The sequence below is a fragment of the Dromiciops gliroides genome, chromosome 2, assembly GCF_019393635.1.
Source record: "Dromiciops gliroides isolate mDroGli1 chromosome 2, mDroGli1.pri, whole genome shotgun sequence".
NCBI classification, from domain to species: domain Eukaryota; kingdom Metazoa; phylum Chordata; class Mammalia; order Microbiotheria; family Microbiotheriidae; genus Dromiciops; species Dromiciops gliroides.
Window position 1 is genome coordinate 541,786,577 of NC_057862.1, and position 142,267 is coordinate 541,928,843.

At 45.1% G+C, this 142,267-nt stretch overlaps 4 protein-coding genes across 11 annotated transcripts; 2 read left to right on the plus strand and 2 right to left on the minus strand.

Annotated features, from left to right (window-relative positions):
• Positions 1 to 4,559: 4,559 nt before the first annotated feature.
• On the plus strand, positions 4,560 to 13,553 carry C2H8orf58 (chromosome 2 C8orf58 homolog). Of its 6 annotated transcripts, XM_043986471.1 has the most exons (9): positions 4,562 to 4,691; positions 5,280 to 5,575; positions 7,411 to 7,479; positions 8,444 to 8,904; positions 9,331 to 9,477; positions 10,107 to 10,209; positions 10,396 to 10,505; positions 10,707 to 10,813; positions 12,648 to 13,553. In XM_043986471.1, the coding sequence occupies exons 3-9, from the start codon at positions 7,467 to 7,469 to the stop codon at positions 12,757 to 12,759; spliced, it is 1,053 nt and encodes a 350-aa protein (XP_043842406.1). In that variant the 5' UTR covers positions 4,562 to 4,691; positions 5,280 to 5,575; positions 7,411 to 7,466; the 3' UTR covers positions 12,760 to 13,553. The 6 variants fall into 6 exon arrangements, with proteins under 6 accessions (XP_043842404.1, XP_043842406.1, XP_043842407.1 ...); XM_043986472.1 differs by lacking the exon at positions 7,411 to 7,479; XM_043986470.1 differs by lacking the exon at positions 5,280 to 5,575 and having other exon boundaries at positions 4,585 to 4,691; positions 7,329 to 7,479.
• A 1,218-nt stretch (positions 13,554 to 14,771) lies between these two features.
• On the plus strand, positions 14,772 to 31,469 carry CCAR2 (cell cycle and apoptosis regulator 2). 2 transcript variants are annotated; one of them, XM_043982789.1, is made up of 21 exons: positions 14,772 to 14,926; positions 15,668 to 15,764; positions 16,297 to 16,388; positions 17,068 to 17,159; positions 17,448 to 17,562; positions 17,714 to 17,843; positions 18,010 to 18,106; positions 21,566 to 21,685; positions 21,795 to 22,017; positions 22,113 to 22,226; positions 22,812 to 22,975; positions 23,359 to 23,530; positions 23,608 to 23,841; positions 23,938 to 24,156; positions 28,648 to 28,789; positions 28,904 to 28,986; positions 29,506 to 29,652; positions 29,832 to 29,943; positions 30,039 to 30,230; positions 30,366 to 30,571; positions 30,670 to 31,469. In XM_043982789.1, exons 2-21 carry the CDS (start codon positions 15,707 to 15,709, stop codon positions 30,712 to 30,714), a joined length of 2,757 nt encoding a protein of 918 aa, XP_043838724.1. In that variant the 5' UTR covers positions 14,772 to 14,926; positions 15,668 to 15,706; the 3' UTR covers positions 30,715 to 31,469. The 2 variants fall into 2 exon arrangements, with proteins under 2 accessions (XP_043838724.1, XP_043838725.1); XM_043982790.1 differs by lacking the exon at positions 14,772 to 14,926 and adding an exon at positions 16,938 to 16,968.
• Positions 31,470 to 31,877: 408 nt separating this feature from the next.
• Positions 31,878 to 79,000, minus strand: BIN3 (bridging integrator 3). 2 transcript variants are annotated; one of them, XM_043982792.1, is made up of 10 exons: positions 78,889 to 78,982; positions 69,451 to 69,491; positions 59,926 to 59,974; positions 53,338 to 53,378; positions 52,908 to 52,969; positions 45,180 to 45,316; positions 44,182 to 44,222; positions 37,343 to 37,484; positions 37,012 to 37,146; positions 31,878 to 32,961 (listed from the first exon to the last, which is right to left on the minus strand). In XM_043982792.1, the coding sequence occupies exons 6-10, from the start codon at positions 45,312 to 45,314 to the stop codon at positions 32,815 to 32,817; spliced, it is 600 nt and encodes a 199-aa protein (XP_043838727.1). In that variant the 5' UTR covers positions 45,315 to 45,316; positions 52,908 to 52,969; positions 53,338 to 53,378; positions 59,926 to 59,974; positions 69,451 to 69,491; positions 78,889 to 78,982; the 3' UTR covers positions 31,878 to 32,814. The 2 variants fall into 2 exon arrangements, with proteins under 2 accessions (XP_043838727.1, XP_043838726.1); XM_043982791.1 differs by lacking the exon at positions 69,451 to 69,491 and having other exon boundaries at positions 78,889 to 79,000.
• Positions 79,001 to 122,894: 43,894 nt separating this feature from the next.
• EGR3 (early growth response 3) lies at positions 122,895 to 128,200 on the minus strand. The gene is made up of 2 exons (XM_043989285.1): positions 127,929 to 128,200; positions 122,895 to 126,602 (listed from the first exon to the last, which is right to left on the minus strand). The coding sequence occupies exons 1-2, from the start codon at positions 128,152 to 128,154 to the stop codon at positions 125,596 to 125,598; spliced, it is 1,233 nt and encodes a 410-aa protein (XP_043845220.1). The 5' UTR covers positions 128,155 to 128,200; the 3' UTR covers positions 122,895 to 125,595.
• Positions 128,201 to 142,267: the final 14,067 nt, after the last annotated feature.

The window sequence follows — 142,267 nt, forward strand, 5'->3', positions numbered from 1 at the left end:
ACCCAAGGAGCTTGGGACCTTGCTTGAGTTCTTTTTTTTTTAAAGTGAGGCAATTGGGGTTAAGTGACTTGCCCAAGGTCACACAGCTAGTAAATGTTAAGTGTCTAAGGCTGGATTTGAACTCAAGTACTCCTGACTCCAGGGCTGGTGCTCTATCTACTGTGCCACCTAGCTGCCCCTCTTGCTTGAGTTCTTAAGGGAACATTCTGCTTCTTGCCTTTGTCTCTACCCAAGCTGTGTCCTCCATTCCTGAAATGTACTCATTCCTCCCTTCCATCTCTTAGAATTCTTGCTTAAAAATTTAGCTCAAGCACCAGCCTCTCATGTAATGATTTTCCTGAGTTCCCCTAGCTGCCAGGGCCTGTCCCCTGAAATTAGCTCATATCTATCTACCTTATACGTATTTTGTTTATATTTATACAGGGTTTCCTAAAAGTCTCGGGTTTTACTAGCTTAACACTACACTAAGACTTTTGGGACACCCCACCTCTGTACAGGCTGTTTCCCCAGATGGAATTTAAGCTCCCTGAGAGCAAGAAAGGTTTCATTTTTGCCTTTTTACCCAGCACATATTTTAATAAATTCTTTAATAAATGTTTACTAAACTAGAGAAGGAAAAGGCAAACCACTCCAGTATCTTTGCCACGAAAAACCCAAATGGGGTCATGAAAAGTTGGACCTGACCAAAAAACAACTGAACAGCATTACACACACACACAGTGTGTGTGTGTGTGTGTGTGTGTGTGTGTGTGAGTGTGATAGGAATGGGACTTGAACCCAGGTTTGCCTAGATCCACAAGAGCTCTCCATTACATAGCACTGCCTCTCCTATATGTGTATGTGAACATATCTATATGTGTATATATAATCTTTTTTTTTTTTTTTGCAGGGCAGTGAGGGTTAAGTGACTTGCCTAGGGTCACACAGCTAGTAAGTGTCAAGTGTCTGTGGCTGGATTTGAACTCAGGTCCTCCTGAATCCAGGGCCAGTGTTTTATCTACTGCACCACCTAGCTGCCCCTATAATCTTTCATATATGTATATGTATATACACCTATGCATTTATAATCTCAAGCACTGTCCTCTGGAGTTGCTGGACCTAGGTTCAAATCCCACTTGTGACCTTGGGCATGATGCTGTATTTTCTACTCTAGGCATTTTCCCAGGCTGCCCCCCATGCCTGGAAATCTGTTCCTTCTCATCTTGGCCTCCTGGCTTCTCTGTCTTCTTTCACATGTCGGCTAAAGTCTCTCTTGATAGTGCTAGCCACTTCCCTGCCCCCTCCAAAAGTGATTATGTAGACTGTTGTAGCAGTTCATACAAGTCCTCACATGCCAGCAAGCATTTATTAAGCCCTAAGGAAATGGCAAACCGCTCCAGTATCTTTGCCAAGAAAACCCCAAATGGGGTCACAGAGTTGGGCACACCTGAACAACAACAGCAGCCAAAAATGCACTAGGTGCTCCCCCTGGGAGCTTATGTTCTAATGAGGGCCTTGATGTGGAGGGGTGGGGGTGGGAGGTGAGGGGGAAGAGCATTCCAAGCATGGGAGCAGCCACTGGAAGTTGGGAGTTGGGAGAGTTTTCTGCAAGGGAAAAAGCAAGACCAGTGCTGCTTTATCATAAATTATTTGGGCAGGCAAGTGGCGCCATAATGTATAAAGTGCTGGACCTACAGCTGGGAAGACTCCATGTTCCTGAGTTCAAATCTGGCTTCAGATGCTTCCTAGCTGTGTGACCCTGGGCAAGTCATTTAACCTTGTCTGCCTCAGTTCTTTCCTATATCTCCTCTGACACTGCCCCCATCCTGGGGCAGGCCTTTATCACCTCAGGTCTGGACTGTTGAAATAGCCTGTGGGTGGGGTGGTCTGCCTCAAGTCTCTCTCCACTCCAGCCCATCCTGATCTTTCTATTGCACAGGTCTGACCATGTCACTCCCTAGTCAGTAAATTCCAGTAGCTCCCTATTACCTGCAGGATCAAATATAACATCATGTGGCATTTAAGACCTTTCAAACTTGACCACTAAGTACTATTGCATTATGTTTGTTGTTGCTGTTCAGTTGTACCCAACTCTTTGTGACCCCATGTGAGATTTTCTTGGCAAAGATATGGGAGTGGTTTGCCATTTCCTTCTCCCGTTCATTTTACAGATGAGGAAACTGAGGCAAGCAGGGTGAAGTGACTTGCCCAGGGTCACACAGCTAGGAAGTGTCTGAGTCCGGATTTAAACACAGAAAGATGACTCTTCCTGACTCCAGGCCAGGCACTCCATCCACTTCAACACATGGCTTGCTCTCAAGGAGCTGGAATTCTAGGATAAGTGACTATGTAAGGGAGTTTTGGACTGGAGATTCTTGTGACTTGTGATTGGAACCACATGGGAGTCAGCTGCCATGCAGTTTCCACCAGTCAAGGAGTATGGATTTTCTTCCTTTCTTCTTAGAGCAGGAGTAAGGTTGGGTTCTGCTTTATTGGTGGATGACTGGATAAGATGAGAAGCATGGTTTGGGGAGATCTAGGTACGACCCTGGAATGTGCAGGGGATTGACCTTTAAGGAGAACAGAAGCAGGATGTGCCTGGAAGTTTCTGATGTGGGCACTGCTGGGAGCTATTCCTAGGTCAAGAAGGTAAGGGCTGGGGGTTTGGGAGAAGGAAGTGATTTAAGGGGCATGGCTAACCAAGTGTCCCAAGGGTCCAAAAGAAGTTGTCTCCTCTCTTTCGTTAGCTTGGTAAGGAGCCAGGGTTGTACAGAGGGTAGGTGAATCTTTGGTCTTTTTTCACTTCTGGGGAAGTTAGGAAGGGGGTTGGGTAGATTAGAGGAAGCCAGTCTGAGGCACACACAAAGCCCGAGCCTGGGACTGCATTCCTGCAAACCCCGAGCTTCCTGTTCTCGGCGGGCCACATTCCTGACCTGTAGTCACCACTGGGCCCCTCTAGGAATCTAGCCTCACATTCCCCAGATTCAGGGCAGGGATCTTACAGCCCCATTCTCTCCCTTATCTGCTTCTGAAGGATTTTCTTTTCTTCTTTCCCTTTCTTGAGAGAGGATGGAGTGAACTCCGTTCTCGACTCAGGTATCTCCTCCCCCTCACCCCACTCCAACTATCTGATTCTTGGAACGGGAACGGGAAAATCCTTGGAGTCGGAGTGGAATAGGGAGGAAGAGAGGGAGTACAAGTGAGACTTGGAAGGTCTCTCTGTAGCTTCACCTCTAACTTCGAGCTACGGATTGGGGTCCTAGGTCGTCTTTAGCACCTTTGGCTTTAGACTTGGATCAGCTCCAGCCCTGCCTGGAAAAGACATTTCTGCTCGCTTCCCTAATAGGATCTATTTCTCCCATCCCTGGGGAAAGGGGGTGGAGTAGAGTTTTGCCCCAGCCTAAAAATAAGAATAATGCTTTGCATATGCGCATCAATCTCAATCGATCCTCACCGCATTCCTCGGGGGCAGTCGGGACCGGGTGTTATTATCTCCATTTTACCGATTAGGATGGGTTTGGTCATTCCAAACCTAGGTAGATCCAACCCTAGCTGGTCTTCGGAGTGGAAAGAATGACATTAATTCATTTATTCAGGACATTTAGGAAGCACCTACTCGTGCCGGAGCTGGAGGGAAATATATATCACGACGCTCTTCCCGCTCGGAGGTCACAACCTTTCCTCCAGAACCACAAAGAACTCGGAGCTTCCTTTTCTTTACGTTGGTCACAGTCTCCTTCCTCGGTTATATTTATTTGTTTTTGTTTTTTTGTGGGGCAATGAGGGTTAAGTTGACTTGCCCAGGGTCACACAGCTAGTAAGTGTCAAGTGTCTGAGGCCGATTTGAACTCAGGTCTTCCTGAATCCAGGGCCGGTGCTTTATCCACTGCCCCACCTAGCTGCCCCACCCTCCCTCGGTTATATTTAACTCGGATTTGTAGAATCTGGAGAGGGCCAGAATTTAGGTAGCCCAGAACTCTTGTTCTACAGCTGAGAACACTGAGGTCCTCCTGGGAGAGGATAGTGGATAGGGAAGTGAGTTTGGAAGGCTCCCCTCCCCTGGTGCTGGGTATCAGACCCCCCCCCCCCACCCCGTCTGGTTTTCTGGGTTCCCATTTCAGTCCTGCTTTCATTGTAAAGGGTGCAGGTCTCTGGGTAGCTGAGGGAGTGTGAAGCCCAATTGTCTGAAGGCCCTTATCTCCTTTCCCAGTCAGGATTAGGCGAGGGGTCTGGAGGAGAGAACGGGGGTGGGGTGGGGGGTTTAATCCAGCGTCCACCTGCCTCTCTTCCTCTCTCCCCTCTTCTGGTTCATTCATCTACAGGCCTCCCCCCATAACCCCTGCCTCCAGTTGCTAAGGGCTCACATTTCCCCCACCTGTCCCCAATCCTCCCCTTAATCCAGAGGGGACCTCAGCAGTCCCACTGCAGTTCAGCGCATTCGCCTCGCCCTCTCTCCCCCAACCCTGGCCTCCTCCCCCTCCTCCCCACCTTCGCTCCCCCTCCCCCTCCCCCTCCCCCCAGCCCTTCTAGGCTGGGAGTGTCCCAGGGCCGCGCCCAGTCCCGGCTGCGGGGCTGGGAGGGGAGTTGGGGTTTACTGCCGGGGCTGGGCTCTCTATCGTCCTCCTGGGCTGCAGCTGCGCCTTCAGACCCTCTGAGACTGGCCATGCTGGGGAGGCGGCGGGTCTTCACCCTACAGCCGCTCGGCCACCAGGGTGAGTCACCAACATGTCCCTCCCTCTGCCCCTGCCCCTGCCCCAGCCACAGCGCCGGGAACTCGAGCCGGCGCTGGGATTCTTCCCGAGATGTCTGTGCGCCGAAACGCTAGTGGAGCTCCTGGGGCTGGGGGGCGGTCCCCTCCCTTCCCGATTTAACGTCGGCTGATCCCATCCGCCCTGCTCTCCTCTTCCCTTCGGATGGGCTTTCTCCCGGGGCACGTCTGAGACCCTGGCCCCTTCTCCCGGACCCTGGTTACGCGCTTCCTTCCTCCGCCCAGGGCGCATTTCAGAGAAGCCCGGTGCTACGCCCCAGGGCCCCCTGGCCTTGGGACTCCCACCCTGCAATAGACCCAGGTTTGAGATTAGAACTACCTGGATTTATGGCGCTAGCCCCCTCCCCCATTTTCTTTACATCCCATTTGAGAACCCCCACCTCCACCCACCCCGCTCTAAGTTTAAATTCTGCTTACCTGCCCCAAGCCAACATTTCCGTATTGAATTCCCACCACCCGACCTTAATTTTGTGTTAATTAGAAAAATAAACTCTACCGGCCGCTGACTAATTCCCCCCTCTCCCCCCCTTAGGGGGCCTCTTTTACTATGCAGGGCTAGGAATTTGTGCTTCCTTGCAGATCTGCTATACTCCGAGATCCCACGATTCCCTCCCCCTGGGGCTTGGCCCCCGCCCTTGGCCTTGGGACCCTGCGGGCGGGGTGGGAGTTCCGGCGTTTTTCACTTGGCCTCGAAGCTCTCATTCATAAGAACACTCGATACTTTATGAGAGCTGTCGGTCTCTCGTGCCATCTCCCTTACGGCGTGGGGCTGCAAGCATCTTTTGCGGCGCCCTCTTCCCTGTCCTTCGCCCAGACCTTCCAATCTGGGTGAGTAAACCGTCTCCTCTCCTCGCCCCCAAACCCTCCAAGCTTTCCGAGGTCGTACGGGAAGAAAGGAACTATTAGCCGAGGTGATGGAGAGGGCTTCTGGGATAATTGTATGTACGGTATGCATACGGGGGATTGGGACTGAGAGGGGGAAGGAATGCCTAAGGATTCACGCTTTGGTCTTTTCCAGAGGTAATGTTTGTACTGGGATTTATGTTTCTGGAATGCATGGATTTATTGCAAACCTCTCCTGGTGTCTTGTGTGGTGCCCTAGAAGTAGTGCAGAACTTGGTCACAGCACCTGGGTTCAAGCCCTCAGTTCTGCCCCTTCCTATCTATGTGACCCTGGGCAAATTACTGAGTGGCTTTAAGCCTCGGTTTCCTCGTCAGTAAAATGAGGGGGTTCACTAGGTAACCTTTTAGGTCTGTTCTAGATCAATGATGGTTTGATAAGTGTATAATATATATTATGATATGGTATATATCATACTATAATGTATAATCCTATGGCATCTAGGCATTACAGAAGATAGAGCACTGGACCTGAAGTGAGGAATAGCCCAGTTCAAGTTGTGTCCCTGGGTAGGTCACTTAACCTCTGCCTGCCTCAGTTTGCTTATCCATAAAATGTGGATAATAATAATAGCACCTTCCTCTCAGGTATAACATTTGTAAAGTGTTTTGCAAACTTTAAAGTACTATTTAAAGTGTTTGTTGTTGTTCAGTCATACAAGATGCTTTGTGACCCCATTTGGGGTTTTCTTGACAAGATACTGGGGTGGTTTGCCATTTCCTTCTCCAGCTCATATAAATGCTTATTATTATTATTACCACATTCTGACAACTAATCTCCATGTGGAGGTGGCCCTTGAACTAAGAACTTTGTCATCTGAGGACTAGCCAAGTTAAGTGTTGATTACTAAAGGGCTGGTCACCAAGTGATTGAATTGTTTGGACCTAACAACACATGAAGACAATCTGTGCACATTCAAGGGGATGCTGATGAAATCATAGATCTTTGAAGTAATAAAGTATGGATTAATTCATTCCTGGAATTTAATTTTTTTTAGAGGCAGGGTTAATTTAGGGTTAAGTGACTTGCCCAGGGTCACACAGCTGTATAAGTGTCTGAGGCCAAATGTGAATGACTCAAGGGGCCATGCTCCATCCACTGCATCACCTAGCTGCTTCTTGGTATTTAAATTTTTTTTGGGGGGGGAGGGTAATGAGGGTTAAGTGACTTGCCCAGGGTCACACAGCTAGTAAACATCAAGTGTGGATTTGAACTCAGGTCCTGAATCCCGGGCTGGTGCTTTATATCCACTGCACCACCTAGCTTTCTCCACCCCCATCCCCTCCCCCATTTAATTTAAAGAGAGACAGCCTAGCATGGTGAAATGGATGGAGGGCCAGCTTTGGAGAAAAGTCCTGGGCTTAAGTTCTGTCACCAAGATATCTGTGGTAACTGACTCCTGCCAGGCACTTAGTTCTCTATCAGTTAGTTCTATCAGTTACAGATCTCTGTTAGGTTCTCTATTAGTTCTATCAGTTATAGATCTAGACAAAAAAAGAAAGAAAAAAGGCATTATCTCAGTGGTGTCTAACTGAAAGTAGTGATAGTCTTGCCATTTGCTTGGATGATTTTTTTTTCATAGTAGGCAGCATAGGTAGTAAAAGGATTCTTTGCCCTACAAAACGTTCCTGAGACAGAAATTTAGGAGTCAGTGCCTTAGACTACCTGTTCTCTGTAAAGGAACTCAAATGAGGAGATCTGGGATCCCAAAATCAGCACCCACAGCCCTGGGGATAAGACTGGCTGGCCTCTTTCTCTTCAGTTCTGTACAGGGTTGGTGGCAATCTGGTGGAAGAGCTTTCTAGCCGATTGGGATCTATGGACCCCCAGGGTAAGAACTGTGATTTACAGCTCTGACTGTGTTGTTTGAATCTAGAAAAAGAACTCCCCCAAATTGGGGCAAGCTAGGTGGTACAGCGGGTAGAGTGCAGGCCCTAGAGGCAGGAAGACCTGAGTTCAAATTTGGCCTCAGACACTAGCTGTGTGACCCTGGGCAAGTCACTTCACCCTGTTTGCTTCAATTTCCTCATCTGCAAAATGAGCTGGAGAAGGAAATGGCAAACCACTCCAATATCTTTGCTAAGACAATCCCAAATGGGGGTCATAGAGGGTTGGAAATGAATAACCACCCCAAATTACCTTCTGTCTATTTAGAAAAGATTTTGCATATATCCATATGTACATGTTGGTGCCCCCAATGGAATAAAAGCTTATTGAGGGCAGGGACTATTTAATTTTTTTGTCTTTGCATTCCCAGTGCAAAGTGCCCTGCAGATGGTAAGTTTTTAAAAAGTGCTTGTTGATGTAATCCAGTCTGATCCAGCAAGCATTTATTAAGGACTGAATATGAACAAAAACACCATGATTAGGAGCTGGAAATATAAAGACAAAACAAAAACCATCCTGCCCTCAAGGAGGGTGTGTGTGTGTGTGAGAGAGAGGGGGGGGGGAGGAGGGAGGCAGGCTAAGGAGGGGTGGAAGAGAGATTGGCACTAGGAACAATGAAAGGAGAGGTAGTGAGTTCCCATTACTGGAGGTCTTGTGATGGAGGGTGATCAGTCCCCTGAGGGAGATGTACTTGATGTTCACCTATCATTTTGCCTGTGTGACCTCTTTAGTCCCTTCCAGCTGTGAGATGTTGTGATCTCACCTGAGTTCTAACCTGGTGTCTCCTTAGGCAGTCTCCTCCCCTCCCCCACTCCTCCAGGGACACACCTTCCCATGGGAATGTTGTTTGGTCTAGGAATCTCGGGGGTGGGAGCGTGTATGGTCTCTGATGCTGGCTTTCCTGGCAGATGGTGGTCGTGAGGAGCTTCTGGGTGGCTGCGTGGTGCTTGGTGCGAAGAGCATCTATCTTCGTGTTCGTGACATGCCCAGGGTAGCCTCCACTGAGCCCCAGGATGGTGACTGCACGGTGAGAGGCTCCAGGGAACAAGCTTCCAGGGATTCTGGCATGGAAATGGGCGGAGGGGAAAGCCCCCCCAGTACCCCCCTGAGCTCTGCTCTGGACTCTTCCAACTTGGAGCTGGACCCTGCTGTCACCATGGGATCCCCTCCAGACCTGGCTCGGTTCCTGGCCAGCCAAAAACTAGAGCAGGTGATGGCAAGGGCTTGCTGGCCTCGCACTTCAGCTGTTGCAGGATCCAAGCATCGCCAGCAGATCGGGCAGGGACCTGAGGCGTCCCCAGAAGTAACTGGAGAGCAGAGTGGCCCCGAAGCAGAGATCGGCTCACAGCCCAGCCCAGCAGACTCTCTGGTGAGTGCTGCCCATCAGACCAGAATAGGGAGATGTCAGGGCACAGGGCTGTGGGGGAGACCCCCTCTGCCTATAGCCTTCTTAACTCCCACCTCCTTCTCCCTGAAACTTTCTCGGGGTGGAGCCTGCTCTCAGGCATTTCCTGATCCTAATTGGTAGGTGTTGGCATAGCTTCATGACTCGACAGGTAGTTGGGGTTATTTGCGACCTCCCCAAAGAGTGGGTGGGCAGGGGCACAGGTTCATCCAGATACGGCCCTAGGCTGGGGGGGGCAGGGAATGCTGTTTGGTAGGGGTCTTTCATCCAAGGTGTGGCTCCCCACACCCTCATTCTCCCTTCCTTTCCCTGAAGCTGGGACTTTCTGAGTCCTGGGGGCCCAAGGAGAGGAAAGCAGATCTAATTGCCATACCCGGATTTGTCCTACAGGTGGTGGGCTCTGAGTCTGATGCCTGGGCTCGACTCCCAGGGCAGGGGCTGCGGTACTTGGAGCACTTGTGCTTGATGCTGGAGCAAATGGCCGTGCTCCAACAGCTTCATCTGCAGCTCCAAGAGCAGTGCCGGCAGATGCCAACCGTGAGTGAGGCGTGAGGAACAGGGAGTGGGGGAGGACACAGGACCCTGGGGCCTGGTGTGGCAGGCACATGTTCAGGGAGCAAGGTAGAGGAGCACATTGGGCATGTGTCCAGCCCTAGTTCTGGGCACATTATATTGGAAAGAGCAGTAGGTTCAGATTCTGGGGAAACCTGGATTTGAATCCTGCTCTTGCTGCTTTTTACATCTGTGGCCTTGGGAAAGCCACTTAACTTTTCTGAGCCTCTGTATCTCTTCTGTAAAATGGAGACAGTTATACCACTTGACTTATGTAATAGGGTTGCTAAGAGGATCAGGTAAGTTAACAGATGTACAAACCATCAAGTGCTGTAGAAAATGCCAGGTACTGATTGGATGGACAGGCAGGAATCCATCGGGCTCTACAGTGTTGGATTGGGTCCCCTCATCAACGAGGTTTCTTTTCTTTTTTTTTTTTTTCTTTTTTTGTGGGGCAATGAGGGTTAAGTGACTTGCCCAGGGTCACACAGCTAGTAAGTGTCAAGTGTCTGAGGCTGGATTTGAACTCAGGCACTCTTGAATCCAGGGCAGGTGCTTTATCCACTGTGCCACTTAGCTGCCCCTTCACAGGTCTCTTTCTCTCCTTGGTGCAGGGCATGGAAGAGTTGAATGGGAGCTCAGTTCTTGCCCCTTTCCACCCTCGATCCTCCTCCATGTTGGAGCCTCGGCAATGTCAGAACCAGGTGGAGAAGACAGGTAAAATGACTGCTTGCTGCACGCTTTTTTCTTCCTGGTCCCCTGAACCTTCATTTGCTGTTGTTCATCTGCTCCGTGGAAGGTCTTTTTGGCGTCGGATACCCCTAAACCTCCCCTCTGGGGCCTTGATTAATACGGTGGCTTCCCCTTCCCTGCCCAGGTTAACCCAAGCCCCTTTCTTCACAGTGAAAGAGTCAGTTCTGCCTCGGACAGAGGTACACAGTGTCAGCATGCCAGATTTGCTGGAGGAACCGGCGGAGGATGCTCACACGATCCCCTCCCACCGGGGCCACAGGGTAGGTACTCCATCTCGCCAGGAGCAAACCAATGGGGACGGGCAGGCCCAGGGCTGGAAGGTCAATACTAGGAACTCCTTGTGATGAGAGCACCAGATCCTCTAGGATGTTGGTAAGGTTCTAGATTTCGGGAGGGAGGCTCCTCATTGGGCTTGGTGGTTGAGTGGGTCTTCACAGTGACTCACCTGTTCTCCTGTTTAGACTACTCTCTCCCATTGGGACAAAGTCAAAGCTTTGCTCAACAGGATACGATGGAGGAGCCCTCATGCCTCTGAATCTTCTCTTGCTCAAGACCCCCCTAACCGAAGGTGAGTCTTGAGGTAGGGATGGGGATCATTTGGACAATGGAGATCAACTGGGGTCAGATAGGAGGGTGGAAAGGGAAGAGACTAGAGAAACCAGGGTACCTGGAGTCTATGGCCAATCGAGACTCTTTCTGATAAGCATTTTTTTTGGTGAGGCAATTGGGGTTAAGTGACTTGCCCAGGGCCACACAGCTAGTAAGTGTCAAGTGTCTGAGGTTGGATTTGAACTCAGGTCCTCCTGACTCCAGGGCCAGTGCTCTATCTACTGCGCCACCTAGCTGCCCCCAATCGAGACTTTTTCTGGAGCAGAGACTCTAGAGATTGTCCAGAGGCAGCCCAGCCTAGTGACCTGAGCACTGGTCTTGGAGTTAGGATGGCCTGGGTTTGAATCCCAGCTCACACAACTAGCCAGCCACGTGACGTTGGACAGCTCTCCGAGCATTCATTTCCTAATGTATAAAATGAGGATAATAGTAGACCCTACGGAAGATTAAATGTGAGCTGTTATTATTGGTCCAGCTTACAGATGAGGAAACAGGGTCAGAGAATGTTGATGATGATATGGTATTGGCGATTTGTGGTGGTTGTTTGGTCGTTTCAGTCGTGTCTGACTCTCTGGGACCCCATTTGGGATTTTCTCGGAAAAGATACTAGAGTGGTTTGCCATTTCCTTCTCCAGCTCATTTTACAGGTGAGGAAACTGAGGCAGACAGGGTGGCACTCTATCCACTGTGCCACTTAGCTGCCTTATGATAATAATAGTCTGGAGAGTAAACATAAAGGATGATAGCAGGATATCGATTTATCCTTAGACTGTTTAAACTTTATTGAATATAAGATGAGAAGAGTGAGAATAAGAATGATAATGATGGGGCATTGAGGTGATGTAGTGGATAAGAGAGCTGGGCCTGGAATGAGGAAGAACTGAGTTCAAATCCAGCCTCAGACACTTACCAGCTGTGTGACCCTGGGCAAGTCATTTGACCTCTGTTTGCCTCAGTTTCCTCATTTGTAAAATGGGCATCATAATAGCACCTACCTCTCAAGGTTGCTTAGAGGATCAAATGAAATAATAATTATAAAAAGTGCTTTGCACATTGCCCGGCAGATAATAAGCTCTGATGATGAGAAAGATAAGAGACACTTAGCTAGCTCTTTAAAGTTTATAAAGTGCTTTGTGTATGTCATTGAAATTTAAGGCTCACAACAGCCCTGTGCAATGGGTTCTAAAGTAAAGGATCATAATATGATCATCCATTTACAGATGAGGAAACTGAAGCTCATAGAGTATCATAGCTGGGGTCAGAGGAAAGTATGGAGTCCATTTCTTTTTTTGTTTTGTTTTGTTTTGGTTTTTTTTGGTGAGGCAGTTGGGGTTAAGTGACTTGCCCAGGGTCACACAGCTAGTAAGTGTCAAGTGTCTGAGGCTGGATTTGAACTCAGGTCCTCCTGCATCCAGGGCCAGTGCTCTATCCACTGTGCCACCTAGCTGCCCCAAGTCCATTTCTTTTTGATCCAAAGTTCAGCTCTTTCTGTGATTCTCTTGAGTCCTTTGGGACTGAGCTAGGACTAGAATCCAGGGTCTCTTGACACTTAATCTAGTACTTCTATTATAAAGTTCTGTCACTCAAAATGGCCCTTGATTTAAGCAGTCTGTACTTCAGTTTCCCTTTCTGGACAATAAAGATAGGGACTGGGCACAGGGGTAAGAAGAAAGTGAATGTGTCAACAAAGTTCCTTTTGTCCATCGCTGAAATGACATGCTGAACAGATGCTCCTGGGTAAAGTTATTGCAGTTATTTCTTTCTCACCTGATACCCATCTCCTTTCTTTATAGGAGAGATTCAGAGGAAGTACCAGAAGATCCCTTGCATTACCCCCATAGGAGGACCTTTATGCCAAGTTTGGTGGCAAAGAGACATCGAGCCAAGAACTTCTCAGTCTTTTGAACCATCCTACAAACCAAAGCCCTTTCCTCTCTCCCTGGCACACATTTGTGGGGCAATGCCCCATAATGCAGCAGTTTACCTGGGCTCAATCTGTTCCTCACCAGGCATGACCAGGAGCTTGGAGTGGGCTCCATGGTATGAGAGCTGGATCTCTTCCCTTCAAGATCTCAGGAATGTGGGACTTTTGGACACCTTGGGGAACTGACAGTCCTTCACTGATTGAAATATAGAACTTGGTATACCCTCTTCCTTGAGTTCCTGTGGTTGAAAAATGTCATTGCCCCGTGACCAAGGTGTTGACGAGTCTCTTTGACTTTGGACAACAGACACACGGTCCATCACTAGGCCCTTGAAGCCTTTCTAGCTCGGTAACGTTGACCAGAGCTTGGGTTCCACTTCCAGTCTTCAAGAATCAAGGTCAGGATGAAGGATTGGAGGAGGACTGCAGTGGAGGTGGGGGTCTATGGACTGCCAAAGTACTTACTATCCTAGCTCCTGTCCCATTGTTAGAAATCCCTGGGATTGTACAATTTGAACTATTTTGTTGTGCCTTTGTGTGAAGCATGATCCCACAGACCCTGTGCATCCTATTGTAGATGTGTATTTATATGTAATTATATGTAGATGTGTTTATATGTACACAGGTGTCAGTGTGAGCTTTCCTGTGGGGGTTGGTTAGACCATTGGTTTTTGAGGTGGGAGAAAAAAGGGAGCTAGCTTTCCTTCACTATTCTGGAGAGAGCAGAGCTCAATTCAACTAAACACATACTAATTAAGTGCTCACTCTAGGGACCTGTCCCGTTCAGCTAGCTCTCCTCATGCAGCCCAGCACCTCTAGGGTGGGGGCCCTTCAAGTTGGTGCACCACAGCTGTCTGCATCCCATGTTAGTTGAAGATACTTCACAGAGGCTCACTTCAGGATGAGGAGGGAACATGGGTAGAAAGGCTCAGTAGAGGCAATGTGGTATAGTTGGGGCTGGGGGATGAGGGCCTGGGTTCATTTACTACCATTTTGATCTTGGACAAATCACTTGGATGAGACCCTGTCTGGGTCTCATTTTCTTTATCTTTAACATCAGGGGGCTTGAATGAGATGATTTCACAGGTCCCTTTTGGCTCTAGATTTATAATCCTAATAAAGGGAGAGGCTTGTTTTGCATGTGGGAACTCTGGAAGAGAGGGGAAGATGTGTGACTGGGGAGGAGGAGGAAGGGGCTGGCTGGGATGGAAGAGGGGTGGGTAGCGTTTTCATGTGTTGTTGTGTTTTTTTATTTCTTTTCTTTTTTTGTGTGTGAGGCAGTTGGGGTTAAGTGACTTGCCCAGGGTCACACAGCTAGTAAGTGTTAAGTGTCTGAGGCCGGCTTTGAACTCAGGTCCTCCTGAATCCAGGGCCAGTGCTCTATCCACTGTGTCACCTAGCTGCCCCCTGTTGTTCTGTTTTACAGTTTGCAGGCCAAAGGTTAGATAGCTAGCTGTGTGTGAGCTGGGGAGGGGGTGGTGATGGATAAATTAGGACTGTGGTCAGAGGGAGGTCAGAGGCTTTTCTGTTGGGGTAGCTCATGGTAGGGAAGGGCCATTGAGCTTGGAATTGTGAAGCCCCAAGTCTGACACTTCCCTTTTGCCAGCTTCAGTTTCTCCTCTGCAGGATGGGTGTAACAATGCTCACTGCATAAGGTGGTGTGAGGCTGGTGCTGATTAACTGTAGGGCATTGTGAGAAACAGGAGCAGGCGTCATGGTAACTTTGGTTGAGGACACTCAAGCTGACTTTGGGGAGATTTGCAGTGTGTAGCTCTTGGAAGTGGTACAGGCGGCAGCTGTGCTCTCTGAGGCGTCTTCTGGGACGGTAGGGGAAAATGATGGGCTTGGGTCGTGGTTGGGGGCGGTTCTTTTATATAGGAACTAGTTCTTCGTTGTCTCGCGTTGCCGCCGGATATTTATAACGTGAGCACCGAGGCCAGGCACCCCCGCCGACCCCAGTAAGGGGAGGCGCACTTCCGTTTCTAGGCTGTTGAAAGCTAGCGGGCGGGCTAAGGAGACGATATCCGGCAGGGAAGCGGCTTCCGAGCAGCGGTCGCGCTTCCGGCGAAGCGCTTCCGGCGGCGGCGGTGGCGGCGGCGGTGGTTCCGGGTGCCTTTGTCCCCCGGTGTCGCGACCCCGGGCCCACAGGTGGGTTCAGGGCCCTTCTCCCCGTTCTCCGCCCGTGGTGAGGGGTCGCGAGCCCTGGACCGGGCTTCCCGGATCCGGGTCCCGGCTCGTAAACTGCCCCCCCCCTCGGTTTCCGTGGTAACGGGCTTGGGCTCCGGGGAGGGGGGAAGTGGAAGCCGCGCCCCTCCCCCTTTCCTTTGCCCTCTGCCCTTCCCCCAGCGGCTCCTGGCTGCCTGGGCCGGGCAGGCGGAGGCGGGAAAGCTCGAGTCCGGGGCTGCGGTTCGTCTACGCTGAAAGAGGGCTTCCGGCAGCACCGCCCTCCACCTTCGTCCCCAGGCGCCCCCCTTCATTCCCCATCGCTCCGCAGCTCTCCCCACCCTCTCATCGTCACCTCCCTACTCCTAGTGGTGCCCTGTCTCCTCCCTGTCGCCGCTCTCCATTCTCTCCCATCATCATACCCTGTATTCCATCATCACCCCCACCCCCACCGTACCTGCATCATCCCTCCTGCTCCCTCCCCTTCCCGTGGGCATTGTCCACATCGCTATTCCCTCACCCTCAGTTCCTCAGCATCCCTTCTTCGTCTCTTTTCTCTCTCCTTGCCACATTGTTGCAACCTTATATTCCTTTTCCTTTTCCTTCCCCCCCCACCCCTCCCCTGGCCATTTCCATCCCACCTCTCTTTCTTCTCATTTCCCCCCTCCCAGGGGTTAGATCTCTTGCTTCCTTAGGAAGTCGATAACGTTTCCCTTTCCATCAAAGGTTTTTCCTAAGACCCGGTAAAAGACACCAGCATTCTCAATGTCTCAATTCAAGCGCCAGCGGGTCAACCCACTACCCGGAGGACGAAACTTCTCAGGTTAGGCCCTGTGCCCATGGCTGATAGTGTATTGGGAAATGCCTGCATTCACCTCCCTAGAGACAGACTTCCTCCAGTTTCCCCTATTGAGGTAGTGAATTTGATTTCTCATGCTGCATCATTAGGATACATAGCTACAAACTTAAGCCCTTCTACTCCTACCCCCAGCATCCCTGAGGTGATGGCCGTTTCTAATGGGGGCTGTAGGCAGTGAGAGTTCTTTGCTGATTGCCCCCAGAGCGAGAGAGCTGCTGATAGTATCCACTAGAGGTATTTGGAAGCTGTGGGATCGTTCTGTTCTGTAGGTTGATTCAGAACTAGAAGGGACTTTCGTGGTCATTTAATCCCCTTCTGTTGCAGATGAGAAAACAGGGTCTCAGAAACATGACTTACTTAAGGTTGTAAAGGATTTGAACCCAGGTCTTCTGACTCTAAATTCAGTGTACTTTCTACTTCATCAAGATTCCTGATCCAGGGGTCTAGAGTGGGCTGAGGCAGTAGGCGAACACTACTTTTGTTTTTGTTCTTATAGGCTCTGCATCCACATCTCTCCTGGGCCCACCACCTGGTTTGCTTACCCCTCCTGTAGCCACAGAGTTATCTCAGAATGCCAGGCACCTTCAGGTAGGCTTCATTCAGGTATACCTGGTTCATTGAGTTCTTGGCTTAATATGTGAATTCTGATGGTCCTTTGATTTTTATATTGTGAGCCATTCCCCTTTCTATCTTTCCCCATCTTGGAGTAATGGCTAGCCAACTCTTTGACTAGTAATGTTTTATTTTGGGCCTGGGGATTATTTAGCTCTTCTCTATCCAAGAAGAAGCCAAGTCCTTACAGGTTGGTGGCTCATTAACCAGTATAATTTTCATCCATGATGGGGTTACATCTATTTTTAATTTATTATTTTTGTTTGTTTTGCTTTTGTTTTTCGGGGCAGTGCAGGTTAAGTGACTTGCCCAGGGTCACACAGCTAGTAAGTGTCGAGTGTCTGAGGTTGGATTTGAACTCAGGTCCTCCTGAATCCAGGGCTGGTGCTTTATCCACTGTGTCACCTAGCTTGCTCCTTACATCTATTTTTTAATAGTCTCTTACAGAGTGAGAGTTTCTGGCAAAGGGGACTTTAAACTGTATTTTTTCATCTTTCCCTTTGACTGTCTATCTTGATGACTCAGACTGTTGAGGATGTTGGATAGGGATGAAAAGGTACTTTGAAAGTAGGTCTTCTGTGTTGATCATGAGAGATACTCATTTGTTTCTAGCCGTTTTCCTCCTTATTTTGATTACTACCCTTTTACTCTACAGGGTGGAGAGAAGCAACGTGTCTTTACTGGCATTGTCACCAGCTTGCATGACTACTTTGGGGTAGTTGATGAGGAGGTCTTCTTTCAGTTGAGGTAGGCTGAAGGCTCTGATGGTCTCCCCAAAGAATGAGGTACTTTGGCAGAATAGATTTAATGGGTTATGGCCCATCATCCTGATGGTGGAGAAATCTCTGAGGCTGCCATTTACATTGGGCCCCAGGGGATTTTGTTGTTGACAGGTAGGAAATATATGGGGGTGGGAAAGACCTTCTTTACCAGAAAGTCTTCTGGGGGACGGGAGGGAGTGGTCTTTTTGAGGTGACCAGGGGACCTGGTCAGGCCCCTCTCCTCAATGGGCACTCTTGGATTTTGTGCTGGCAGTGTGGTGAAAGGCAGGCTGCCCCAATTGGGTGAGAAGGTGCTGGTAAAGGCTGCATACAATCCTGGCCAGGCAGTGCCCTGGAATGCTGTCAAGGTTCAGACACTCTCCAATCAGGTACTCAGTCCTTGTCAGTATGTGCGTTGGGGAAGGGAACCCATATGACCTGAAAGCCAAGGAGTCCTGCTTCTTGGGAGGTGGGTGTTTTGCCTTAGGGTGTGTGAACTCAGTATTGGAGTGCCCTGAGTTCCTAATTTTCACTCCTCAGCCCCTACTGAAGTCCCCAGCACCTCCCCTTCTACATGTGGCAGCACTGGGTCAGAAACAAGGCATTTTGGGGGCCCAGCCCCAGCTGATCTTTCAGCCTCATCGGATTCCCCCACTCTTCCCTCAGAAGCGTGAGTATGGTTGATAAGGAGGGTGAGACATAATGCTTATGATTTCAAACTAATAGGCTTCCTGTTTTAATCAAAACTGTATATAGGGCCTGTGAGAGAGAGAGAGAGGGAGATGTGGAGGTAGCCAGAGAGATTTTTTGAGTTATAATGTATTTTCTCTCCTTAGCCCTGAGTCTCTTCCAAACATCCCCTACATTGCATCTGAGCCACCTGAGCAGGTTTCCTGCTCGGGGTCCTCATGGCCGACTGGATCAGGGTCGAAGGTAAGAAGACAGGACAAGGGAAATTGTTGTTTGCGTGCTTTTTTTTTTCGTGGTATAGACCCACTGTCATTGATGCTGTCTCTGCAATTGGTCACTTTGTTTTCTTATATGTTTTCACAGTGAGATGTAAACATACATGATTGTACTGTTTTAGCACCTTTTGTACTACTAAAGTGATCATATAAGACTGAATGTTTCAATGTTCATTAAAACGTCATTGCCATCTATATCTTAAAAAGTTATTAATTTAAATTGTATGTACTCATCATGTGTATTTTTTTTTTAATTTTGTTGAGGCAATTGGGGTTAAGTGACTTGCCCAGGGTCACACAGCTAGTAAGTATTAAATGTCTGAGGCTGGATTTGAACTCAGGTTCTCCTGAATCCAAGGCCAGTGCTCTATCCACTGCGCCACCTAGCTGCCCCTCATCATGTGTATTTATGTGGTGCCTTGAAAGCAAGGAAGGCCAAGGTCTTAGGTTGCTGAATGTGGAGCAGGTGTGTTGAATTGGGCCTTTGGGATATTTTTAATATGTCTTGTATGAGAGATGAATAATGTGTTCTGCTAGGAGTATGTTATTAGTTCTTTAATTGCTATTCTCTGCAGTTTTTTCTCTATCTAAAGGTTTTACTTTGTTTTTGCAAAGCTAACTTACTTTTACCTTAGAAATCATAACCTCAGAGGTAGAAAGCCTAAGCAAGAATACTTTTTTTGTATCCCTGAATAGGATACTCATTACCTCTCAAGGCAATTAATTCATTCCATCGTTGGACAGCGTTAACTGAAAAAGGTTTTCCTTTTCATCTCACCAACATTTACCTCTCTGAACCTCCTATCCAATTTTGCCCTGGAGGGTCAAGTAAAAGAGTAATAATACCTCTTCCACATGATAACTTTTCAGATACTTAAAAAGTGTCATCATGATCCCCCTAAATCTTTTTCAGCAGTTCCTTACTCTGTTCCTTCAAACCCATTCCTGTTATGGTGTGATTTTGAAGTCATTCACCATCTTGTTTTCCGTCTTCTGGATATTCTCCAATGTCCCTTCTAAAATATAATGTCCCAAACTGAACACAGTACTCCAGATGTTGTCTGATGAGAGCAGAGAACAGTGGGATAAAAGCTCCTTTGTTCTGGACACTATGTTTCTGTTAATGCAGGCTCAGATCAAATTAGCTTTTGTGCCTGCCATCACAAACAGATTAGGGGTGTGTGTGTGTGTGTGTGTGTGTGTGTGTGTGTGTGTGTGCGCGCGCGCGCGCGTGCGCGTGTGTTTTAAGCTTTGATCAAGCTCTCCTTTGAAATGAAAATCAAAGAGGGATAAAAACCTCATATCCTAAATGTCAGCAGGGTTATAAGTAATAAGGAAGCCAGCCAGAATCCTGAAAAGGAACCGTGCAAAACTTAGGGCAGAGTTTTAAAGTGATGTGGCCAGCAACATGCCATGCTGCAGTTAGTATTTATTTGCTTAGGAATAAGTCTTTCTTGAATTCCCAACTAAGAGATAGAACTAGGGCCTTCACAATTGCTTCTCAGGAGGCTTTATTTATGCTTTCCTTCATTTTTCTCACTCATGGTGCTGGCGTATATGTTTAAGGCCAACTCACATATACAAGCCTTTTACTGCTAACTTTAGGGGCATCAGTGTCTTTATTAAGAAAATGAAGGCATTTAACTAGGATGATCACTAACAGTTCTTTCCAGCTCTCATATTCTATGCGTTGATTTTATTGAACCCTTAAGGATAATCTAAATGAGGTGAAAAATACATATTAATTTTTTTGTTTTTGTTTTTAGATTACAAAATGTAGGTCAGTCAGGGAGTCACCAGTATTTATTGACTCTCCTTTACATGTCAGATATTACATTTTGGGTGCTGTATGAGACTTTGGCCCTAGCTTTACAGTGATCTAGTTTGGAGTAGAAGGAAATTGAGAATTTTGAGAAAAATATGTTGGGTAGGAACGGGAGGTGGTAGACATTAGGTGCTTTCAAGGGATGTTTCAGTTCAAGAGGCATCAGTAACATCACTTTTCTGGAAGGTATGTTTCTCAGATTCCATATTGTGGAGTAAGTATGGTGAATGTCCAGAGGAAAGCAGCTGTGATGATGAAGTCTTGTATTTGTGTCAGGTTTCCAGTCATGGTTCACTTTTCCGGACTCCATTACGGGTTTTCTTGGCAAAGATACTGGAGTGGTTGGCCATTTCCTTCTCCAGATTATTTTACAGACAAGGAGACTAAGGCTAATAGAGTGAAGTGATTTGCCCAGGGTCACACAGCTAGTAAATGTCTGAGGTGTCTTCTTGACTCCGGGGCTGGCACTTTACCCACTGCACCCCCTAGCCACCCTAGGTCATGAGTTCATGTCACATAGGGATATGTTTATTGGTTGAAGGAACTGGGGAAGTTTAAGCTGGAGAACAGAAAACTCGAGTGGTTTTGTAGTTGGCTTCAGTTATTGAAAGACTGTCATGTGGGAGATAATTAGACTTGTTTGGTTTGGCTCCAGATGACAGACAGTTGGTAATAGGTAGAAGTTTTGAAGAGACCAACTCAAGAAACACTTCAGAACAACCTGAGCTATCCCAAAGTGGAATGAGCTACATCAGGAGGTAGTGGGTTCCCCCTTCTTCAGGCAGAGGGTTGACGGCTCCCTAACTCCCTTGAAACCCTGAAATGCTGTGATTCTATGGTGACAGCTTTTCTTTTGGGGATACAGAGCATGGTATCTCAGTGGACTTTGAGTGTTATTCCTCATGGGCCTTGAGGCTGAGGATGTTTCCTCTGTTTCTTTCTTCCTTCTTTTTTTTTTTGGGGGGGAAGCAGGGCAATGAGGGTTAAGTGACTTGTCCAGGGTCACACAGCTAGTTTCTCTGACTGTTTCTTGTGTGTTTTTGTTTTTAATTATTTTTTTTTTTTACTGTCAATGAGTTATAACCAAGTCTTGCTTTCTTGCTTGTTCATAGTATTTGGGGAAATATGTCTTGGATTATTCTAAACTATAGAGATTTAGTAGACTATACAAAGAGTTATTTATCAAAATTTACTTAAACTACTAGTCTGACTGTACAGTTGTCCAAATGATTTTAAAGCTGTGTCCTAGAAACACTGAAATTCTTGTACAAACAAAACTGAGAGAAGGTATTCTTGACTTTAGTTAAATACCCCCCTCCCTGCAAATGACTAAAAAATTAGCCCTTGAAGCTCTGATTTTGAAGGTCAGTGAGAGAAGGAAGCAGGTCTGGTACAAATCCAGCTGACACTGGAGTGAGTAATTTACCCTTGAATAATTGAGAGTTAGTTATTTTTGTACCAAGAGATGGGGTTTTCCTGTCTGGGACAGTCTGAGAATGTAAATTAGTAGAAGACAGGGATTGTCTTTGTTTAATTCACTTAATAATAGCACCCAATACATAGGTGTATTTAATGCTCTAATGGAAATCTTTCAACCTCCAGTGATGACTATGACTCCAAGAAGCGCAAGCAGAGGGCAGGTGGGGAACCTTGGGGTGTTAAGAAGCCAAGACATGACTTACCCCCTTATCGGGTCCATCTTACTCCCTACACTGTGGACAGGTGAGCGTACAGAGGTGTGAGGTAGAAAGGAACTTTCTGGGGACTGAGTGGGAGAGTTTGATGAAAAGGAATGAGCTATGACCCTGTTTTCTTTGCTCCTGGCCTGCAGCCCCTCTTGTGACTTCTTGGAACTCCAGCGCCGTTATCGTAGTCTCTTGGTACCTCCAGACTTCTTAGTTGTGCATCTGAGCTGGCTGTCAGCCTTCCCTCTGAGCCAGCCTTTCTCCCTACATCATCCGAGCCGATTTCAGGTCTCATCAGAGAAGGAACAAGGCCCGAGTGCTAACCCTGAGTCTGCTCCACCAGATTCTGACATGACTTACAGTGCTAAGGTGAGTGGGCAGCATCTGATGGATTTTCTCATGGTTTAGGAGAAACTCCATGGTCTCAGTGTGATCATTACTCTTTTCTTTCTGCCTCTGATTAGGTACTTTTGCTCTCTTCCCCGGGACTAGAAGAATTATATCGTTGCTGCCTGCTGTTTGTGGAAGACATGGCTGAGCCGAGGGAGAGTCCAGAACATCCTTTGAAGCAAATCAAGGTGAGAGTTGGAAGGATTCTGGGCTTTGTGACACAAGGTCTCAAAATCTTACTCTTTTCCTTCCCCTGAGAGCTGTCCATTTATATTGTGGGGATCCCACCAGCAGACTGGCTGCAGCATCAGCATCGGTGGATTTCCCCCTGCTGCAAGCCTGCCCATCTCTTCTCTCCTATCTTCCTGCTTCTCATTGCTAGCAGCCCAGGGGAATTGTTCTTCTATTAATCAATCAACATTAATTAAGCATTCCTTCTGTGCCAGGCATGGTGCTCAGCACTGGGGAAGGTGTAGCTTGCTTTAGTTTTTCACTCATTGCCTAGAGTAGCTCTGTAAGCACTAAAGCATGTGGTTGTGCTTGAATTGAATTGAAGAACTTCAGTGCTAGAAGAGACCTGGAGGTGAAAAAGCTAAGCATTAAAAAGTCCACAGATTTGCTATATTATATGGGTCTAGAACCCTTGCCTTTATCCACATTCCCGTCTGTATCTAACTCCTTCCTGGTTAATATTATATGCAGGTTTGTGGAAGGGACAGGGAGAATGGGGCAAGACCCACCTAATCAAGCTTTTAAAAATTCTTCTTTCCCAGTTCTTGCTGAGGAGGAAGGAGGATGAGACTATGATGGTTGGGGGTGAGTGGTCACCCTCCCTAGATGGGCCTGACCCAAAGGCTGATCCCCAGGTATTGGTCCGAACTGCTATCCGCTGTGCCCGAGCTCAGACAGGCATTGATTTGAGCAGCTGCACAAAGTGGTGAGTGTTCTTTCTGCAGTTTTTATTTGAGAGTGTAGTTGGTGAGAAGATTTGTGTTTAAATCAAGATAACAGATTTAGGCTCCATATAGATTTGCTAGCTTCCCACTCTTCTGTGGCCACAGAAAACACCTTTGACCCCAGCCTTACAGACTGGTGGTATTGACCACGAGGTGGGGCTTGGTGGCTTGCTTGTGTGTGGTTTATACCTTTCCATCATTCCTGGCTCTACAGCAGTGGTCAAGAATGTGCCCTTTGTCTAGGAATGCTAGTACATTTGGTGAAGAGCAAGGAGCTCATGGTACATATGGGGGTTGCCTGGTCATTTGGACTGCAGGGTTCATTAGAGGTTAGTGTCTCAATGCCCCCTTTTGCTGGGAGCAGGTGGCGCATCGCTGAGTTCCAGTACATAGAGCCCGGACCCCCTCGGCGGCAGCGAACAGTAGTGGTGTATCTACCAGACATCTGGACTCTTATGCCCTCCCTGGAGGAGTGGGAAGCCCTATGCCAGCAGAAGGCAGCTGAGGCAGCTGCCCCACTCCAGGAGGCTCCAATGGTAAGTCTGAGCCTTGGGAGGGAAAGGGTCCAACACATTTGGACTAACAGGTGATGACTTGGTTTTTTGCTTCCTAGGAAGCAGAGGCTTCTGTAGAGGAAACAGATGCATCTGAGCTCGCAACAGCCGAGGCTTCTGAACAAGACACTGAGAATCCTGAACTTAGTCCGCAGCAGGAAATGGACCCTTCTCTCCCAGAGGCCCCTCCCCCTCCTCTGGAGCCTGTTATAATAGCCCAGCCTGGTTGTACCAACCTCTCCCTCCATGCCATTATGGAGGAGCGGAGGCCAAGAGAAAAGATTTCATTTGAGGTAGATGCGAAAGGTTAGGGCAGTGTGCTGGTCTACTGGAACTTAGAGGAACCATTTCCATTTGGTATTCATGCATCCTCAACTCTGCATTAACAGGTAACGGTGTTGGCAGCATTGTTTCAGGAGATGTTGCAGCGAGACTTTGGATACAAAATATATAAGATGTTGCTGAGCCTGCCTGAAAAAGAGGTGCCCCCACCAGAGCCGGAAAAGGAGGAAGCGGCCAAGGAGGAGGCAGCCAAGGAGGAAGCGGCCAAAGAGTCCAAGGATGAAACACAGAATGAGGGAACATCAGCTGAGCCAGACGCCATGTTGGTGAGTTTGAGGGCCAGAGAGGGTGAGTAGCAAGAGGGCTTCATGCAGCAGGGACCTGCATGCTAGGAGGTCAGGCAGGTATGACAAAAGAGGAAACAACACATTGACCATTGAGACAGCAAGGACTTATACACCTGTGGTGCTAGTGCTTACGCTGCTTTTTAAAGGAAAAGAGGAACTGTGTGAGGCAGAGGTAAAGAGGGAGTAAGTTTCAGGCATGGGGGTGACCACTACAAAGGCAGAGGCATAGAGGCTGGAGACGGAGAGTTGTTTGTAAGAACCAGAGGAAAGAAGAGGACGGCTGTCTAATGAGATTGGAAAGGGAGACCGGGCAGGACTTTAAGAGCTAAGTGGAGGAGAGGCAACGGGAAGGCAGAGGAGCTGGTTGAGTAGAGGGGTCACATAGTCAGATCTGTGCTTAAGGAGAATCCCTTTGGTACCGGTGTTGTAGGGTGGACTGGGTGGGGGGGGGGTTGCAGTAATACAGGCAAGTGGAGATGCAATCCCACACTTAGGTGGTAGCTGGGGGAAGGGAGAAAAAGGCCACATGTGAGGGAGACTGGAGGGGGCAATGCCTATGTTTGGCAGTTGATTGGGGCTATGTCGTGAGAGAATGAAGAATGCTGAGATCATGAACCCCTAAGGCCAGAAGAAAGGGTGGTGGTGCCACCTTCCATAGAACTAGGGGGGTTAGGAGGAGGGGAGGGTTTAGGGGGAAAGATGAGTTTAGCTTTAGACGGTTGTGTCTAAGATGCCTTGGGGACATCCAGTTTGAAACATCCAGGAGGCAGTTTTTGACTGAAACTTGGGGAGAAATGGGCCAGTTCTATAGCTATGGCAGTCATCTGCAAAGAGATGGTGATGATCTCCATGGGAGCTGCTGAGGTTACTGAGAGAGAATGGAGAGGGAGAAGAGGGCCTAGCACAGGAAATTGGGCAACCCCCGTAGTTGAGGAAGCATGATGTAGATGAGGAGCCAACAAAGACCCTGAAGGAACAGAGGCAGGAAGGGGGCAAACCAGGCCAGAACGTTTTTTCTGGACATAAGAGGTCAGAGAGCACAGAAAAATGTCCACCAGGATGCTTAGGGAATGAGGTTAGTAGGTCATTCTTCTGATGAGCTGAAGGTTAGTCAGAAATCTTTCTTTTAACCCATGTCAAAATGCTTTTCTGAAGAAATTAGTGAACATAATTTCACTTCTCTGGTATTTGAGGATCTTGTACTCCTCAAATGAAACTTCTTGAGAGGAATTGATGAACTGTGGTGCAGGGGGTAGAGTGCTGGGTCTGGAATCAGGAAGACCTGAGTCAAATCATCTTCAGATGCTTCCTAGCTGTGTGACCCTAGGCAAGTCACTTAACCACTGTCTGCTTCAGTTTCCTCAATTGTAAAATGGAGATGATAATAACACCTATTCTTCTAGGGTTGTTTGGAAGATCAAATGAGATATTTGCAAAGTGCTTTTAGCACAGTGCCTGGCATATATATAGTAGGCACTGAATAAATGCTTGTTTCCTTCCTCCCTCCCTTCTTCCATTGTCTAGTACTGCGAATTTACTTTGGAGCTGTAATTTCATCATTGCTGGTACTTCCTCCACTGGTATAGATCTTAAAATCCAACTGTGCCTTCTTATGTATCTTCTCTAATCCTCCAAAGAGGATCTACCCAGTGATCTGAAGACCTGTTAGGTCTTTTCAGATTTGTCAGTATCCAATACATTTCCTCAAACCTAACTTGCATGACAATATGCTGTAGCCCGCTTAGACCCACCAGCTACAATTTTTATTCTCTGGAGGTCATGGTGTTACATGACTCAAGGTATATGTGGAGTTATTGGGAGAATATTGGTGTAAAGAAAAAAGATTTTTTTTGTGTTAGGGAGCAGTTTGGCATTGAAGTGTATCCAAGACATACACTTGGGGACTAGCTCATTGGGGTACCCATCCACAGCATCTATTTATCAGGGCAACAGATATTTTTCATTTCAACTTGACAGACATTTTTTAAGTGCTACTGTGTTTAAGTCACTAAAGTAGGTGCTTAGAATTCCAAGAAATTCTTGCTCTTAAGGAGCTAACTTTCTGCATTCCTCATGACCTTGCTTTTTACTGTGTGAATAAACTGTTAGGTTGAATTCTTTTGAGTGGTTGTAGATCTTATTGAGGAGGGAGGCACTGTAGGATTCTGGTACTTAATGTAATTACCACAGTGTGAACTGCAAACAGCTACTGGGAGTTCTACTCTGCCCAGAACATCTTTTATAATAGTAACGAACACTTTTTGTGGGTGTTCTTTCTATTCCTTATTTCATATTTATAATTGGAGGATTTTTAAAATAAATTGATCTCTGGTCATAGCTGATCCAGGAATTTTATATTTATATTTGCAGGGGAGACACCTATTTGAGGTTTGAGGTTTTTTGTATTCAACAAATAGGATTTCATTTTCTCTGCTTTATTTATTTTTTTTTTTTAGTGAGGCAATTGGGGTTAAGTGACTTGCCCAGGGTCACACAGCTAGTAAGTGTTAAGTGTCTGAGGCCTGATTTGAACTCAGGTACTCCTGACTCCAAGGCCAGTGCTCTATCCACTGCACCATCTAGCAGCCCCTGCTTTATTTTTTATATGTGATTTTTATGGCTTTGAAGAGGTCTGCAAAAGCCTCATTCCCTTCTTACATTTTCAGCTCATGAAGATTTTATATAGATGCAAAACTGGGCATCCGAGTTGGTAGTTCCTGATGTCTTAGGCAATTTTTTTCTTTTTTTGTTAATACCATCTCTGGTTTCTGGGCTCCCATTCTTCAATCGAGATAGCTTGAAAATTGATCCTTACTACTTTCAAATCATGTTGCTTTCTGCACAAATATTTTATATGTATACCTGATTTGATCTAGTCACTTTGCGACTTCAATTGTGAATTTCTAGTTTCTCCATTAGTACATTTGGTTCTGAGCTGTTAGAATCCAGATGTAGTTCCACTGTCCACTGTCATGATAATACATTGGGTTTTTTTTTTTAACAACACACGCACACACATGCCCCATTTTGCACCTGTTCTTTTTTTGTGTGTGTGTGAGGCAATTGGGGTTAAGTGACTTGCCCAGGGTCACATAGCTAGTATGTGTTGTGTCTGAGGTCAGATTTGAACTCAGGTCCTCCTGAATCCTGCACTGGTGCTTTATCCACTGCACCACCTAGCTGCCCCCTTAATATTTTTTAGAGCAGAGCCTGGTATAGAGTAGGCACTATATAAATGCTTATCCTCCCTTTCTCCTTTTTTTTTTAAGTGGGGCAATGAGGGTTAAGTAACTTGCCCAGGGTCACACAGCTAGTAAGTGTCAAGTGTCTGAGGCTGGATTTGAACTCAGGTCCTCTTGAATCCAGGGCCAGTGCTCTATCCACTGGTCGACCTAGCTGCCCCCCCAGGCATGTATTCTAAACCACTGTTGCTTTTGACTGCTCTTTTTCTCTTTCTTGAAGAGAGATAAAGTATTTGCTGGTTAAAGTGGTTTCTGGGCCCTTTTATTTAGCTTTCCCTTCCTTGTTGTGGTGGCTTCTTTTATGAGTTAAAATTCTCTTAAGAATTGGTGCTAATCTGAATCAAATATTTTTTCAGAGTCAATAGGGTGGTCTTGGAACGATTTATAATTTAACACAGAGCTTTCTACATCTTTATCCTTCTGATTTTAGTGTTTATTTTGCTCTTTGCTTAAATTTTCCAGAATATTTTTCTCTCTCCTTCCTTTAACCTTCATATTTAAGTATGAAGCTAAAAGGTAGAGAAAATTGTTAGTGGAAAGAGCACTGGCTCTTGGGTCCAAATCCTAACCCTGACACTTAGTCCATGTATGGCTTTGGACAAATCACTTTAGATTTTACTGCAGTTTGGTTTTCTCACCTACAAAATTGGGGGGGTGGGGGGAGGGCATGCACTGTATAAAATAATTTTGGAGATCCTTTCCTGCTCTAGAATGAGGAAACTGTACTGATCCAAGGACAGAAAAGCAACTTGGAATTTGCTTTTTAAAAAAACCCTGAAAATTAGTTTTTCTTGTAAATTTGCCTCCCCTTCTACTGAGTCAAATATAGAACAAAGTTGTAGGTGAAGAGGCAGAATAGTCAGGACCAGGAAATGAAGATGGATGATCATACATGTCCTCATCAATGTGGCCTACAGGGATGGAACTAGGTTTTAAAACCAGGCTCATTCCTACTTTCCAAGGCTGTGTTGGGGTAAGGGGGTTGTTGCAGTGATGTGAGGGGAACATTTCTTTGGGCTGTGAAAATTCCTTTCCTTCTGTGTACTGCTTATGATCAAGCAGCTTCTGCTTTCCTGTGGGACTGAGATCAAGTTCTATAACAAATATCTGCAATTTCCCAAGAGCACCTTGAACCCCAGTTAATGTGTGTAAAATGTTTTCCAAATGTGAAAGTGACACAGACGTATATGTGAGCTAATTGTTGGTTCTACCCTTCTGCTTCTCACAGAAGGACGGGCTTTTGCCCAAGCCTGCAGCTTCTGGTGAAGAGGAGGAGGAGAAGGGCCGAGGTGAAGCCTCCGAGGACCTTTGTGAGCTGGGCTTGGATGCAGAACTGCTGCTGCTTAGGGAAGATGGGGAGGAGGATTTTGGTATGTTGGGAGCCTGAGAGAGGGAGGGAGGGAGTTTTGGCATAGGCTGGCTTGTTAAGTGGTTTGGGTCTAATGCTCCCCTTTCACCTTATTTATTGTCCTGGGACTCTTCAGCAGGAACAAAGCTGGAAGATGCTGAGGTACGGTCTGTTGCCTCAAACCAATCAGAGATGGAATTCTCCTCACTCCAGGACATGGTGAGGATCCCTCTTTTCCCATGTCTTCCTCATTAAAGTAGGGTTAACACAATTCAGGGAACCCTCTGATCTCGGCAGCACTTTTAGGACTTCATCCATCTTGGTGGAAATCAGATGGCCCTATGCTTCTTGCTCTTTCTGTATGATGGAGAATATGCATTTAGGGAGAAAATTTTAATGTGTGTGTGTGTATATATATACATATATATAAAGACTGGAACAATGGAATTCAGTGTTTAACACTTTTAACCTCCACATATTCATCTGTATGTCAAAGCCCATAAGGGTTCTTATAATCTTCACACTTGGAACTGTATAGAGTTAGTTTCAGAACCAACCAACTTTCCATAGCAATCTGGTAACTGGAATTCCCATTACTTGGCCTGACAGAGCTCAGGTTCAACAACTTTTCCAGCTTACCAGCAAGAATCCAGCAATGTAATTTAGCCATCAAAGGCTACATTTGTAAACACTAAGCCAAGAGGAAGTTTTTCTTCACTTTCCCTGCTTCTCTCTTAGCCCAAGGAGCTGGACCCCTCGGCTGTGTTGCCCCTGGACTGTCTTCTTGCTTTTGTGTTTTTTGATGCCAACTGGTGTGGCTACCTTCACCGACGGGACCTAGAGAGGATCCTACTCACTCTCGGACTTCGGCTCACTGCAGAGCAGGTATCTCTTCTCTCCTCTGTGATGACTTGTTTTGTCTCCATGTGCTCCCTTCCTGCTGTTCCCCAGCATAGGTCTCAGGCTAGGTATTCCTACTGTAGTGCTTGATTCTTGTATTGGGTAAGACAGACAGACAGCTTTTTCTGATCCTTGTGCAGTGATGGGTTGCATGTTGTCTGTAGGCCAAAAAGCTGGTTAGCCGGGTGGTGAGCCAGAACATTTGTCAGTACCGGAGTCTACAGTACAGTCGTCAAGAAGGCCTGGATGGTGGGCTCCCTGAGGAGGCGCTCTTTGGTAAGCAGGAGAACTCCACATCACTTAACTTAGAAAGCAAGGGCCTTGGCTTTTCTTCCTCAGATTTTCTAATCGCTCCTCTCTGTCCTTTCAAGGAAACTTGGATCTGCTGCCACCTTCCTCAGGGGAAAGCACGAGACCAAGTGCCCCTCAGGTGGAACACAGGGGCCTGGTGTCTCATAACGGAAGCCTGATTCATGTGGGGAACCTACTTCAGCGGGCAGAGCAGCAGGATAGTGGGAGGCTTTACCTGGAGAACAAGATCCACACACTGGAACTGAAGCTGGGTGAGAGGCTTGCAGCCCCAAATCCTTGCTCGTGTTTGAGTGCCTCATGGGCTGTGTGCATCGTGTCTCCTCCTGTCCCTTATTTGTCCTGAAGTTGCAGGCTGGGAGCAAGATTTCTGGTGTTTTCTTTTTTAGAGGAGACCCATAGCCGCTTCTCCACCACGGAGGCTACCAACAAAACGCTGACAACAGACATGCAGGAACTGCGGACACGGTTAGCCGAGGCTGAAGAGATAGCTCGAACAGCCGAGAGGCAGAAGAATCAGCTGCAGCGTCTGCTTCAGGAGTTTCGAAGGCGTTTGACTCCCTTACAGCAGGAGATGCAGCGGATGGCAGAGAAGGTGAGGGGTAGGATTGGGAGATCTTTCCCAGTTCTCTGTTGCTAGTGTGCACAGATTGGTGTTTTTCCCGGTACTAATCTTTGATACACCTGTTTCAGGCTGACAGCTGGGGAGAGAAGGAGGAACCAGCACCTAGCAACTGAGGCTGAAAGGCACTCCACAGCAATTGCCACCCAGTGAGCTCAGTGATGGAGTCTGATGAAGTTAGACCCTCTCAGCACCAGAAAGCAGCTGGAGCAGGGCCTGGAAACAGGCAGGGGAAGCTGAGAGTGCTCAGCATCTCCAAGGCAAATGAAAGGGGAGGGGCCTGGCCTTGAGGGAAAGAACAGGGACTGGTTCTCGGGCTATCAGAGCAGGGAGGGACCCAATTTCCACCTACCACTAATACAGCATCTTTCCTTCTCACTCTTGAAATATTGTCTCTTCCTCTACCATGGCTCCTCCTGGAGCCCTTTTAATCTCGTGCTTCCTCATATACTCCCAGTTTAGAATGAGGCAAAGGAGGGGAGGGGAAGACATCTTGAGAACCTGTGACTAGGCCTAGCACCAACAGACTTTCTGGAGAAAGGGTCATGGAGTCCAGTTGTGGGTAGTGGATCCTTGATCTGGCCAAGCTGCTGAGCTGCGGGAGCAAGTCCTTGAGGAAGGGGGCTCACAGCTCTTACATAAGGAGTAAGGGCCAGCAGCAGGGGCCAGAGCCCTGTACTCTGCCAGTCCCAGAGAGCTCTCTTGCCAGGTGAAAGCCGCTTCTTTCTCTTCTGCTCTTTGTTCAGAATGTGGTAATGGCTTGGGCCTGGTAGGTCGAGCCTTTCTCTGTTACCTTTGTAATTCTCACCTCTTTCCATAACCCACAGTTCCAGTTTGACTTTGTATATAAACAGTTGTCCTTTTTTTGGCTTTTTGTTTTTTAAATAAACCAAAGTCAAAACCACAGTGTGCGCCTGCAGTCAGTCCTAAGGGACAGGGTCCTGGTCCCCTGCTCTTCCCTGAATCTTTCTGGTTTGTAACCCTACTTGTGCCATAGGGCTGGAGATTGGCTGCTCCTTCAGGCTGTATTCATCCAGGTAAGGTAGTGAGTTGTCCCACTTTCTGCCCCTAGAAGCCAGCTAGCTAGGACCCCAGAGAGCAGACTTTGGATAAGAAAACTTAGTTTGTTGTGGACAACCAGGTATTGCACAGGGTCCTGTTGTCCCAGCTAAATGTTTAGTCCTCCAGGGGGCAGCACCACACTGTACATTTGATCTCCCTGGAAACACCAGCAAGGCTTGCTGATTAGCCTGCCCTACCCCATCACTTAGAGCACCAGCAATATGTATAGGCTTTATTTTAAGTTTCTGTGAAAAAATAAAATCCCCAGTATTGAAGGCAGGGGAGCCCAGACTTTTTGCCCTTTCCATGGGGCTCCTGAGTAGACAGGTCAATAGAAAAACAGCATTAAATTGACATTTTAAACTAGTTCTCAGACCCCTAAAAGGTCTCAAGTTTTGGAAACCCAAAAGGTATCCAGGGGAAAACTTAGAACTCTTCATTTGGTTGAGGCACAGGATGAAGACTGGAAAGAAAAACAAGACCAACTAGCTCTTTCTTAACACTTAGAAGCCCAGGCAGGTTCCTTTGTCCTTGCTTGGGCAGATCAGGGAAGACAACTTTGGTTTGTCCCTGAGTCATCTGCCCTATCTCCAACTCAGACAAAATGACTTGAGGTGTTGGGTCACCACCAGAAGCAAGGCTCTAGGGCACTGAAGCAAGACAATAAAGCAAACCAGCATACTACAAGGCCTAATACCCCAGACTCCCTGATTTCAATGTCAAGACTTGCTATTCTGGCCCAGCCAGAGCTGACTTGCTTAACACCTATGGCTCTAGGCTGAGGCAGGACCAGTTATTTTGGAAATAATAAAAGCCCCCAAAACTGTTCCTTGTACACTAATTACCCAGTCTCACTGTCCACTAGTGTTCCTCTCTGAAGGAGGCAATAGCTTCCTCGGAGCCAGGCATTCTATGGCATGGCACTGAAATGAGGCCACCTGCAACTTGAGGGTGTGAGGGAGTAGCTCTCCAACAAGAGGGTTAGAGTGGTCTAAGGGCCAGCGAAAGGTAGCAGATGCTACCCCTGCTCCCTTTGCCAGTGGGTTATGGCAAAATTTTTTACTATCTACGCCCTTCACCGCAGAGTTGGCTTTACTGGGTCTGAGTGTATGTGGCATGAGGATCTCTGCCCCAGGGGGAATTCTGTGTAGTGTTCAGTCATCAGCCACGATGGAGAGGGCTCGGAGCTCGCTCAGCTTGGTCTCGTTCTCCTGCTCTCTCTGCTCATCTGTATGACCAGGCTGGTCGAGCTGTTGGGTTAAGTCCCTGAAGATCTTGTGCATCTCAGTGTAGTACACAACCTAGGGTCAGGTGGAAAAAGGAAGGGAGAGAGAAGTTGGTAAAATCTGCGACTCACTAGAGAGAGACCATTTCTTGCTCCCCCAATCCCCCTAGGCACCACAAGCTCCACAGTACAGTGTAGTGCCCTGGAAAAGTCAGTGCTTACTAAATGCCTACCATGTGTATTCCAGGTCCTAAACTATGGTGGGGAAGATGTGGAGGCCACACATTGGGAAGAAAAGAGGTTAAACTTGGTTCTGGCTCTTCTCAACAGGGTGGCAGTTGGGAAGCTGGAAGAGATGGGTCATTTTCCTGAGTCTAATCCTACACAAGAAATGCTTGGGCCTCTTTCCCTTTGGAGTGAAAATCAGTGGTAGGCTGGTACCCCATGAAGTCCTGAAAACTGGGAAGTAACACCTAGGAAAACCACAACCGTGCTAATTAGAATCTGCCTTCTGGCCTTCAGTCCCCCCAATTTAGGAGTGGGTCAGGAAAATGCTGTGGGATCAGTTAGTCACTTTTCCTCTTGAAAGTGCAGGACACTAGAGTATGGACACACAGTATTATGGGTCACCACTCTCCCCATACGGGGCTATCAGCATAGAGCTGTTTAAGTGGAATAACCATGAAATCATTTTGAAGGACTTTAAGAAAGCTGGTTTTGTCCAATACTGGTTTTGTCCCTCCTACTACAGCCTTGGATCAGGGCATTTGATCCAGGCTCCTCTACTTATCTTCCTTCCCTTTTGTGGTGGATAGGAGCGGCCCCTTCCCAAGTTTAGACACCTGGAGATAAGTGAGCCCTAAAGTACAGGAGTTTGGTCACTGTACCCCTGTCCAACTGGCACCCTGTCCTGGAGGACTCTGGAGTTGAGAATAGATCCTAAGAAAATCCTGTTCCTTTCTTCCTTGTAGGGGCCCAGAAAACAGGAATCAATTCTGGAAGTTTCCAACTCCCACTATCAGCTCATTACATTGCTAGCAACCTTGTCGCAGCTTTGCAGGAAAATAGGGGACCTTGTGGGCAGCCTAAGCAGGCTAGGGGGCGGCCGGGGGTGGAGGATGGTCCCCCCCCCACAAGCCGCACTGCGCTGGGTGAGTCACCAAGGAATGCTCACTTTTACTATGACTAATGGCACCAGAATTCAGGCAGAGGGAGGGTTACAAGCCAGTGTGATGGAGCTGCTAAACAACCCCTGAGCCACCAACCAGGTCTACCCCAGCCAAAGGTTCTTAGAGGCTATCCTGGCAGGTGTGTGATGGGATGGGAGGGATAATTACGTAGGAAACAAAGTACAATCCCCCTGTGGCAGAAGCTTACAACCTAGCTGTGTTTTAGTTCTTCCTTTCAACCCCTCCTGATGAATCCCTGCATGGCCATGGAGAGACAGAGCTGGCTGTGAGGCTGGTGCCAAAGGCATCAGAAGACTACAGCAGTGCTAGCATATCACCGCTGTGGACTTCACCCCTCCCTACTGCCCTGAGACCCAACACAAGTTCCACCAAAGTAATAACTATATCCATGTGTGTACCTGGGATGTCACGATGGTCAGTAAGTGTTTAGAAGCAGGACTGGCCAGGGCCACTGACGGTGTCTAGGCATTCCTTCCACAATTGGACTGCCAAGGACTGCAAATACTGGGCTTCTCCTCACATACTTAATACCTGTCTCAGACTTCCTGGAAGCAGCTTCCTAGCTCTCCTACCTCCCAGCCCCTTGGTTACCAGATCCTTAGCAGGCTTTGGTATATGCCTGAAGCCAGCCAGCAGGTTGAAAAGTGAATCAGGTTCCCGGCTATATATGGAACCTGTAATACACATGTTGTCCACTAGAGGGCAAAAGATGTCCAGGCCATGAAAGAGCTATCCCCTAAATAGAAAGCCTGGTTAACCTCATAAATAGGAAGATGGTTAACCCCCACACCTTGTTCCTCTGCTTCCCATCCCCAAATCAAATTGTCAACAGCCTCTGAATGGCCTGAGGTCTGGTGGAGGGAAGCTGGGCTAAATGTTTCCTGCCTTGGGCTACTCACTACTCTTCCAAGGGATCTACTCGAACAAAGAGAAGAACTGCCTCCAGACTTGCTGGGAGGGGCCTGAGAGGATCAAAAAGCCAATACGTACATAGATCTTTCTTTTTCACTTCTGCACTCCCTAAAGGGCTCCAGGTCTGAGCACAACTCCATGGTTGGCTCCAAACGCCGGGCAGTGATGAATTCACTTCACTACAGTGCAGCTGCCGCCTTTTCCTTCATCAGGTTGAAGAAGGGGTTATGGCTGAGGGGCCTGCCAGCCAGAATGTAATAGCAACAATCTAGCCATCCCACTGAGTGGTGGTGGCGGGGAGAAGGAACCGGATGGGGACGGGACAAGGACGACAGCTCTTGGGTTCAGTCCTCATCTTAGCATGAACTGAGAGCATCCCAGAGTCTGTCTTCTTTCCTAAAGGGCCCCCACGGGGGGGGGGGGGAAGAGAAGGGAATCTGGGTCTCTGAAGATGCAATTACCCTGACTTCTTTTGGTGATCCCACCAGCTTACATGGGCTCAATAATCTCTGTACAAGCTTCATTTCCTGGAACTCCCAATTCCATTGCCAACTGCCCACTGGCCACCTCCATCTGCAAAGTCAATTGTCACCTCAAACTCAACATCTCTCTAATAGTACTCATCTTTTCCCTTTCTCCAAATGTTGAGGGTCTCCACATACTCCTAGTCCATCAGGTTTGAGACCTTGTAGTCATTCATGACCCTTCTTTTCTCTCATATCCAATCCGATGCCAAGGCTTGTCAGTTGGGCCCTCCACAACACTTTTTTCCCCCCAAACATCCCATCCCTTTGCTCATTAGGACTATGACCTTGGTTAAGGCCTCACTACCTCTCATCTCAACTAGGACAAAAGCTTCCTAATTGGTCTCTGTGCTTCCCAGTTGTCCCCCTCTTCAATCCATACACCAGACAACTGTCAGATTTATATTCCTAAAACCATGTCTGATCATGTTTGTCCCCTCCTCAAAAATCTTCTAAAATGAAAAGTAAACTCCCCAGGCTGGTATTTAAAGACCATTACAATCTGTCTCCTACTTACCACACCAGGCTAATTTCACATTAGTCCCTTTCACATTGTTCAAGCCCAACTGGCTTAGTAGCTCTCCCCAAAACTACTAGCTATAGCCTAAACTTGACCTGCCACCTCTTGCCCTCATTCCCTATGTTTGGGGTGCAGTGCATCTGATTTTCCTTTCTGCCTTTTAGGGTCTTTGGCTTTCCTCAAGGCTTGGCTCCTGAGCAAGGGTCTTTCCTGACTTCCCCAGTCCCCATCTGTGAATGCTGTCTCTTTCCCCTAAAATGACTTTGTATTATACCTACCCAGTAGAACAGAAGCTACTTAAAGACGGGGCCTCCCTTTGCACATACTGCATGCAAAGCAAACACGGGAAGCCTGAGGTTCCAATCTCAGCAGCACTACTTCCTAGCTGGGTACTCACACACAAGACCCTAGACTCTGTCACTGTCTTCTCTGTAAAATGGGGTCAACACCGATCATGGCAGTACAGTATAGTAGGTGAAGCACAATCATAAGTGACAGACTGGGTTGCTGGTCTAACTCAGTGGAGGGAGTTTCCCCATGCTGATGAAATCACAGGATGGACAAAAAGAAAACACATTTAAAGTGTGACATAAACATTGGCAGCATCATTATCCTGGGAGTGAAATAAAGGGCCTTTCACTGATCCCCAAGACCTTGGCCTCTAGGTCTCAGTCCCCTGCGTAGCTTCTTTAGGGTCACATAGAACAAGTACATGCCTGGGCATGTTACTGGCTCTATCAGGCTTGGGGAATGGGCTACTTTGCTCTAGTTCTGGCCTCTATTCCTCTGCCATGAAGCAAAACTGAAATCTATATAGAAATCATCCCAAACCAGGGCAGCCTGGACTCCTCTTAGATGGTTCTAGGATGCTGACAGAGGAATATAGAGATGTCTTCACTCTCTCTGTTGTTTATTCTTCCAGTGGGCAACCCAGGAGGGCTGTTGGAATTCAGCCACAAGCTCAGAAAGCTCAGTTTTACCTGGGCCCGGATCAGTGATTCGAAACTTGGCTGGAAGTAGTCAAGGCGGCTGCTGTAGAAACGAGGCATCTCCTCCAGGAGTTGTCTGTTCTTGGCTTCAAAGTCATCCTTCACAGGCCGAAGTTCTTCTCGTACCTGTCCATTGTACGCTGAGTCAGGGTCCCAGACTGGGTGATGGGCATGGAGGTGGGGGGACCAGATCTACTTCCCAAGTAAGGGTGGAGAACCCACTTGGGGACCCCCCCCAATCATGTTTTAGCCAGCCCCCTTCCTCACCTCCCAAACCAGTGGCCGTGTGGGTGGTTGTGGTGGGTTTTTGCTGTCCTAGTACCTGATGGAGTTTGGCCAGGACTGGCCCTGTCTTTTCCTTTTCCTCATACTTTTCCACCTTGGACTGCAGCCGCTTGTAGTCCTGCAGGGCCTGTTCTCGCCTCTTTACCGCCATGTTGAGGCTGGGGAAGACACTACCAAACCTGCCAGAAAGAGGGTAGTAGGATGAGTAGATGTTGCCTTGGGAAAAAAGTAGCATTTCTCCTGCCTGGATGGTACCAGGAGGGGAGAAGAGGCAGAGGGCAGGTTCTACAGACTAGAGAAGGCCTCAGAGATCACCTGGTGCACCTCCCACACAGTACAGATGAAGAAACTCCGGGTCAGAGGTCTTTGATTTGTCCAAGGTCACCCAAGCATTAAGTAGCAGAATGTAGATTCTCCAACTCCAAATCCTACATGCTTTTCCACTAGACTTCAGCCTCCAGGAAAAAGGAAGGACTAAAGGCAGCAGCACTTAACTGGTCCTAGGGTGGCACCTTACAAGAGCATGAACTAATATCGACACTTTGTTCTTGCTCAGCTTGTCAGTGTGTCCAGTGTGCTTTTTTTGGGGGGGTGGGGAGAGGGGATGGCAGGCAATGAGGGTTAAGTGACTTGCCGAGGATCACACAGCTAGTAAGTGTCAAGTATCTGAGGCCAGATTTTAATTCAGGTCCTGACTCAAGGGCTGGTGCTCTATCCACTGTGGCACCCAGCTTCCCCCCAATGTGCTTTTTTTTGTTTGGTGAGGCAATTGGGGTTAAGTGACTTGCCCAAGGTCACACAGTAAGTGGCAAATGTCTAAGGCCAGATTTGAACTCAGGTCCTCCTGGATCCAGGGCCAGTGATTTATCCACTGCACTACCTAGCTGCCCCCTAATGTGCTTTTACTTTGATGTTCATGATCTCATTTGGGTCTAACAGTTACTTATGAGCTAGGTAGGGCAGGCTTTTCTTTTCTTTTCTTTTCTTTTTGGGTGAGGCAATTGGGGTTAAGTGACTTGCCCAGGGTCACACAGCTAGTAAGTGATAAGTGTCTGAGGCCGGATTTGAACTCAGGTCCTCCTGACTCCAGGGCCAGTGCTTTATCCACTGCGCCACCTAGCTGCCCCCGGGCAGGCTTTATTATATATCCATTAGCCTGTAGAATTACACATGAGCAAAGGATCACAGAACCATGAGAGCCCTTGGAAATGATCTAGGGCAAATTCCCTCATTTCACAGAAGTGAAAACTTTAGCCCAGACAGGGAAAGTGATTGGCTGGAGGTCATAGCGGCAGAGGCACAGTGGAAAAGAACTCTGGTGGCACTCTGGTCAGAGAGCCTGGGTGTGAATTCTCATACTGCCCTCCATTGTGAGTGAGGGCACATTACTTAAGCTCTGGGCCTTTTCCACTACTCAGACTTAGGGAAGATGGGATCCATGACCAACCAGACTTGAGAATATAAACTGAACACATATGGCTTCTTAGAGAAGTGACCCACTGACCCCCAGGACCTCTTGCCTCTTAGATCCCATCTTTGAGACCATTGGATACGGTATCAGTAATTTGGCCATTTCAAAGTAAAGGAATCACTTATTTACTAATTGTTGGTAGCCAGGGCTGATACTCAGAAGTCTCCTGAAGCATTTTAAATGCCCCCCCCCAATATTTATGCTGAAAAACTGTACAGAGGCAGAGGCAGAAATGACTTTCTTCCCTTGGGCAATCTAGAAGGGCCATTCTTGAGGTCCCAGCTCTTTTCACTAAGACCCCATAGATGATCTCTGGATCCCAAAAACTATGTGGATCCAATGAACATATATTGAGGAACAAATAATGCTGCTGAAGTTTTCCCCAAATCTGGAACATGATCACCATTCAAACAAAAAGTTTACAAAACATTGTTCTTGGGTTAAGAATTATTCAATGAGGGGCAGCTAGGTGGCGCAGTGGATAGAGCACCGGCCCTGGAGTCAGGAGTACCTGAGTTCAAATCCGGCCTCAGACACTTAACACTTACCAGCTGTGTGACCCTGGGCAAGTCACTTAACCCCAATTGCCTCACTAAAAAAAAAAAAAAAAGAATTATTCAATGATGCCTGAAACCCAGGCAAAAGAAGAAGAGACTATGAAGCTGACTAGAGACATAGAAGAAAAACCATCGACCTGTTCACATGGGACTTTTCTGTAAGCAAAGAGAATATTCTGAATAAACCATGTTCCTCCACTGAAGTCTTCCTCAGATGCTTCACCAGGGGTGTGTGTGTATGTGTGTATGTGTGTAGACTGACCCTGAGGACAGGAAAGACCTGTCCAGTGGGAGAAGTTTCTGAATTGGCACAGTAAAAAACTGCAGGTAGAGTAGATAAAGGGAAGCCTAGCTAAGGAGAAGCTTTTCACTCTGTGGGTGGGCATGGCAACCCTTGAAAACCACCCTCCAAGTCACAGAGGGATCATAATCAGTGCCGGTGGAGGAGTATCTACACCAATAAAATGACTATGGAAGTAACTGCAGCTGGGGCCTGTTTCAAAGTTTCACCATCTTTAGATGGATAGCTGTGGTCCCGGATGAAATACCAAAGGTGCATCGGTCCCTGCTGGTCAGTACTGTCAGAGTCTACTGTAGTGTGGTGATTCTAAAAACCAGGGGCCATCATGGGGTGCGATCTGGAAGGGGGCTGATCTCAATACTTGCATCGGAGGTTGTTACTATGAGGCAGTCTCAGAGAAAGATTTCTTCCCACTCCTCCTCTCTCTCTGAGAGGACTCTGACAGACAACTGACAAATCACGTGGCTCACAGAAGGTGGTGTAGGCAGAACTGGGACTCTACCAAGGTGCTCCCACTGGGGAGTAAACCATTAGAACAGCCCCACTGGAAAGGGGCTTTCATCAGATCTAGGACATGGTGACTGACATGGGTGACTGTGGTCACAGGAAAGGAAGACAGAATAGGAATCTGACATAGGTGAGTGGCTTCTCCTGTGTTCTCCCTGACGGCCCACTTTCCACCCTACTACTTCAGGAAAGAGGAGGCATCCCTTTGGAAGAGATGTGAAAACACTTGGAAAGTAGAAGGCTCTCAGTAAAGTCTCAGTATCTGGAGAGGTGTAGCGGAGTAGAAAGAGCACTTGCTGGGCTTGGAGTCAGGGGAAAACCTGGCTTAAATCCTAGCTACCAACACTCAGCCCTGTGATCCAAGTGTCAGGCCTAGCCCTGTGATTCCAAGTCAGTCACCTTATCTTTTCAACCTTTGTTTTTATAAAAGAATACATGAATTGGCTGCCTCCCAGATTTATAAACTTTTAAGCCCTATAGAAATGTGGAGAGTAGAAGAGACCAATCCAGTAAGGAAATAGTTAATGGTCCTTCCTTAGGGCGCACCAGCCCAACAGTACATCCACCTTCTCCTATACAATTTATCCTGTTGTATGCATTTTCCAAAGCCACGGCCCGCACAACCCCAGGAGGTTGTATGGCAAGTATCCAGTGGTCTAAGGGCATAACACCCATTTTTAGGCGCAGGGAGAGGGAGTCTAAGGGCCCTAGCAAACCCCCAAGTTCTCATCTTGGGAATAAGGCTCGCCTCCTCCACAGAAGTCAACTGACTATGCTTGCAGCCGTTTCTTTTTCATGATGCTTGTTTTGCCCCCTGACGTTGATGTCCCCATGCCAAACCAGGGTGCCCAGGATGGGCAGGTGGGTACAAAGCCAAGATGGAAGCCAGGATGTTACTCTGAGAATCTAAGATGAAATGATGGCCAAGCAATAGTGGACTTGGGCGATTCTTTCAGCTCATTGTCAGGCAGCACAGAATGACCAATACTTCTGGGATTCGTCCCAGCTCTTCTTTTCTCTGAGGTTTTTCATGGCTCATTGTAGATTAATCACCAATAAATTTCCATTCATATGGATTCATTCAATTTTGGTGTTCCCCTTGGGGGTTGATTTCATGTCTTTCTTGGGGTGGAGAAACTGAGGCAGGCCAGGGGGGTGGTGGTGGTGGTGGTGGTGGCTGTGCTTAAACCAAGGCATCTGATAAGTCAGTGGTGGGACCAGGAATCAAGAATTCCTGGCTCTCAATACTGGCCCACTCAGCCCCCACCTCTCTACTCTCTATTTATAGGAGATGGAACAGCCTTCACCAACTCCCAAGTTGTGGGCAATATAAATAACCACGGTGTTGCAAAAGGAGTTGGTATGAAAGCAGGAAACCTCAAAACTGGCCTTCTGTAGTTTGGGAGAACACAGGTTTTGGGGGTAGTGTGGTTCAATGGAAACTACACTGGATACTGGAGTTTCGCTCTGTTATTTAACACCTTGGGGTGGAGCGGGACGGTGGGCTTATCACTGAACCTCTCTACCCAAGTCTCCTCATCTGTAACATCAGGGAACTGGATTAGATGACCTCCCAAATCCAAATGTAGGATCTTATGACAGCACCTGGCTAGTTCCAAACACCTGAATGCCCTCTCAGCAATGGTCCAAGATAGGACATTCGTGCTGGCTTCTCTCCAGAAAGACACGGTAGCTTCCAGGATCTTGTGACTAGCACCCAAGTCTTCTGACTTCCCTGCCCAGTGGTCGTTCTACTAGACCATGCTGCCTCACATGACACCTTGTAGTGGTTAGTTTTTCATTTTTACAGTATTTTCTTCTCTCTACTGGAATGTAACTGAGATAACACTGCACATAGTAGGTACTCATTAAGGATATGATTCGTTATTTTGCCCATCTCTTGCCTGGCCCAGGGCTGGCTAACACACTCCCTCCCCTGGGTAAGTGTGGGGTAGGAAGGGAAGGAGGGAGGGAGAGGCCGGCTGGGAGGTGGGTTGGGAGCAGCCGGCCCTGGTGGGGAATGCCTGCCATTCCTCAGTCTGTGCCCACACAACCGGGATCTTCCACCCACCAGGAAAGGGAAATTAAAAGCATCCCAATCCAACAAGAGCCCGGAGGAGCAGAACACCCAGCTCAGAGAATGGGGGATTAGAGGCCGAGCCCCCCCGGAGGTGGGAAGGAGGCTGTGAGGGGGCAGCCGTGTGGCCGTGTTCTTCATTAGGGGAGGACAGGAAAGCTGCTGTTTCCTGCTTCCGGTCCTGGGGTCCCCAGGAGGCTCCCCACTACCAAGACGGAAGCAAGAGGGGAGGGTGGAGAGGGGCTGCAGTCAGTACTAGTTTGATGTGGTCAAGGAGATTGCATGTCGCCTGGGGTGGGGTGAGGAGCTAGTCTACAGGCTCACCGGGAGGTCAACGGATCTGCCCAGGGAGATCTCAGCTTCCACCCCCTGCCACTCGCCCACCTTCCTGGCAGGTGGTGGGCTGCCATGGTGGTGGGAAGCAGCCGGGACTTCTCTCAGCTGGGCACCAGCTACAAAAGCCGTGGTCAGGGATTGGATTTCAAGGCCGTTTGGTGTGTGTGAAATTGAATCAGATGCTGCCGGGCTGGCTTTTCTTGCCTAGATTTGCCAGGCCCTGTGCACCTAGCTGTCCTTTGCCTGCCACATGCCAGCTCAGGCACTGTGTGCAGGTTAATGTGACTATCTCATCCTTGGTGGAGAAGCAGGGTCTCTGGGTATGGCTTCTGATGTCCAGAAGGCTATACACTGCTGCCCACCTGCCTTCCTGGCTTTCTGTGGAGTCTTATCTCAGGAGGCTGGGCTGCCAAACCACAGAGCTGCCTGATTTATTTAGATCCTGGCTTCCTGACCAGTACAGCTGCCACTCTTGTCATCCCATGAGCCTCTCCACAATAGATCCAAACAATATACCTCGTCCCTCATCTTATCCTGGTATTTTGTGTTGAGGGGTGACTGTGTGGCAGGGAAAGCAATTAACTTTGGTAGCAGGAGAGAAACTGCTCTGGCTTGAGTCACACTTAAGGCTTCCAGTCATTTCCTGAAAACGCTGGTGATGAGGAAAGGTCAGAAAGAACCCTGTGCTGGGGTGAGGAGAGCCTCCTCTGAATGCCAGCCCCTGGACCTGGGCAAGGATGGATAGTTTCTGATTCCCCAAATACAGAAACTGTTCTCTCTTGTCTAATTTGGGGGACCCTGATTTAGCCCTAATGATAATTCAGCAGATTCTGCTTATCCAGGTCCCAGATGAGTCAACTGCAAGGGACCACCATAGAAGAAGTAATAATGTGCAGCTGTTGAACTGGAGCCTGGATCCTTTCTAGGTCAAAGCCAGTTTGGGAGAGGCCAGAGAAGAAGATGAAGTGAGGTGGGAGCTTCAAGGCAGCTTTCCTGTCTCCTGCCACCCCCACACCTACTTTTTCCTCTCAACTTAGGGGACCTAGGGAGCAAGTCTGTCTCTCTGATCATCAGCTGGAGACACTCCCAACAGAGCAGATGGATCCCACTGCAGAATTTATGAGCCCTTTCTAGTCAAACAATCATGCTGGTGCTCCCCCCACCCCCATCTCTCCTGCCCGGCCGCTCCCTTATTTCTGAAGTACAATACTCCAGACAGCTGTTCTTCCACTCCTGACCAGAGATGAAAGGCCTCTTGCACCTCCACTGAGGGCCGGCCAAGATCTCTGCTAGCTTCATTTGGCAAATTTAGGCCTTACTGGGCTTTGAGCAGACAGCCAAATGACCATGGTTGTAATGGCAGATAGAGGTGTGGCTGCCTCAGTTTCTGCAAGGACAAGAAGCTACAAGACAGCGAGCAGAACTCTGGGGGAATCACAGGTCTCATGGCCTTCAAGGATTGTCCCTCTGCAGCTCGGTCCAGTTGGGTCCTCAGACTGCTGCCAGCCTGCTCACCTCATCCCTTGCCCACTGCCAACCCCACTTGAGTTTTCCCCTTTATAATAAAGGGAACATCCCCAGCAAAGCTCCCTAAGAATACCAACCCTCAGGGATGGCTGCTACTCACTTTTTTAAGGGCTCAATCACTGTCTTTTGGATCTGGTTCACCTGTCAAAAAGAAAACAGAGTGGAGTCAAATTCTGGGCAGCAGGTGGTTGCTTGGGCATTCTGGTTCCACTTCCTCAGACCAAACTCTGAAGCTGGTTTGCAATGGGCATAGAGGTCAAAAGGTCTGAAGAAGGAGACAAGGTTCTTTACCTCCTCCATGGTCACCCCGCCCCTTCACTCCCCAGGGCATTTAATGATGGTCAGTTAGAGGACATGGACATTAAGGGCAGGGTGTATAGTATTTGTGTCTGTATCTCCAGGATCTAGCACAGTGCCTTGTTGTTTGTCTTCTGTTACTGAAGAGGATCATGACAGATGTCATGACTTGCAGTGAATTGGATTTAAAGGAAGGAGGGTGGTACAAGGTCACCAACCTCACCTTCTCCTCCAGAGCCATCTGGGTTCAGTGGCAAGATATAGATCATGGCTGGAGATGGCCCTGGCTTATTATATACAGTGCCTTCTATGTAATATATGCTTAATAAATGTGGAATTGAATGAAAAAAAGTGCTAGTCATACTGGAGACTATAGTGGGTCTGTGTGGATAGCCAGAGATCCACTGGGCTCAGGCAAAGACTTCTTACCTATCACTGGGTAAGACTAGGGACTAGATGGACCATTCTGAGGATCAAAAGTGGTACTGCAGATAGCATCTGTCATGGTGTTACACATATTAATGCTGGCTTCAACACTGATCTAATCTGGCACTCACATGGTCATCAGCTCAGTGGCCTCTGAGGCTGAGAAAGCTGTAATAGGAACCCTGGTAGGGACAAGCCAGACAAATGCTAAGAAGCATTTTAGGCTGGGCAGTCACACAATATGGAAGTATCTGGAGAGTAGGGCAAACTGCATTGAGAAGTGGGGCCTACTTGGAGTCTACAAGAGCTGCCAACTGGTTTGAAAGAAGACATGAGAAGAAAAGGAATGCCCTTGGATGCTGAAGACCTCATCACCTTTTCCTGGTTAAAGGCGTCCATCCGTTTCATGGCTGTATCTAGCGCGGTCACCATGTTTAAAAACTCCTGGTCTTGCTCACAAAGTGGGTTGGAGAGGAGATCAGCAGAGATCTTCACAGCTGATTTGGACATGGCTGTGGGAAGGGAAAGCTCAGAGGGTGAATGGAAGGCCAGAGAACAAGGTTATTTAAGTTTCTAGCCTTCTACAGTCCAGATGACATTAACACTTCAAATCTTGCTGCCCACGTATCTGGGGGCTAACTTGCCAGGCATGAGAAGGGCAAAAAGCCGGGAAATAGCAGGCCAGAGCCTGAGAATTAGATACTGATGGCTACTTAGTGCTTTTTATGTAAGAAAGTAACATGTCTTTAGATCCTGACACTGACCCTGAGAAGCAGGCAGTGCAGGTATTATTATTTTCATTTTACAGATGAAGAAACAGGTTCAGAGAGGTTAACTGACTTGCTCCACATCACACAGCTGTTAAGTGGCACAGATGGGACTCAACCCAAAATCTTCTGACTCCAAATCCAGAATTCTTTTTATTATCCCCACAGATGATTTTGTGATGGTCCTGGAGGAAAGCTGGCATAGCACAGGTCACTTGGATCCTCCCAGCATGGGTGAGAATCAAAGTGATGCTCATTTTCCCCAGGTTCTCCTTTATAAGGATCACCAATCCTCAGAGTTGAAGGTTCTCAAGTGATAATAGATAATATATCTGATAAATGGTCACTAGTCTCTATTTGAATTACCTCCAGTGATGGGGAAAGCAACCCTTTCTATTTAAATTATACCCACTGGTCCTAGTTCTAACATACGGAGCCACAAATGATCAATCCAAATAACTCATCTTGCATCTGTTAATGCTAAAGTACAGCTGTGGCTAGCTTTTTAAATCTTCTCTAAGCCAAGCATCCTCAGTTCTTTCAACTGCTTTTCCTATGATGTAGCTTTAAGGAGCAATGCCAGCCAGTTCTTCCTAAAATGTGGTACCCAGAGCAAAATATACTGGTCCCCATAGAAGTGAATAGTTGTTAAAATGGCCACTATTTCAGGCTGCCATTTTTTGAAAGTGAATGGAACTATGTGTTGATCAACCGTGATAGGCTTAATTCTTCTCTGCAATACAATGGTACAAGATAGTTCCGAAGGACTCATGATGGAAAATGCTCTCCAAATCCAGGAAAAAAAAGAACTGTGGAATATGGATGCAGATTGAACCATACTATTTCTTTTGTTTTTGGTGCTGCTGTTTTTCTTTTTTGAGGTTTTTCCTTTTTTGCTCTGATTCTTCTTTCACAGCATGACTAATGCAGAAATATGTTTAATGTGATTGTACATATATAACCTATATCAGATTGCTTGCTGTCTTGGGGAGGGGGAGGGAAGGAGAAAAATTTGAAACTAGAAATCTTATAAAAACAAATATTGAAAACTATCTCTACATGTAACTGGAAAATAATAAAATACATAATAAATACATACATATATACATATATATATATATATATATATATATATATATATATATATATATATATATATAAAAAGAAAGTGACTGGAACCAAGAATCAAGAGATCTAGTCTTTAGTCCCAGTCCTGACCTTGGGGAAATCACTTAACCTCCAGAAGTCTATTTCTTCACCTGTAAAATAAAAACACACAATCCACCCCAGGATCACAGTATCAAGTTAGATAAGTGATTTGAATAAGCTCTGAAAATATATCACCATATACCACATTAAGTTTTTTCATATAATACTGTCTTAAAGGACTAACTTTGTAGAATTGACAATGGATTGATACCCACTTGGTATGACATAGTTCTGATTGGAGCTACAGGCAAAGGTCTCACTAAGTTTTTTCAGTTCAATGAAGCTATGGTAAGATTCTATAAAAGGACAGAATGTCCATGTCTTTTATTAAAAGATGCCAGGGGGGCAGCCAGGTGGCACAGTGGATGAAGCATTGGCCTTGGATTCAGGAGGACCTGAGTTCAAATCCAGTCTCAGACACATGACACTTACTAGCTGTGTGACCCTGGGCAAGTCATTTAACCTTCATTGCCCACCCCACCCCCCAAAAAAAAGATACCAGGGACAGGGCTGGGAAAAGAGCACTTGTAAGTCCTCATTCACTACTGGTTTTTAAATCTATCTAGGTTTGGGGTTTTGTTGTTTTTTTTTTTTTTGTGTGAGGCAATTGGGGTTAAGTGACTTGCCCAGGGTCACACAGCTAGTAAGTGTTAAGTGTCTGAGGCCAAATTTGAACTCAGGGCCTCCTGACTCCAGGGCTGGTGCTCTATCCACTGCGCCACCTAGCTGCCCCTATATAGGTTTTTAAAACAAAGTCTGTGAGTGACAGACTGGAAGGACTAGAGTTATGTTATGCAATACAGAATGGGCATAAAACTTCCAGCTAGTATTTGTTACACAGTCAGTTTCTGGCACAAGGTCTGAGTAGTTCTCAGAAAAACCCAATCCAGTTATTCCACAGTATATCTTCTTACAAAATCATAGAAAATTAAAAGTGCTTTTAAGATCTGCTCTCTCTAAGAAGTAGTGAGCTCATCTTTCTATCTTGTAGATGGGGGAAAAATAAAGGTTCAAAGAAAGGCAACTCATCCCCAGTCATATAAATAAATCTGTGCTCAAACAAAAATGGAATCCATGAGTTGATGACACCAAATCTAACTCTACTGCCACTTTGTGTTTCTCTTCCCTTTGGAACTGGATACTATACAAGGGGGCTATTTTTTTTTTTTTGTGAGGCAATTGGGGTTAAGTGATTTGCCCAGGGTCACACAGGTAGTAAGTGTGTAAAGTGTCTGAGGTCGGATTTGAACTCAGGTCCTCCTAATCCAGGGCCAGTGCTCTATCCACTGTGCCACCTAGCTGCCCCTACGGGGGCTATTTTTACACAAAACAATACAAAGTGTGGTGGGAGACAGGGATGTAAAATTCCTAGAAATGTTGAAGACACCGAGAAACATTATTTTGAAAAAAGGGAAATTGTGGGGGAAATATACATGTGTGCGTGTGTGAAGAAAACAATTTATTTGGGGGAACAAGAGATAATATGCAATTTTTAGTGCCTTTTATGATTTCTAAAGTAATTTTATTAGTTTAAATACAGAGTGCCTAGCACAGTTCCTGGCACACAGTTAAGCACTTATATCATGTTCACTACAGAGATGAGGAAAGACCCCAGGGAGGGGAACTATTCCTTTAAAAACAAAAAAGTCCTCATAAAAATTTTTCTTCCAGTTTTTTTCCCCACTCCCCGACTCCTACTTTTCCACATTTCTAGGGGGGAGATAAATCTCTTCTTTGCCCAAATTATAGGCTATTGTGTGGCAAAGTCTTTGGAGTCGATTAGTTTTGCTTAGGCAATTAGCCACTGGGAAAAGCTGAGCCAGCATGTGCTTATAATGTTACCATCTTACACTTGAAGTTTTCCTTGGTGGGATCTGAGGCCAACTAGCTAGGCTGGTTAGAACAGGATGCCAACTAAGTCAGGGTCACAGATTCCATTTCCATATGGATCAATTAGCCATGCTCCACACCCACAGACTACATCTGTAACTTTCAAAGATAATGGTGTTAAGGGGAGGGATATGGGCTAGGTGATAGTAGTTTATGGCTGATCAGGGAAAATGTATTACTATTAGTTGAAAAATTATTCAGAAAGAATTCCTTTCTGAGAGGGAGTCACCTTCATATACAGTGGATGACACATTTGAGTTTAAGTGTTTATTGAACCTGGCTTTTTTGATGAAAAAATTCCTCCCTCCAGCTCTGGGCCAGGGAAAAGGAGGTGAGAGGCTGTAAGGAAAAAGGTGTCATGCAGGATGTCCAACTGTTGAGAAAGATCATGAATCCTTTAAGACTAGGACTTGACATATACTGCAGAGACAGCTAGAGCACAGGGGCAGCCTTTTCACTGGATAGAAGAGGAAGTGAAAGTCCACTCTTCACAGAGCCCAGGGTTAGGTCACCTGAGATGTGGGGTCTGGATGGCTGTAGTGCAGTTTCTCAAGTCTAAAGGCTGGCAAAGGCCCAATCTTGATTGATAATTACACATAGTAACCTTTCTGTGAGAGGGTAGATGAAGTCTGCAGGTTTTTCTTAGCTGAACTGAATAGAACCCAGGGGGCATCAAGAAAGGGATGTGTAGGATCCATCAAAGTCTAGCCTTTGGAGCCAGTGAGGGAACCCTCACTTCAGGACTGGAGATAGCTAAGATCAAATAATAACCTTCTTTACCTTTATTGCCTTCAAGTCCTCTGAGGGCTGAATCTCTGAGGCCAGTGAATCACTTCTGGGACTCTGGAGTTATCTGTATGACCCTTGTATCAGTGTGGCTAAAGCCAGGATGCCAACAACACTGTTGGATCCTACAGTTTATATAGTCAAAGGGGGGAATGATTTATTAGCAACTGTGAGCAAAAACTTGAATACTACTACTTAAGGATGTGGACCATTCTCTTCATTTTAAAGGTTCTTTATTTGAGGAATAAAAAGCCCTAATTCCAGCTATGAAAATTCAGTAATGCTAACACTCTCGGAAGGAATGGAAGCACTGAATCGCAGATCCAGCAAAAGAAGTAACCTTAGTTAGCCATCGTTTCATCAAATCCCATCCAATCCCTACATGACTATAATATAGCCTGCCATTTGTATGGTGTTTCACAAACTATCTGCAAAGCAATTTCCCAAACATAACAAGAGTCCATGTTTATTTAGCACTTTAATGTTCACAAAGTGCCTTTTCACAATAGTTTGAAGGAGACATGGAAAGTTATCATCTCCATTTATAGATCAGAAAATTGAGACTCAGACAGGTGATATTATTTACCCAAGTCACAAGGTAAATGAGCAGGAGAGTCAGACTTAGAAAGAGTCCCATGTTTCTCTACTATACTGAGATTCCTCTATAATGAATAATTCTCCATACCTTCCCTCTGTTCCCAACCTCTACCTTCCCTTTACCCTAACCCTCAATTCTGAAAAGGTGAAGAAAAAGGGAAATAAGGAAAAGGCTAGTTCCAACTAAGTCAAATTATTTTTAAAAATCCAGCATTTTCTGTAAGTGCCAATTTTTCCCTGGTTGGAACCAAAAATAGAGGATTGGAATGAGTTATGAGTCAAGTATGGACCAACTCAAATAATCTGGATTACCATGGTGTGAATTTTCCTGGCATAAACCAAAGGGTCTAGTTTGAGACAGAGTCAGTTTATATCAGGGCTTCTGTTACTGCCACTGTTTTGGGGGAAGCAGCATCTTATTTTTTGCAACTCATTGTGAACAAATGAGATAATATATGTAAAGTGATTTGCAAACCATAAAACACTATATAAATGATAGGTATTATTGATTATTCTTGTTATTACTATTAACAGGATGCAGAACCCCTTTGTGTAAGTAATTATTCCTGAGCTCTTATGATGAATGCTAAAAAGCCTGTGATAGAAAACATATACAAGGGTATTCCAAAAGTCTTAATGCAGTTTTTTTGTTTTTGTTTTTGGAGAGGCAATTGGGGTTAAGTGACTTGCCCAGGATCACACAGCTACTGTCAAGTGTCTGAGGTAGGATTTCAACTCAGGTCCTCCTGACTCCAGGGCCAGTGCTTTATCCACTGTGCCACCTAGCTGCCCCCTTAATACAGTTTAAAATCATTAAAATACACTCTGCATTCCATTCAGATCCCAACCAAAATGGCAAAATCTATCAAGGTCATATTGACAGTATTTGATACTAAGAAATATGTAATATGTAAATACTTGGGGGCAGCTAGGTGGCACAGTGGATAGATTCTAGATTCAGGAGGACCTGAGTTCAAATCTGGCCTCAACACCTGACAGTGTGACCCTGGGCAAGTCACTTAACCCTCACTGCCCTGCTCCCCCCCTTCCCCCAAAGTAAATACTTGCCTTCTGGGGAGGAGGGAGTAGGATCTATAGAATGGCAATGACAGTCCACATTGCCCTTGAACAGGAATAGGAAAATGATGAACATTGTGTTAACCCAGTGTTGGTTCTAGTCTGCCTTTCTCAGGAATGTCTGAAGCAGGCAGTCTGTAGAAGGCAGGCTCCTCCACCCTAAATTCTAGGGACCCTGATGGGAATGCCTGGAGAGCTGCCTAACATCCCAAAGGACATATCTTACATGGGTGGAGTGAGCCCCACTAAGCAGCTGCCACTGACCACTCCCTACAGACTCCCAGCATGCTCTTCTCTGTTCCATGAAAAATGGTCTCACAATACTAATTAATTATTTACTAAGTGTGCGTGGCCTGAGGAGTAAGGCAAGCCTGGATTTCTAATTCTCTTGGCTCCCTGTAGGAGCTGATAAGAATGACTTCCTCTATGTGTCTCCTGATGTGGATAGAGGTATAATATGGGCAGTCAAGCTGGAACACTCATTCAGTTTCATGAGAGAACTGAATAGCTAACAAGGGCTTCCAACTGGGCAGCCTGGGTGCTGTTTCAGAAAATGCTGCCAAGAAGCCACAAGAGTGTCACCATGGCCAACCAAAAAGAAGACTTACTACTAATCAACTCTCACTTTCTCTGAAATCTTCTGGTCACAAAATGATAAGGCCAAAGAATGTTAGCATGAGAAAGCATCTGGGAGATCATTTAGTCCAAGCCCATTATTTTATTGAATGGGAGATCAGTCTCCTTAGGTGTTTCTCCTGCCATTTCTGGAAGGAAAAATTTTATGTACAAGTTAGATGGCACTTCTTGGAGCCTCAATGAGCAACTACAGACTTCTGACTAGCTTTCCCCTTCCCAAAAGAGTGCTAATGCTAATTAGCATGACAATGCTCATCATCTACAAGTTGTTTGCTTTAAAAAAAAAATACAAGAGCTCCAGTATATAGTTTCTCTTTTTTTGTTGTTGGTGGGGCAATGAGGGTTAAGTGACTTGCCCAGGGTCACACAGCTAGTAAGTGTCAAGTGTCTGAGGCCAGATTTGAACTCAGGTCCTTCTGAATTCAGGGCTGGTGCTTTATGCACTGCGCCACCCACTGCCCCTATAGTTTCTCTTCATTCGAGAATGAGACTCCGTAAGAGATTTCCATCTCGAGGACTTCTGGCTGGCTCCTGTTAATTTCCACATAAATGAGACCCTTTCAGAATCCTTAGAAAATGAACTAAATACAGGGCAGTGTTAAGGCGCTCTTAAACCTGTCTGTCATAGAACCACATGTTTTAGTCCACATGACCTTTCTCTTCCTCTGCCCTTCTCAAATCCACTTTCTGAGATAGCTCTTTGCTATCTATTTCTCATCGGGTCTTCTGTAACTTTTGTCAAAGTTCCTATCTGCAAGGGCCTGAAAAAAAAGGATGGAAGAGAGCAGCCTAGATTCCAGTATGTCACCGACACTATTAGCTTAAAGCCCAAGTCAGCTGTGAAGGCATTGCTATCCTCTCTGAAGCAAAGAATCTTTCTTTCAAACTCATCAAACCCAGTGTCAAATCCAACAGGACCCAGAAGTTCAAAAAGGGCCTCCTGGAAAGTCAGGGAAGTAGGAAAGGTTTGGTGAGGGTAGAAGTCTGCTCTGTCAGTTGACACTTATTGAGGAGTCATCCCAAAGCTAGTCCCCATAACAAATGGACTTGGGGATCTGTGGGAGAGGAGCCCATTTCTTCTCTGTGACACTGGCTCCCCTCCAACTCTTGGGCCCTAGAGCTGTGGGGTGGGGCTGCCTACCGAGATCTGCATCAGTGCTCTTCTTCAGGTCCTTCTGCAGCTTCTTGGTCTGATCCTCCAGCCTGCAAAGGAGACAAAGAGGGCTGGTTCTCAGGCTGCCCTGAGAGGCTTTTGGTTCCTAAATTCGACCTTCTTCTCTAGGCTCTGCTGCTGGAGAATACAGGCACACTTGCTATAGAGACTTTCAGTCTAACCTAAAAGCTCACTCATTCTACAAGCTTCCCTAGACAAGATCAATGAAGACCGGGGAACACGGGGATCTGGCAGTCTAATGAACTGAGCTGCCCTGACAGTGTACGAATGGGGGTGTTCTCCGAGTCACTAACAGAGCATCAAACAAATGTTACAACTAGAGAAATTAAACAAGATAGAGCTCTCGGAGTCTCCCCCTTTGGAGTCCCTCCACCTCCTCCTGGAGTTGATCACTTACTGCTGGAGTTTTCCATATTCCCTTTCAAAGTCTCTCTCCACCTGTAATGAAAGACAATTCAATCATCAAAGAAATGACAACGTTGGAAAAAAAAAAATCAGTCCTTACTTCAAACAATATAATATGCAAGAATCATTCCCCCACTGGAGCCTCCAGGAAGCAACACTGTTTAGTTCATACAAGTACTAACAGTTCTCAATGACAAGTTCTCTTTGTGTACCTTGACTAATTAACTGCTTGGTTCAGGGATGAGACTCCTCTCTTACATGGGCCTTCCAGGCAAGTACCAGCGGACTGTGACTTTAATCTCTCCCCCAAGGGGTGGGGGCACAAATTCTTTGCCCTCTACTCCCATAGCGGTCAAAAGGGGAAATCACTGAAACTATCTGGCTGAAGAGATAAAGTCCAACTTTTGCTTAGTTAGCACATTTTTCACACACTGGGGAGAATTGGCTCTATCTGTATGTTAGTCCTTCAGCTACCAATACGCCAGATGAAGTTAAAGGTCCTTCTCTGTTTTATTGTGAACCAATTTCCTCAACAAGAAAATAGAAACAATAGCCTGGCTTCACTGTGAGCTTCCTATAGGCAATTCTCAGTTTACCTGGGTCGTTATATGAACCAAATAATGTCTGAATGGTGCCAAGAGGTACTAAAAGTATGAGGCTACAAGTATTTATTTTTACTCTAACCACTTTCACATGGAGGAGATAAATGGATGTCCCTGGTCAGAAAAGTAAATGTCATAGCTACAGCTTGGTGAACTTTCATGCAGGCTCTCTAGGATAGGAGGATTCATGTACACTTTTCTCTTACTCACTTACTCACCTAGCCTTCCTCTCTGGGAGGATGTGTTCACTGACGGAATCAAGATTTTGTTTGGTTTTCATGAAATTGTTCTCATTTGCCTCAAGGTAGAAAACCAACAGGATGTCAGGGGTCAGTGGAGGAAGGAGGGCAGGTAGATGCCAAAGTGCCAGGGTCTTTAAAACTACCTTTTCCAGAGGAACCTGTCTTTTGTACACTTCCTTAAAACTCATCACTTCCATGAAGATCAGCCTGATTAAGCATTATCCTAAAGCTGCACCAATTTCTGGTTTGTTTTTTTGTTTTTTTGGGTGAGACAATTGGGGTTAAGTGACTTGCCTAGGATCACACAGCTAGTAAGTAAGTGTTAAGTGTCTGAGGCCAGATTTGAACTCAGGTACTCCTGAATCCAGGGCCGGTGCTCTATCCACTGCGTCACCTAGTTGCCCCTAAGCTGCACCAATCTTACTACAAAGGCTGGGTTATGTAGTGATGCAGATTCATGGTAAAGCTCAACAGAAACTATTGAGTCACAGAATGTCAGGGCTTTCTGGTCAAATCCCTCAATTACAAATGGAGAAAACTAGGGAAGGGAGGAAGGAAGGAAGGAAGGGAAGAAGGGAGGGATGGAGGGAAGGGGAGAAAGAGAGAGCGAGAGAGCGAGAGAGAGCGAGAGAGAGCGAGAGAGAGCGAGCGAGCGAGAGAGAGAGAGAGAGAGAGAGAGAGAGAGAAGTAACTTAACCTAAGGTTACAGTGCCAGTCAGTGACAAAACTGGTCTTAGAACTCAGGTCTCCAGAGCTCTTCTATTTCTTTATGCTTTTCCTTTGATAACTGTCAAGTTGACTTATCTCTTCTATGCTGATTAAAGGGCAGAGGCTTAGTTCCCTTACTTTATAGAGTGGCAAATAGAACCTGTGCCTAACAATGGCAATATTGTGAAGTAGGCAAAATTTTCATCCTTCTAGGCCTGAATTCTTTTCACTCTGCAGGAGGGGCCCTCACTTTCCTCTCTCAAGTGCCCATAAATGTCCTCATACTCTCTTCCCTTCCCTGTTTTCCCTCAAGAAAATCTGTTCTTGGGGGAATGAGGGGAAACTTATCAAGGTATAAATAACTGATAATTGGTGAGAATGGTGTTGTCCCTCTCAGAGGAATATGCATCTTTAAAAACCTGGATCAAATGACCTAATGAATATACAAGTGCTGTGTAAACTATAGAGTGCTTTGTGAAATATAATGTGCTGTTATCACTGTTTTGGTAGGAAGTCTTAAGCTAAAGTAATGATGCTTCTATGAGGGAATTTCTGGCATCAGTGAGCCAGATATTTGGGGGTAGTGAGGTCTTACCTATGTTCCCAAAATCATATAACATAGTTGCCTACTTAGAAAGGCACTATGCTAGAATTCAGAGACTTGGGTTCAAAGTCTATCTCCCTCACTTAAGAGTTAATAATAGCCAGCATTTATATAAGGGCTTTAAGGTTTGCAAAGTGCTTTACATACAATATCTCATTTGATCTTCACAACAATTCTAAAGAGGTAGCTGCTGTTATCTCTATTTACTGATGAGGAAAATGATGCAGAAAGAAATTAAGAGTCTGAGGCAGGATTCAAGAAAGACTTGAGCTCAGGTGTTCTTCACTGCAGGCTCAGTGAGTGCATTGAGTGGCCTCTAACTTGACCAGTTTTGTGACCACGGGCATGGGACTGCCTCAGACAGTATTGGACACTTAGTGAGATACTGTTACAGGATGCTTTTTTTAAAAAGGGAGAACAAGACCTTTGAGGGTGAGTGGCATGACCCAAATGACAGAGTAAGCTGGTGGTTAGGAATACACTTGAAGCTAGAGCCTTGCTTCGAGGCAGGCCACCAGGAGGTGGCAGGTGAGCAATGTGTCATTATATGTTAGGTCTACAGATGAATTTGAACATTTTACCTCTGCCAGAACCGGTCCCTGAGAGGGTGAGCACAGAGTGCAGGTGGTTTCTTGGAGAAGAGGAGAGAGAGTTTATTGAACTCCTAAAGCTGTGACCTTTGGCTTCCACTCCTCTTTTGCAATCCCACCAAGTGTGCTGCTGTGTGGGACGTCAAAGAACACCTGGCTTCTCTGGATTGAGACTGCTCGGACTTGTATAGATCAGGACTCTAAGCTTCCAACTAGGTCGGTTCATTCTAGGATGCACATGATCCTGGGATTGCACAGGGGCTGGAAGCTGAGAAAGGCGGTCGGGGATGGGAACTATGCCTACATCGAATGCCAAGAAAGGATGCCCTAAAGCCTATGAAATGCTGGAAGAAACTATGCTACCCTTGGGTCTCTAGTAGTCAAATGCTGGGCCACTTCCATACCTCATCTGCTAAAGGGAAAACTCTCAAGGAGGTCCTGGGGAACTTCAGTCTCTCAGATGGAGGGCACAAAAAGGTATTTTATTTCCCTATTTGGAGGGAAAGATTTGACCAGGAAAGATCAGAATCCATTTGAATGCTTATTCCCTCAGCCAAAAGGGCAACTGGATCTCAGTCAACGATCCCCGAGTAAAGAGACATGCACGGACAGTAGAGGATCTGAAAGGACTGGGTCAGGCTGATGAAGTGAGCTCAAGGACTGCCGAGCTGGAGGCCACTGCCCAACACTGCTTGGCTGTTCCCAACACTCTCAAGGTTTGGGGCTGGTGCCCATGTGAAGTGTGACCTCTTGTCAAAGAGACTAGAAGGATGATGGCAAGGGTAGGAGTTTGGGGTAGATGGCTGCTGAGAGGTCATTTCCGCTCTAGGATGCTATGCCTCTTAATGAGAAAGGAGACTATAATAAGAGGGCAAAGGACAGACGGGGTTCATGCTGCAATAAAAAGAAAAGGCTACAGACTCCCTCCCCTCCCAGGAGGCTAGGGTCCAAATGGCGTATTCTCCTGAGCTTGATATTACAGGCTTGCATTACAGAATTGAGTAAACACTCAGAAGGAATGCAGACAAGGCACCATCTACTTTGCATATAAAACCTTTCCTCAGCAGAGGTCCTACTTGCCAGGGTTTTCTCTTGCCTTGACCATGAAGAGGGAGACCCTTTTAACTTGCAGACTCAAGTGAGCTCTTCACTTATCTGGGAGATAGGTGAGTCTTGGAGAAGGAAGCTTTGATTCCTTCTATTTTCCCTTGAAGTATAAGGGCTCGCTCTCCATTCTTTCTTCAGGGGGATACCAAACAAAACGAGACCATTTTGATAAGGATTTCTTCCCCATAAATTTCAGTTTCAGTTGTCAGCTGCTATAGAGAACATACCATTCCAGCAAAAGTCCCAGAACTTTCATGAATAACCTGGGTGCAGGAGAACAATGAGGGCAAAGACACAATGCCCTCTTTGTGTCTGATGATTGGGTGTCTTGAGCCAAAAATCTCCTGAAACTCCCTGAAGATAACATGAGCATTTCTTCCCATGACAGCGCCTCTGTGACTTCCAATAACCTGGCTATCCACATCTGCTCCCCTCCCAGAAAGCGCTCAGGCAAGAAAAAACAGAGTGCGTCACTGGTTGTTCAGATAGCAGCTGCCAGAGATGCTGAGACAACTGCACAGCCTGGGCCTGTTTGGAGAGTTGGGGTGAAGGTGGTGGTAGGGGTGAGGGACAGTGAAGAGGAAGACTTGGTAAATACCAATACTCCTAGAGAGTTCAGGGGATAAGGGAGTGGACATCCAGGAAGTAAAACCCAATGATGTTTCTTAAGCCAAGTGGAGGACTGCTTGGACTCCTGCATTAGGGATCAAAGACTGATTATAATCTCACTAAGCTGGGGTTCTAGCTACTTGATATGGACTTATTTCTTGGAAGTTTATAAGAAGACACCAACTATCTCCCGGTTCCTCTTCTCCTTTCACTGAAAGCAAGATTCTCTGTGGCAGTTAAGTGTGTTGGAGATTAAGAGGAAAAAAAATTCTGTCCCAAATGAAAAAGGCCCAAGGAAGGATTGAGAACAACATGAGGGGGATCAACCTATGCTAGTGTGGCTCAAGGGGTTTTCTAAGCTCTCCCCACCTACCCTTCCCCCTATAATCTTGGGTGCCTAGGGAGTCATTTTGCCACTTTAAGTAGTCTGTCAGGCCCAGGTGAGTCTTTCCATCCAAGAGTTCTACAAATAAGCTGGATCTTAACCCTGTAGCTTTCCGGGGAAGAGCATGTTCCAGAAGGAACAAAGTTCATTTCAGTAAAGGCAGGAGTATTTTTGTTTTGTTAATATCAATGATAGGAATATAAGACCCTTCCCAAAACCACTTCTCTTTCTGATCTGTCCTGGATTAAGCCTTGGAAACCTGAGGCCACCCCTTCCCACTTCCTGTAGCTGGCCAGAGCCTAACATCTGCACACCCAGATTCTTTGAGCTCTGGCTCAAAGTCAGCCTGTACAGATGGATGGCCTCGTTTACGTTTTGAGGTCTCCAGCATCCTGACTCTTGATGATAAAGTGGAAAACCTCTTTTTAGGATTCAGGAGTACCCCTGGGCGTCCCCCCCCCCCTTTCTTTTATATGTGAGCAGGCTTTGGATTTCCTACTAATAGAGGTTGTTGTGATATTTGCTCTGAACTTCATGCTGGTTGGTAGAGATATTTTGCTTTTGATTTGGTTACCTCAGTTAAAGAGAGCAGGTCCTATTCGGCAAAGAGGGCAGGAAGGGGCTTTAGCACAGAATCATACTTGAGAGGCTTGGATTCTCAGGATCACAGAATTTCGGAGTTGGAAGGGCTCTCAGTTGCTGATCCAATTCATACCTGAAAGATTCCTCATGGCTTTCAAACTAAAGTCAAAGGACTTACACAGATGAGGAAGCCAGAAGGGCCTTTTTCTCATAGGACTTCCAAAAAGCTTGCAAAATGAATATGACCTCTTTCTCTTTAATTCTAGGCACAAAATGGGAGTGGGGGATAGAGGCCTCAAAATAGGGGCAGGATCTCACTCCTGCTGGAAGTATCTCTACCATCAGAGGCTATTGAATTGGATGGGAACAGACCTTCTGTGGGGTGTAGTGTCTGAAGCTTGTGTCTCTGGATCGGACCCATTCCCTAGATGCTAAATTGGCTTAGAACCTCATCCAAAGTAAAGGACACATTTGTATATGTTGCTGGGAATGGGAGGGGAAGAAGGAGAGGCTGGGATTGGAAAGGCAGGGTCCCCCTTTGAAGTCAAGACAATAGGAAACCATTTTAGTAGACAATTAATCATAACTTCTTAGTCGATGCACAGCTGCAGTGGCCACTGGACAAGAGAAGTGGTAAGGGCCTAAACTGTTGGCTTCAACTTAACACAGGAACACTCTATGGTAGTACAAACTCTATCTTGATCTTCCAAACATGCCAATGTTAACTCTTTCTCTAGGAAAATGAATAGAAGCTAGAGGGAAACTTAATAGGCAGTAACAGAATGGCTACTCTGGAGAGATTATATTAGTAAGAACTTCTGAATTTCCTGCATCAAATTAGGCTTAGATCATTAAATTCTACCCTATTTCTGGAGATGGGCTTGTTTAGAGCTAGTAATTTTCCCTAGTCCTTTGCAATTCTCCCCATTTATCTGCTCTTGAGAGGGCAGAATAGGTTGATCCAAGGAAAGAAAAGATCTCAGAACTTTGGGGCCTTAGCCTGTGCTACACTCTATATGTACCAAAGTAGGAACAGAGTCAAAGGCTGCTTTTCTTTTCTACCCCCAAGATATGTTGGGTCCAAATTATGGCTCCACTAGAAGGCCATGTGCAGCAAGACTGACTCTTAGAGAAGAAATTAGGTTACTCACTGTCTTCGGGACAATCTGTTTCTTGGGTTGCCCAATCTTGAACGGAATCCTGTAAGAGATAAAGAGAAGAGTTAGAGAGAAGAGAGAGGGAGTATGCATTATTGTAAGGATGGGGATAAAGTGGATTGTTGAAATCTAGGTAACTCTTTCTACAATGCAAGGAGCAGATTTAGAATCAGAGGATATGGGTTTGAATATAAGCTGGGTGACCATAAATAAATCACTTCTGTGGACCTCAGTTTCCTAATCTGTAAAACGACATGGTTGGAAGGGCAGCTAGGTGGCGCAGTGGATAGAGCACCGGCCCTGGAGTCAGGAAGACCTGAGTTCAAATCCAGCCTCAAACACTTGACATTTACTAGCTGTGTGTCCCTGGGCAAGTCGCTTAACCCCAATTGCCTCATCCCGCCAAAACAACAACAACAACAAAAAAACCCCAACATGGTTGGGATAGATTTAAAATCTCTGCTAGTTCTAAATACCCTGACATATTTTCAGGAGTAAAAAGAAAGAGGGCAGGTAGATTACCACCTGAGGTGCTATTCCCAACTTAAGTCCTTGTGACTACTTACATCTAGGCTTAGTTTTAGGACAGTGATCTTCTAATCAATAGTGCTTTTTCAAATCCAGGTTCTTGAGAACATTCTCCTGTCCCTATCTTTGCTGATGGTCACTATGGTATTTAGTAAATATAAAGGGGGGGGGGGAAGGTAACTGTTTCATGAAGAAAGAAATTGTTATGAACCTCCATAGTTATGAAAACTTTTAAAGACAGTTTTCTTTTTTCTAATTTAAATTTTTAATTTTTCTCAATTACATGTAAAGATATTTTTTGAGTTCCAAATTTTTCTCCCACTCTCCCTTCCTTTCCCCCTCCTAAGGCCAGCAAACAATTTGATATAGGTTATACATTACTATCATGTTAAGCATATTTCCACATTAATCAGAGCAAAAGGGGGAAAAAACCGCAAGAAAAAATAAACAAGAACTGTAACAAAAAAGCAACAACAAAAGTGAAAATAGTATGTTTCAGTCTGCATTCAGACTCCATAGCTCTTTTTCTGAATGTGGAGAGCATTTTCCACCATAAGTCTTTTGGCATTGTCTTGGATCATTGTATTGCTGAGAAGACTTAAATCTATCACAGTTGATCATCACAAAATGTTGATACTGTGTACAATGTTCTCTCGGTTCTGCTCATTTCACTCAGCATCAATTCATGGAAGTCAAAGACAGTTTCAAGCTAGCGGTCACCATACTTAAAAATACTCATATTATTGAACAAACAAACAAACCAACCAATCTATATTGATTATCTTCTCTGCTAGATGCCTGATGACTAATGCAACTGTGCATCTGAAGTGGTTCTTTTTTTCTGGCCAGACAGAGTTGATGGATTTCAGGTACCCTTGGAAGACTGGTTAAGCTCAGTTCCCACTAGGAACTGATTAAGATCCAAATGAAGTTCAAAACAGAATCTGAGATTCAATCTCAAATCTGTCTTCAAGTCAACAAGCATAGTGCCCAAGCACTATAGATACAAATAAAAGTAAAAAGGCAATCACTGTCCTCAAAAGTTATATACTCATGGAAGAAGATAACATGCAACACATAAAAGGGAGTTGAAAATCAGGGAGAAACGTATGAGGGAGGTACTCCCTTGGGGGCCTGATGGTGAAGTCTGCAAAGTCACAAGGAAAGCTGGGAAAGGAGTGAAGGATGGCTGGTCCTGTGCCCTTCCTCCAAATGGAGGTTCTTGAAGGAACTCACCAATGAAAGAAAGGGGCTGCATGAGTGGAGGGATGTTCTAGGGACCTCTACCTGAAAACAGGGAACCTACTGAGAAGTGGCATGGTATAGTGGAAAAGAGCAGTAAATCATGAGTCACTTCCAAGGCCTCAGTTTTCTTACTTTTGAAATGAGGACCCTAATACCTGCCTTGCTCATCTCACAGAGATGTTGGAAGGAGCAAATCATACAGTGTGTGAAAGTACTTGGAAAACTGAAGTGCTATATAAATGGAAGACATTATTATTCATATATATGTATATTTTACACATATAGTTTTTATATTCTACACATACACCTCTCTCTCTCTCTTTCCCTCCCTCCCTCCCACCAAATTGACCAGAGAATCAGTGCAAAAGCTAGAATCCAGGCTCAGACTAGGAGTCAAAAGATACTTCCTGATATAATTGTTGAAACTGTAGATATGTCTTAACATCAGATAGGGTAGGGAGTCACTGGGATCAGCCCTACTAGATGAACAAATTCAAGAGAGCCCTGGAGGCACGAGACTGAACTAATGACTTCTTACCAATCAGGTACTGAGTATACACACTTCCTCTAATTCAAACTTCTAGCTTCGAATGTTGCAACTCATCTGTTCCTACCACCCCCCTCATACTTCTTTTCCTCTATACCTAGTTCTATTTGGTCCAAACTGACCAACATTGCTTCTAAACCCAACAGTGTAATTAACCACCGATAATAACCCCAGACGTTGATCCGGTGGAGAGGTTGGGCCAGCCTGAGTCACAGTGGTTAAATTTAATTTCTGGAGGACATCCTGTTTATTGTTAACCCAGCCCAGTAATTTGGGAGGGTTAACCCTTTGGGGACTGGTGGCCCTGGCAGCAGCCAAAATTCACGTGGCCTCTATAAACAAAAAAATCCTGAACTGTATAATTACTGAGGAAAAGATCAGGCTGAGGGATAAAGAAGGGAAGAGAATTAGAACCGCTGCTTCCCTTTCTCAGCTTGGTTATGAGGGACAATGATTGGTGAGAAAATCCCCTTAGACTCTTCTCTAATTCCCAACAATTCCTCCTAAAGGGTGAGGATTAAAGCCCACATATTGGTTTGAGACAGCTGGCAAGTACCTTCCAAGACCCTTCTGTGACAGTGCAAATAAGGTCCTCAGGGTGGCCTCATTATGAGATCAGCCACTGTTCTTCTTGAGACCTGTAGTACAGTGGAAAGAATGCCCTGCTAGCAATCAGAAGACTTGGGGGTCTAGTCTTTAAATCTGAGACTAATAACTGTGTGACTTTTGGCACTTCTCTTCATCTCTTTGAAATCGTTTCCTCATTTGTTCAAAAGAAAAAGAGGGGTTAGCGTGGGAACGGAACTAGAAAATCTGTAAGGTTTTGTCTCGACTCTATATAACTTTAATCTGAGGACCCAGCAGAAGAGTGAGACAAAAAGCGAAGATGGGTCATAAAATTTCAACACGGTTTTCAAACAGATTTGTACTTAAGAGATGCAGTCCTCCTCACAAGGGAATGCTAAGTTAGGAATCTGGGTTCTATTCTTTATCATCAATATCTGGGTTAGAATTATAGTCATACAAGTTTTAGCATTTAGAAGGCCATCTGAAGATCACCTAGTCTAATTTGCTTTATTTCAAAAGTGAGAAAAATGAGGCCTAGAGAGGCTAAGTGATTGTCTAAGGCACACAGATAATCGCAGAATGAGGACTGGAACCCAAGTCTCCTAGACTGGGATGGAGTAATGATTTGGATTCTGACTTCAAATGTATCTGTCACTAAATTTTTTTTTTTTGCAGGGCAATGAGGGTTAAGTGACTTGCCCAGGGTCACACAGCTAGTCAGAGTCAAGTGTCTGAAGCTGGATTTGAACTCAGGTCCTCCTGAATCCAGGGCTGGTGCTTTATCCACCGCACCACCTAGCTGCCCCTGTATCTGTCACTATTTAAAAAAAACAGGATAGGAAAAATCACCTGGTCAAATGCTTAAAGTGAAACAGGAGGCGGGGTTAAGATTACCTGGGGTAGAAGGCACTTCTGAAAGCTATTATCAACCCAAGCAAAGAGATTTCTTGGTAAGTAGGGATGTTGCAGGGTGGGGATGTCTATGTGTAAAGGAAAATTCATATGCATGACAAAATAACCATCTCTTCTTCCTCACTACTGAATTTCAGGTCTTTATGCCATAACTACATTAACTGCAATATCCTGATTGGTCTCCCTGATTTTTTTCTTAATCCTGTTGATCCTGCACCACTGCTACCCTATTAACATCCTAAAAAACTAACCGTGTCACGCCACTCCCCAGCCCAGAAAATGGTCCCCCACTGCATACAGGATAAACTGTCACTGAAGGTTTTAATAGTCTGCCTAGGGTTCATCACCTGAAGTATCCTCTCTGGCTCTAGCAAAGAGGTCAGGCAAGGATTAGATTTAAAATAGAGGCAGGTATTTCAGAAAAAGACCTTGCTTAGGAGTCAGGAAACCTGACCTTGAGACACGGCTTCCTACTGCCTCCTCATGATTTTGGGCATATCTAGTGGATGACACTAAATTACCTCTATGGCCCTGTCCAGCTCTGACATTCATTCTTAGATTCTGGTTTCTAGCCTATTTCTCACTGTTCTTCAGTGAAAACCTTCTGTTCTATGCATGCTGACCCAGTTACTCACAGGGACCTCCTGCTCCCTCAGAATGCCTTCCCATCCCTTTTCTGTCCACCCAAAATCCATCCTGCAGAATCTCTCTCAAGTCATATCTCATCACATCAACCTCAGTGATTCTCTCCCTCCTTTTACTCCTAAGAACTGCCTATACTACCCACTTGCTAATTATCATATGACTTGCTTGGTTTCTGATGTACACATATCTTTGGTACATCTCATCTCCTTAGCTATGAGACTGTAAGTACTTTAAGGGCAAGAATCAGGTATTCTACTTGTCTTTATTTTCCATATAGTGCTAGGCACATGCTCAGTAGACATTCTAAAAAAATGTTTGTTAAGTGAATGAGATTCTCCAAAGGAACTACTTCTGTAGTTCCAAAACTAATTCTGTGCTAGTGGAGAACTCCTGACCCCAGCTAAGGTCACAATGATGTGACTGTGTTTGGGGGTCTTTATTCAAACAAAAGAGAGGCGGGAGCAATACATACCCAGAAAGGATGGCTCTCTTGCGATCATCTAAGGACCAAGCCCTCAGCCGCTACTCAGGGCAGGGGCTAGCTTTCAGTTTGAAAAATGAGGGCCAGTAGGGGCAGCTACGTGGCGCAGTGGATAGAGCACCAGCCCTGGAGTCAGGAGTACCTGAGTTCAAATCCGGCCTCAGACACTTAACACTTACTAGCTGTGTGACCTTGGGCAAGTCACTTAACCCCAATTGCCTCACTAAAAAATTTAAAAAAAAAAAGAAAGAAAGAAAAATGAGGGTCAGTGATGTCACCAGAGTAGGACGAGGGAAAACACATAAAAAGATCCAAGAGAGGAAATATCAAATAAAGGGAACATTCTTGGTTCATTCAGAAGCTGCCAAATAGAAGATACATTCATACTCTGTGGTAGGACTGGCTTGAAAATGGGAATACAAGCCTTGCTGTAGAGAAACTAGAGATAAAGACCACACTAGTAGTCGTTGTGGTATATCAAAAGAAGGAAAGAGTAGAGAACAACTATGGATTCAATATGACCTTCTATCATTTCCTCAATCTGTCTCCGTGGTTTCCATGGTGTTTGAAGTGAAGTTTTGACTCTGATCCTCTGTGGGAATGCAGGATCTTCCTGATGCAAACAGCTGCTCTAGAAAAAGTGTGGCTGAGGTGTCACCATCCCAGGATTCTGGGGAAGAATGATCATGCTTGACACAGCTAGAACACACAGAACTTAGAGACCCAGAACAGGCCTTGAAGAAAAACTCACTCTAGTGTATGGAGCAGTTCATAGTAATTCAAGGGGACATATTTATTCATCCTCAGGGCGTTCAAGGAAAGCAGAAAAGGCACATGGATTCAATTACATTTATTAATTTTCCAACATGTACAACAAGGACTGGGAATTTTCCCTTAAGTCCCTGGCTTTAAGCAGTTTACATTCTACTTGGATTTTTCTCTTCATGTTACAGAAGAGGACACAGCTTGCTATTATAATGTAGAGAGCTTCACTGCATTGAGAGAAATCAAGAGCTCACAGATGAGTTGGGAGTCAAATTCTCCCACCCTGCCTTGCTCTCTACTTCATAAATATGGGTTCCAGAGGGCAGGAGTAGCTACCCAACAGGGATAAACAGTTTTTACAACCATTCCTTACATCCCACCCCCTTACCTAAAACAAAACAAAAACCCAACTTCTGTGTGTGCAAAGAGGGAAAAGGAAAAAAAAGATTCTATTTTCTTTCAAAACAAAGAAAAGTCAACAGGATGTTCTCCAAAGCTACAAATATACTTTTTCAAACAGTAAATATCTTTATTAGCAGCATGATGCCAGTTGGCTAATTTTGTCTGTCTCAGTAAAACCTTTCCAAAAAAACTGCTCTTGTGTAATGTCTATTTACAAAAACAGTTCTTTTGCATTTTCAACTTGCGGGGTTTCTCAATCTTTTTGCATGTCTCCTCCTTTTTTCTTCTCTATTGCAGAGGCAGGGACAAGAGAGATACTCAGACAGTATATGAGTTCTTGACAGCTATTTTTTTTGGAAAAGTATTAAGTTAGTTAAATCCTAACCATCTTCTTCTGGCTTCCATCGGCTTTTGGTGACACTGAGCATGAAATGTCCCTAAGTTTGGTCTGGGAGTGGGGAGTGCCATAAAATTATTATTATTATTATTATTATTATTTTTGTGAGGCAATTGGGGTTAAGTGACTTGCCTAGGGTCACACAGCTAGTTAGTGTTAAGTGTCTGAGACTGGATTTGAACTCAGGTCCCCCTGACTCCAGGACTGGTGCTGTATCTGCTGTGCCACCTAGATGCCCCCATAAAATTATTTTTTCATAAAGAAGTAAATGACTCAGTTTATCTCATCCCATGAACTTCTGCCGTCCTTGACTAGACAAGGGATCCTATCAGACACCTAATCAGTAGGGGGCTCAAGTTGAGCAAAGAGCATGAGGCAGTCCCTAAATGGCTGAAGAATGGTTGTTCTAGGAGAGTGGTCTAGGTTTAATCACTATCTCACCAGAAGCAGGAAGGTGGGCAAGAAATAGGTTTTTGCTGTCTGGACAGGATTTCTACCCCTTCTTCTACTCACCTCCATTGATGCCCTCCTCTGCCTCTCCCAAAACAAAACTAAATAAACCTCAGCATCACTCTTATTTTTGGGTTTTCCATCTATTTCTGGTTTATAACTTACTCTACCAGAGATACCTTCCCATTGGCATACAGATTGGGGAAAACTTCAAACAATTTCTTTGGTAACCTAGGGTTACTTAAACAAGGAGACAGCTATCTAGCAGGAACAAGAAAAGTCCAGCCGTCCCCAAGTCAGAAAATTTTTGATTGGAATTAAGATAGTACTATGCTCTGTGGGTCAGTGTCCATGGCTAGAGCCCACCTCAGCTCCCTACCCCCAAACAACCACCAGCCTGATGTATACCCAATGTAAAAGGGAACCTTAGCAGGATTCACACCAAACGGAGGTAGAATATGTACATGTTTAAAAATCAGGCACATGGTCTTTTGTGGTCGGTCTCTTTGCGACTTGGCATATGAGTTATTTGATTCAGAATAGTCATTCTGCTCAGCTGTGAGCCTTCCTCCTCTAGCCTGACCAGAGGAGAAATCATCGCCAGAATCATCATTATCTCCATGGACATGGTTGACATGTACACAGCACTTTGTGAATATTACCTAATTTGATCCTCACAACAATCCCATCAAGTCATCAAACAGGCACTACAGATATTCATTCCATTTTAGAGATGAGGAAGTGGAGGCTCCCCAGGTCACACCTCTTTTCACTACATTCTGTGGCCTGGAGCTGGAAAAGGCCTTAGCAATCATCTACTGCAGGGGTTCTTAAATCTTTTTTGTGTGTTATGATCCCTTTTAGCAACCTGGTGAAATTCATGGACCACTTCTCAGAGTAATGTTGTTAAATGCATAAAATAGGATGACAAAGGCAATCAACTATACTGAAATAGTTATTTTTTAAAAAAATCACTCCAGGTTAAGAGCCCTTGATCTAATCCAACCTGTCCCTCTCTTTCTCCATCTTTGAGGAGGCTGGAATGGAGGTCCAAATAGCTTAAATGACTTGCTTAGCTGGTCAGCGGAAGACCTGGGCTTCCTGACTCCCAATGGGGAGCTCTTTCTGTTGGACCCTTGGTGAGTTAGGTCCAAGACACATGGGATTGTCAACAGGTCAACAAGTTCTTACTATGAATCTGGCATGGTGCAGATTGTCTTATTTCGAAGATAAACATTTGTCTCAGAATTCACTACTGCCTGGACCAAGCTAACAGGTTTGAAACAGTGAAGATTTCCTAGGAAGTCAGGTTAATTTATTTCATATTATAACAGGGCATTGTGCCACACAGAGGGAAGAGAAGAGCAACAAAGATGAGTAAGATAGTCCCTACCTTCATGGGGATCACAGTTTAATAGGTGAGAAAAAGCACAAATACACATTAAAACACACACACACACACACACACACACACACACACACACACACACACACACACCCCACAAATCCAAAGCAATTCTATCTGACGAAGGCTCACAGAAGAGTATGAAGAAAGACCTGAGCTGGTCCTTGAAGAGAAGGATCATAATGGTCAGATTGTGGGATAATGAACACCAATGCCTAGAGCACTCTAAGAAGTCCAGTTTGGTCAGGTAGAGTACTGATGTGGAGTAGTATAAAATAAGGATAGAAAGGTATATTGGAATCAGGCTGTGAAGGCTATATTATATTTAGTAGTCAATGGGGTGGCTACTAAAATAGACTAAAGCAAGGGGTAATGAGGGCCTGAACTAAAGTGGTGACAGTGGGAAGTGCTGGAGAGAGATTGCAGAGAGAAACAACAGAACTTGGCAGATGACCGTGTTAGGAGTGAGGGAGCACTCAAAGAGGATGCTGAGGTTTTGAGTCAGGGTAATTGGGAAGATGGTGGTGGCAACAACATGCAGAATAAAACAGAGAAGCTGGAAAAAAGGGCAGATTTGGGGTTCGGAGTAGATGAACAATAAAGAATTCCGTTTTGGACAGGTTGAGTACAGGCTAACATTCAGCTAAAGATATTCAACAGGATGTTGGAAATAAGGGACTGGAATTCAGGGAAAAGGTCAGAGGCAAAGCTAGAACTTTCTGAGTCATCTTCATTGAAGCTATAGGAGTACATACATGACTTTATCAAAAGAGACACCATAGAGAAAGAAAACAACCAATGACAAAATTTTTGCTGCTAGAATTACCAAGTGAGAAAGTCAAGAAGTGAAGAAAATTAAGGAAGATGAATAAAGCAGATCACTAAAAAAATGGCAATCTGTGTTTTGTTGTGGTTGTCTTGAGAAAGTGATCGGCATTACAGTGTAGTGCAGAAGTGTCAAACATGCAGCCTGCAAAACTCCCAGGTGAAGGAGAACCAGATTAAAATGTAATTAGGAAGTACTTAACAAAATAAATAGGAATGCAACAAAACAGAGATAATATTACATGTTAAAATTAGGTCAAGGGGCAGCTAGGTGGCGCAGTGGATAAAGCACCGGCCCTGAATTCAGGAGTACCTGAGTTCAAATCCGGCCTCAGACACTTGACACTTACTAGCTGTGTGACCCTGGGCAAGTCACTTAACCCCCATTGCCCTGCAAAAAAAAAAAAAAAAAATAGGTCAAATGTGGGCCCCAAGGATCCTTATTTGTACTCTGGTAGCCCCTGTTTCTATTTGAATTTGACAACACTGAGGGAGTGTACAGAGTTCTGGTTTTGGAGTCAGGAAGACCTGGATTCAAATGCTGTCTCAGACATGCTCTAGCTGTGTGACCCTGGGCAAGTCACTTAACCTCTCTGGCCCTCAGTTTCCTCATCTGTACAATGAAGGGGTCTCAGGTTCCTTCTAGCCCTAAATCTATGGTCCTATAGTTTCATAGATAGGATCACACTTATTTTTACACCTCTGAGATAAAAGTAAGTGTGGAGGAAATGAAATTTTATATAGAAATTCACTCTATGGAAGGGGAAACTGAAGTAGAAAAGAAATAGTTATCTCTTCCACATTATGACTTTCCCTGTCACAGTTTTGATATATTGTGGGTTGGCATAAGAAATTAAATGGGCAGTGTGGATAAAGCACCGGCTCTGGATTCAGGAGGATCTGGGTTAAAATCTGGCCTCAGACACTTGACATTTACTAGCTGCATGACCCTGGGCATGCACAAGTCACTTAACCCCAACTGCTTCACCAAAAAAGAAAAAAAAAAAGGAAATTAAATGGGAATTTTGGGGGAGTTTTGAGGAAGTCGCAGATGACACAGAAAAAGTTTAGAAACTCAGAAATGCATAAAATATATAGAGAGAGTTGCATAACATCAACAAATTTTATCTTCTAATACCATAATAATTCAGACTTCTGTGGTATGAAAAGAGGGCCCAAAATTTTCACACAGATTTTCCAGATCTGGGGGGGGGGGGAGATGGGGAGAGGAGGAGAGGCCCTCATCCCCTACAATGTGGAAGGTATAACTGTAGTTCTCTTGGCAAGTCAACAGTTGAGCAAGGGATCAGACCAAGCTGGCCTGACTCCTCTTATGTTCTACAGACTACAGAAAGAACCATGCAGCTTTTGGCCCTGGTACCATGACCTGTTCTTACTTCTCCCACTAGTATCCACAAGTAGAGGTAGAAACAGAGGATGGACTTCTATTGTGGAGCCAGTTCTGGAAGCATGCTTGGGGCATGAGCCACAGATACAACACCTTTACCTTATCTCTGATCCTGGAAATCATGTTTGGTTCAGCCACAGTTGAACTAGGGGACCTGAAGCCAGCTCAGAGTGCTAAAAGAATCAAATCTATACCAGCTATGGGAGGCTTCAGCTTTCTTCAAGGTGATTGTTCAGTTGTAATAAACAAGACATTCTGGCCAAGAATGTTGCTTCAGTGAAACTGGAAGACAGTCATCAGGGATGGTGTTGCCAAGGCTGTGCTTGACCAGTTTCCAAACCCACAGTACAGGTTTCCATAAACAACATGGACATAACCTTCTGGTTGCCTGGTTCTTTCTTCTCTCTGTCATTATATAGTACAAAATAAATAAAAACAATTCCCCCTGCCGCTATCCGTTCATTTAGTTGGTGTCAAAGGAGAGAGCTTATAGGCTCCTAAATGGTCTGCCTGTTTCTATCCACTCGGTGCAATCCATCCTACACATACTCCGATTATGAATGAATAAAAAAATATTGATTATGAACTTAGTGTGTGCTTTAATACACAGTTTGTGTCACAGCAATTCCATCCTAAAAACCTTCAATGGCATTCTAACATCTACAGGATGAAGTCCTAAAGAATCCTGGCATTTGAGACCCTTGAGAATCTGAACCCCATGTATCTTTCCAGTGTTATTTTCCACTATTCCACTCAAATTGTTCTCTGCTCGAGCTGGACTGGAAAGGCTATGTGAGAGTCAGTATACTGGATTTGGAATCAAAGGCGTTAGCTTTATATCCTTGCTCTGCTCCTTACTACCTGTGTGACTGGGGGCTATATGAAAAATACTTTACCAACATGATTTCAGATCTTCACTATAACCCTATGAGATAAGTATGTACTGCTATTACTCCATTAGGAAATTGAAGCTTAGAGAGATTAATTGGCTTGGTTATGGTCACACAACTAATAAGTATAGGAGGCAGGATCTGAACACAGGTCTCAAGTGATAGCAAGTTTAGTGCTGTTTCCTTTATAACATACTGCTTCTCCGTCTGGCTTGGGCAAAGAAGGTGAGTAAGGCAACAAAGTCACTCAATTTCTCTGGACAGCAGGAGATTGGAATAAGAAGTCACTAGGCTCTGGATGTCAGTTTTATCTGTAGCATGAGGAGATCAGAACTGATGATCTCTATCATCCCTTACGATTCTTTTTAAAAAAATTTATTTTATTAGTATTATTATTATTTTGTAGGGCAATGAGAGTTAAGTGACTTGCCCAGGGTCACACAGCTAGTGTCAAGTGTTTGAGGCCAAATTTGAACTCAGGTCCTCCTGAATCCAGGGCTGGTGCTTTCTCCACTGCACCACCTAGCTGCCCCTGTCCCTTACAATTCTAAATGTAATTAATTCTTCACTCTCCCTGATATTTTCTTCATATTCCTGGTCTCCCCTCCCAAAATGTCCTTCCTTTACCCCTCTCCTTACATAAATACTTGTTGTTGTTCAGTCATGTCCGACTCTTTGTGACTCCATTTGGGGTTTTCTTAACAAAGATACTGGAGTGGTTTGCCATTTTCTTCCAGCTCATTTAACAAATGAGGAAACTGAGACAAACAGGGTAAAGTGGCTTGCCCAGGGTCATACAGCTAGTCAATGTCTTAGGCTGGATTTGAACTCAGGAAGATGAGTTTTCCTGACTGCAGGCCTGGCACTCTATCTACTGTGCCACCTAGCTGCTCCTATATGAATACTACTTGTCATTTAAAGCCAATACGGATCTTAATACTACTTATTTGGCATTTGGCAATACTTCCTAGTGTGGTCAATGATCTTTTTATGTGTATATACTCTAGCTCCCTAGGGTAAGTTCCCTGAAGCCCAGGATTGTCTTATCCCCTTTTGTATCTCCTATGACTTGGTACACACAGTACCTCGCATACAGTAGGTGCTCAAAACTCACCCACTGACAAATACATAACATGCTCAAGTGTTGACTGTTCAAAGCTAGTTGATTGGAGAAGCATTGGGGTACAATGGGAGGTGCTGGATTTAGACGCAGGGGACACAAGTTTGAATTACAGTTCTCCTACTGACAGGAGGATAGATTTAGGTCTGGAATGGATCCCAGAAACCATCTAGTCTGAATCTCTCATTTCAAAGATGAAGAATGGAGGCCCAGAGGGAGGCAGCTAGGTGGCCTAATGGATAGAGCACGGGGCCTGGACTCAGTCAATAAGCATTTATTAAGGGCTTACCATATGCCAAACACTGTGCTAAGCAGCTGGGGACCCTCAAGGAGCTCACAATCAGGAAGACCTGGGTTTGAATCTAGCCTCAAACACTTACTAGCTGTGTGACATTGGGTAAATCACTTGACCTCTGCCTGCCTCAATTTCCTCAATTGTAAAATGAGGATAATAATAGCAGTGTCCTTGCAGGGTTGTTGTGAGGATCAAATGAGATTTTATTTGTAAAGTGCTTAGCACATGTCTGGCATAAAATAGGCATTTAAATAAATAGTTATTGATAACTGATTAATAGCAGGATTCAAATACTTTGATTTCCCCCCATTCATCCCAGGGCCATAAACTAGAAAATGTCCCTTCATCTTTGGTTACAAATGAAGCTGAAAAGACTACACCATCTTGGGATCTGTAAGTAGGGAGGCCCCATAGGCCAGAGAGATTGCTGAAAAATTGCTAGAGATGTGCAGGACAAAGCTATTCTCTTTCCTACCTTAACTTCCCAAATAGGTAACAGTATTCATCAGTCATTAACATTTATTGTGTACCAGATGGGTCCATACCACAGCAGTAGCTTTTAAAACGATAGATTCGGTGTAACCTTATGAAAGGACTTTAGGTCATCTAACACATTTCATCTCTGGTAAATCACCCTGGAACTGCAGAATATAAAAGTTGGGAGGGGGCTCAGAATTCACTTACGCCAATCCTTATCTGAGCAAGAACTCTCTCTATAACTGCTGGCAAGTGGCCCTCCATTCTCCTCTAGAGAGAGTAAAATGACTACTTTCTGAGGGAGCACCCATTGAGTTGAAATCTGCCTCTGCAACTTCCATCCTGATTCTAGCTCTGCAATCTGGTGCTGAATAAAACAAGTCTTAACAGCCTCCACCACACAAACTTCCTTCCAAAAGCTTAAAGACCCATCATGTTCCCTCTAAGTCTTCTCCAGGTTAAACATACCCAGTTCCTTTAATTGGACCCTATATATGGCATGGTCCCAAGTCTTTCAATGTCTTCTTTAGATGCTCCCCAGATCATTGGCATCATTCCAAAGATGTAGCCCTCAGAGCCTAACACAATAGTTCGGATGTGTTCTGAGAAGCAAAGAAAACAGCAGGATGATAACCTCCCTGGTTCTGAATCCTATACTTCAGTTAACTTGGCCCAGGATCACATTAGCTTTGTTGGCAGGCACATCACATTGATCATGCAGTCCAACTAAAAACTCCCTATCTTTTCCACATCAACTTGTTTAGCCATCCCTTCCACACCTTGAGATTGTTCACTCAAGGTTTTTAACCCAAGCATGGGACTTCATATTTATTCCTACTAAATTTCTTTCATTCATTTTGAGACCTTGTTGCAATATTTCTGGATCTCGATTCTGTCATCTAACATAGACGCCATCCCTCCCACTTTTGTGTCATCTTAAAACTTGCTAAGCATGCCATCTCTGCCTTCATCCTAGCCATTGATAAAAACACTCAACATAACAAAGGCCAAGGCCAGAACTCTGAGTCACTCTCCTAGAGCCCTCACTCCTGCCTGACATCAAACCATTAATTACTATTCTCTGGGTCAAGTAGCTCACTCAGGTCTGCATCCACCTAACCATACTATCGCCCAGTACACAGCTTTCTATCTGGCCTACAAGAATATCAGAGGAAACTTGCCAAATGCCTTGCTGAAAATCCAGGTATATTTATATCTACAGCATTCTATTTATCTACCTGTCTAGCAGCCCTGTCAAGAAGGAAGTAAAGTTAGTTTGATTCAGATCACTATAGTAAAAAGCCAAATGTGATAAATGCCACAAGAGATGGGCTAAATGCCATAGGAGTTCAGAGCAGGGCAGGATCACACTTAATGAGAGGAGAGAAGATCAAAGGAAAAACTTCATGATACAGGTACCATTTGAATCTTTATCAAGAGATGAGGGAACAAGCAGTTCCACCTGGTAAGCGCAGGGTGTTAGGTCTCAATGGCATCTGTATAGCCTCTTTTGAACCTGAGCTTGGGGGCCTATATGCTTAATTTTTCCCAGTCCTGAGGCAGAGCCATAGTGAACAAGTCCTAATAACAGCTAGCGATTATAGAGCATTTTACAGTTGGCTAGGTATATATTATTATTATTTATCATAAAAGTATTTTATTATTTTATATTTATAAAAATAGTTTTCAACATTTGCTTTCATAAGATTTTTAGTTCCAAATTTTTCTCCCTCCCTCCCTAAGACAGAAAGCAATCTGCTATAGATTATAACGTATATTATTTCATTTGAGCTTCACAACAACCCTGTGAGGAAGGTGCTATTATGTCCATTTTACAGATGAGAAAACTGGGGTGAAGAGGTTAAGTGACTTGCCAGGGTCACACAGGTAAGTAAGTGTCTGAATCAGGATTTGGGACTCAGGTCTTTATAACTTTAAGTCCAACACTCCATCCATCCATTGTGCTACCTAACTGCCTAAGGTGACTGGGCCTCAGCTCTTAAGACATGAATGTTTATGGTATTTAGATTTCTCCCTTTTTTGAATCAATCTGCCATTTTAAAGGGGTGAATTTTAAAAAGCCACAAGTAACTATTAGTATTAGGATTAACGTAATCAAATGATTTTTCTCTAAGGAACTAAAAGCATGCAGATATAGTCTTGTTTATTCTCACAAACTGCACATGTGGCAGAATCAATCAATAATCATTTAAGTGCTTACTATGTGCCAGCACTTAGCTGGCAGAAAGGCAAAAACCAGTCTCTGTTCTTAAAAAGCTGAGTCTAAAATTGGGTTGACTTGGCCAAGGTCACACAATTAGCTAAACTAGGGCTTGAGCCCATGCCTCCTAATTTCCAGGGTGGTACTTCACTTACACTTCACTAATACTTTCTTTTAAAAACATTTTAAATTAATTAATTAATTTGCAGGGCAACGAAGGTTAAATGACTTGCCCAGGGTCACACAGCTAATAAGTGTCAAGTATCTGAGGCCAGATTTGAACTCAGCTCCTCCTGACTGCAGGGTTGGTGCTTTATCCACTGTGCCACCCAGCTGCCCCCACTAATACTTTCTTTTTGAGTTAACCTTCCAGGGCATACAAACACCTGTGTACAGGACAAATCTGACAGTTTCTCTCCCAAGGTTTCTTTCTCTTAATTTTATCTGTGATCCCTAAGGCTTCAGAGAAGGGTGTAATGATAAACTCAACGACAAAATTTAATTCTACTCAATAACCCATTCCTTAGAGAAGTTATTTACTCTGTACCAGAGACAAGAAATTGGAGGGATGGAGAATCTGGTTTGGGGCCACAAGGTGAATAAGGGAGTGGAGACTTGAGTCTCTAATATCTTCCTCTTAGCCAGATGCTTGGATTCCTGGACCATCCTGATTAGAAATGAATGGTCTTTGAAAGAGGGCAAACACCAACTAAACAAACAGGGGGGTGGGCAGGCCGCCTGCACAGAGGAAGTCGGGAACAAAGGCCATTCGATCTTTATGTAAAACCCAGTGTGCAAAGGGCACTAATGTTGGACATTTTTCACCATGACATTTTGAAAGCACAGCCTGGCCCAGAACAATGGCTCCCCTCAGGGAGCCATGCTCAGAATGCCCTATGTCTCACTCACCAATAGTTGGCACATCCCCTGAGCTTGGTGAACTTGACCCTGCACTAATGCCTCCCATGGTGGCTGTACGTCACTCTGGCCATTTTTCCTACCCCTGGAATTCCAGGCTTTGGTGAATGAAGAGATTGATTCCAGGAGCAGGAAAACAGTTCTATGCATGAATCAGATAGACCAAACCCTGGCTGCCTGTGCCAGCCATTGAGCCAGGAACTGAATGTGATTGTGTGCCTGGTCACCAGGGCTGTTCCCCTTTCAGGGGGAGAGGGTCAAGGTCCACGCAAGAGATGACGTGGGCTAAGTCTAAAGGGAAGAGAGACAAATCTCAGCTTTGGGAGACAAAGCTGCTCTCTTTAGCAGTGGCCTCCTGTCTTATAAGGCAGAGTACAAGAAGTGGCTTGAAAATGTGTCAGTGCAGGCCTATGACAGCATTCTTTTCAGTTCCTACAGCAGCAATTACCGTCCTCTTCTAAAAGCCCTCAGAAACCTCGGGCTATAGACTCACTTTTACAGAATATTCTCTGTGAGAGATAAAAACTTCCTAGAGAACTTCCCCAGAGAACCTCTTAATCAGTAATCTTCTCTCAGATGGAGAAGTAAAGATGAGTTCTGTTTGATTTGTAAGTTATACTGTGAGAACTACAAGGCAGCCGTCCTTTCTGGTTCTACCTTTGAGAAATCAGAAAATTCCTGATGTGCTAAGCAGGGATGACTCTAGTCATAGGAGGAAGATGACCAGCTTACACTCTAAGAAACTGATTGCCCTGAGGAAGAGTATGACAGGCAGGCAGAAGAGACAGAGCTGGAACATTAACTTTTCCAGGCCTGCAATTGGCCTCTAGCAGGAAAGGACAGTCAGAAAAGGAGCAATTCCTGGAGGGGCTTATTAGGTTAGTGCTCCGGGCTCTACCTAATCTGCTGGGGACCAGCGGTTCAAAGTTTGCACATATATGTTATCATAGAAAGGGAATCAGAAGAGGTTGGGTTCTCATGCTACAAATCTGTTCCTGATGTTTATTGGTGTATCAGCTGCTTCTAGGCAGAATTTTGTCTCAAATGCCTAGGCAGAGAAATAATTTACAAATAGCTCTTAAAGAAAGCACATTCAAACCTCTTTGTGGCAATGGACCTATCTAAAAAGCTTTATGGACACTCCTCCTAGTCTTATACTCAAGGAACCAAGGCCTTGGCCAAAGGCAAGGCTCAGCAAAGCTGATAACTAGGCAGGGAGGTTCCTGAAAGTCTAAATAAAATATAAGAGGGTAAGGAGGGGAAAAGGTTTCTACTCCAAGAACAAAAATCTTGTTCCATGAACAAAAATTAATCCAGTATACAAAGAACAACCTGCTTTGCCCAAATGGAGTCTCAAAGTCAATCAATCATTAAACATTGAAGTGCTTACTATGTATAAAACATTATCAAGAGAAGCAGGAAATGAGGGCTAGAAGTACTTCAGAATAGGGATCTTGACAGTTATTATTCCGACCTCTGAGGCTTTGTTCATATATGGATATATCTTTGAGAAGAAAAACAAAGATTTAGATGGGGCTAGAATGAGAGCCATAAACTTAAGGCCACTGCTGTAGAGCTACAGGAACATGAGATTCTCTTTAAACCCCTTTCCTAAATGATTGCTCTGCTTAGAAAGGATGAATTTTGGAGGCACGGTTAAATGAAAAAGGGCCTAGAACCTGGAATCAAGAAACGATGGCCTCAGTCCTGACAACACTTACCAACAGTGTGTCTATGGACAAGTGACTTCTTCATTTGGAAAATGGGGATATGAACACAGAGCTCATGCACCTCATTGGCCTGTCTTCACACAAGAGACAGTGTGGTACAACGTAAAGAGCACTGGCTACGTAGTAGGATGACAGTTTAATTAATTAATAAATACTTGTGTGACCTTGGGGAAAGTCACTTAATCTCCCTTGGCCTCAGCTTCCTGCTCTGTGAAATTACACGGTTGGATCAGACGGCTTCTGAGGTCCCTTTGGGCTCTAGAGCGATGATCTCATGATGGACTTCATAAAAAGTTATTAATATGATCCTTAGAGGTCTGGGCAAAGTACGGTTTGGGACCCAAGAGGTGACTGGGTCCAACTCAGTCCCACCCCCCGAGGGCAGGAGATCGTCAGGCTAAGTAACTCCAGGGTCATAAGATCACAGAAACGGAAGGGGCCTCGGGGGTCATCTGATCGAACCGGCAATTCCCTGGGCCGGGGCAGCTCCTTTAACCAAATCCGTTCCCTGAACTTCTTGGGGAAACTTCGCCAAAGAGCCAGAGGCCTGTTCCCGGACAGGGCCGGCTCACTGCCGGCTGCCGGGGAGACCCCGGGAGGGGGGCGGGGCATCCCAGTCGGGGGTCGGGGCGGGGTGGGGGGACTCGAGGACTCAGAAGCGGAGTCCGGCGTGAGGCACGAGGGGGAGTCTAAGGAAACCCGAGGCGGGATTCGCTGGGTCTCACTCACCAGCTCATGGCGGCGGCCCCGGTGTCTGAGCCGCGCGTTGCGGCCCCGGCCCAGGCCTCAGCCCGCTTTGCAACGGCCACTTCCGGATTCGGGCCGTCTCCAGGAAGTGACGAATGAGACCCTCCCGGAAGAGAGGCGGTACGCGGGGGAGGTCGGTACCGGAGCACGCAAAGGGTGGAGCCTAGCGTGGTTACCTAGTAACCCTTTCGCTGCGGCGTGTATCGGAATCTCTTCTAGGACAGCGCTAGTTCTCCGCTAACCTCCCCTATCCTTGCGCACGCCTCTTCCTTGCCTCAGTTTCTCCAGCTACAGAAATAAATGAGTCAGTGCTGTAAAGCACAATATGAATTTATTAAGCGTCTACTGTGTGCAGTGCAGAAAAGTTCTGGCTTCTGCGGAGTTTCGGAGGCTAAGGCTGAGCTTGAGTTGGAGGAGAGTGGGGTATGAGAAAGGGGGTTCAGGCTGAACTTAGAGTCAAGAAGACGCAGAGTAACTGAGTAACTGTGATCTTCGACAAGTCAGTGGACCTCTCGTCTGTAAAATAAGGCTAATAATAGCCCTTACTTTACAAGGATGTTGTGAAGATCAAATGACATAACGTGCAAAGGCACTTTTACAAACCACTGGGTAAAAGCTAGTCATTATTGTCTTCCTTCACACGGAGTTCATGGTTCACTTTCCAGGTTGTTTACTAATGAAGTCGAATGGGGTAACATGAAAAGTGGGAGCATGGGGAGGGTTAGGGGAGAAAGTATTGGAGAAATTGGAGCCCAGAAGCAAAGGAATGCACTCAATTACCCTTTACTACTTTGTTCATTCATCAGTAAACGTTAAGTGGCTACTAAGTGACAGACACTGTGCTGTGCTCTAAAAACACTTAAAGAAAATAACCCCTGCCTGAAGGGGGAGAGGGAGAGGCAACATGGACACCGACCAGTAAATAGATAATATAAAGAAAGTAAAAATTAATTTGGTAGAGGGAGAACACTAATAATCCATGGGGGGAAGGCGATCAGGCTGAGTGTCAAATGCTACGGAGAGACTGAAAGGCTGAGGATTGAGAAAAGGCGATCATATTTGGCAATGAAGAAATCTCTGGTAACTTCGAAGAGAGCAGTTTCAGATGAATAATGAGGCCTCCTGTAGGAAGTGGTATTTCAGTCGACTTCATCAACAAGGATTTATTAAGGAGTGCTAAGCAATGTGCCAAGCAATGTACTACAGGCTGAGGAGACAGAGACAAACATGATATAGTCCCTGGCTCAAGGAGTTTCTATTCTATGGGGAGCAACTCGTACACGTCTGCAGAAAATATATACAAAGTAAAGTACAGGGTATATAACGCCTGGGAGCATCAGGAAAGCTTCTTGTGGGAGGTAGCATCTGAGCTGTGTTTTTTTAACAAGCAAGGCTTTTAAGATGTGGGCATGAAGGGGGAGAAGCGCGCAGAAGAGCGGGGTGCGATAAGAAGGGATGGTATGTCTTGAGAGCAACAGCAATCTGGCCAGTGTGAGGGTAATGGCAGCTAGGGGGCGCAGGCGGATAGTGTGGGCCTAGAGTCAGGAAGAACTGAGTTCAAATGTGACCGAAAACCTGTATAGCTGTGTGACCCCTGGGCAAGTCACTTAGCTGCCGTCTGCCTCAGTTTCACCCACTGTAAAATGGGGTGATAATAACATTTACCTCCCATGGTTGTTTGTAAGGATCAAGTGAGATAAAAATTGTAAAGTGCTTGGCACATAGTGCTATGTAAATGTTAGCTGTTATAATAATAATGTTATTATTACATTAATAGCATTATTATTACATCCCAGGGTTGTTGTGAGGATCGAATGACATAATAGTTGTAAAGCACTTAGCACTAAGTACTACATAAATGTTACTTATTAGTGGATGTCTGGGAGTATAGAAGGGCCAGATTTCAGAGATGTTATGCAGGTAGTAAGATTTAACAATTCAATGGACATGTGGTTAGTGAGAGTTAGGAGCCAAGAATGATTCAAGATTGGGAAACTGGGGGCCTGGAAAGATGATGGTACCCTTATAGAAATGAGAAGTTTGGGAAAAGGATGGGTCTTGGGGAAAAGATAGTTCTGTTTTGAACATAATGGGTTTGAGACACCTATGGGACATCCAGTTAGAAATTTCTAATAGGCAGATGATTCAGACAGGTGCTCAGAAGAGGGGTTGGAGGTAGATATCTAGATCTGAGAGCCATCTTCATAGAGATGATAATTGAACCAATAGAAATTAATGAAGTTACCAGAGAGAAAATGTAGAGAGACAAGACTCAGGATGGAAACTTGGGGCTACAGCCACACTTAAGGGATATGATATAGATGTTGATTTAGCAAAAGAGACTGGAAAGGAGTAGCCAGGCAGGTAGGAGACACCAAGAGAAAGCAGTGTCACAAAAACCCAGAGAGGAGAGAGTATCCAGGAGGGAAAGGTGGTCAAAATGGTGTTGGAAAGTTAAGAAGGGTTAAGAAAAGGCTCACATAGCCATCAATTAAGGGATCACGGATAACTTTGAAGAGAACAGTTTTCAGGGGAAGGGTGAACTTAGAAGCCAGATGTAGAGGCTGAGAGGAAGTGGATGCAATGTGTGTATACAGCTTTTTCTTGAAGGTTGTCTCTGAAAGGAAGGAGAGAGATAGAACGATATTGGAAGTTGTATGGTAGGATCTACCGAGGATTTTAAGGATTTAAAGAGGTTTGGAAATAGGTTGCAAAGATATTCGTAAGCAGATGGGAAGGAACAAGTAGATGGGGAGATGCTGAAAGGTTAGGGAAGGAGAGAGCCGAGCCTGGAAGAATGCTATAGATTTTCAGAGGCAGAGGTGAAGAGGAAGTGCATTTCATCCACGTGGGAGCCGATCCTCAAGAGCTTGGATAATGCCATTGGCACTATCCTGGGCTCCTCACTCTTCCTCACTCCACATACCCAGTTATTTGCCAAATCTTTTAATTTCTACTTCCAAGGCATTTCCTCGAATATGACCCCTTCTCCTCACGCATGCGACTATCACTTTAGTTGAGCCCCTCATCACCTCTAGCCTAGATTATTGCAACAGCCTCCTAATTGGTCTCCTTGCCTCAAGACTCTCACCACTTCAGGCCTTCCTACACACAGCTGCCGAAGTAATTTTCCTTAAGCACATATCTAGCCATGTGACTCTCCTACTCAATCTACTCCACTGGCTTCCTACTGCTTTAGGATGAAATATGATGAAACTCCTCTGTTTAGCTTTGAAAGCCTTGCACCACCTGACCCCACCCCTTCTTTCCAGCCTCATTGGACATCACTTCTCCCCTTTCCCTCCAACCCTTTGATCAAGCCAAATAAGCCTCCTCTTTGCTTCTCTCACATAATACTATATTTCTAATTTCCTGCCTTTGCACTGGTCTTTCCCCATTCCTGAAATGCACTGCCTTTGCATCATAGAGACCCTCTCTTTCTCTAAAATGAAGTTTAGGTACCCCCTCCTGAATGAAACCTTTCCTGATCCCCATCTGCTAGTGTCTTCCAAGAGACCTTGTATTTTAACTTCCCTGTATATTTTTTGTATTTGTTAACTTTATATTCTTTCTATCTATTATCTATCTTTTCTTCTTTCCTATCATCTTTCTTCTTTTCTTTTCCTTCCTTCCTATTTATCTATCTATTTAAATATACTTGATCCCCGCTTTGGATTGTAAGCCCCTTGAGAGTAGGGATTGATTCAATCTTTGTTCTTGTATCCCTAGCACTTGGCACAAGGCTAGGAACATAGTAGGAGCTTAAGAAATACTTGCTGATTAATATTTCCATCTTATTACATGATTGGCCCACCTCCTGATATACGTTTCATACATATATGTATATATATACATAAATATGTGGGAGGATATTTATGTTAACAAGACATGCAGGGGATCTGCTTGATATCAATGAAAGCCTTACCCAGTTTCCCAAGCTCAGTCCAGCCTACTCTTTTCCTCCTATTCAACTGGGGGCCCAGCTTGCAGTCCATTTTTAACACCCATCCCAGATGTCGGTGCTGATGCACTACTTCCCATAGACTGGCATCCTAATGCATGTAATAATATAGGATAGGATTAGGCCATTTTCATCCAATTAGTTTGTCCTGTATGGACGGCTACCTCGTTTGTCATAATTTTAGAATCTCATGAGGAAACGCTGATATAGCCAGCATGACCGTTGCTCTTGCTTGGAGTAGATAGTCATACTTCAATGGGCACTCTTGAGTGCTATGGGATTCCAAAAGTAACCAGTGGGTTACTGGCTGTTACCGCAGCAGTATCCTGTGTTTGTTGGGAGGGCCAACTCCATTGCTTGTGCTTAGTGTAGGGCTAAAAGGTGGTGAATGTATTTAATGATTATACTTATAGACACTTGCACCTACCATTATGATAATAATAGGTCATTTATATGGCACTTCAGAGTTATGAAAATTTCCTACACATATGGTCTTATCTGCTATCTTCATGGTATTCAGAACTGGCAGAATACTCTATTAGCTGCCATCTAATCCAACTCCCTCATATAACTCACGATTCTTACAATAACCCAGTAAAATGGGTGGGACAAGTAAAATCTCCATTTAACAGATAAAGATGGGACACAGACATAGGGGGATAGGTTCATGATCACACAGTGAGTTTGTTTTAGAGCTGAGGCTAGAACCCCCTTGATGATGTATAAAGCATCCTGCTCAGCCCAGGGGAGATATAGATATAATTAGGGTCTGATTCTTACCCTCAGTTTCCCTGGGCTACATCAACTTTTATTCTCTGCCCTGGAGAGCTCCCTCCATTCATGAATTTCCCAGAGTAATAGGTGCTGCTTGGGTACAAGTACAAAATGTATTGTTATCTATGGTAAAAGCTTCCTTGGGGTTTAGACTAGGTAGGGAAAGGAACACTGTTCAAAAGAGTCTGGGGCGGGGCAGCTAGGTGGCACAGTGGCTAGAGCACTGGCCCTGGATTCAGAAGGACCTGAGTTCAAATCCAGCCTCAGACACTTGACATTTACTAGCTCACACACCCTGGGCAAGTTACTTAACCCCAGTTGCCTCACCCCCCCCCCAAAAAAAGGAGTCTGGGAAACATCTGTCTGGTTCCATTCCTGAATATCGGTCCGATGAGAGCTGTTTGACAGGACCATCCTGAGATGGATCCAGTAACCAATCAATCAATCATGCTCTTTCATACTTCTCTCCTCCAAGAGTCTATTCAAGTAAAATCCCAGCATCTGTGAAAGAAGAAAAAGGGAAGGGTCATCACAAAAAGCCACATGTATAGAAGCAGCCTCAGCATTGTGTCATACAGACAGATCCTCTGGCAATGCCTCAGTGAGGGGGGTGGGGGAAGATGTGCTGGAAAAATGTTGCTCGGGTAGTATGCACCTCAGGGTCTTTTTGATCTTCTGAATCACTACTATCTACCACCGCCAAATCTACTGATCACCCATAGTGTTCTGGAGCAATTTCTCCCATTTTACCCACGAGGCAGATTCTCCTTATTTTCCTCACCTAAAATCAGTATGAGATCCATTGGCTGCAAGAGACCCTAGAAATGATCTAGTCATAATGTCACATTGTCCATAGGTTTAGGGCTGGAAGGGGACCTTGGAAGAACATTTAGTCTATTCCCTCATTTAGCAGATGAGGAAACTGAGGCCCAAAGACTTGGCTCATTATCACATAGTTCCTCTGATTATGGATCTGGTGGTTTTCCCCATCGTACAAACACTGTTTTCACAATCAAAGCCTCATTCAAGGTAGCCTCTCTAATTGGGTCATAGAAAATCCAGGTCATATTGTAGTTATCTTAGGGGTGTCCCCAGAAACATATCCCTTAGGAACCTTGGTGGGGGCAGGAGGGAGCACAGTAGAAGCTGCTTGCTGTCTCCAAGGTACCTATGAAAAACTGAGGGAAGGGGCCAGCATTATTACAATGAGAGAGCCAGGGTATTGAACCGTGGGGGCAACATCTGTTACCAATAGACCTCATAAAGATACTGATCCACTTCCAAGTTGGCTACCAACAATAGATAAGAAAACAGGGCTACCCAGAACCTTGGAGCTCGTGTTTGTTCCAGGTTAGCTCACTATGATGTGGTTGTATTACTAATTATCCTTGGGAAAGAAGGAAATGGAGAGCCAGCATTAACCATCCGGCCAAACGAGACCTCTTCAAGACACAGAAGTGCCAGGGCTTCTGTGGTTCCTTCCTGGCTTTCCTTCTGTGTATGTTCTCTTGAGTTGTGTTTTCTGTGCTGGGCTGTTCATTGAGGGGCCTGACATTAGCATATACCAGCACATAGCAGGCACTTAATGTTTATTGATGGAAGTTTTCTTATTTTTAAATAAAAAAAATTATGTTTTCCACATAAATATTTTATTAGTTTTCCAGTTACATGTAGAGATAGTTTTCAACATTTGTTTTTATAATATTTTCTTGTTTCAAATTTTTCGCTCTCCCTCCCCTCCTCCCAAGAACAGCTAGTAATCTGATATATGTTATATATGTATCAGATCACATTAAACATATTTCTGCATTAGTCCATGTAATGAGAGAAGAATCAGAGCAAAAAGGAAAAACCTCAAAAAAGAAAAACACCACCAACAAAAACAATAGAAATAGTATGGTTTGATCTGCATCCAGATTCAACAGTTCTTTTTTTTCTGGATTTGGAGAGCATTTTCATCATGAGACCTTTGGAACTATCTTGGATCATTGTATTGCTGAGAAGAATCAAGTCCTATCACAGTTGATCACACACAATGTTGTTGATACTGTGTACAATGTTCTCCTGGTTCTGCTCATCTCACTCAGCATCAGTTCATGTAAGTCCTTCCAGGTTGCTCTGAACTCTGCCTGCTCATTGTTTCTTACAGCACAATAGTATTCCATTACATCCATATACCACAAACTTGTTCAGCCATTCCCCAGTTGATGGGCAACCCTCAATTTCCACTTCCTTGCCACCACAAAAGAGCAGCTATAAATATTTTTGTACATGTGGTCCTTTCCCCTTTTTATGATCTCTTTGGGGAAAAAGTCCTAATAGTGGTATTGCTGGGTCAAAGGGTATGCAAAACTTTATCGCTCTTTGGGCATAGTTGAGGGAAGTTTTCTTAGCTCAGAAAGGTAGCTAGGTACTGGCCCTGGAGTCCATGAGGACTTGAGTTCAAATATTGATCTCAGATGCTTACTAGCTTTAATGACCCTGGGCAAGTCACTTAACTCTGCCTCAAACACGTGAAGCCATCTCCAGTTGTCCTGCTATATATCTTGCCACTGGACCCAGATGGCTCCAGAGTGAGAGAGTGAGGCTGGTAACTTTGCACAGCCTTCCCTCATTTAAAATCCAATTGACTGCAAGTCATGACATCACCTCCTGCCTGATGTCATGGTCCTCTTTGAGAACAAAGACAAAGAATACAACACAACAATGCTGTTAGGTACAGAGTAGAGTAAAGGGATGTGTGATGGTGGCTTTGTGTCTATCACAAGATCACTAACCTCCTGTATCCTCGACAATATTCTCTAACTGCTCTTTCCTATATTTATTTCCAATGGGTGTCTTAGAACTCAAGTAGGTCAGAAAGTGGAGGAACCTTGATAACCAGTGGTGGGAAGAGGAGATGCACCTAAAATCTTCATACCTTTGGGGATGTGAAAACAGAGAATCTACGTCTCAGGAAGCAAATTCAAATCCATTTTCCCTAGAGCTGGCAGAGTGGCTGACAGTGGTCTGCATTCCTTTACCACCTGTGGGTTTTTAACTTTGCTTTGCCTCCAAGTGTCCCCTGTACACCACCCACACTTCTGACCCAATTCAGCTATCTTGCATTGGTTGCAAGGGGAACTGGGCCAGAAAGAGAGGGGCTGCACCAAGATGAACCCTTCCTCATTACGGAGAACAACTTACATTACAAGCTCCCCTGACATTGTATGGGTACCAATAATACCAGGATCAAAGAGATCATGTTTCTTTTCTTTTTTTTTCTTTCTTTCTTTTTGGTGAGGCCAATTGAGGTTAAGTGACTTGCCAAGGTCACACAGCTAGTAAGTGTTAAGTGTCTGGGGTCGGATTTGTAACTCAGGTCCTCCTGAATCCAGGGCCGCTGCTCTATCCACTGCGCCACCTAGCTGCCCCTAGAGATCATGTTTCTAAGCGCTTGGCAACAGTGCTTGCACAACAGTGGTGGTATTTTAGAATGTTCCCTCCTCCACCCCCTTTGAGGCAGGATGTCAGTACACTGATGTTAGATGCTGGATATCCAAGAGCAGCAGGGACAAAATATGGTCCCCAAATAGAATCTGGAGTGGAGGAACATCCATCTTGAGGCAAAGGGAATGGCTCAGTAAAGAATTCTCTACAATGACTGTGCCTCTGATGTTGGGAGGAAGGGAACCATTTCAATTTTGGTTTTACTCCTTCCCACCCCCACTTTTGTACCTGAGCATTCAGGTGCATCAGAATGTCAATAGCTGTGAATAGTTGAGAAGTAAGGAACAAGGAGTCAGAAAGATAAAAACCAAGAGTATGCCAGGTTTGCAGGTTTGTATTGGGCATAGCCAGATACCGTGTTGGGTCAAAAAAACCCTAAAGAAGCATATAGGAATCAAATAGTGTTAGAAACCATGTAGCCTGATGATTGATTGCTTTTTTTTCTTTTTTTTTTGGGGGGGCAATGAGAGTTAAGTGACTTGCCCAGGGTTACACAGCTAGTGTCAAGTGTCTGAGGCTGGATTTGAACTCGAGTCCTCCTGAATCCAAGGCTGCTGCTTTATCCACTGCGCCACCTAGCCACCCCCTAGTATGTAGCCTGATGAGAACCAGAAGGATGCAGAAGGATACGGGGGTGGGGCCTTAGAGGGCACCAATAAAGGACAGCTGGGTATGAATCCTGACTCTGGTACTGACTGAAACCAGCTTCCGGAGCTTCAAGACAGAGATTGGTCCTACCATCTGCAGGAAGCCTTTCTGGGTGCCCCAGCTGCTCATGCCTTCTCCTCTGATTTCACCTTCCATCCGTCTGTATATCTCGCTATACGTAGTTTTTTACAAGGTGTCCCCATTAGAATGGTTTTGGTTTTTTTTTTTGCGGGGCTTTGGGGGTTAAGCGAGTCTTGCCCAGGGTCACACAGCTAGTAAGTGTCCAAGGTGTCTGAAGTCGGATTTGAACTCAGGTACTCCTGAATCCAAGGCTGGTGCTCTATCCACGGTGCCACCTAGCTGACCCCCCCCCCATTAGAATGTGAGCTCCTTGAGGGGCAGACACTGGTCTTTCCTGTTCTTTGTATCTCTAGTGCTTAGCAGAGTGTTTTGCACATAGTAAGCACTTAATTGTTCTTCTTGACTACCCGGACTGGGTTGGAATCCTACCTCTGATTGTTTACTCCTTGTGTGAATTGTGGGCAAGTCATTTACTTCTCTGGGACTCCCATTCCTTGTGAGATAAGTGGACAACATGGCCCCCGAGAGGTCCTTCTGGCTCTACAGCTATAATCCAACAGTCATATAAAGCAAGGGGTCAAAAGTTTTCTGGCAGATACATTTACTACTTCAGACCACCAGCCACAAGAGAGCTTTGCTTCAATCAGGGTATTTTTTTACCCTGGCTTTTATTTTCTCATTGGGTAGGAGAGCACCTGGTTGGAAGGGTAAGTGCATAGGTCAGGAAGAATTAGATCCCAACACAGAAAACTTCCTGGGAAAGAATCTGTCCTGGTTTCAGAATTGAGCAGAGAGGAGGGACAGAAGAGTTAGCAGCCACAGTGGTCGAGATTTTTGGAGGGACTGATTGAACACAACCCTTTCTGGGGCTCTGGATCCTGGAGACCCCTAATGCTGCCTGAGCTCTGACTGCTTCTTGTAGGATTCGTAGCTTCCATTTCATGTTGCTTGCTATGTGTGTGTGTGTGTGGTGTGTGTGTGTGTGGTGTGTGTGTATGGTTTTTTCCCTCTGGAGAATGACTAACTTTAAGGACTAAAAAAAAAGTGTTTTTGATTACACTGCCTTTTTACAACTGGGAGCATTAGTCACTGTGGATTGCTGCAGATAACGGGTAGAGCTTACAGCAATTCCCCTCCTCCTCTCTGACTTGCTTGCAGCACCCAGTGAGAGGCAAAAAAAGAGAGGGGGAGAAAGGGAAGAGAAAGAGATCCTAGATTGGAGCTGAGGGGGAGCGACTCCCATGGATTGGCATTGCGCATTGCCAGAGGTGCCCAGAGAGGGCATTGAATCATTTTCCTGTTTCTAGGCCTTGAACCCTCAGTAGGAGACTCTATCAGGAAGGACTCCAGGAAAGGCCAATGAAGCTCTTTTAGAGTCCTTTTTCTTGGGATTTGAGACCATGAGCAGTGTGTAGGGGATGATGTTTCCTCTTCCAAAAGCTCTTTACATCATTCAATCATTGAATAAAACTGGGGAAAGAATATTTGTCACTATTAGTCTGCATAGAGGCATAAGAGAGATGAGAAAGACCTTTATGGGATGCAACATTTCTGCTATCCTTTGGAGAGGGGGTTGTTGACAAGATAAAGGTATGAAGTGGCCAGATGACTCTGACGATAGCAGCTATGCCCAAAATGTGGGGGATCCATAACGGGACTGGTCCCCATAGCCTGAGGTTGGGGGCTTAGGGGAGGTTCTGAGCCCTACCCTTGATCTCTGATCTTCAAGTTTCTATCCAGACACCATGTTTGCTTTTACAGTTTCCTGGGTATCCCATCCCAGAGGTGACCTGCATCTAATAACAGCAATGTTGGGTCCATATACAAGATGCTGCTGATATTGACCTGCTGTCTAGAGAGTTGAATTGCTTTTCCAGTAGTGAGGAGGGATTTAAAAGATATATTTACCCTGGAATATTGGCCTTTATGTCTGGAGGTAGAGAGATGCAGACTCTCTTGAGGATATAGACCAGCCCAGGGGGGAATGGAGCTGGATTTCCACAGATGAAATCCCTTATTCCAGACCTCTCAGCCCTGATTTTCTTTGGCCTCTAGACCTTTAAGGGTCCCCACCCTCAAAAGAATTCATTTTTTTGAGGGCTCCTTAGAAGGTACCAGTAAAGGATGGGAATGGGTATGAATTCTGTTTTTCTGTTGTGTTTATAGATAGTAGGAAAAAAATCAGAGGTCAGAAGTAGAGTGGGGGGGAAATAGAGGACCAAGCCTTACTTTGCCTATTAGAGGCAGCACAGAATAATGGATAGAGTGATGGACTAGGAGTGAAGAAGCCCTCAGATATTTACTTATTGTGTGGCCCTGGGGTAAGTCATTAGCCTCTATCTGCCTCAGTTTCCTCATATACAAGTGAAAGGGTTGGACTAGATGACTCCTAAAGGCCCTTCTGGTTCTTAATCTCGAATCCCACCAAAATTCCTTACTCCACGCTGAATGTGCCAGGGAATCATGGTTTAGCTTAGGAGGGTTGTACCACATCATTCTTCTCAAAGAATCTTCTGGGTGTTCGTATTACCTGTTAAACGAAGCTCAAGGTCCCTTTGCCAGGCATTCAAAGACTACCACAATCTGGAGCCGCCGTACCTACTTTTTCCCAATGTGTTGCACAACTTTGGCCAACTAAAGTGGATGATGCTTGGTCCCTCCACCAGGATTTGTTCTTTCTACCTCCGGATCTCTTCACTTTTGCTGTTACTAAGTCTGTGCTAAGGCTCTGTGTCTGGAACAGAGCGTACACAGATGAAAAAAGATAGAGTCAGTCCCTACATGGAATGCTCTCCCTCCTTTTACTGGTCCAATTCCCACCCATCACTTAAAGCCCAACTCAGGTGCCACCTCTTCCAAGAAGGTCTGTTCTTGTTCTAAGCCCTAAGTCCTTTCTTGTCCCTCCCCTTGTCCCATGATCTCCTCTCCTCCTCCAATGACTTATATGGGTCACCTTACTTTGGTAATTTTTCCAGTACATTAAGTATTATTGTGTAACATAGTTATTTGGGTGTGTTTATATATATGTATATTGTATAAATATATGTACACCATATATACCCAAATACTGTTACATATTATGTATCAGATATAACATCTATATGTTTAATATGTGTGTATACATATATTTATTGATTCATTTATCTATCCCTCCCTCCCTCCCTTCCTTCCTTCCTTCCTCCCTCCCTCCTTCCTTACTTACTTCCTTCCTTCCTTCCTTCCTTCCTTCCTTCCTTCCTTCCTTCCTTTCTTTCTTTCCTTCTTTCTTTCATCCCCCAACTAGACTGTGAGCTACTTGAGGGCTAGATTAAAGTGTTTTCCCAATGGTTGGCACAATGGACATATCCTTTTTTTTTTTTAATTGAAGGGAACAGGTTTCCTTCAGAAAAAGCCCAGGTTAGGGCCTATCTTCCTTGGCTTGGCGGGGGGGTTGGGGAGACCGGGAGACTGGTTTTCCTAGCTGGACAGCCCCTCCCTACCCTTCTATAGAGGAGACAGTCCCCAGACACTAGGCTGTGGCAACCTACTGGAGCAGTAATTATCTCTGAGCTCTGATTATACATCAGGGTTGAAACAGGGAGGCCTCAATAGTCCAGCAGCTGCCTAGAGGCATCAGCCAGGCCTGTTCAGAGAAGGGAGATAGGAAGTGGAAAGAGGAGGGGGTTGGTTTTCTGACTGGAGATTTCAAGCTGACACCTCAACCTCTCTGATGACTGGACAATGGGATTCAAACTCATTCTTCCTGGGGGCACTGGAAATTGGAGGCTGCTTGGCCCAGAGACAATGAAGAAATATAGTGATCGATTAACCAACATTTATTAAGGACCTATTGATTAATTAACATGCAGTTCCCTCTCTTCCACACGGAAATCTGGTTTGCCTTGCTCAGGGATGACGGTAGAGGACTCTCTAGATAGATTCGGGGAGGCTGTGTATCACAGGTAAAGAGGAGTACTAGAGTCAGAAGATCTGGGCCTGTGTGAACCTGGCCAGTCTCTTATTATCTCTCTGCGGGCTTTAGTTTCTTTCTTTCTTTTTTTTTTAGTGAGGCAATTGGGGTTAAGTGACTTGCTCAGGGTCACACAGCTAGTAAGTATTAAGTGTCGAGGCCGGATTTGAACTCAGGTCCTCCTGACTCCAGGGTCGGTGCTCTATCCACTACGCCACCTAGCTGCCCCGGGCTTTAGGTTTCTTTATCTGAAAAATGTAGTGATGGCCTTTGAGGTCCCTTCTCACTCTAAATGCATGATTTAAGGGCCAGATAGGGCAAAGGCAAGGGCAAGAGGATAAAAACAATGAGGCTTCGGGAGAAGTGAGGAAGGACTCCTAGGAAATTCTTCAGCCTACCAGCGGGGCAATGAGGGTTAAGTGATTTGCCCAAGGTCACACAGCTAGTGTCAAGTGTCTGAGGCTGGATTTGAACTCAGGTCCTCCTGAATCCAAGGCCAGTGCTTTATCCACTGCGCCACCTAGCTGCCCCCAGAATCATGTTTTTAAATGCATTAAATATACAGGGCCATAAGGAAATTACTCATGTTGAAATGCAGTTATCAAAAATATAAAAAAGCCCACATCCATGAAGCCTCCTGAAATCTATCAAACTCTCACCTACAAGGTGTCCATGGACTAGATGGTCCACACCCCCCTCCGCCCAGCTCATCAGCTCAGACTCTGAAAAGTAAGATCAGGGTGGGGCTGAGGAGCCTCTTGCATTTGAGGTTGGGGTAGGGTCCCAGTTAGGGCACTAGGGGAAAGATTTCTTCTTTTCTTGGGAGTTTTCCTATTCTCTTGCTTCTCAATTCCCATTGGATCCTTTTAGGAACTTGCTTTTTGCCATAATGAGAAGGAATGTCTGGGAAATTATATGGAACAGAAGTCACTGGATTTTAAAAATCAGAGGGAAAAATTTTTCCCTTGACCCATTTCTCCTCTCCCGTAAGCAAAAATACATAGATGTTCATCCCCTTCCTCAGATTTGTTACTAAAATTTCCCTCCTATGTCAGGGAGGGAGACTTTGCTAAATGAACTGAGGCTGGAGAGCCACTGGCCTGCTCCTGGAATGAGAAGCCATTGATGAGCAAGAACCTGGACAGAGAGGGTTGGTCCCCAAAATCTTTCCAGCATGGAGAACAGTGGCATTTGGGGGTGGAAGGGTTACTGGAGGAGAAACGGGATTTAATTTCAAAGACCTGGGTTTCCTGACAGATGTCTCTTGTCCAAGGAAAAGGCCAGGAAACAAGGGCTGTCATGTCCCTATTTCTTGTCGTCTCTGGGTTCAGCCTCTAGGTTCTACACACACACACACACACACACACACACACACACACACACACACACACACACACACACTCACACACACACAATCTCTCCTTCGTTCTCTCGCTCTATTTCTCCCCCCACCCAAAGCTGGCAACAGATGGTGTCCAGGCCCCCTATTAGTCAGCCAGTACAGGGACAGAGAATGACTCCTCCAGTCAGTGGTATGGTGCGCTCCCGGCCCCCCTACCCAGTAAGTTTGCTTATAGAGAAAAGGCAGTGGGAGGAAATGATAGTTTCAGAGGTTATTTTCAGAAAGGAAACAGAAAATTTTTTTTAAAGGTGAGGGTCCTGTGTTTTGGTACAAAATCCAGAAGTTTGAGGAAAAGCACCTGAAATCTTTGCTTTCCCTCCAGCCCTCATAAAATAGCAATAAGGGATTGATCTGACTGGTGGTGGCAATTTATTTGCTTCTCAATACTTTTTTCTTTCTTGTTTTTAACAGGGGGTGTGTGTGTGTGTGTGTGTGTGTGTGTGTGTGTGTGTGTGCGTGTGTGTTGAGTATTGGGTGGCTGGGCAGAGAAAGTGAGGCAGAAGGAGGTTAGGAAGAAAGCTGAAAAACCTTCCAAGACCCTTCCCACAAAGGCAGCTGTACCCAGGTCTGAAAATCTGTGATGTCTTTGCCTTGCTGGTCAGAGCTGGTTCCTCCCTTTGGGGGTGTGGAGGGGTCAGAGGAGATGGGGCAGAGAAATCGAGTGGGAAAACCATGGAATTCTTGAATTGTTGCTTACATGCATAGCCTATGTAGGATTGGCCAGGATGGGAGGGTGTGTGCAAGGAGAGGAACACAGCTAGAGAGAGAAAGAGAAGGAGAGGGGGAGGGAAGAAGGGAAAGAGAGAGAGAATGTTGGTGTGTTTGTGTGTGTGCGGGCACACGTCCGCTTGTAGGAGAAATGTTTGTAGGGCTGCTAAATGTGATTGTGTGGAAAGATGAGTATATGAGTAACCAGGGCTGTGTTTTGAAGAGATAGCTAAAGTTGCTTCTTTCTGAAATTCTAGGAAATCAGACTATAGGTTCATCGATTTAAGGTCGAAAGAGACCTTAATGGACATGCCTGAGATTCTGTAACCTAAACCAGCCCCCTCTTTTGGTGGACGAGGAGTCTGAAGCCTAGAGAGAAAATGCTACGTGACCAAGGCACAGAGTGAACAGCAGAGCAAGGATTTTAGACCCTAGGTTCTCTACTGCAAATTCAATTCTCTTCCCACATGACACAGGTGTAGCTCGCTGCGAGCCTATAAAGGACATGGGGGGTGTTCATTAGTTGATATCTGGGCGCTAGAGTATGTTGTAGTGCCACGAGAAGGAGAAAGTGGCAGTGGCCTTTAGCCCCTAGAAACATTTGCGTGAGGAGTCCAATGTAATGGGAAATTACCTGGCCTTGCTTGGTTGAGAGGATCAGGATTGCTGATCCTCCTAAATAAGAAACAATGACAGAGGTGGACGAGGAGAGTGAGGATGAGGAAAGAGAAAGAAGCCATGGCGGGCAGTACTAAAAAGAGAAGGCAGAGAGAGCTGTTGTTGTTCATCCTTGTACTCGAAGAGAACCGATGACATCACAATGCTGGGGTCAAGGTATAGTGTGTTTGGCTGATCAGTCCAATATGAGCTCAGAAGGCTCTATCAGGCAATCAGTGGGCTTGGATATTTAGGATAGAGATATCTCTAGATTTGAGAATCACATGTTTCCTGTGTGCAACTTCAATTCTGCTTTGCTCATTGAGCACAGAACCTGTCCACCCAGGAAGGGGCCCACATGATCTGGTCTCATGTCTCACACCTGATATTGAAGTTCTTCAGAGAGACCTTGACAGTGTCCTTGTATCGTTTCTCCTGACCTGCACGTGAGCACTTGCCTTGTGTTAGTTCGCTGTAAAACAGTCTTTTAGGTAAATGTGACTTTGGCATTTGGGTTACATGGCCAGCCCATTGGAGTTGTGCTCTCTGCAGTAGAGTTTGAGTGCTTGGCAGTTCAGCTAGATAAAGGACCTCAGTGTCTGTTACCTTATCTTGCCAGGTGATCTTCAGAATTTTCCTAAGACAATTCAAATGGAAGTGAGTTTCCTGGCATGGTGTTGGTAGACAGTCTAGGTTTTATAGGCATACAACAATGAGGCCAGCACAACATCTCTGTAGACTTTCAGTTTGGTAGGCAGCCTGATACCTCTTCTCTTCTACACTTGCCTTCAGAGCCTCCCAGATGCTGAGCTATCTCTGGCAATGTATGTGTCAATCTCATCATCTATGTGGGCATCCCTGGAAAGTATACTGCTAAAGTAAGTGAACTTATTCACAGCATTAAATATTTCTCTCTGTCTCTCTGTCTCTCTCTCTCTCTCTCTCTTCGGGGTAATGAGGGTTAAAGTGACTTGCCCAGGGTCACACAGCTAGTAAGTGTCAAGTGTCTGAGGCTGGATTTGACCTCAGGTCCTCCTGAATCCAGGGCTGGTGCTTTATCAACTATGCCACCTTGCTGCCCCCAATATTTCTCTTTTTGCTGTAACCAATGGTTCCATGGTTCTATGTATGGATGGTGCAGTGGTTCTGTTGAATCTCCAGCCTCAGAGGCTGCATAGAAAAGAGAATGAAGAAGTTCTGGGTCAGAACTAATGGTTCTACTTGTCACTTTCAGGGCTGTTGGGTAGTAAGTGGTTTCAAGCAAGGTAGAAAGAAAGAAGAAAGAAAAAGTAATGAGAATTGTAGCCAAAGTGATTAGGAGGACTTAAGTTTTATGAATCCCTCCAATTCACTTTATGAAATGGCAGGGCATGGACTTTTGCCCGGAAGGGGAATCTCCCATGGAGCTGGGCATGTGGGCCCCTTCCTGGGTGGACAAAGTTAACTCCTGATTGATTCCCAGAGACTGGGGCTGTCAAAGAGAATTAGTGATTGAGGAACAGGAAGATGGACTCTTGTTGGGAGGAACATGACTCCTTCAACTATTTCAAGACACCCATTGTAACCCACTAAGTTCTCTTATCTAGGCTAATATCAATTTATGTAGCTAAGTATCAACAATTATTTCAATTGCTCATTGCTTGGCTTCAAGTCTTCCCACCCTCTTGGGCACAATCCCAGTTCATCAATATTCTTTCTAATATATTATACCTAGAGCAGGACACAGTACGCTAGATGGGGACTGCCCAGGGCAGAGCACAGAAGGACTATCACCTCCTTTCCTTTGGACTCCATTGCTTTTATTAATGCAACCCAAGATCAAATAAACTTTTTTTGGCTGCCACATCACACTTCTGACTCATCTGGAGATTTCAGTCCACTAAAACCTTCAAGTCTGTTTTTTTTTCCTCACACAAACCACCCCCGTTACTAGCTGTGCGACTTGCTCAGGGTCAAATAGCTACTAAGTGGTGGTGGCGGTAATGGTGGAGTAGTGTCCTAGAACTTAGGTTTTCTGTTTCTTATAGAAGTTCTTCCCAAGGGACTACTAAGTCAGAAGTCTAGGAATATTAAGTAGGGCTAGGGAGAACAGCAATTTAAGTGAGAAAAAAGTTGGACTGAAGTCAGGAAAATTCTGATATTGATGAAGGCCATGAAGCAGAGCCAACCCATCCTCCTTCCTCCATTACCCAAAATGAAATGAGGGAAGTCTTCTTTTCCTGCTCAACCTGAACAAGCCCTGGAGATCTGGGAGGGTATGGGGAGGAGATGGAGATGATGACTCAACATATCAAGAAGATCCTCAAATAGGGAGAAGGAGCCACACCCTCACAGAGGGTAGATTGGGTAACTGAAGCTGGAGTTGAGTGAGGGATGGAATAAATTGGTCTTCAAAAAGACAAGGGACAAAGGGAGTGATGAGAGGGAGTGTAGAATTTGTTCCCAGTATCTTGGCCTTGGGAGAAGGGAAGGGAAGGATAAGTAAATTGTGAGGATATTTTTATCTCTGGGCAGGGGCTCAGGAGAAGGAAAATGGTCATTTTCCAGGATGAATTCACAGCTTTTGCTATAAAGGAGGGGCAGATACAAAAGAAAATGGTGGGTTTGCCAATGGAGTTAAGTTTTGACTTTTGGGAGACACCCTTGCTCAGGCTGTGGAGGCCTCTTCTGGGTTTAACTCTATCCAACGAACAGGCAGGATAAATTTCCAGGCTGCCAAGACATTAGGTAGAACCACTATGACCTGAGGATCACTGGGGTAATGTTTAGGTATCCTCTGAGATAACCTAATGAGTTCTACCTTAAATCTAAAGAGAAATGAGGTTGCTTAAAGCGATTCCAATGATATCGGTGTATACAGGAATTGGAAAACTGTTGGCAAGAGAGAAAAGGGATGTTTTGAGAAGATGACCTATGCTGAAACCCAAAGGGAATCTCATAGAACTTAGAGCCTAGACAGTTTTGGGGGTATATGCTATAGTAATAGCGTCTTGTCTTCTTCTACTATGGAGAAGAAGGGGATTTTGTTGTTCTTTTTCTCATCATTAAATAATTAGGGTTTCAAACAAAAAGATCTCTCAAAAATTTTGTTTGTTTGTTTGGTGAGGCAATTGGGGTTAAGTGACTTGCTCAGGGTCACACAGCTAGTAAGTGTCAAGTGTCTGAGGCTGGATTTGAACTCAGGTCCTCCTGAATCCAGGGCCGGTGCTTTATCCACTATGCCACCTAGCTCCCCCTCCCAAAACTCTTAAAGCATAGCACTACAGTTCCCCAAACAGAATGCTCTAGGGCTGTAATTATATTGGCGAGTCCCATAAATGCTAATTTAGGGGTGTGACAGTCTAGAATCCCCTCAGAGATAGAGGTAGTTTGAGGAAATTTTAAGCCCTTTTTTTTACAATACATACATAAGTATTTTTGATACTTGCATAATTTAATATTTAAAATACTTTGAAGGAGAAAATATCCCTGTTTACACTTATCATTGACATTAATTTACATAATATAGAAGTTTGGGAAACACTGACCTCCCAAAAAAGCCAAGGGAGTTTTAAGCAATAAACAAGGATGGAGACAGAGGAAGTCTTCTGTCTCAGCACAGCTGAGAGGAAACGTTATCTTGAAGTTTCAGCAAAAGGAATCAAAGCACAAATTTTTAAGAATAAGCTCCACTCCTCAATGGATAAATGGTCATAGGATATGAACAGGCAGTTCTCTGAGGAAGAAACACAAATGATCAAGAACCACTTGAAAAAAATTTGTTTGGAAAGAACAATGAGAAAATGCACTCCCCCTGCCCCCAAACCCCAACTCTGAGGTACCAGCTTCTATTCATGAAACCGTCAAAGATAGTTAAACATTATAAAATCCAATGTGGGAGTGGTTATGGAAGGCTAGGCACACTACCACACTGCAGGCAGGGCTGTGAATTAGGGTGTTTAGAAAGCAATATGACAATTAAAAAAAAAGAGAGAGCTACCCCTTAAACCCAGGGGTTTTGCTACTGCACCAATGCCCTAAATATAATATAAAAGAAAAAAGGACTTATTTATCTGTACAAAAATATTCATAGCAGCTTTATTTTTAATAGCAAAAAGTTTCCCATATGTCCAACAATTGGAGAATGGCTGAACAAACTGTGATACATTAACATAATGGAATGATATTGCATTATAAGAAATGACAAATATGAGTACAGGGAAATATGGAAGGATATATATTAAGTGATACAGAGTGAAGAAAGAGGAATTTGAATGATATCTACACTATGATTATACAAAACAATAATGATATTAGCAACAAAATCTAAAAAAATTACATAGAAAAAAGTGATAGGAAGGGAATGTAGAATTAAATAGTATTTTTTTTAAATTAAGTTATTTGTAAACCTTATGTAAATGTCATATTACTTAGAAATTCAGGAAACTTTGCAATATTCTGGAACCTGATATAGTCAGCCAAATGTTATCCACAAACAAGAACATCTGGGGGGCTTCCCATCCACAGAGAATCCGCCTTCTATTTGGACTCTGAAGAATTTTGGGCATTCTCCATGGACAGTGGCGAATGTCTTTGGCCAGTATGTACCTCCCATTTTCATGACTTGTTTGACATTGATAGTGAGAGGATGAGTGGCCAAAGTTTGCTCTGTTGTTATATCTTTCAAATACCCCTGTGTGATTCTGAGGCATGCGTGGGAGACATCTTGTTGGAGGACAACTTATGTAAGGTAGTATCTTATAGGCAATAAAAAATAAGTACACTGGGACCTTGTATTCTGTATACCTTTCAGTCTACAATGTGAATCAATGTCAGCTATGATGATGATTATTTTAAGGAATAAAAATTATAAATTAATTTAGATTGTGTAGTTTTATGTATGCCCATTAAAAGGGTGCTTTATTTATTTGAATGTGTTATTGCTGATGGTTGATAAGTTTACTTTGGAATTAAGAAATATCTCCACCACCACCACCACCACCACCACGCCCTACTGAAATAAAAGAAAAAAAGAGTTAAAATCCAAGGTTCTCTTCACAATTCCACCCTCCTAGCTTGGGGCTTTAGTTCTGCCATCTGTGAGTTGGTATTAATAATTCTCATTGTAGACTTTTCTTTTTGTTACAGTTGTTTGGTTGTTTCAGACTCTTTGTGATCCCATTTGGGGTTTTCTTGGCAAAGATACTGGAGTGGTTTGCCATTTCCTTCTCCAGATCATTTTACAGATGAGAAGCTGGGGCAAACAGTGGTTATGTGACTTCCCCAGGGTCACACAACTAGTAAGTGTCTGAGACTGAATCTGAACTCATGAAAATGAGTCTTCCTGATTCCAAGCCCAGTTCTCTATCCGTTACACCATCTAGCTGCTTCTCATTGTAAATAGTGCAAGACAGTCTAGATTGTGGATACAAGTTCTAGGACAATGTGAATTCTCCCTCGGACCAGCCATTGGGATATGCTTTCAGAAGGATAGGTTGCAGGGCCTGATTGGGGTTGATTATCTTGGGCCTTGTTGTCTTGAATCCATGAATCAACACATTACACATTTCAGCAAACATGTATTAGGCACCTAGAATGGACAAGGTGCATCCTAAATGTTTCTTCTGATCTAGCCCAATAAGAGATCTAGTTTGGAGGTGACACTGCTCAGTAATCATGACTTCTTCCCAATGCCATTCCCAGAAGAACTGATGTACAATTATAGCATCACTCATGGGATGGTTTTGATGTGGGATATAAAGGAACCCTACTAGTAATGTTTCTCACCCGTAGGGTTGGTTTGACTTTTAGGGGGCAAGAGAAGAAGAAAGAGGAGGAGTGGGGTTGGAAGTTGGACCTTGAAGAGGTTTCCATGTGCTTGGAATAAGAGAAACCAAATTAAAGCTGATCAAATGCTGTCCCTCATTACACAGGCTTCACTTGTCCCCCTTATCAACCTGGATCCAATGGCCTGCCATTTTTTTTTAAGTAAGGCAAATGGGGTTAAGTGACTTTTCTAAGGTCACACAGCTAGTAAGTGTTAAGTGTCTGAGGCCAGATTTGAACTCTGGTCCTCCTGAATCCAGGGCTGGTGCTCTATCCACTGTGCCACCTAGCTGCCCCATGGCCTGCCATTTTTATGATGATATGTCTAGTACCCCCAAATCACCTTGATCTGACACCATTCTCATTTTTTTAGTCTCTAATCTCTACTATCTACTCTCTCTGCTCCTGCTCTCCGGTTGCTGAACATTGCTAGAAAAAAATCAGATAAGGTTGCCCACTGGCTCCGCCACAAATTTAGGCCATCTCATGTCAGGAAGGTCAAGGCGTTCCTTGAACTCATCTCTTACTGACCCCCATCACATTCCCTATAGCAATCATTGCAAGCATCTACTTTCATTAAAACTCATCCCCAGCCCTCTAATTCTCAGATGACAGACATGAACTCCTTCACCTTCTCTTTTCTGCACATCGAAATGTCTCAGTATCTTGATTCATCATCTCCTTTCCCCCTCCTGTCTCAAAGGAAAGAGAGATCATCCTCCTTGTCCAGGTTAAGCCCTATACCTGTGGCTTTCATGCCATATTTTCTATTCCAGAACCCAACTCCTTCAATATTCCTTCTCTCTGTCACATCTTTAATCTCTCCCTGTCCACTGGCATCTCTTCCTATGCTTACAAATGTTCTCAGCTATTCTCTCTTCTTAAAAAGGCCCTCCACTTGACCCTGCTATCCCCTATGGTGTTCACACCAGACATAATTTTCCTTCCTTTCTTTGACATACCTTTTGAAAATATACTCAATGCCTCAACTTCCTAGTTGCCTTTCCTACTCCTCAACCCTTAAAATGCAATTTCCAGACTCACCACTTGAATGAAACTTTCTCAACAGTCGCTAGCTATCTCCTAATGACCCTCAGCCTGCTTAAACCGTACAGAGTAGGACACCACTGGTTGCCTCGTCGTTCTCAAAGCTCTGTGCTTTTGGCGTTTTGTGACACTACCTTCCCCTGGTTTGTTCTTCTTTGACTTTTTTCCCTCTTTCCCTGGCTCCTCATTTTCTCACCCCTTAAACACAGCAAATTCTCTGAGGTTCTGTCCTTGGTTCTCTCTTAGAGAGCTCATCCACTCTCACCTAGTTATAATTTTAGAAATCCTATCAACCTCAAAGCTTGGCTCCTAAGCATCTACTGTGCAGAACACAGTGCTAACTCCTGGATTTATAGTCTGGGAGGGAGATCAATCAATCGGCAAGCATTCATTAAGCACCTTCTATGTACTGGGTGCATTTTCCCCCGTTTTTGTTTTTTGCAGGATAATGAGGGTTAAGTGACTTGCCTAGGGTCACACAGCTAGTAAGTGTCAAGTGTCTGAGGCTGGATTTGAACTCAGGTTCTCCTGAATCCAGGGCTGGTACTTTATCCAGGGCCACCTAGCTGCCCCCCCCTTTTTTTTAAGAAAAAGGAAGTTTATTGTAAAATGTGATGAAATGGTAATGACTTCTACTGAGTTTCTCTTTTATAGTCCTATATATGGCATAATGTGCCTGAATGAATTTATAAAAGCCAAAATAAAACAATGGCCCAATTACGTAGACTTAGCCACTTTAAAATCTCTCTCTCTCTCTCTCTCTCTCTCTTTTTTTTTTTTAGTGAGGCAATTGGGGTTAAGTGATTTGCCCAGGGTCACACAGCTAGTAAGTGTTAAGTGTCTGAGGCTGGATTTGAACTCAGGTCCTCCTGACTCCAGGGCTGGTGCTCTATCTACTGCGCCACCTAGCTGACCCTAAAATCTCTTAATAATTTCTTGTTTCCAACTGACTGGAGCACTGAGGATTCAAAGACAAAAAGTCAAATGAAATGATATCTGTTCTTGATGAGCTTGTGTTCTATCAGGGGAGATGATATGTTTCTATGTAATTACATTCAAAATAAGAGTAAATACAGGGGGCAGCTAGGTGGCGGGGAGGGAAGAGCTAGGTGGCACAGTGGATAGAGCATTGGCCCTGGATTCAGGAAGACTTGAGTTCAAATCCAGCCTGAGACACTTGACACTTACTAGCTGTGTGACCCTGGGCAAGTAACTTAACCCCAATTGCCTCACAAACACAAAACAAACAAACAAAAAAGAATAAATACAAACTTAATACAGAATAGTTAGGGAAGGAAGGTACTAACAGTCAGCAGAAGGGGAAGGCAAGGCATTATGTAGAAGGTGGTGCTTGAACAGCATCTTGGAGGAAGTGAAGGATTCTGTGGAACAAGAATTTATCTTAGACAAGGAAGAACAGACTGACTGGACTGTGGAGTTCATTCAGCAAGGAGAGCTGGAAAGATAAGTTGGAGCCAAGTTGTGAAGGTCTTTGTCTTCATTTTCTTCTTCTTTTTTTGCAGGGCAATGAGGGTTAAGTGACTTGCCCAGGGTCACACAGCTAGTAAGTGTCAAGTGTCTGAGGCTGGCGTGAAGGTCTTTAAAACCCAAACAGAAGAATTTATATTTCATCCTAGGGGAATAGGGAACCACTGGAATTTGAGTAAATAAAGTCAGGTTGGAAAATAAATGCACAGGAGAGGGATGATAATGAACTGAGATTTAAAGGGTCATTTCTAGCTGAGTGATCAGGGAAGGCATCATTGAGGAGGTAAGCATTGCAGGGACGCTCCAATACCCCCTCGACATTCCCATTTCTGTTTATGGTGCCACCGTTCTCCCAGTTACTTAGACTGAAAACTTCAGTTATTTTTCAGCCTCTCCTTGTCTTTCACTCTCTGCATCCAAGTCTAGTTAATTTCACTTCATCAGTCCCTCTTGAATCCATCCCCTCATGTCCACTCCCACTGTTATCACCCTGGATCGGTTCACTTCTCCCCTAGACTGGCTTCTGAACTGGTCTTCCTATCTGTAATTTCTTCCCCGCCTCTCCATTAGGCACATAACTACCCAAATCATCTGCTTCAATCACAGGTTTGATACGATCATTTTGTTACTCCAAAACCCGCAATTCTCAATTGGCTACATAACAAAGCCCAAACTTCTGAGTCTGACATTCAAGGTCTTTTCTGACCTACTCCAAACTACCTTAGCTCATATTGCCATTCACATGTATCCTATATGTCAGCCAGAATGAACTGCTTGGCATTCCCTGGGCTTTACAGTGCTTCATTGCCTTTGCTCACGCTTGTTTCTCTATCCAGGGTGCCCTTCTCTTCCTTCTCTGTTATGGTCGTCCTCAAACTTCAAGGTTCTGCTCAAACATCATAAACCCTCCCTGACCTCCCTTCTTCCTAGCCCCAAATGATCCCTTCCTCCCTTGAAACCTCATAGTGCTTTGTGTATTATTGCACAGTGGAAAAGTGCTGGGGTTGGAATCAGAGGATCTGGCTCTGCTATGTATGTACTGTGTGACTCTGGGGGAATTCCTTCACCTCTCTGAGCCTCTGTTTCCTCATCTATAAAATGAAGGGGTGGACTGGATGGCCTCTGAAGACACTTCCAGCTTCCTGTTATCCTAGCATTTACCACATTCTGCCCTGTACTAGAACTACGTGTATCCTTGCCACAATGATAAGAATAGCTGATATATAAATGGAATTTAAGGTGCACCAAACAGGTCCACCCATACATCATTTCATAAACGCTCTGAGGGGAGGGACTTTTATTTTTGGCTTTGTGTCTCCAGCGCCCAGCATAGTGCCTGGCACATGGTAGGTATTCGATAGAGGCTTGTTGATTGAAGTACTATGGCATTAGCCCTGCTTTTATGGATGAGGAAGCTGAGGATCATAGGTTTATGGAATTAAAGATTTAGAGCTTACACGGACCATAGAGTTCATCTAAGACCAATCTCATTCATTTCACAGATGAGAGAAACCGAGGCCCAGAAATTTAAATGAGTTGTCTTGACTAGTCACACATCTAGTAAGTGTCAGAAATGGGAGTCAAACCCAAGTGTCTCCAGACTTCAAATCGATCTAGTACTTTGTCCACTAGGTTGTGGGCTCTAGTGCCATTCACCCATTTATACATCCAGATCAGCAACGAACAGAGGACCTTCCTTGCACATAGTAGGTATTAGATAAATGCTGGTAGAATTGGATATGTTCTTTCCCTTGCTCTCTTCCTAGGAAGAACTGCACAAATATGAGCCTTATCTGTAAAATGAAGGGGTTGGATTTTCAGTTCAATCGTTTTCAGTTGTGTCCAACTCTTCATGACCCCACTTAAGGTTGTCTTGTCAAAGATACTGGAATAGTTTGTCATTTCCTTCTCCAGCTCATTTTAGAGAGGAGGAACTGGGGCAAGCAGAGTCAAGTGACTTGCCCAGGGTCATACAGCTAATTAGTGTCTGATGCTGGATTTGAACTCACGAAGAAGAGTCTTTGTAATTCCAAGTCCAGTGCCACCTAGCTGCCCAGGGTTGGATTATATGACCTTTAAGGAGTATCTGTGATACGTGAACTGTGAGCTCCCGTAACTTGCAGGAATGGATAGAACCCATTCAGAATGTATACAGGAAGCAGACGATGCAGCCACCACAACTTAGATCCAGATGCTGCTTTCTCCTCTCTACCCCCCCAAAACAGGTATCCCGTAGGAGGCAGGAGTAGGTAGTCAGAAAATGACACAGTAAGTGTCATTAGGTTAGGATACCTTCATCAAGAAAGTTGGACAGGGGCAGCTAGGTGGTGCAGTGGATAAAGCACCGGCCCTGAATTCAGGAGGACCTGAGTTCAAATCCTGCCTCAGACACTTGACACTTACTAGCTGTGTGACCCTGGGCAAGTCACTTAACCCTCATTACCCTGCCCGCCCCCCCCAAAGAAAGTTGGACAGACTCTTATGATGCCAGGTCACTGGACAGCATCCTTGGGCTGGGACTTGCTGCTTCCGAGGGGCTTTGGTGGGCTAAGCACAGAAGCGATCAGGGCATTGGGGTGGTGAGAGGTCAACATGGCCTGCCAGGTGCAATGAAAACTCAGTAGCCGTTGAGAGCAGCCTGGTACACTTAGCCCCAGGAGCTTCCTCCTTGCTTTTTTTTTTATTACCTGAACGCCCAGCTGGTAGAGGGGAAGGTCTTAGATGCTCTCTCCATTCCTCTATTCCTTCTCCTTGTACTCCAGGCAACAGTGAGAATGATTGAAGGATTAGTGGGGGGAATTAGCTGAACCTGCCTGGAGCACAATTAACAGGTATCTTACTGATTTTCTTGTACGATGAAACATGCAAAGCCACAGGGCGGATTGCTTGTGTACTATAGAGGCTTGGTTGCATTGAAGGGAATTTCCTAGACGAACAGGGGAGGGAGTTAGCACCAAATGGTGATGTCCATGATTCTCATGTTTCAGAGTAGTAATCCATTTGCTTTACACACACTCCTAGATCAGGACCAAGTGGGGCCAGTGTCAACATCTCCTGAGAACCTTGAGAGGTCCAGCTGGTGGAAGGGGGACTCATCTAAGAACTTGTAGGCTACCTCCCCCTGCTGGGCAGCAAGAGTACTACAGCCTGTAGGGAAACAAGCACATGAGCACAGGATAGCCTCTGATGAAATCACCTGGCTAATGGCCCAATTATATACTATACACCTTTAATGCTTAACCAATCAGTTAATTAATTGACAGCCTGCTGCACCCCCCCCACCCCGTAGGCTTGAGGAAAGAAGGGAGCAAGGCAGATGTGGGTGGCTACTAATACTGGAATACCTTGAGTGTCACCTAGACCACCACCCACCCACCAATGCACAAACAACTCAAACCATGATCATGGATGTAAAATACAGGAAGTCCTATAATTCCAGACAGCTACAAAGGAAGAACTGGGGCAAACAAGACATTGGTGGGAGATTTCAGAGACATAGGATCATAGAGTCATAGATTAAGAGCTGGAAGGGACTTTGGACATGTGATCTATTCCAACCACTTCATTTTTACAGATGAGGAATCCTCAGAAGTTAAGTGACTTGCCCAAGGTCACACAGCTAATAAGTGACAAAGGCAGGATTTGAACTCATATTTTTTGATTCGGGGCCAGCACTCCTTTCATTGGATTACACTGACTTTCTAAGAAGAGGAAAAATGTACTTCCTAGGAAAGGGAAATAAATTTGAGGAATAGAGCTAGGTGGTACAATGGATAGAGCACTGAACCTAGAGTCAGGAATACTTGAATTTAGATTCAACCTTAGACACTTACTGGCTATGTAACCTTTGGCAAGTTACTTAACCTCTGTTTGCCTCAGTTTCCTTAATGGTAAAATGGGGATACTAGCAACAACTGGAAGGGTTTTTAGGAGGATCAAATGAGATACTAAAGCTTTTAGCACAGTGCCTGTCATATAATAGGTGCTTAATAAATGTTTGTTCCTTTCCCCCTTTCTTCCTAAATATCCATCACTCTCTTTACTAAGACTCAGGGTGTTGTAATTTTGGTTCAACAAACGTATTAAATTCCTGCTGTGCTACAGACTGCAAAAGACAAAAGCAAAATCATTCCTACTTTCAAAAAGTAAAGGATAGGATACAATACTACACAAATCAGTAAATACAAGTGATACAAAGTCAAACAGGAAAATTTCAAGAGTGATCACATTAAGAATAGGAGGCAACTAGATGGCGTAGTGGCCCTGAATTCAGAAGGACCTAGGTTCAAATCCGGCCTCAGACACTTGACACTTATTAGCTGTGTGACCCTGGGCAAGTCACTTAACCCCCATTGCCCTGCAAAAAATAAATAGGAGGGGTTAGGGGAGACCTCCAAGAGGAAGGGGCACCTAAGCTGTGCTTTCATGGAAGCTAAAATTTAGCACTGGTGGGGCAGAGGTGAGGAAAGAGTATCTTCTACACATAGGAGACCACGAGGCCTAAGCACTGAGAAAAACTCTGTGCTAATGCATTTTAATTCAATTGAACAAATATTCATTACCTACTCTGGTTAGGACACTATGCTAAATTCTGGGGCAGAGATCAAGATGAGCAGTGATTTAATCCTTATCTCTGAGTACTTAGTGATTAGTGCTAAGTAATTAGTGATTAGTAATAATGACTGGCATTTACAGAGCACTTTAAAGTTCACAAAGTGCTTTATATACGTGATTTCATTTAATAGTCAATCTGAGTCATTCTGAGATCAGTGTTATTAATATGTCCATTTTTACAGATGAGGAGACTGAGGCTTCTAAAAGTGAAGGGGCTTACCAGAGATCACAAAACTAGTAAATGTCAGAGGTAGGATTTGATCACAGGTCTCATCTGCTTCCCCCAGATCTAGGGCTCTTTCCACACTACCTCTCTAATAATGAGACATGCCCAACAATAAGTATAGTACAAGTAAGAAGATACTTAAGTGCATGGAAAAGGACAAATAGCATACTGATGGACTTAAGGAGGGAGGGATCATTTCTAGCTGGAGTGGTCAGGGAAAGTATCAAGGAGGAGGCAACCCTATAGCAGATACTGTGACCTGGCTAGAGGTATCCAGATATAGAATAATGATGGACAAATACAGCTAAGATCAAGATAGATATCCAGGAATATCCCTTTGGAATACCTGCGAGTTTTACTTCCATCAATCAATCACACTGCTATGTATAATGACATGTTTTTAACTTTGTAGACATGCCAGCCAACTCCATGCTCCATACTGACATTCGATGGTGTTATAGTTGGAAATTCATGTTCTAGATGTATGTGTGTATGCAGCAATGGTGGTGGTAGTGATGGTAGTGGTAGAGGTGGTAATTTCCACCTATGCCTAGTCTATGGGAAATAGAAATGTGTAAAGTAGTAAGGGATGAAAGAATACTAGGGCAGCTAGGTGGTGCAGTGGATAAAGCACCGGCCCTGGATTCAGGAGGACCTGAGTTCAAATCCAGCCTCAGACACTTGAAACTTACTAGCTGTGTGACCATGGGCAAGTCACTTAACCCTCACTGCCCCACAAAAAAGAAAAAAAAAGAATACTGGCTGAATTGGAGCCACAACCTATCACATATGGAACAAGGGCTCTTTTTTTTTTGAGGTGATAGTGAGTGGAAGAGGATTGGGGTAGGGTAGGATATTGATTAATGGTCCAGAAGAATTTAAAGTCTGAATATCAGTGGAATTAGCCATAGAATTGCTGTCTTCTAACCTATTCCCTCTATCTTAAGGTACAGTTTGCCAAAAACCTTGGGCAGAGAAAGATTCTGTAAAACAACTAGGAAGGGCAGAGTGTGCTCTAGACTTGGATTAAGAATACTTATGGTCATCTTGGCTCTCCTACTGTGTGACTCTGAGCATATTCTGTTACCTATGTTAGCCTCTACTTACATCTCCATCAAATGGAACTCTACTTGTACTACTGACCTCATGGTATTGTTAGGAAAGTGTTTTTTAAACTATAAAATGTAATGTAAATGTGAATGATTATTTATATTATTTAGCACAGTGCTTGGCATATAGTGAGTGATTAATAAATACTTGTTGCCTGTCTATTATTTATTATTGTTGTTGATTTTGATTGGAGGGAGATAAGCACTAGGAGACCAGCTGGAGTAACAAGTGTTCTAAAGAAGGGTGGCATTAGATGACTTTGAACAGAACCCTGGAGTCAAATTGGACCCTGGAAATTTTAGATTTCCTAAGCGCAGATCCAGGTATGTTTCTTTTTTCTTTTTTTTTTAGTGAGGCAATTGGGGTTAAGTGACTTTTCCAGGGTCACACAACTAGTAAGTGTCAAGTGTCTGAGGCCGGATTTGAACTCAGGTCCTCCTGACTCCAGGGCCGGTGCTCTATCCACTGCACCACCTAGCTGTCCCCAGGTATGTTTCTAAACAAAATAAATAACAGGGGGAAAGGTACAGAGTTAAATGGAAACCTCTATTATGACCCATCTAGAAAATATGAAGAGGGAAAGCAGGTTCCAGGAGGTTAAGAAGGGAGCTTTGGATATATATATATATATATATATATATATATATATATATATATATATATATTTTTGGTGAGGCAATTGGGGTTAAGTGACTTGCCAAGGGTCACACAGCTAGTGAGTGTTGAGTGTCTGAGGCAGGTCCTCCTGACTCCAGGGCCGGTGCTCTATCCACTGTGCCACCTAGCTGCCCCAGCCCCATATATTTTGTGTGATGAATTAGATTCCCCTTCTCACTTGGCAGAAATGGTTTTTGTGCCACTTTTAAATCATGCTTAGAGTATCCAGAGTTTGTAAAAATGTAGTGATAGGATTCTGGAATAATATTCCCCTAGGAATATGGGCACGAGGTGTATGTGAAAGATGCTCACTCCAGAACCAAAAGCATGATCAAAGACCAGACCTAAGAGAATACTTGGAAGAAGGTCCTGAGAAAACTAGAGGATTCCACTAATATCTGGAAGCCCTGAGAACCCAACTTCACCTCAGGCTAGAATCAGGTATTTTTAGTTTAGCATCCAGACCGATCTAGACATGCAGAATCTATAGCTCTTCTTTTTAGTAAGTAGTTTTTTTTTTTAATCCTTGGTATCTCCCACTAAGATTGTCTCTACTGCCTCATAACAGTATCAAGAATCCAGTTCTGTGGTGAGAGTATGTTGGATTGTGGAGTCAAAGCACTGGGTTCAAATCCTATCTCTTATCACTATCTGTGTGAATTTCTCATGGCCTCAGTTTTCTCATAAGTAAAATGACAGCATGTGTACTAGACATCCCCTCTTTAGGTCTAAATCTATGATCATTACTGACCTTAGGTTCTTGAAGACGATGCCAATGGTTAGCAAGCACTGCAGGTCCTAGCAAGTTAGAATAGGCTTTAAATAGGGGCTGGCAAACAGACTTTCTGTCTGTCATCCAAGAACCAGCTTAGCTGAGTTCAGAGAGGCTCCTCACCAGAAGGTTGGCCACCAGATGATGAATATTGTTTGGCCAGAGCTAACTCATGAAACTGTCTACTAAGGCATAGGGGGAGGGTGACCCCTGCAATCGTTTGTTGGTGTAAGGAATCATCCATAGCAATAAATCGTGTGTCTTTTGCGGGGGAAGCATTTGAGGTAGGAACCTTTATAAAATTAGTTGTTACAAATTCAAGCCACTTGTGAGTGTTGACAAGGGAAAGAAACTGTTGTTTCTCCTTAAGGTCTTAGTATAGAAAGGGTAGGAGTACTCTCTTAGTAGCCAAGTGTAATGAGGGGCAGTCATTATATCAGCTCCAACCCTGGGGAGAGTCAGTGGAAGTGGGGACAGAGAGTGGCGGGGGGTGGGGGGGTGGGGGGGGGAGAGTCCGGTACGGCTGGGGACACAGTCCTTACAGGTTAATGAAACAAGTCTAAATTTTCTTTTTTAATGATCTAAAAACCTGTCTCTTTATACCCCTTTGCTGCCTGAAAATCACAATTTTAAAAATATTTTAATTGAAATCAATGAAATTCACTTTGTTAATTAATAAAGGTCTTTTCCTTCCTCAAGATGGAAACTCCAACATTAAAAAAGTGGCAGACATTAAATGGACTTCGATAGATCATGGAATGACAGAATCTCCAAGTTTAGAAGGATCTCAGAGGTCAGACTCTGCCCGAATAGGAATCCCTTCTATCATATACTTGACAAGCAATCATCTAGCCTTCTATCTCTCTGTCTGTCTCTCCTTTCTCTCTGTCTGACCCTGTCTCTGTCTCTGTCTCTTTTGGCTAGGCAGTGAGGGTTAAGTGACTTGCCCAGGGTCACACAGCTAGTAAGTGTCAATGTGTCTGAGGCTGGATTTGAACTCAGGTCTCTTGAATCCAGGGCCAGTACTTTATACCACTGTGCTAACTAGCTGCCCCCTATCTAGCCCTTCCTTGAAGACCTCAACTCACTTCTCGGGGAGCCAACCCTCATTCACTTTTGGACAGCCTTTAATTGTTAAGGAAGTCTTCCTTAAGTTGAGTTTAAATATGTTTCTCTTGTGCTTATCACCATTGCTCCTAATTCTGTCTTCTTAAGCCATGAAGAGCAAGTCTAATCCTTCTGCCATGGGGACAGCTCTTCAATTATTTGGACTATATGCCTCTCCCGTTTTTTTTCATCCCCAGGTTAAAATCCCTCAGTTCCTTTAACCAGTCCTCATGTTGCATGTTTTTCAGTTCTTTCACACTCCTGCATGCTTCCCCCCCCCAACCCTGGAATGCTCTAATCTTCCCTAAAATGTGATGCCCAGAGCCTTAAAGAACATTATAGATGCAGTCTGATCAGGCAGAGGACAACAGAATGGCCACCTCACTCCCTTGCAGACATTATATTTGCATTAATTCAGCCTAAATTGTTAATTTTTTGCCACCCATGTCACACTGTTGACTCACATTGAGTTTGCAGTTCATTGAAAATCCCAGAGCATTTTCACATGAACTATCTGTCTAGCCCTGTCTTCCTCATCTCATATGTGTGAGGACGTCTTTTTTTAAACACAATTCAAGTAAAATTAACAAACATTTGGGTTACCCAGTATAGGACTTTTTAACATTACTTCAATTATGTTTCCTCTTATTAGGTTCACTTATTGTTCTACCACGTGGAGATCCTTATTGCTTCTTCACTTTTGTATGCAATGTATTGGCTATCCCTCTTAGCTTGTGTCATCCACACATTTGATAAGTGTGCCATCTGTGCCTTCCCCCAAGTCACGTGTTTAAAATGCTGAATGAGCAGGACCAAGGACAGATACAAATCTCTTTGACACTTCTACTAGAGACCTCCCTCCAGGCTGACATTGATCCCAATAATCATTACTCTTTAGGGGGCAGTCATTCAGCAGTTCAGAATCCCCTATACTCATCTGATCCTTGGTTCACATATCTCTATTTGTTCACAAGGATACCATGAGAAACTTCAGAAAATACATCAAAGAAATCCCAGAACTATCACTGTCTACATTATTCTCGTGGTCTATTAGTCTAGCTATCCTGTCCAAAAAAGAAAATTAGGTTAAGCTGGCATGGCTAGCTTTTGGTGAACCTGATGCTACTCTGGGTGATTACTCTTCTTTTTCCAAATATTTCGAAACTAGAAGATGAATAATTGGCATATAGTATATTTTTTAATGTTTTAAGTAAAGCTCAATGCCATATAATTTGGAGAATCCCACTTTCTTCCTCTTTGAAAATCGGACATTTATCTCTCTCCGGAACTGCAACCACAACCCTATTCCCCACGATTTTCCAAAACATCTTCACTAATCACATCCTCAATATCAAGGGATGTAGTTCACCCAGGTTGGTGACTTCAACTCCTTGAAGGTGGTCAGATGTTTTTTTAATCATCTCATTTCTAAATATATTAAGTATTCATTCTGTCACCTAATTTCATTCATTTGCCAGTGTGAAGGGGCTTGCTATCCGTGTTAAGAGAAAACAAATGCCAAAGCAAGAGCTCGATAAGTTCTTATTATTCTGTCATCCAATATTATACTGCTTCATTCATTCCATGCAGTAGACATGTCACTTCTTTTTCCTATCCAAGATAGCTTATAAAGGAGCTTCTTTTGGCTGATACGCATTTATCCCCAGCCCCAATTTGCTCTGAAAGTTTCAGTTCTGCTTCTGTGCCACTCTGTTTGTATTCAATATCAGCTCTACCTGCCTCGTTTTCCAGCATCTTAAAACAATCTAATTGAGTTGATGAATTCCTGTGTACCTGCACCAGTCCTAGACGTGTTGTTATTGTTCCGTCACTTCAGGTCATGTTTTTGACCCTTTATTATCCCATCTGGGGTTTCTCTGGCAAAGATACAGAGTGGTTTCCCATTTACTGTTCCGTCCTTTTGGAGAGCCTCTCATTTTCTTCCTTATCAGAATCATTTGTTTATGTCATCAGAATTTCATTCTTGAGAACTTTCCACTTCTTTTTTTTGGGGGGGGGGGGCTGGGCAATTGGGATTGAGTTACATGCCACCAAGCCTTAATAACAACCTGAGGCTTGGTTTGCCTTCTTATGTTAGGAGTTTGAGCTCACTTGTTACTCATTCTGTGTGTACTTGTGTATATATGTAGAATTATGCAACCGTTTATTTTGTTGCTATATATATCTTCTTTAATATTACTACCATGAATTACTGGTCCTCTATATTGACAGAATTCTTTGTTGTATTTCCTCCACAAATTTCCTACTCAAATGCCTCATTCTGACATGGTAGTAACCCTAAGTTATTGAAAACTGTGTCACAGCAGAGTTCAAACTCTGGTAGATTCTACTAAGGTAGAAAGGTTTCAAATATAATCTTGGTGATAGATGTATTGGCTATCCAAGAACCAGCCTAGCCTAATATGGAGATCATCACTGGGTGTTTTATTCATAGTTCATGGTGGCCCACAAAACAAATGAAAATAAAATCAAATACAAATGGCCTTCAGTCCTGGTCTGGCTTTGTTATAATTGTTCAGAGTTGCAGGACAGGGGCTAGAGGATCCTAAGATAACATAGTTTTTGAATCTTTTACAAACATTTATTTAACTGTCGTGTCTGTTAATGTGAGGTCTCAGTCCAATGACTATGTCATTGATAACTGTTGGAATGGAAACCAAATACATGTTGACTCTCTTGGTTATAGATAAACTGGAAGACATAAAGTTGTGGCTAGATGGAAGGAGGGCTCTGGGTTCTCCCCAAAGAGAAAATATGAACGTTGGGTCTACCAAAAAGCTAAAAACAAACAAACAAAAAACATCATTTCTAAGACTACCTGGTCATCTCAACTAACAAGGACTCATGCCGAGCATAAGCAAATGAATCACATGAAGACTGATGCAATTTATGGGCCATCTGTGGCAGAGGATGAAGAAATAAAGGAACACTATGACAAACTTGACAGGCTCTATCCATTGTCGGTATATATGTGGACTATATGTGCGTGAATATATATATATATATATATATTTATAAATGTGTATATCTATGCGCGCAAACATACATACACATATATCTTATATTTAGTGATTTCAGTGTAAAGATAGGAACATGTTAGAAAGATGAAAAATGTTTGAAAATATGTTTTGAGATTAAGAAATCAAAGTGGCCAACAGCTTGAAAATCATGAATACAAGCTATAGAAAACATCTGTATATCATGAATACTTTTTTCACAAAGAGAGTAAAAAAGTACTTGATATAAGGGGCATCTAGGTGGCACAGTGAATAAAGCACTGGCCCTGGATTCAGGAGGACCTGAGTTCAAATCCAGCCTCAGACATTTACTAGCTGTGTGACCCTGGGGAAGTTACTTAACCCTCATTACCCTGCCCCCCAAAAAGTGCTTGATATGGAAAGAACTGAGCATCTCACAAAATGAAATTAAATAAACCTTAACGGGGAGGGAATTACCAGTTTCCATGGTTAATTGTTTTAGAATCAGGTTACTGTATAGACAAGCATCTACTGCTTATATCATTTTTCAAAAATCAACACAAAATTGAAGAATATTTTTTTTAAATGAGAAGCCATCACATCCAATGCTGACACCTCCAGGTACAGAGAACCATCAGGCTGTGTAAATAGGCCTAACTGGCTAAATTAGGAAAAAGAGAGCAGGTTAAAACTTCCAGGCCAATCAGCATTGGTATTGGGTCAAATGAGTAGCTGGTGCACTTCTAGCTTAGATGAAAGGGGGACAAAATCTCAAAAAAAAAAAAAACCCCAACAACAACACCCCAACCAATGGAAGGCGGGGGAAAACAATCTGAAGAAAACGTGTTGGTATTAGGCCCCATTTAGCCTGACTATGCTTAGAGCATTACCAGATGAAACTGGAAGAACAACAAAGGAGATATAAAATGGAAAAGTTCTGCCAGCCTTTTATACCTGCCCATCAATGATGGCGACTCATTCATATTTAAGCCAGATAGATTATTTTGGGAATATGTGTTGATGATGAAAATGGAGAGAGGGAAACAAATATATGTGAAATGGAATAGGTCTGCTAGCCTCTTTATAATTATCTAGTTACTGACTCTGGAACTACCACATCTGGGCTCTATAACCTCAGCACTTTATGGCCATGGGAGAAGTAGAATTACCCCTTAAAAAGATGAAATCAGGAAGAGTGTCAGCCTGGCTGTGCTATACAGTACTGGAATTTCAAAGAATAGAGACAAAAATCTCACATCAGGTTGATCTAATCAATAGAGATCTATTGCTGATTATAACTAGTAGCTTCATTAACTCTTTGCAGACTAGTTATATTTCTTTCTTACTCTAGCACAGCGAGCAAGAGCGTAAATCTGAAGCAATATGGTTAACTGACCACACAGAAGAAATAGTGTCCCCCCAGTATGTACTGTCTTGGTGTAGTTTTAAGCATTAGAAGTTTAAAACTGAGTCAAGAGTTGTGGGACACCATACACATGCTGAACTGACACATTTTTAATGGCAGTCAGGGATCAATATTTAAGGTATCTCCAACTGAATCCAAAAGAACTGAGAAATCATAGAAAGGTGGTTGTTTTAAAACCAACATCTTTATGCAAGTGGTCTAAGCTCACACAATGTAAGGTATCCTTGATGAAAACATCATAAGGGTATAGGTAAGCTTCTGAAGACAATGTTCTATAGGAGACCAAATTTTTTCACAGTCCATACAATTGCCTTGAGAAATATAGTAACTGTAGAATGCATTGTGCTTATTGCTTTTGACTACATTTTCCTGAGTGGTGACAATCAAGATATCTTCCATGTACATAAGATCATATAAATCCTATGATAGGTATAATAATAGAGATAACTTTAAGGGTATTTGAGTACCAATATCATTCCAAAAATAAAACAGGGAGGCATACTCTGAGACAGCAAACACCAGTGGTGTCAAACGCACAGAAAAGTGGCTCCCTGCTGGTGTATATTTACTTAGAAAACTACAAATTAGCATTTTCTACAGTGTATTGTATTTTTATTATGTTAAACATTTTCCAAAATCTGGTTGGCTGACATTCAGGAGTTTTTGCAGGCCAGTTGCAGCCCTTTGGCTCTGAGTTTGACACCTCTAGTGTACAATACTGCCCTGGAAGACTATCTTAAGCAAAGACTAGAGTGAAGGAGGAATTTCTTATAGATGATGGATTCTCTAGATGTTCTTTCTGATGATTCCATTGAGTCCTGGGAAACCATGGGATCCCCTCACTACACACCACAGTTAAGTCAAAAGAGAATCGGTCTAGCAAACTACACAGGAAAAAAGGCTCAGCAGACAACCAATGCTTGTTGCTCAGATTATGCAATGCAGTTGGATTGCATTAGTTCATTGAATTAGGGGGCAGCTAGGTGGAGCAGTGGAGCTAAAGCACTGGCCTGGAGTCAGGAGGACCTGAGTTCAAATCCAGAGTCAGTCACTTGACACTAGCTGTGTGACCCTGGGCAAGTCACTTAACCCTCATTGTCCCGCAAAAAACAAGCAAGCAGGCAAGCAAACAAACAAAAAGAAATAGGAAAAGGTCCTATATGTACAAAACGTTCATTGAATTAGTTCGTCAATACTTATGTCTTGAACTGTAGGTGGATAATGGACTAGGTCCAGAATTGAATAAGAGGAAGAGACTGGGATAGATTGCATTTGGGAAACCGCAAAGCCTTCCAAGCTGCTCATGGTTGCTCAAGCCCATCTTTTTTTAATACCAATATTCTCTGGGTAATACTATATGGGTGTAATAATGGAACAACATGTTCCAGGTGTCTTGTACATTACCCTCCCTCCCCTTATACAAACTCTACAGTCCAGCCACACTGGCCTATAAATTATTCTTCACATGTGACACTATGTCTTCTGATTCAACTCCACGCATTTTCTCTGGCTGTGCACTGACCCTAGAAGTTCTCCTTCAACATCTCTAACACCCAGCTTCCCTGGCTTCTTATTTCTGCTGCAGAAGGCCTTCCTGAATTCCCTGTATCTAGTTCCTTCCCCCCAGAGATGAGCATCCATTTGCATTGTACATATCTCCTAGGTATATAGTTATTTGTGTGTTGTCTCCTCCATTGGAACTGTGAGCTCCTTGAGAACAAAGACTGTATCTTTATCTTTCTTTGCATTCCCAGGCCTTAGCTTAGTTCCCAACATAGAGTAAGTGCTTAATAAATGCCTGTTGGCTGAATGACAACGTGAACTGAATAAAAATTATAACTGATCCAAAGAAAAAAAGGAAAGACTTGCCTGGGGTCACACAGGTAATAAGGTCTGAACTCAGGAAGAGGAGTCTTCCTGACTCCAGGCCTGGTGCTTTATCCATTGTACCACCTCACTGCTCTAGAAAGACATATGGTGTTCATCAACAGATTGTAACTGGATTACCAATCAGAACAATTTTGGCACCTGGGCCAAGATTCACAAAATTTGCCCAAATCCAGTTCAACCGAACACGTATTTATTAAGCACCTGCTACTGTTCCAGGTACTGTGCTAGGTGTTGAGTATACAAAACAACTCCGAGAAAACAAAAGTCTATGATCGCCCTAGGTGCTTATATTCTACTAGGGGATGAGTGGGGAATACAACATGCAAAGATAAGTAAATATGAAGAGAGTACTAATAGCTGAGAAGATCAGGAAAGGCTTCTTGTAGGAGATGGCCTATGCGGATGATTTTTGAAGGAAGGGGGGATTCTAAAAGGCAATGGTGAAAATCAATGTATTCCAGGTTTGGGGGCCAAGTTATGCAAGAGACAAAGGCAGGAGAGACAGAACGCTCAATTTGCAGAACAGCAAATAAACAATCGGCCAAAGCAGAGGATACACAAAGGGAGTGATGGGGGGGAAAAAAACGTATGGAAAGATAAACAGGAGCTAGATTATGAAAGGCTGTAAATAACAACCTCAAGAGTTTGCATTTTATCAAGAGACAAGAATCACCAAAGTTCTTAAGCAAAGGAGTGACAGGGTCCTCAATACTTTAGGAATTGCTGTTTTGGCAGTTGTGTGGGAAGTGTATTGTAGAGGTTGAGAAGCTGAGGTTGGGAGCCCAATAGGATGCTATTGTGTAGTCTGGGCAGCAGGTGATAAGGGCCCTGAATTAGGGTTCTAGGCATGTAGGCCTAGATATATGTGAGTTTAAGTTATAGAGATAGGATTGGAGAGACTTGGCAACTGATAGATATTGGGTGTTCGAGAGGTGAGAAGAGTCTATGGTTGCAAACCTCGACAACTGGAAGTACAGTTGTACCCCTAATAGAAATAGGAAAGTCAGGAGGAGGGATTATGGAGAAGGGAAGGAAGAAGATAATAAGTTTTGTTTTTGACATTTTGAGTTAAAGAATTCTTGTTGGAGATAACCAACAGGTGGTTGGAAATATAGGACTGGAGATTAGAAGAAAGATTAGGGATGGCTATAGAACTGGGAAGTCATCTGCATAGAGGCAACTAATAGACCCAAGGAATGAATGAGATGGCCGCCAAATGACGGAGTCTAGATAAGAAGGCATAGGACACTGCCTTGGGGTAGATACCGACACAGGTAGAGGCCGTGGACCCATATTGGACTCAGGAAAAGAGACCAAGGAGAGGTCAGACAGGTGGGAGAGAGGGAAAAATAGGAAGCAATTTCAAGAAATGCAGAGGAGAGTGTAGTCAACAGTGTCAAAAGGCTTTAGAGAGACTTCTAAGTCTTATTTGGTAAATTAAGAGTCTCAGTGTTAACCTTGAGAAGTTTCAGTTCAGTGTGAGGTCAGAAGCCCTATTACAAAGGGTTGGAAGTGAAGAGGGAGAGGAACATAGGATAAAGGAGCGTGGATGGCTATCTCTAGAAGTTTTGGTTGTAAAACCAACAGAGAGATATAAGGCATAGCTTGATGAAATGGAAAGTCAAATGAAAATTTTTAAAGGATTGAGGGGAGTGACCATCTGGGTGTGGTTTTTTAGGCAGTAGGGAAAGAGCCAGTAGGGAGGAGTGATTAAAGTGAGTGAATGTGATGGCACAAATTCCTAAAGAAGGAGGACCAAGGGCATGAAGGACAGAGGTTGGCTTTGGCCTCTTTGTCAGATCCTGGAACAGGGTAGGAAAGAATGGGAGATGCTGCAGGGGTGGGGTTGAAGTACATTTAAAGTCAGGGAGAAGAGGTAACATATTCGATGGCCTCTATTTTCTCAATAAATAGAAAACATTTCTGCTAAGAAGGCAGGGAAGAGAAATGGTGTTAGACCTAAGGAAAGACCAATAGATTTGAGACAGCCCACTAGAGGAGTGTGATAGTCAGGGAAAGAATAAAAAGATTGTATGCAGTAGTGAGTGCCCATCTGCGACTAGACTGTTGCTTATTTTCATGGGAACTCTAATTATCAGGTTCCTGCTGGAGTCCTTAATGCAAAGCAGAAGCTACCCTGTACCCTTGGTCTGTTGGAATGTTTTGTGTAGAACTATACCTTCCACTTTTGCTCCCCTTCTTTTCCACCCCTCCCTTCCTGACCCCATTAGCTTTTTATGTCATTACAGAAAAGACTGATCTTCAAAATGAAGGCCTGATTTTGTTGAACTGGCACTAAGCTGCCCAAGTTCTTGCTCCACAAATGAGGGCTGGTTGCTGGAAATGAACAGCTTTTAGTTGAAGCTGTTTAGAGGTATCTTTGAACTGGTCTCCAGTGACCAATCAACCCACATGCTTCTGGCATTAGCTCAAGGGCTTGTGAAAAGGCCTCTCCCTCCTTCTTCTCTGACTCCATCTCTTCTCTCCTAAACCCCACAATGATTTTCTTCAAAGAGAATCCCTTGAATAAGGGATTATGAACCTATTTTTAAACTTCTGTCCCCTTTAAAGTACGATTTCCTTCTCGTCTTTAAGATATCTGCAATTAGTTTCTAATCTACAAGACACACAGAAAACTTCTACTTGAACTTAAAATTGCAATCACAAGCAAGAAAACAAATCTCAGTGCCCGCAATTATTTTCTCAGAATACCCTCATTTAGGTCAAACCTCCATCCACTTACTCAAGCTCCAAGTTTAGAGTGAACCTTCACTCCCATCTAATTTCTTCCCCAAACCTGGCAGGTTGGGATGCAGGTGTGATCCTATCTGGGGCAACCTTATCTGTTTACAAAGTGTGAATCAGTGATTACACCACATAGGGCTGGTGCCAGTCAGGCAGGCTGCCATATTGCCAAGTATCTCATTGGTCAAATCATGTTGGGTAATACCTACTAATGAGAAGCTACAGAACATACATTATACTTTAATATACAGTACACTCTTGAATAAAGTACAAACCTAAAGACCTAATTTGATTGGAAAAGATCCCACTAAGGCAGCAGCTAAGGGGATCAATCAATGTAATAGTATAGAAACCAACACTTAACAAAGAAGAGGTCTTTAAGGAGGGTCCATAGGTACTATGTACTAAGCAGGAATCTAGACTGTGGGGAGAAAAGACAATAAGACTGAACCAAGCCTTGGAGGGTAAATATTGTGTTAGGAGAGTTTACATGGTTGCTAATGGGCCCTGGTTGCCCTGGATGTTATTAGTTAACAAGTTAGCCCCTCTTCCACTTGTCATTCTGAAATCTACATGTAGTTCAGATGGTTAAGAGTCTTCTAAGGTAAGGAGGAAATTCAGAGGGTAGCCACACTGGCCTAGAATGTGTGGGTGGGAAACTTTACAAGATTCCATACTGCATTCTCCTGTGTGTCTCTCACTTCAAAGTAATTCTGTCTCCAAGGCCCTAATGCACCTGCTCCACCCAGCCTGGACTGAGCCTCTGCGTGACTTGCCAACAAAAAATACCACCCACCACCTCCTCATTGAGTAGGGAAGTGGGGGGAGGGAGACAGTGAGAACAACTGGTCCCTTTAAAAAGAAACTATCGAACACTTCCCCTGCTGATTAGTTAATCTAGTTTTTGTCTTGGTGGCTAAGATACCCATCTACCCACCATTCTCTCCTGCCAGTCTCATCTGTTATTCTCCCCCAATAGTCGAATGTTAACACATTGTCCTCAGTGAGGCTGAAGCTATGGACAACTCTCAACAAAGATGCTGAGAGCAGTTTTCCAACGAGTAGCGGAGGGGAAGAGGACTGGTTATCATCTAGAACTCTAATATGACTCTCTAGCAATAAGCTTCATACTACCCTAGGTGCAAAAAGTGATAAAGAGAAGAATGGGAGATATGGAGATAGCTAAAGTGAGGAAAGGAGTTGGGTAGCTGGGTGTGGGTAACATATTTCTGTGCTGGCTTAGCTGGAGATAAGGGGAAATCATCTAACCTAACAAATACACTGATTGAGAAGAGGATGGGGGTGTCTGTTAGGAAATTTAAGGTGAGAGAAATGTGTGTGTGTGTGTGTGTGTGTGTGTGAGTGAGTGAGAGAGAGAGAGAGAGAGAGAGAGAGAGAGAGAGAGAGAAAGAGAGAGAGAGAGAGATGGAATACCGAAGTCATGAAACGAAGGGAGCCAATATGCAAAGACAGACCTAAAGACAAATCTTTTGTCCGTCTTTGCCCCTTCTCCCTTTCCTCCCCACTCCTTACTTTAATGGAAAAAAAGCAGATGTCGGATTTGTATTTCAGCAGAAAACAAAAGCCAAACATAAAAGAGCACCTTCTGTGCCCTTCGTTGGTTAGTCCATATGAAAATTTTCCAAACGCCAAAGCCACCTTCAAACCAGACAGTCAGCTCCAAGTGAGACTGAAACAAAGCTCCTGTGCTAGTAGGATTAGGGCTGCTGCATTTAGCTCTACTCTTCATATCCCTGCTCACCTTCACCTTTTGTAGCTGCCAAGGCAGTTTCCAAACTACCCATCAGCACACTTGACAGCCCTGGGCACCAATCTATCCTTCCCAAGTCTTCGATCATGCTGTAGGCAAAGCAATCCTCCCATTTTCTGTATTCACAAAGCTTCAAGCAAGAGAGAGAGTTTCAACATGGCTGCAGAGAATCTTCAAGGTCCTGTTCTCTTTTCTCCATTCCCCCTGGCCATCTCAGCAAGATTCCATAAACCAAGAGGGGTTTTCTCTGTGGTTACTGATTAGTAGAAACCCAGGGGGCAACAGGGATGAGGGCAGTACAAATTCCAACTGTCAACTCTTTGCCAAGAACGCATCCATGAGTGCTTCTTTGTGGTTCTCACCTCTGGATAGACTGAAGGTGTCCTGGCAAAGCAGCACTCAAACCAACTAATGCTAAAAACCAACCACCCCCAAACCAACAGCCACCAAAACCCTCTAAACCCAGATTCCAAACAGCACCAGAACCCAGACAGAATTCGCGTCCTTCCCACTTCACATTCTCTCTGTGAAGGTTTTCTGAGTATGGGAAGTAAGACCAGAAACCAAATCAATCAAAACAAACCAACCAAGGCAAGAAAAAAAATAATAAACACGCTCTATACAATAAAAGACCCAAACACAAAATGAAATTTACAGCCCAGTTGATTGTCAGCAAACACAATATATTTACTGTATTAGCATTTGCTCACAGTGCAAATGGTACAACGTTACACCATTTCAATATTCTGGTTTTTTTAAAATGCTGTTTGCATTAACTATATCATATTGGCATTACAATGTGACAAATGAGCAAATGAAATGCTGGTGAAGAATTTCACCTTTTCACAATATCAAGCATACTTTGGGTTACCTTAGTATAAGGTACTATAAATCCAAGAAATAAAAACATCCACAAAATATATTACATCTGGTTTGTCTTTTTCTAAGTACTCAACTTTATACAAAAGTCTTTCAAAAAATATCATTCCCCTTAGGTTTTCCTGTTTAAAACCTGATTTTTGTTTTGTTCCTCTCAGTTCACATAAGTTAAGAGTGCATTTTCTAGTTGTTTTGTTTTTACATGCAGACATAAAAACCTGGGTAGCACAACCTTTTGGCAACAAAGTTTTTTTTTCCTCTTAGTTTTAGCTTAAATGTCTGAGCACAGTTTTATTAAAACAAAACAAAAAAAAAAACTCAGAGCTGTCATGCAGTGACATGCATATACCAGAAGGAGCAAGAAAAAAATATTAAGGGATATCCGATTCTTCCTTCCAGCTTTGAAGTGACCAAAAATTTTGGTTTTTTTTTTTTTAATAATTATCACATTATAAAAAGTATTCAGCAAAATACTGTCTCTGCAAAGAAAGATTTTACCCTTCAGCTGAAAAAAATGTGGGCCTTTCCCAGACCTTTTCTCTCCTCTTAGGAGTTAGGAAAAGGTAAAAACTCCCCTGAAATTTTACAACCCTTTGCCTTTCCATTTCCTTCTGTCTCAAGTCCTTTAGTATTATTTTATCCACCACCGAAAAGGTGCTTTTTTTCTTCTTTAAGAAAAAAGAGAGGTGGGTAATGCATAAAGTGACTTTAAAAGCAGACCCACACTGTAAACTCCAGACCTATACACCCTCTCTCAGCAGCTTCCTAACCACAGGAGAAATAAATCTAATAGGTACATTCAATCATACCTGTGCTGGAAGCTGCTGGGGAGAGCAACTTCCCCTCTATTTCCACTTCAAATGAGCCACCATAACACATTCAGAGCTGCTTTGGGGTTTGGGTTCGGGTTCAAGTTAGGGCAGGAAGAAAGAGTTGAGGGAGGGGGAGAAGAGAGAGGTTAAGGTTTGGGTATGGGAAGATCATCCAGCAATAGAGGTCAATGCAAAAATCCCCATCTTCCTTTGAGGAAAGTTTGGATATAAACACACACATATACATACTAGTTATGTATATATATTATATATATGTATATATAATCTCCTCCGCAGTTAGCATTTCTTCCAAAAATAAAACATTTAAAGCTGTATATTTAAAGATTATCTACGTGCACTGCACCAGATAACCAAGTACCGTAGTGATATTATCCGGCTAAGGGAATACTCTGTGTGTGTTTTCACACATACACACATATATTTAAGTTCAATTTGTTGTACCGCTTTTTTTTGTGATGACTAGGACAAAAAAAAAAGGGCCATCTCTCTCTTCCGTGAGGAGAGGTGGAATATGTGACTTTTCTCTGTATGTGAGAAACAAAAATACAACCGCACTCGGGGCAGGGAGAAGGGGGTTGCTAGGCCAGCTCAAGTTGGAAGTTGGGTGGGCCTCGCTTTTTCTGGAGAAGGTTGGTTTGAGAAGGGGAAAGTGGGGGTGGGGCTGAGAAGAGAAGGAAGGGGAGAAGAATCTGATGAAAAGTCAGTTTCTTAAGGAAAAAAAAAAGCAAAGGGAGGAGGGAAAAATACGTGGAAAGAATAAAAAGAAGAATTTAAGGAAAAAAAGCAGGCTCAGTCATGGCCGTCCCCTTCTCCAGGCAGGTGAGAGAGTAAGCGCCCTGAGGGCCATGGAAGGAAGAGGTTAGAGGACCCAGGCAGGAACCTCCAAAGGAGACCCTGAGGCGGCGGCATCCGAGGCATTTCTCTAAGAAAGAGGATTTCTCATCAGACGAAAGAAAGCCCACCTCGTCCCGCCCCGCGGGCCGACCCCCAATGCCAGCATTTGCTCTGGTTCTCCTCCAAGAGGCCTGGGGACCGGGTGTGGGAAGGGGAGTTTTTCAAGGGGAGGGTGGTAAAACAGCCCAGTTGAGAGCTCAGTCACAAACATACATACATAACACACACACACGCACACACACACACACACACACACATACACGCGCACGCAGGCGCGCACACGGCGGGCAGCAAGCACTGCGCTTTGGTGCGCTCCTCATCTCCCCCCCTCCCACCCCCCGTCTCCAAGATGGGGGGCGGGGGAGGTGGAGACGGAGGGCGGTGGGGTGTGCAAGGGTCGGACTAAGCTCCTCACCCCACCCACAAGTCTTCGTAAGGTCCCTGGTGAGTCCCACCTGCCCCCTGTGGATCAAGGCGATCCGAGTTGAACAAAGCGGGCTAGACGCCACCTTTCCACACCCCCCTACCCAGTGAAGGGCGGCGGCGAGGGGGAGGGTTCCCCCATCTGGACCCCGACTTCTAGGCTAGTGCCGAAGGGGTGGGTAGGAAGCATCACAGGGGAGTTGGGGGCCGTGCGTCCAGGGAGAGGCCAGGGCGCGGCCCCTGCGCCTCCGCGGCGGGGTGCCCCATTGCTTTCAAGGCAGCAACGGGGAGGCACTGGAGGGGAAAAGTGGGGTCTGGAGCCGGAGCCAGGTCCTCAGGCGCAGGTGGTGACGACGGGAGCCAGAGATACAGGGGGCGCCGAGGAGGCGGAGGCCGCTCCCCCTTTCTCTGCCTTCTTCTCCTTCTGTTTGAGGTGGATTTTGGCGTGGCGCTTGCGCTCGTCGCTGCGCGCGAACTTGCGCCCGCAGAACTCGCAGGCGAAGGGCTTCTCGCCCGTGTGAGTGCGGATGTGGGTGGTGAGGTGGTCGCTGCGGCTGAAACTGCGCATGCAGATCCGGCACTGGAAGGGCTTGTGGCCAGTGTGGATACGCAGGTGCCGGGTCAGCTCGTCCGAGCGGCTGAAGCGGCGGTCGCAGCCTTCGGCCGGACACGCGTGGGGTCGTTCGTGGAGCGGGGTCTTGCTGGGTCGGTTGGGGTACTTGCGGGGCCTGATGGGCTTGAGAGTGAGCGGCGGCTGGGGCAAGCTGCCGAAGCCGGGGTGGATCTGTTTGTCCTTGAAAGCCTTGATGGTCTCCAGGGGGGTGATGGGGGGCGGGTTGACCCGGATGGGATCCATGCTCTGGAAGGGCTTGTGCTCCGTGACGGATCCCATCTCACCCGGGTGGTGGTACAGGTTGTAGTCGGGGATCATGGGGAAAAGGTTACTGTCCAAACCGGGCTTGGCCGACTGGTAATCCTGGGGGGAATAGGCGAGCCCGGGGTTGCCCTGAGGGTCATGGAAAGACACGGGCTCAGAATAGAGGTCGCTGCAGTTGGAGTAAGGGGGCAATGCCGGGTACATGGGTTCCACCTCGCCCTGCGGCTGCACCATGCTGGCGGTAGAGGTCTGTGTACTGAGCGCCCCAGAGGCTGGGGGCACCCCTAGGATGCCGGCGCTCATGAGGCTGATGATGTTGTCCTGACACCAGTTGGAGGGGGAGTCGAAGGCGAACTTCCCCAAGTAGGTCACCGTCTTGTTGCCCGGAGCGGGCTGGAAGGAGCCGGAGTAAGAGAGTTCTTGGTTGGGTTTCTCGTTCGCCAGACCGATGTCCATCACATTCTCTGTGGAGAGGGGGGAGGGAGAGAGGGGAGGGGTGAGTGAATCCGAGCGCCAGCGCCGCGCAAAGCGGGCCCAGGGGCCCAGACCCGTGCCCAGGTGCCGAGCGAGGGTGGGGTGCCAAGGAGAGCAAGCGAGCTAATGGGGCAAGAAGCAACGCGCGCCCTGGCGCGAACGGGCGGTGCCGATCTACCGGCGCAACCTGGGATATAGCAAAATACGTACTATGGCTCGGGGTTGTGGAGTATATGCAACACACACCCACACACACCACACACACACACACACACACACGCGTACAACACACGCGCGCGCACCCTCGCGCATAACGCGCACACACACATGCAGGTTTATTGTTTCCCCCAAGGAGGGGCAGGCAGGTAGCTAGCTGTAGCTACAGGTAGATTCAGAAGCAGGAGCGCAGTGGGTCTCTCTCCCTCAACCCCAACAAACTCAGCCGATTCTCTCAAGGCCCTTACCCCAGCGAGACCCCTCCCTTATGCCCTTAGGATCGGTGGGAAAGAGGCAAGCAGCAACCCCCCAGTACTACTGGATGCTTTGTCCCTAAAGCAAAGAGGGGGACGCCGGTGGGTCTAGAGGGACGCTGAATACCGAGAGCTAGCTCCCCCTTACTGTTCCTTCTCCCCCGCCCCCACTCCTCCTTGGGGCTGGAGAGGCTCCGGGCTCTCAGTGGAGGGGGTGGGGTGGGAAACGAGAACGAGCTGGGGAGAAAGGATGAGGGCAACTTGGCCAGGCATTTTCCCTCTCGGGAGACAGACATCCCTTCTCTACCTCCCTTGTCCCCATCAGGGGTCCCCAGGCACGGGATCGGATCGGTCCCTCAACCCTGCCCCCGCAGACCCACACCCCCACCCCGGCCGTACCCACACCCAGTTTCTCTCCGGTAAATGCCCTGAAAGGCAGCGTCGCAGTGCCTCTCCCTACCGGGTGGGACTCATCGCACTGGCTCCATTCCCGGGGGGAGGGCGGAAAGGCCGATCTTATAGAGGAAAAAGGCAAAGACCCCCCCCCCTACATGCACCCGTAGAAAGAGGAAGGGGGAGTCGCCACGCCTAGCGTTGAGCCTGAAGATCGGGCCACTGCATGGGGAGCGAGCTGTGGAGCCACTAGCACCTACTCCATCAGCGGCGGCACCCCACCCGGGATAACCGGAGCCTTTACCGCGGCGTCTCCAAGGGAGCCTCCCCGCAGCCCGGGAGGCGGGAGGGGTGGGTGGGGAAAAGCAACTCGCCCCCCGGAAAATTCCCAGCGCGCCCCCCTCCCTCCATCCCTCCCTCCTCTCCTCTCCCTTCTTCTTCCTTCCTCCTTACCTGTAGCCATCTGGTTGTAATGAGCCACCGCGTCCGCTGCTGCCGGAGAGAGGTTGAGAGAGCTGGGGATCTCCTCGGGGTACAGATTGTCAGGCAGTTGGTTTAGCCAAATGCTCATGGTCACCGGCAGCTTCTCGGCGAGTTGCCGGTCATAGCACTCCCGAGCTGCCGCCGCCACCGCCACCGCCGCCGATCGCCTCTTAGCAAGCTCTCCGGGAAGCGGCATCCGAGAGGCGATCCGTGGTGCGGGGGAAAAGCATGCGAGAGGAAAAGTTCGGGGGGGAGGGGGGAGGGAAAGGGGGAGGGGGGCGGGCCTGAGGGACGGAGAGCCCTTTTTGGGGGGTGTGGGTGGAAGAGGGGGGGGAGGGAGGGAAAGGGGGTTGCAGCCCTCTGTGCGCCCTTGGGCGCTGTGGTGTGAGGCTAGGCGCTGTATGGGGTGGGGGTGGGGGTGTGTGCGGTGGGTGGGGGGGGCGGGAGGGGGGCCCTGGCTTGCAGGTGTTGAGGCTGCCCCTTTACTGATCTCACACACACACACGCGTGCCTGCTTTCCTGGGACCCCCCACACACTCCACCAGCGCCACCACCCCGCCACCGCCACAGCCGCCGCCGCCGCCAGCACAGCAGCCACACCGCTTCTTAGCAAGCTCACTGCTGCCAAATGCTCCCAGCCAGGAACTCCACCAGCCTATTTATCCGAGCCCGGGAAAGCTCCGTGACGTAGCTGCCCATATATGGACAGACAAAGCCCTGCCGAAGGGGCGCGACGTCACAATGGAAGCTCCTCACAATGGAACATTAGAAAGCAGGAAGCCGCTGCAGCCAGTGTTGCAGCGGCTCGCATCGCTCGCGGTTCCAGTTAGCTGAAAAGAAAAGAAAAGAAAAGAAAGAGAGAGAGAATCGAGAAGAGGAGAGGAGGGAGGAAGAGAAGCGGAGGGAAAAGGAAGGGAGAAGGATAGACAGACTAGGGAAAGGGGGGAAGGAGAGAAAAAAGGAGAATTGTAAGGGAGAGGAAAGCAAGGGCCAATGTTACATTTTTTCATTTTTGTATCTACGCACTTAGTAGGTGCTTATAAGTGTGCTGAATTTAATTGAGTGCAGAGGAGCGGAATAGAAGGGAAAATGGGAGGGGGGAGATGAAGAGGCGAGAAAGGAGGAGAAAGACAGCAAAAGAGAACAGGAGAGGAGGTGGAGAGATGGACTGAAGAGAGGAAGAAGGAGAGAGAAGAGGGGGAAAAAGGAGGGGAGAAAAGAAAAGGGGAAGGGAGAGGGAAGAGGGTCATTCCAAGTTATCCAAATCCCAGGAAAAAGTGCGAAGCCTTTTCTTTGGAGAGTCAGGGTTGGATTTGTAGGATGGGCCCCAAGAGAGAAGGGGAGGGGAAGGTGAAGCAGAGAGGAGGGGACACGCAAAGCGCTTCATTTTTGAAAAAGCTGGAGCACGTGTGTGCGTGCGTATGCGTGTATGTGTGCGTGTGTGTGTGTGTATGTGTGTGCGTGTGTGTTTCCCACGCGCAGGCGCTCCCAAAGCGCGGTGTTATTCAGGTCGGTGGTGGTGGGTGGTGTTTAACAGGATCGGGGGTCGGTAAAGGGGTAGAGTTTGTCTGAAGAGCTTTTTAAAATTGCTCGCGAGGAGAAACCCGAGTAAACAGGCGTTGGTCTCTTTTGTATCCCCCAAGACTAATGAAAAAAAGCTTCTCATCCCCAGTAGCCCTCCTCCTGACCCCGCCCACTTGGTGTGCCCCCAGTCCAGAAGAGGACTTGGGGGAGGAGGAGTCCATTTGTAGCTACAGAGCCGCCCCCCGCCCCAGGTATTTTCCATCCAGAATTCCAGGAACTTCCCTAATTAATATAGCCTCAATACTCTTCCTTTACATCCTGAGCCCCGAATTATACACTCCCAGGCGCATTGGGGTTACTAGGGCAAGCTGCGCTCTTTGCTGAGAATCCGAGAGGCTGCTGGTCTGTGCAAGGGTCTGCAACTGTAGAATGGTGAAGTCGGGTAGGAGTCGAGGGGCGGGGCATCAAACTGCTATTAAGTTGTAGATATCCTCTCTGCCACCCCTACCCCACCCCCAGCCAACTGCCTCTAGGTAAGAAGCCAATTGACGGCACCTTGCAAGGTAGGCAAGGAATGCCTCTGACGCCAGAGGGACCACCACTGAACTTGTCCACTTCCCGAAAACTACAGTCGGTCTTTCTACACACCTCCACCATCTCCTCCCCCCGCACCTCCCCCCCCAGGTAATCTGTGGCACTGGGGAGAAGGAAGAATTGCTTCGGCCTTCACCAGGGTTGTTTCCGATGTCATCCGAAGCCACTCAACAATAGGTGGGGGTCGTGGGTGCCAAATGAATCTCGAACGGAGGCCTTAGCTAGTCACCGAGGGTCTTGGGGATTGCAGATACCTCCCTGAGGGTCTGCTCTGCCAACATCTACGGGGTCACTTGGCCGTGAGGTGGGCGTCGTGAACGACCCCGGTTTCTTTCGGTGGGAGGATTCCCTCTTCCGGCGGTTTCTGGGGGCTGGGGGAGTCCCGTAAGCCCCGAGGGCGCAGGGGGATGCTTGGAGAAAGGCACGGATTTTTTCCCGGCCGTGGGGGTGGGGAAAACGAGAGAATCCCCGGGTCCCCTCTGCGCAGGGCCTGGAGTCAGGGACAAGTGAGTGGGAGGAACTCCCAAGCCTCACATTTTGAGAGGGCGGATGGATGCCAGCAGCCTCTTCCCTCTCCTCCCTCCTCCGCTATGGGGACAGACAAGGGTTGCAGAGCCAGCCCTTCTCTCTCCGTACCATCTCCTGTCCTGAGGAGGTGCAGGGATTCCCACTTCCCCCCCTCCTCCCCACCTCAGCCTTCTCGCAACCCCTTCTAAAAAAAGCAGACTCCCCGAGGCTCCCCTCCCCGCCCCCCGAGGGAGCGGGGCGCAGCGGTCCAGGGCGCAGGCCCGAAAAGGGCCTCCCGGCGGCTCCTTCGCCCCCGGGGGCTGCGCTCTCCCAGCTGAGCCCCTGGCCGTGGGCGTGCGGGGTGTGTAAATGTGTGTGTTTTTGCGCGGCGCGCGTGGGGACGGGGGAGGAGGCCCGGGCGGCTGCAAGGAGGGTCGCGGGGCGGCGGGCCAAACGGGGAAGCTCCATAGAAGGAAAGGATCCGGTGACGCGGCGGTCGCGCCCCTTCTCGGGCTCGATTTGGCTGCCAATTCCGGTCTCTGTATTTGCATATTTTGGCTACAAGTGGAAAAGGGAAGAGAGCGGAACCCGCAGCCTTTAAAGGAACCGCAGAGCCCGTCGCGTCACCCAAGGAGGCGGTCTGAAGGGCGGGAAGAATTAGCCCCGGCTCTTAGCCTGGGGGTGAAGAGGAGGGCCGGGGGTTGGGGGTGGGGGTTGTGGGGGATGGGGTTGGGGAGGAAGAGGAGGAATGGCAGCCGCCAGGTGCTCCCTCCCCCTGCGCCCCAACCAGCCGTTGGGGTCACTGTATGGGGTCGCGGTGCCTTCGGAATCTGAGCCTCCCACGAGGGGCAGAGTCTGGACCGGACGACACGCAGGGATGCCCCCTCTCTCCTCGGAGGAGGGAGGGAGGGAGGGAGGAAGTGGGAGGGCTCCCGCCACCCTGAGCCGGAATGGGAGAAGCCTGCAATTCGACCCTCCCCCCACCCCCCAGCACCCTCCACACTCCCACTTTCCTGTCCCAGGACCCCGGGCTGAGGGAGCTGCAAGAAAGCCCGACTGGCGAGAGCCAGCTGCTGCTTCCTCCTCCCCGCAATGCCCTTAGCCTCTTTAGAAGCTAGCGGGGCTATTCTAGGTTTGCTACTGAGGTTTTGAGAAAGAGGGAAAGGGATGGGGTCAAAGAAGGTGAGGGGGTGGGGGTGGGTGGAGGAGATATTCCCCTTCTCCCATTAGCTCAGACGGTTTCATGGAGAATGCTCAGTTAAATTCCATAGTGTATACCTGTCGAGTGCCTACTATGTGCTTAGCACTGTGCTGGTATCTGGAAAAACGATAAATCTTCAAGAAGCTTCTTAATTTTGGGGGGGGGGCGGAGATAAGACACCATATAAAACAGCCGTTCAACAACAAAATCACACTTTCAGGCCCTATTGGGTGCTGAGGGGTGTACTTAGCAGGGGAGGGGGAGGAGCGAAGATGCAAAGTTTGGATAAAACACTCTCCCTTTGACTTTCTAGGGCTTAATCTAGTAGGACACGATCCCCTCCTCCTCCACCGCCATGACTATAATAACAAAATAACTAGCTGAGGTGCTCTTCCTTCTAAAGTGTTATATTAGGACTGAGGATACAAAAGCCATTGAGAAGAATTCTGAAGGAGGTGACAATGGAACTTTTAAGGGATTAGCAGAAATGTAACAGATGCCTACCTATATCATGAAACAACTAGGGAATAGAATAAAGCACTCATCACCCCCTAGTCCTACCTCCAAGTGATACATTAAGCGTTGATGCTGCTGAAATATCCTTTTGGACCCACTGAAAAAGAAGGAGCTGCTGCTTTCAGAATGGTTCAGTATGTCAAATGTCCTGGGTTCAAACGCTGCCTCTGCTACTTCTGCGATGTTATGCAATTCGCTTTTAACTTAATTAATTCACAGTCAACTTCTCTGGGCCTCAGTTTTCTTTTTCTTAAATTAAAGGGTCTGGCTTAGGAGAGTAGTTCTTAACTTGGGGTCCATGGATCTCCATTGATAGAATTCATGTAGCCAGTGAACTTGGATGGCAAAAACCAATTACATTTTAATTTTCCTTAACTCAAATGAAAACTTAGCATTTCCTTCAATTAACTTTAAAAATGTAATTTTTAGGGAGGGATCCCGCAGGCTGCACCAATCTGTTTGAGGAGTCCATGACTCAAAAGTTTAAGAACCCCTGGATTAGATTTAATTTAAAATCCTTTCCTTTGATTCAATGGTTATAGGTTCATAGGTTGCCTCTTCTCTCCTAGGCTGCTGCTGCTGTTGTTGTTTGTCCTTCTTTCTTCAAGAGGACCATGACATTGGGGAGGTGATACTTGGTGAAGAGTCTTCACATCCCAGACTCTTAACACCCAATGTCTGGTCTAGGTGTGGTCTGCTCAGAAGGTCATTCCTACCACTCACACCCCTCCCTCCCCAAGGACATCAGGGAAGAACATACATTCAGAGAAGGGAAAGGGGCACACCTGTGTGAGTGATAGAGGCTGCTCCTGTAGACCCTGGCAACTCAGTTTCCTCTGGTGCCAAGTCCTGAGTTCCTCATGGAAAAAAGCTGTTCATACCCTTTCTCCAATGGAGGGACAGAGGATGTTTGTCTTGGTTTCATTGGCAGGCCCAGGTGAGATTGCTAAGGGCCTAATTACCTGAGCTTGAAGTCCTGAAACGTGTAGCAGAGCAAGTAGGCACTGGCTCAGTGTCCTCACCCTGGGAGATGGTGAAAGGCAAGCCCAGCCCCTTTGGTTCCAGGTGCCAAGAGAACCCAACCCGTGGCTTCTCTCTCTCTCTCTCTCTCTCTCTCTCTCTCTCTCTCTCTCTCTCTCTCTCTCTCTCTCTCTCTCTCTCCCTCCCTCTCTCTCTCTCTCTCCCTGCCTCCTTCCCTCCCTCCCTCCCTCCCTCCCTCTCTCTCTCTCTCTCTCCCCCCCCCCTCTCTCCCCGTCTCTCCCTCTCTGTCTCTCTCCTCTCCCTGTCTCTGTCTCTCTGTCTCTCTCTGTCTCTCTCTCCTCCCCTCTCCCTCTGTCTCTCCCTGTCTCTCTCCCTCTCTCCCTGTCTCTCTGTCTCTGTCTCCCCCTCTCTCCCTCTCTCTCCCCCAGGATGCCAGCCAGCCATACTAGCTGTACCTTGGAGGTGACATAGATGGATATAAGCTTTTGCAGCTGTCTAGTGGAGTAAAATCTCCTAGTAGAGGGTCGGGTAGGGGTGACTGTCTCTCTTCAGGATCGCCTTCCATTTCCTCTCCCTGCTCACTCATTACCTTCTTTCCTCAAGGTGTCCAGCAGGGTTCTTTCAAGGTGTCAGGGGGTTCTTTCTTCCAGGAAAGTGTTCAGATAAATTCCTTCACACTGAAGTGTTAAGACGTACTGAGTTGGCTTTTTAATGGGATTTGCATTTTAAAGGAGCATGGGTGAGAAGAGAATGGTGCTTTACCCCAAAGGATGGAGCTTTCAGCTGTAGACTCTGAGGCTGGTTGTAGACTGTGGAATAGTTTTTTTTTTTTTGGGGGGGGGTGCTTTCCATGTCCTTTATATTACAGGCACCTATACTATCTATGTATAAGACTGATCCCCTATGTGAAGGCCTCATGATTGAGAAACTATACCTAAAATCCCCAACTGGTAGGTTCCAATTGTGCCAATTCTGACTCTGTCCTCTGTGAACTTGGGTGAGTCAAGATCTCTCCAGTTTAGTTTCTTCATCTGTAAAATGAAGGCATTGGACTAGATGATCAACTAAATCTGTGGTGTCATGTGTATGGTTCCTGTGGTTAATATTTATCAAGCACCTACAATCTTCCTTCTTGGTGAGTTGGACAGAGATTCAAGTGATTCTTGTTCTCAGAGGACCAGGTTGACACCCAGATCTAAGAGAAAGGGGGAAGAGAGGGTGAAAGAAGATGAGATGAAAGAGGAAAGAGAATTAAAACTGTGGGGAAGTGAAGGGGGATCTTCATCACCATTGCTAACATCACAACAATAATTATAATAACTTACGTTTACATAGCACTTTAAGGCTTACAAAGCATCTTACATGTATATTATCTCATTTGAGCCTCACAATAATCCTTCGAAAGAGTAGCTAACTTATGTCCATGATTACCCTTCAGCTGTGCCATTATAACAATCACAATAAAAATACAAAGCCACATTCACAGAGCATTTCCAAGACTTACAGAATGTTTTCCTTATGGTAATATTTTGAGGTAGATAGTCTGTATCACTCTTCCTATTTTACTGATGAAGAAACTGAGGTTGAGAGGCATGAAATTATTTTCGAGGGTCAAGATTCAAACTTAAGTCTTTTGACTCCAAGATGAATATCCACTCCTGCCCCAGCCCCACCACCATCAGCTAGCATTTGCCATATGGAGGATACTATGTTGCTTGCTGAGGATATAAGGATATATTCCATGGCCTCTAATCCCAAGGACACAAAAAGATTCACAAGAGTACAAGGCAGGATGTGTTTCCCACTTCCTTTGCCCATTGCCCAGACTGAACCACTCACTGACTCTTGCCATGCAATTATGTACACTATCCCCATTTCTTAGACTGGGCTTCCTCCTTCCTCATCTTCACTTACTGAAGTACCTTTTCAAGGACCTGTTTACCAGTCACCACTTCCTTGGTGCCTTCCCCGATTCTTTGGGCAAGAATCTACTCCTCCCTTCTTTAATCTCTCTAGCCACTTTGTTTAACCCCCTTTTCTGAACTTCATCAATTTCTGGTCTTGTATGATGAGTATCTGTCTATGTGTCTCACCTTCCCCTGCTCTCTCCTTCTTCCTCCCCACTAGGGTGTAAGCTCTGTGGGGGAAGGAAATAGGTTGTTTTCATCTCTTTGCTTTGTATATGTTATGTGTTCAATTAATGGTTGTTGAATTGAATAGACTGTGGAGAAGGGGGTAACTAGGCTTAACTAGGAATTAGAACACCTTCGTTCTCACCTGGGTTCCATCATTTAGTAAGTGAATGTTGGGCAGATCACCTTCTGAATCTCAGTTTTCTTGCCTTCTTTATTCAGTTGTCGTGAATCGCAAACTGTAAGGTAAATTCTGTAAGCATAAGGTATTATTCTGTTAACTCCTCGAGGGCTGGCTGAGACGGTATCTTATTTACTTGTGTGTCTCCAAGTACCCAGTATGGAGCAAATACTCAATAAATGTTTGTTCGGTGAACATGCCAGGAGTTAAATGAATGGCACTTCAGTTCAGAGGCAAGAGAGAGGTAGATCCCTGATGGGTGTGAGGTAGTCAGAGAAAGCTGCAGTGAAGATGGTTGTTGAAGGATGGGCAGGATTTAGATAATCGGAAGAGACTAGATGGCATAGATTTGTAGAATTTAAGAGTTGGAAGGGACTTGAGAGATCATCTAGTACAAAAAATGGTCCCCTAATTTTACAAATGAAAATACTGAGGCCCAGAGAGAAGTTAAATGACTCACCGGAAGTGTCATGGCTAGTAAGGTGCCAAGCCAGGACCTGTAACCCAGATCTTCTGAATTTAAGCCTAATGTTCTTTCTATTACAATGGAAGAAGAAGGAGAAGGATCTGGGAAAGTGTTAATTTGAGGTCAGGGGTGGTGTGTTCACTGAGAAGGCTGATAGAACAGGGATGGTATATGTGTTGTTTCTCAATGCAAATCTGAACATTTGCTCAAGTTCTAGGGTACTCAGGTGGGGAAGTTGCAACTCAGAGGATCGAATCTTGTGACCTGGGGACTTGCTGTTTTACTGAAGAGGGTACATGGAAATATTCAATTGAGTCATGTGTTCAGGTGGCTGTCATTCTCCCTGGGGGGTCATGGTGGGACAGCCCCACTTCAGAGTAAAGAAGGATGAGTATCTATGTGAAAGGGACCCTCAGGGGATGGGACTTTTGGAAAGAGGAACTTTGTGGTTGTAAATCAACCAGAAAAAAAAGAAAAGTGAATTAGTGTGAGATACACATGAACACAGAGAGAAAAAGGGGAAAGAGAAAAAAAGGGGGAAAGGGACAGAGAGAGTCATCGGGAGGGGAGAGACAAAGACCTAAAAGGGGAAACATAGAGTGAGAAAGCTCAATACAGAGAGGAACTGTTGGATACTCAGACAAATGTTTGGGTTGGAGGGAGAGAAGTGGGGAGAAGAGAAGAGATAGACACAGATATACAGAAAGACAGAGAGACAAAGAAATGAGATAGAGACAGAGAGCTGGAAAAAACAGAGGCAGACAGAAGGATAGAAGATAATAAGACAGAGTCAGAGAGGAGTTGGTAGAGCTCGGCTATTCATTCTCATCATACTCCTAGCAAACAGTCTCCTTTGGTAGGTGTGAGGAGGAGCTGCCCAGGCCCCACCCGTGGGACAGGTGCCTGAATTCCACATTACTGGTTGATCAGTCTCCTCCCCACCCCGTAGGGAAAACAATTGAGAAACCCGGGGATTGCAGCCTTCTGTAAACCTTGCACTCTTATCAGCTTCTAGTTACAGGGCCCTCCCCTAAGTGAGAAAATCTCTGACCCTTTCTCTCACTAAGTGAGGCATCTGAGGTGGCCCATTCGGTTTCTTGGGTACAGATCAACAAGGTCAGAGATCTGGGAACTGAAGAATGAGACAGGCAATACCTCAATCACTTGTCACTAGATCTCCTGCCTCTCCATAGTCGAAGCCCAGGAGAGGAAGGAGGAGAGAGAAAAAATATTTTTTCACTGGGTAGTGGGGAAAGAGAATGAGACTGAGAGATAGAAGCAAAGAGGGACAAAGAAGACAGAGAGAGGTACAAAGGAACATCCATCTATCTCTCTCCCTATACATCTATGTGTGTTTATTTGTATATATGTGTGTATATGTTAATATATGTATATATATATATTTATACATGTAATATTCATGTGGAGAGACCGAGGAAAACAGATAGGGCTTGCTTAAGGGACCAGGCTAACCCAACACATTAATGATGGAGTAGGAAATAGACCCTCGAAGCTGTTTCAGAGACATGGTACTGGGTGGATAAGAGGCTGAGATGCTATTTCTTCTCCTCATTTCCCTCCAAAGAAAATGCTTCCTGTCTTGTTGAAATTCTCTCTCCAGAAGAAAAGGGATGGATCCTATATGGCACAATATGGGGGAGGGGGGAACCACCTTCTTTTTGGATTTCTTTCTCTTTGAGTGTTCACATTTCTTCATCTGTTGTTTAGTTATTTTTTGGCGTGTCAGATGCATTGTGACCCTATTTGAGGTTTCCTTGGCAAAGATACTGGAGTAGTTTGCTATTTCTTTCGCCAGCTCATTTTACAGGTGAGGAAACTGAGGCAAACAAAGTTAAGTGACTTACCCAACGTCATATACCTAATAAGGTCTGAGGCTTCATTTGAACTCAGGTCCTCCTAATTCCAGGTGAGGCACTCTAGCCACTGTGCTACCTACCTGTCCTGGTGTAGTGGAAGGATCATAGACTCTGGAATCAGCAAACCTGGGTTCAAGTCCTGTTTCTGACATTTACTACCTGTATCATCTCAGGCTCTTTTTTTTTTTCTTTTTCTTTTTTTTTTTATGTGAGGCAATGGGGGTTAAGTGACTTGCCCAGGGTCACACAGCTAGTAAGTGTCAAGTGTCTGAGGCCGCATTTGAACTCAGGTCCTCCTGAATCCAGGGCCGGTGCTTTATCCACTGCACCACCTAGCCGCCCCCCTTTTTTTTTTCCATTTGTAAAAAATGAGGTGAATGTACTAGATTTTCCTGGAGACCTTTCTAGTTCTTGATCTATGTATGATCATATGACCCAGAGAAATCAATTACTGCTGTTCTCCCACCATAATTAGGATTTTCCTCTGGAGGTGGAGTCCACAGTTCCCTCTGGCTTCAGATTTCCAGGGCAGTGTCCCAAACAGGAAGGATGAGGAGCAGCCAAGTTGTGTACAGCACGACTTGGAGAGGGGTGGGAGTGAATTAAGAGCCAAAGCAAGCAAAAGTGATAGGAACCAATGTTAGCTGAATAGTAGTGGTTCTTGGCATTTTTCATTTTCAAAGCATCAAACTCATTTTTAAAAAAATATTTTATTGGGGCAGCTAGGTGGTACAGTGGATAGAGCACCAGGAGGACCAGAATTCAAATCTGGCCTCAGACATTTGACACTTACTAGCTGTGTGACCCTGGGCAAGTCACTTAACCCCAATTGTCTCACCAAATGACAACAACAACAACAAAAAACCAAACAAAAAAAAAGTATTTTATTATTTTCCAGTTACATATAAGAATAGTTTTCAACATTTGCTTTCACAGGATTTTTAGTTCCAAAATTTTTTTCTCCCTCCCTCCCTCTTCCCCAAGACAGAAAGCAGTCTGATACAGGTTGTATATATATATTCAGATTAAACATATTTCTACATTAGTCATCTCATCAAACTCATTTTAATTAAACCTGGATATGGGAGTGGAGAGCTGTAAGTTCTACAGTTCAGAAAGGGAAACTGAGGTCAGTGAAGACAGAGAAAAGTGGCATAAAGTTGAGAGGGAGATAAGAGGTAGTAAGTATAGTGGGGTTGAAAAAATACCCAGCCTGGGTTTGAGTATTAGTCTGTTTGCTAGTCTGTGTGACCATGTGACTCTGGTTGCTGTGCCTTCATTTCCTCAATTGTAGAATAGGAATAATGATATTGTAGTACTTGCTACCCGTGACTGTAATGAGGAAAGCACTTTGCAAACCATAAAGGGCCACATAGATTCGAAGTGTGATTATTTCGTGGAGAATTAAAAAGACCAGGGCCCACAATACTTCCAAAATCCCTCAATATCTAATTTTGCCTTTTATTTACAGCCAGGATACCTCCTGTTGCTAGCTCAGAAGAGAGGGAGTGAGGTTATTGGACATATGAATTGAGGCCTTTGGGATAGAGAAATCTAAAATGGGAAAAAGAAGAACTGGGATAGAGAAAGGCAGTAAGCTCTCGGAACTCACTACATGATCACTCCAAAAAGACTTCAGATAATGCTGTAGGACAATTCCTGGAGCAGCAAAACCCAGAGAAGAATGGGCTGAGGATCATTTTCTGGCCAAAGACGGTTTAGAAGGTTGGCAGGAGGGAGAAATCCAAACTAGTTTGGCCATAGTCGAAGAAGGCTTTTCACAGGGTCCTGGTGGAAGGTCAGGCAGTTTGAGCAGCTAGAGGCCTACTGGTGATCACCTGGCTGATGGTATTAGCTGCCCTTGGGAATCTCTGCTTCCTAGTTTCTCAATGGAGGTATGATAGGAAAGGTCCAGAACCAAATTCCAAAACCTGACCTCATTATCTTGGGGATTCATTTATAGTTAAGGCTTTCTGAGTCAATCAGTTCCGTTTCTACTTGACTCCTGGATTCTTTGTCTTCCCCCTACGTCAACAATATACAAAGCATCAAATAAAGCCCAATATATATATTTTTTAAAAGGATGGTGGTTTTAAAAATTTTTAAATGTAATTTTCTCAATTACATGTAAACCTTTTTTAACATTCATTTAAAAAATTTTAAGTTCCAAATTCTCTTCTTCCTTCCTCTCTCCCCTCCTTAAGAAGGCAAGCAATTTGATATAGATTATACATATGAAGTAATGCAAAGCATATTTCCATATTTGATATATTGCAAAAGAAAACAAGACAGAAATAAGAAAAATAAAATTAAAAAGTATGCTTCTATCAGCATTTATATTCCATCAGTTCTTTCTCTGGGGATGGATAGCATTTTTCATCATAAGTCCTTCAGAATTGTCTTAGATCATTATATTGCTCAGAATAGCTGTCATTCACAGTTGATCATCAAACAATATTGCTGTTACTGTGTACAACGTTTTCCTTGTTCTGCTCACTTTACCTTCATATGTCTTCCCAGGTTTTTCTGATTCTATCTTGCTCATCATTTCTTTCTTTCTTTCCTTTTTTGTAGGGCAGTGAGGGCTAAGTGACTTGCCCAGGGTCACACAGCTAGTAAGTGTCAAGTGTCTGAGGCTAGATTTGAACTCAGGTCCTCCTGAATCCAGGGCTAGTGCCTTATCCACTTCGACACCTAACTGCCCCCTTCCTCATCATTTCTTTCTTTCTTTTTTTTTTTTTGCTCATAATTTCTTACAGCACAATAGTATTCCATCATGAATACCACAACTCATTCAGCCATTCCCCAATTGATGGGCTTCCCTTCAATTTCCTATTCTTTGCCTCAACAAAAAAGAGCTGCTATCAACATTTTTGTACATATGGATCCTTTTCCTTTTTCTCTGATCTCTTTGGGGGCAGACACCTAGTAATGGTACTGCTAGGTCAAAGGGTATGTACAGTTTTGTAGCCCTCTGAAGCCCCATATATTGTTAATGTCATCCCTGTTTTGACTAGGAAACTGAATCAAGAAAGATGGGGTAGCTGCTCCTGCTTTGGTTGCTTACTGTTTTTGGATTAACCACAGAAACTGATCACAAAGCTGGGAAAAAAGAAGCCAGGAATCCTTTGCCCTAAGTCTCTGGCCCCAGGGAACTCAACAGCACCTATATACACACTCACCATGAGTCACTGACAACATCAAAATACATTCCAGTTTCCTCATCATACTGATAGTCCTTATGGGGATTTTTCATTAAGTCAATAATAAAAGCAGGTATCACCAGTGATTGAGCCACCCAGCTTTCTTCTGAACTGCAGCCCAGTTTCAGAGCCTTAACAGCTCAGCCATATGGGTCAGGCAGATTTGCCGTTAGGTTCCCTGAGAACTTCAGAAGTCTTGCCCTCCATTCTGTTAGTTTATTCCACCTTTGCTCCTGGCTTCTTCCTGAGACAGCTTCTCGTTCTGAGTTCAGATTCTAATGGAGTCTGTAGGGAAGGACCAAGTAGGGGGAGCATTTTGAACTGGTCCAGACACTGGGCTGAAGGGTAAACTTTGGATGAGCACATGTTCCAGTTCCCTGGGCTCTGATGACCTATTCGCTCCAGGTTTCTCAAAATCTTAGCAGATTGGTTCTTACAGGACAACACAGTAGAGGCCATTGAGGTCATAGGGATTTTTGGAGGGCTCCCAGCTCATGGAACTCAAATGGGTAGATATAGAGTAGATGATTTCTGAGTAAACAGTGAATGGACAGCCGCAGGCAAACCTAGGGTATCAGCAGATGCACAGCAAATGGTGATGATGATGGGGAGAGAGAATCCTTCTAACATCCCTATGTCAAATAGCCTCCTTTATTCTGAGACCTATAATGAAAACTCTGGCACTTTTTTTCTGACCATTCCAATTCCTGACCTATCCAGGTTTTACCCCTCCAATCACTCAGCATTCCTGGGCTCTCTACTCAAGTCCCTTTACCATCCTTCCTTACTGTGGGGAGGTGACCTTGGTTTCCCAAAGGCTATGCCAATTGGAGCACAGGTCCTGTCAAGATAAAAGGGCTTTGAATCCAAATGAGGTGATGAAGTTTGCCTAGCTAAGGTTGGAGAGACTTAATTCTAGGTTTACTGCCAAGTGATGAAATTTTTGGCCATAGAAACTCATGAAAACTGTATGCTAAAGTGTACTAAGACTGTATAGGTGTCAAGAGTTATATGAGTGGAGGGTGTATTCACAGAGAATGTTTTCAATACAGTGAAGTACTGAAACGTGTTTTCATACACATTATTTCTTATTTCATCCTGATGGAACATAAGCTTCTTGAGGACAG

Coding starts and splice junctions, on each gene's coding strand:
- C2H8orf58 (XM_043986468.1), top strand. CDS start 4,643: ATGCTGGGGAGGCGGCGGGTCTTCACCCTACAGCCGCTCGGCCACCAG. Junction 4,692..7,410: donor ACAGCCGCTCGGCCACCAGG/GTGAGTCACCAA, acceptor CTTTCTCTTCAG/TTCTGTACAGGGTTGGTGGC. Junction 9,478..10,106: donor AGTGCCGGCAGATGCCAACC/GTGAGTGAGGCG, acceptor TCCTTGGTGCAG/GGCATGGAAGAGTTGAATGG.
- CCAR2 (XM_043982789.1), top strand. CDS start 15,707: ATGTCTCAATTCAAGCGCCAGCGGGTCAACCCACTACCCGGAGGACGA. Junction 22,018..22,112: donor ACATGACTTACAGTGCTAAG/GTGAGTGGGCAG, acceptor GCCTCTGATTAG/GTACTTTTGCTCTCTTCCCC. Junction 22,976..23,358: donor TTGAGCAGCTGCACAAAGTG/GTGAGTGTTCTT, acceptor TGCTGGGAGCAG/GTGGCGCATCGCTGAGTTCC.
- BIN3 (XM_043982791.1), bottom strand. Junction 37,147..37,342: donor TCCTGGCCAAACTCCATCAG/GTACTAGGACAG, acceptor TACAATGGACAG/GTACGAGAAGAACTTCGGCC. Junction 32,962..37,011: donor AATCACTGATCCGGGCCCAG/GTAAAACTGAGC, acceptor ACCTGACCCTAG/GTTGTGTACTACACTGAGAT.
- EGR3 (XM_043989285.1), bottom strand. CDS start 128,154: ATGCCGCTTCCCGGAGAGCTTGCTAAGAGGCGATCGGCGGCGGTGGCG. Junction 126,603..127,928: donor TTACAACCAGATGGCTACAG/GTAAGGAGGAAG, acceptor CCCTCTCCACAG/AGAATGTGATGGACATCGGT.